Source organism: Styela clava, chromosome 14 (assembly GCF_964204865.1).
Source record: "Styela clava chromosome 14, kaStyClav1.hap1.2, whole genome shotgun sequence".
Classification (NCBI taxonomy): Eukaryota; Metazoa; Chordata; class Ascidiacea; order Stolidobranchia; family Styelidae; genus Styela; species Styela clava.
Window position 1 is genome coordinate 11,592,428 of NC_135263.1, and position 104,676 is coordinate 11,697,103.

The following is a 104,676-nucleotide window of genomic DNA, read 5'->3' on the forward strand; positions in this document are numbered from 1 at the left end:
ATTCACAAGAAATTGTTCCATAAGAATTGATTAATTTATTTTCATATACCAAACAACATTCTCATGATTTTCTTCACACTATTTTGCGTTATTTTGAAACTTATTTTGTCTATTGGTTCTTTGGCATATATTCGATTGCAGTTCGCTTGGATGATGCTGGAAACTAAAAGCATCCATGTTGTTTCACCAATCGATGAAAGGGCGAAAATTGCCAGTTGGGTGATTCAGAATTCCGGTATGACGAAATGAATATTTGATATTTAGATAATTATCTAAACATTACGCAGTTAAAAAATACATTTTTGACAGACTGCGCGGAGACGTACTGCAGTTTTTGTGGTGAGACGGGAGAAGGAGAATGGGTAAGTAACCTAATAGGTGTTCAATAAACATGCAATCTATAATTTTATATTCATGTTATTTTTACTTTTTTCAAAGATTGGCTGTGATGTGTGTCCACGCTGGTTTCATGCTGGATGCTACAACGGAGATATTGCGGAGATATTGGACGTACTTTGGAAATCTCCAGCATGCGAGGCCGGTTGGCATTAAAACGCATTTGATGTAAAAATAAGTTTCAAAGGGTTGCCACTTGACACTAACAAGTAGATCAAATGGCCATTTCCCGTTAACCTGTCCATTGAGTACAGAGCCATGAATATACAGTAGAAGCGCTACCCACGAAATTAATTCGTTCCGAAGACCCGTCGTATTGCATAAGGCGTTTCACCTGTAAATGCCCTAATCCGTTTTAAGTCCACGTAAAACTCGGACATCATTTTCGTATAAATTATATTAATGCTTAAAATCCAACAACTACATGTTAGAATTAGATTACAGCATAATAAATAAACAAAGAACATACGGAAAGAAGGAAGAACATAGTAATAACGAATAAAAACTAAGAACGGTATGCTTATGTACCTTTGTTTACCATCGTCATAATCAAATGATTGATTCCCAAATTACCGTCCGCCACTGATGGAGACTTAAGACCAGAAAACTTGTTTTATTTTTTAAGTCGGTTTTTACTTGATTTGAGTCGGCGCTAATCTTTCATGTCTGGTGTTATTATTTAAATTTTTTTTATTTTTTTTAAATCGAAAGTTTGACGGCGCTAGGAAATGTGCGTCATATTCGGTATTCTCAAAAACACCAAAAAACGATATTCGAAGGTCGCAATATTCAAATATTAGGTTTGTATTGAACATCCCTGCATTAAATTAATCTAAAATGAACAAATATCACTATGCAAGTTTTCGGAAAAGAATTGTTGGATTTTTCGTATCCAGAGCCATTCGTACGTAGAGTTTCTACTGTATACAAGTTTTTCGTGATATTTTTTGCTTCCATTTTTTTGTGATTGGCGAATAAAAAACGATTTGTTGATTGATTCATGTGAAAACTTCATTTGGGAATTGAAAGTTTCTTCACACGTTTACAGTGATCGTAGCGGCTACTATCGATCGTATCGTCGTTTCTTCCAACGTCTTAGTACGGTGTGCCATACTTCCTTTAGCTCTTTAATACAGTTTCACAGTCTTTCAAATTCTGAGATATTTTTTAACAACAGCATTAAACGGTTCGGCGACATACATATTCGACATAAAAAATGAAGCGCCATAAGTGTCAAATCGTTACTAATCTTGATGACGCCACCTCATCTGTTAAGGTTGAAAATACTATTCTGATTTAGGCTGCTGATGTACTGAGTTAAGGCTGCACGTTCACCGAAGGTGACCCAAAGATACCAGCATAAGTTACTACTGAGGTTTTACGGAAGGTAGTGCTATATGGAGTGAGAGGGGGTGTTACGAGGTTGTAGTGTAAACCAATAAAATGAAATGAGAACATGATAAAACTTCAAAAATAATATTTAGTTATGGAGGCGAATGGGAATGATCAATAAATATGACAAGATTTCGCTTTAATTTATATAAATTTACGATTCCGTTGATTTTAACATAAGTTAGGGGAATTTCCCAACTTTCCGCACGGTGGAATATTTTTAAGATTTAATATTCGTTTTATATATCACCATCAAATACACTGTATTAATGAACTGGATGAGAAAATATTCGTTCTTGAATAAATTACGCTTTAACTGAGTTAAATAGACGATTTCTCAAATATTTTCATCAAATTGGGGGGAATTTCCCTACTTTCCGCACGGTGGATTTTTTTTTCAAATTTTAATATGTATTTTATATTCGTCCACCAAATACACTGTATTAATGAATTGGATGAGAAAAAATTCCTTCTTACCTAAATTACGCTTTAACTGAGTCAAATTGACGATTTCTTATATATATTTGTTAATTGAGGGGGAATTCCCTACTTTCCGCACTGTGGATTTTTTTAAATTTCATTATGTTTTTTATATTTGTCCACCAAATACACTGTATTAATGAATTGGATGAGAAAATATTCTTTCTTGCATAAATTATTTTTTAACTGAGTTGGATAGACGATTTCTTAAATATTTTCATTAAATTGAGGGGAATTTCCCTACTTTCTGCACGGTGGATTTTTTTTAACTTTTAATATGTATTTTATATTTGTCCACCAAATACACCGTATTAATGAATTGGATGAGAAAATATTCTTTCTTGAATAAATTACGCTTTAACTGAGTTAAATAGACGATTTCTCAAATATTTTCATCAAATTGGGGGGAATTTCCCTACTTTCCGCACGGTGGATTTTTTTTAAATTTCAATATGTATTTTATATTCTTCCACCAAATACACTGTATTAATGAATTGGATGAGAAAATATTCTTTCTTGCATAAATTATTTTTTACATGAGTTGGATAGACGATTTCTTAAATATTTCCATTAAATTGAGGGGAATTTCCCTACTTTCCGCATGGTGGATTTTTTTAAAATTTTGATATCTATTTTATATTTGTTCACTAAACACACTGCATAAATGAATTGGATGAGAAAGAATTCCTTCTTACCTAAATTACGCTTTAACTGAGTCAAATTGACAATTTCTTATATTTTTTTCTTCAATTGAGGGGAATTTCCCTACTTTCCGCACGGTAGATTTTTTTTAAATTTTAATATGTATTTTATATCTGTCCACCAAATACACCATATTAATGAATTGGATGAGAAAATATTCTTTCCTGGATAAATTACGCTTTAACTGAGTTAAATAGACGATTTCTCAAATATTTTCATCAAATTGGGGGGAATTTCCCTACTTTCCGCACGGTGGATTTTTTTTAAATTTTAATATGTATTTTATATTCGTCCACCAAATACACTGTATTAATAAATTGGATAAGAAAAAAATATTTTTTGCATAAATGGTTATTCCCTGCGCTCCCAAAAGCGTACAATCTAGATTCTAAATCTGAACCTATCCTGGTACCCCTTTTATATTCAGGTTGTGCGTCATCTTTGTGTCCATATTTCGAGAGTACCGAATTTTCCTACTTTCCGCATGGTGGATTTTTTTTATATTTTAATATGTATTTTATATTTGTCCATCAAACACACTGCATTAATGAATTGGATGAGAAAAAATTCCTTCTTACCTAAATTACGCTTTAACTGAGTCAAATTGACGATTTCTTATATATATTTTTTAATTGAGGGGGAATTCCCTACTTTCCGCACGGTGGATTTTTTTTTAACTTTTAATATGTATTTTATATTTGTCCACCAAACACACTGCATTATTGAATTGGATGAGAAAAAATTCCTTCTTACCGAAATTACGCTTCAATTGAGTTAAATTGACGATTTCTTATATTTTTTTCTTCAATTGGGGGGAATTTCCCTACTTTCCGCACAGTGGATTTTTTTTAAATTTTAATATGTATTTTATATTTGTCCACCAAAACACTGCATTAATGAATTGGATGAGAAAAAACTCCTTCTTACCTAAATTACGCTTTAACTGAGTCAAATTGACAATTTCTTATATTTTTTTCTTCAATTGAGGGGAATTTCCCTACTTTCCGCACGGTAGATTTTTTTTAAATTTTAATATGTATTTTATATTTGTCCACCAAATACACCATATTAATGAATTGGATGAGAAAATATTCTTTCCTGGATAAATTACGCTTTAACTGAGTTAAATAGACGATTTCTCAAATATTTTCATCAAATTGGGAGGAATTTCCCTACTTTCCGCACGGTGGATTTTTTTTAAATTTTAATATGTATTTTATATTCGTCCACCAAATACACTGTATTAATAAATTGGATGAGAAAAAAATATTTTTTGCATAAATGGGTTATTCCCTGCGCTCCCAAAAGCGTACAATCTAGATTCTAAATCTGAACCTATCCTGGTACCCCTTTTATATTCAGGTTGTGCGTCATCTTTGTGTCCATATTTCGAGAGTACCGAATTTCCCTACTTTCCGCATGGTGGATTTTTTTTAACTTTTAATATGTATTTTATATTTGTCAATCAAACACACTGCATTAATGAATTGGATGAGAAAAAATTCCTTCTTACCTAAATTACGCTTTAACTGAGTCAAATTGACGATTTCTTATATATATTTTTTAATTGAGGGGGAATTCCCTACTTTCCGCACGGTGGATTTTTTTTTAACTTTTAATATGTATTTTATATTTGTCCACCAAACACACTGCATTATTGAATTGGATGAGAAAAAATTCCTTCTTACCGAAATTACGCTTCAATTGAGTTAAATTGACGATTTCTTATATTTTTTTCTTCAATTGGGGGGAATTTCCCTACTTTCCGCACAGTGGATTTTTTTTAAATTTTAATATGTATTTTATATTTGTCCACCAAAACACTGCATTAATGAATTGGATGAGAAAAAACTCCTTCTTACCTAAATTACGCTTTAACTGAGTCAAATTGACAATTTCTTATATTTTTTTCTTCAATTGAGGGGAATTTCCCTACTTTCCGCACGGTAGATTTTTTTTAAATTTTAATATGTATTTTATATTTGTCCACCAAATACACCATATTAATGAATTGGATGAGAAAATATTCTTTCCTGGATAAATTACGCTTTAACTGAGTTAAATAGACGATTTCTCAAATATTTTCATCAAATTGGGAGGAATTTCCCTACTTTCCGCACGGTGGATTTTTTTTAAATTTTAATATGTATTTTATATTCGTCCACCAAATACACTGTATTAATAAATTGGATGAGAAAAAAATATTTTTTGCATAAATGGGTTATTCCCTGCGCTCCCAAAAGCGTACAATCTAGATTCTAAATCTGAACCTATCCTGGTACCCCTTTTATATTCAGGTTGTGCGTCATCTTTGTGTCCATATTTCGAGAGTACCGAATTTCCCTACTTTCCGCATGGTGGATTTTTTTTAACTTTTAATATGTATTTTATATTTGTCAATCAAACACACTGCATTAATGAATTGGATGAGAAAAAATTCCTTCTTACCTAAATTACGCTTTAACTGAGTCAAATTGACGATTTCTTATATATATTTTTTAATTGAGGGGGAATTCCCTACTTTCCGCACGGTGGATTTTTTTTTAACTTTTAATATGTATTTTATATTTGTCCACCAAACACACTGCATTATTGAATTGGATGAGAAAAAATTCCTTCTTACCGAAATTACGCTTCAATTGAGTTAAATTGACGATTTCTTATATTTTTTTCTTCAATTGGGGGGAATTTCCCTACTTTCCGCACGGTGGATTTTTTTTAAATTTAATATGTATTTTATATTTGTCCACCAAAAACACTGCATTATTGAATTGGATGAGAAAAAACTCCTTCTTACCTAAATTACGCTTTAACTGAGTCAAATTGACGATTTCTTATATTTTTTTCTTCAATTGAGGGGAATTTCCCTACTTTCCGCACGGTGGATTTTTTTTAAATTTCAATATGTATTTTATATTTGTCCACCAAATACACTGTATTAATGAATTGGATGAGAAAATATTCTTTCTTGCATAAATTATTTTTTAACTGAGTTGGATAGACGATTTCTTAAATATTTTCATTAAATTGAGGGGAATTTCCCTACTTTCCGCACGGTGGATTTTTTTTAAATTTTATTATGTATTTTATATTTGTCCACCAAATACACCGTATTAATGAATTGGATGAGAAAATATTATTTCTTGAATAAATTACGCTTTAACTGTGTTAAATAGACGATTTCTCAAATATTTTCATCAAATTGGGGGGAACTTCCCTACTTTCCGCACGGTGGATTTTTTTTAAATTTCAATATGTATTTTATATTTGTCCACCAAATACACTGTATTAATGAATTGGATGAGAAAATATTCTTTCTTACATACATTATTTTTTAACTGAGTTGGATAGACGATTTCTTAAATATTTTCATTAAATTGAGGGGAATTTCCCTACTTTCCGCACGGTGGATTTTTTTTAAATTTTGATATCTATTTTATATTTCTCCACCAAACACTTTGCATTAATGAATTGGATGAGAAAAAATTCCTTCTTACCTAAATTACGCTTTAACTGAGTTAAATTGGAGATTTCCTATATTTTTTTCTTAAACTGGGGGGAATTTCCCTACTTTCCGCACGGTGGATTTTTTTTAAATTTTGATATCTATTTTATATTTGTCCACCAAACACACTGCATTAATGAATTGGATGAGAAAAAATGCCTTCTTACCTAAATTACGCTTTAACTGAGTCAAATTGACAATTTCTTATAATTTTTTCTTCAATTGAGGGGAATTTCCCTACTTTCCGCACGGTGGATTTTTTTTAAATTTTAATATGTATTTCATATTCGTCCACCAAATACACCGTATTAATGAATTGGATGAGAAAATATTCTTTCTTGGATAAATTACGCTTTAACTGAGTTGAATAGACGATTTTTCAAATATTTTCATCAAATTGGGGGGAATTTCCCTACTTTCCGCATGGTGGATTTTTTTTAAATTTTAATATGTTCTTTATATTCGTCCACCAAATACACTGTATTGATGAATTGGATGAGAAACTATTCTTTCCTGCATAAATTATTTTTTAACTGAGTTGGATAGACGATTTCTTGAATATTTCCATTAAATTGGGGGGAATTTCCCTACTTTCCGCATGGTGGATTTTTTTTAAATTTTAATATGTATTTTATATCGGTCCACCAAATACATTGTATTAATGAATTGGATGAGAAAATATTCTTTCTTGCATAAATTATGCTTTAACTGAGTTGGATAGACGATTTCTTAAACATTTCCATTAAATTGGGGGGAATTTCCCTACTTTCCGCACGGTGGATTTTTTTTAAATTTTAATATGTATTTTATATCTGTCCACCAAATACATTGTATTAATGAATTGGATGAGAAAATATTCTTTCTTGCATAAATTATGCTTTAACTGAGTTGGATAAACGATTTCTTAAATATTTTCATTAAATTGGGGGGAATTTCCCTACTTTCCGCACGGTGGATTTTTTTAAAATTTTGATATCTATTTTATATTTGTCCACCAAACACTTTGCATTAATGAATTGGATGAGAAAAAATTCCTTCTTACCTAAATTACGGTTTAACTGAGTTAAATTGGAGATTTCCTATATTTTTTTCTTAAACTTGGGGGAATTTTTCTACTTTCCGCACGGTGGATTTTTTTTAAACTTTGATATGTATTTTATATTTGTCCACCAAATACACTGTATTAATGAATTGGATGAGAAAATATTATTTCCTGCATAAATTACGCTTTAACTGAGTTATATTGACAATTTCTTAAAAATTTTCCTTTGATTGGGGGGTATTTCCCAACTTTCCGCATAGTGGAATTGTTTTAAAATGTAATATATGTTTTATATATCTTCATCAAATTCACTGTATTAATGAATTGGATGAGAAAAAATTATTTCTTGCATAAATCACGCTGCAACTCAGTTAAATTTTAGATTTTGTCGATAAATGAGTTTCTGAGCAATAATTCATTTTATCGAGGAAAAATGTGTTGTTTCAATCATTTTTGTTTTTTATTATGTTTCAGGTCTGTCGTCAGTTCTAAAAGGGAGAATCGCCTAATTTTTGTGCATCCATGTAGGCGCAATTAAGTGAATTCGCGACAACTGTCGTGGAACATGGCGGGTTCAAATTTGGAAAAATTGGTAACTGTCCGCTGTAAGTGGCCGCTAGCTTTACCTAGGTCCGGTAGCCTACCGTTACCGGTACGTAATTATTACTCCTGCCAGTAGAGGGATACGATTAAAGCCAACCCGAGTGACTACAGTATAACATTTTCAGACGTTATAGTCACTTTGGAGCCAACGATATAGAGGTACATGCGTGTCTAAAAGAATATCGATATATTAAAGTAGCACTGGCATCTATTAATTGTGTCGACATAACTGCAAAATCATGTCGGTACCTGTACCGATGACATCCATCAAATATATTTATATATCAGAATATGTGTCCAACGAAATGACAGAATCAAGGCAGTGTACAGTAATTCATTTCACTGGCGCTCTCACTGGAAAGTGGGCCTTACGACAGGCGAGTACCGGTACCGATAATCCTTTAAAGTTAGTGCACTCGTTTAGCATATTTATATGAGGGAGACACAAGCAGAACGACAAAAAAATATCATGTTTCCCAATTTTTTGTTTAAATGTTTTGTAATTTCAAACAAATAACTAATTTTGATCTAATATAACTAATTGTTCAACATTCTTAATACCATTTTAATGATAAGGAATTTTTGTCACTCCGTGACGTCACGGAGTGACATGCTACTAGTTGGGCCGTATAATTGGGCTGCGCCCCAAAAAATGTTTGTTGTACAATAAATTTTGCATAAATGTAGAGATTAATATCTCTAGAATACAGAGACAAGTTATTATAATTTATATGTCATGAAGTTTTTGACGAAATTTGGTTGATATATCGCAGTCATTTTATGCATTCAACTTTTTGTCACTCCGTGACATCACTTGTTTTGTCTCGTCGTTTGAAAAATATTTGGTTGAAAGTGAAAATTGAATTATGGTAAATACATCATTGTTACCTCTATCAATTGGCATTCTAAACGTAACAAACCACCAAGACCTTGATATAGTAAAATTGATTAAATGTGTGAATGAATATGGAATTGATGTACTACGGTTATAGTACTGTGTTTGATATTGTTCCGTTCCTAAAAAATTGCCTCCATTTATGTATTTGCAATCTTTTAACTATTCTTTTTAATTTTTTAATTTCGCTTTTTCGCAAATAGCCAAAGAAATAACAATTTTATTAACATTGTTTGAGTCAATGTTAAATAAACATTAAATGAAAAACATGTGAAGATTGTTTTATTAAACCTTTTTAGCTTGTATATAATTTTTATTTCATTGTTTTATATTGTTATTTCCTGCAAGTTACAAAATAAATGATGACGGTAGTCTATGTCCTTTATTGAAACTTTTTATAGTTGGCAACTCTAAGCGTAGGACTAAACTTGCCTATAGCACTTCTGATAATTCCCCTACGTGTGTCACATCCCGTGATTATGTGCAAGAAAAATACTGAACCTTACGGTTTAGGATGGTTTTTACAACCACTGGTCGTTTACGTCTTTACGACTTCCTTAACCATCAAGTCCATGCGCCTGGAAATTATGACCGATCAACAAATCAGAAACAGGATAGGGGAACTAACCAAATAAATTTTCAAATTAATGAATTTATATTATACACATAACAGTATTGAAAAATATTTTTTCTTATTTTTTATTTGATTGGATGGAGATAAACATAAATTTGATAGTAAGTGCACAGAACAAGCATTGGAATGAGAATTTAGCACCACGTCAAGCACAACAATATAATATTGAACTTACAGCAGTACTAATTATATATGAATCAATATTATAGATGAACTATTTAATAAATTGACAGGATTCTATTAATAAACTACAATTATTAAACATTTTTATCTTTTCGTTCAATGTGTGACGCGTAAGGTTTGGTGTAAAAATTGTCAAATTCGTTTATCTATTTTATAATTGCACGGTAGAATTTATATTTATCCCACATTTTACAGTACCACATGAATATATATATGTGAATAAATTATGGAATTCCTGCATGTGTGCTCAGAACAAGTACGTAGATGGCAATTCATTTATCATAGTGAATTAAATGATTCATTATACATTACTACATGAAAATATATATGCGAATAGATCGTGGGGTTCCTGCATGAATGTAATAATCTGGAGCGTATAGTACATTATCTATTTACCTTGAGCTCTTGCTGCAGTTCTACTAGCATACTGTTTCTCAATAATTTTATTTGTCACCTCTTTTGCGTGAATATTTAACCTTAGAGTGAGAAAACGTTTCAAAATTTTAAAAGCGACATTGTGGCAAGATGGGAAATTATATTTCAAGCAGTCAACTTTATCTATCAGAAAAGTAACTGGCGAACATAGAAACAAACGCATTTTTGCAGATTCCACAGTCTTGTTTTTTCACTTCTTTGAGCACAGTTAAATAATACAAAGCATCCGCTTCACATGTGTCGAAAAAAGCCGATGCAGCTCCAAGCAATACCTCCATTGCACTGGATTCGTCGCTTGTTGCTTTTTTAGAGTCGAATTGCCGGTTTTCCAAATTTGTTTTGATGAATTCGAGCAAATGGGGTGTATCATCGTTTTCGTAGTTTATTGAGGTCGGGGTGCTCATAAATTGTGAGACGGAAATAAGTTTGACAGCCACACGAGATTGCGTTGGTTTCGGGTGTTGAACTTTCTTGCTACGAACCTGAAACATAACTAAATATACTACAAACGTCTTTTGCAATGAATTAACATTTGAAATACGATTTAAATTTCATCATTACTTGCAAAAATAAATTTTCCGAGGCATCTTGCGTTAGCCTTACAGCCATGAGAAAAACGAGAGAGCTATGCTCAAATATATGGACACGTAGATTCACATAATTTTGATGACGTCATAGCGAAAAAAAAAGTAAAAGCCTTCTGGAGAAATTTTTATCTTTAACCACTGAAAATTTCAAAGCAATTGGTCCAGTATTCGAAGAGAAAAGCGACTTTTTAAAAACGTGTCAAAGAACAAGAACAACAACATAATATTGAAACGATCGTTATGTCCACTACGTGTCCAATAACTTCACCATCTAACCGCGGTTCAAATATTACCTGCTTTAAACGTATGCCTTAGGTTTATGACGTTTCGCACTTGCGAGGAAAAGCGATAAGTGTTTTTCATAACGAACGCAGAGCTACCACGTTGCAACATGTAATTGCAAAACGTCGCTGCGTAACGGAGTAATTAAGGAACGTCGCTGTTTAACTCAAGTTGGCGCAGAGGACATATGAAGAATTGGAGAACATTAAATAAAATACCTTATACAATTTTACTGGTGCACGATCAGGGGCGGACTAAGCCCCTTTGGTGCCCTAAGCACTGGAGGCTTTGGTGCCCCCATATGTGTCTTTTAAAATACATATAATTAAGTGTATTATCCATCAAAAATACTCACAACCAACAGTAAAAAAATACAACTTCTACGAAAATTTTTAGATTTTCTTACAATTTTTTGACTGTGAAATTTTGCTCATATTCCCAAAACTAATCTTATTACATAATACATCTTTTACATTAAATAATGAACAACACAAAATTTTGAAAAGATGAAATTGAAATAAAACAATACCAACAGTAAGGAAGCAAACGATGTTTTTCGGTACATTTACTTGAATTTGATTCTGATAAATTTTCTCATATTATCAAAACAAGTCTCTCTCCATACTAGATACTACGCCACTGACATTACAAAGGCACCACTAACATTTGAAAAGACAGAAGTCTTTCACTTACTTTTGAAAAGTTTTTTCCTAATTTTTTTAGCTGCAAAGTCTTTGATTAGATCCTCAAAACTAAGCTTATGTAACACATCTGCCTCTATACTCAACAGAGATAAAGCATCTAGTATTCTAGTCTGTCTTGTTTCATAGTTGTTCTGTAGGGGTTTTTAATATACTTCAGCTGAGAAAATGAACGTTCTGCTGGACAATTTGTGATCATTAATGTTGAAAATATTTGAAAGCTATTGTCTACATTTGGAAAGGCGCACTCAATGTTATATTCTACAAGAATTTTGTAAAGTTCAGCATGACTGAATCTTGATTTTTTTTTCCCTGTGTCATTGAATTTATGGAGCACATATAAATGAAACTGCTGAAGCTCAGCTGAGAAATTACTGTTGAAATCTTCTGGGTAAGCATCAATAAGCTTTTGACAACCCTGCGAATACCTTTCCTTCTCAGCAGATGAAGAGACATTTGATTACAGTGGTAGCGTGAGCGCTTCATAGCGTTCAAATTCATCTCGTGGAATGCGCAGCTGGCCTCGTAATGATGCATACAGATGCGCGCATGTTTGTAAGTCTACATTCTCACTTTGCAGAACTTGACTTACTTCGTGAAAATTCTGTAAAATTTCATTCCAAAACAATAACATAAAACGAATTCCAGCTCCTGCATTTTATCTGCAATATAAGTAGTCTAGCTGCCTAGGTTTGCATCAACTGGCTTAGCAGAATATGATTTTCATATATTCTGGGAATTGTCGCGATTAAGACTCACGCGTCAAGTCTCAACGTGAATCGAAATACCAGATGAACCGAGTACAAACTGCAGTTTAAAATTTTACCATTACTTATTAGTCTAGTCTACCTTACCAGAAAACTCCCCAACTTCGCTGACCACTAGATCGCTGAAATGCGATCGCGGAACCGCCACATAGTGCGCCATTCCAAATTTTGATGTTGTCGCTACACCAAACTTTCGACAAGTAAGTTTCAGTGTTCATCACTAATGTACCTTCCCCGAGCATCAACCTCCTTGTTGACTTCGAGTAATTGGCCAATCAGCAAGATGCTAAAAAGTAACGTAACAATGCACCCTTTTCGCATCCGCTCAGACACTTTTCTCACTCAGACAGATTTTCAGGCATGGTTGTAAACATTACCTCGTTTTCGCGTTTTTTTATCTCCATTCGTTAGTTTTCAGTTGTGTTTGAGTATAAATCAGATAATTAAATGATCACCATGTCTTTTTATAAGTTTTAATTCAATTGCAGTAAATGAAAAATTGGTGTAAAAATAGCTGTGTTAGACTAGGCTAAAATTCCTTACCGGTATTTATATAAAGGTGATTATTGTACGCCATGAAACATGATAGTCTCAACAAATATCCCATTTTACAGGGGCCAACTCGCGAAATCACTCTTAAAATAAGCCCCGAGAATTTTGCAATTGTAAAGTATAGGAAGAATTTTTCGGGGGTCAAAGGTCGGGGAAAGGTCCATTGATGTACACGATTTTTTAAAGGTAGTTCGCAAACCTCCAACCATTGATCGAGAAGCTTAATATGATGCTTGAGGAAAAGAAAATACGAACAAGTCTGAGTTGTCTGTTCAACTCGTAATATTTTATTAAACACCGATGAACTATTGAAATAAAAATTTCTGTGGTGCCCCCCTTTGCTTGGTGCCCTAAGCACGTGCTTATATTGTTTACTGGTTAATCCGCCCCTGTGCACGATAAATAAATTCAATCTAATGATAGCACCCGAAAGCTATCTTTAACCTCTACAAATGTGTCGACATCATATTAGGTTAAAACAAAGACAAATCGTTCAAAAAAATTTCACGCTTTTCAATTTTGCCGATTTTTGTACGATAATTGCGACATTTTATCTTCATCGCATAATTATTCTCCTAGATTGTCTCTCAAACAATATAAAACTTGTCTAAATATAATGTAAGGTTCCTGAGATATGAGGTTACAAAGTTGCATAGCTCACACGGGATAATAAGATAACTATCGCAACTTTCACGAAACCGCACGATACCAGTATTGTTCCACTAGGCAAATAGCAAAAGAAAAATGCTAAACTTACTCGAATAAAATATAAAACAGTAACAAATCTCCAAACAAATTAACAAACCTGATCAGCAGACTGACTTTGTGTATATGTTTTCTTGTGAACAAAACAAATAAACTCTCACTCTCTCCCTCTAAAACAGACTGAGGCTGCGCCGTTCCCGAGATTCGTCGGACCCAAAATGGCGTCCGATATGCATCATTGCACATGATGCCTCCACTTGTTTTATAGTCACTTTGTTCCAAACCAAAGCGTATATAAAGGACTTGCACGGGTCACGTGACTTTGTTACTGGACGGCAATAAAACAAAAACGTCCATTTGGCTCCTGTCAGTTGCAAGTCGGACTATACGTTTCCGTTTTGTTTGGCTGTTGAAAATGGTTATTTCGTATTGTTCCGTTGGCTGTACGTATAGTTTAGACAACGAAATAGATCTTCAGTTATATTCCACTGATTTCAAAAGATCCGGAACGTCCCGCAATATGGATATCATCTATTGCCTATTACATTGGCAGGTATTGTTCAAGGTATTGTTTCCCTAATTAGCAGGTAATCTATTATTAAGTGTGAAAGGTTGAATAGATAACTAAAGTTTACCACCAGTGGTCATGCAAAAAATAACCAGAATTCAATTGAATTCGCCATCTAGGAATACGCTCGCCACCGCATCTCTGATCACCCTGGGAGTTTCACAGGTTTCAATCCCAGAGAAGATTGCAGCTCTACTCCCACCGAGGGTGGTTCACATGACCGCGGTTACGATCATTCCCCACCATCCAAGTCAATGCTTCTGAAAACAAATAACTCCCAGATAAATCCTATCCTATTGGTGCTTGTACAACTGATCCAAAATGTCTTTTTATTGTCATTGGTAAAAAAGATATGCTACCCGGAATCAAATTCATTTACGACTAGTGGCTGTGGTAAGATATGGACATAAATTTCACACTCCTTGATCGTAAGATTTTATGAAAACTCTATCTGTATCCATTATTTTACAGATATGGGTGCGACCATGGAATAGATGGATGGCAAAGTATAAGTTGCAACAAGACCACAGTGGCACAAGACCTCAGCTTGCGTGACTTGATAATACATCCTCAATATCCATTTATTGATGCTTATCGTAATGACAAAGTAACTTGTGATTACTGTGGATTGGTGGAGATAAAGTGTCCATTGTGCTTTAACGAAAGCAACTTCAAGACGACCCTATCAAGGAAAAAAAATTGTTTCGGTGGGTCTGGTAGTGAAGGTTTCAGTCTGAAGTTGGACACCGATACTACAACCAGATACAGTTGCCAATGAAACTTAGCAGGGCGTAATATTGCGACTTTGTGATCTGAAAGGAAATTCTGATGGGTAGCCGGCTAGCCGCAACCTTTTGTTTAAAGAATATTATGAGATATGACTTAAGAGTCTAAACTTTTATTTGAGAGGGGTGTAACCCAAGCTAATTTGCAAATGGTATTCATGGTACAAAATATATCACACACTTTACAGTAATTATAAATTATATTTGAAAAATAAAGCACATCAAAAATGTATTTTCAAAAAACAATTGGTTTTATCTGCAGATACTAGGTTGATATTAAAGATTGACCATTTCAATGCTAAATTTTCTTTAGTCAAAAGCCACACTTGATTCGCAAAGATTTGTGAATCCGCACAGTACACCAATTTGTCTAATGTTTTGATTCCATTGGCAGGAGGTTGTGGATCGGTGCTGCTCAGGATGGGATATTTTTGCCTCTAAATGCATATTACGTGTTTCACATGAATCCATCGTGCTCAGATTCGACTGTTTTCAAGGTCTGAAGGCTCCAACAGCCTTATTTTATGGATACACAAGAGAATTTTCAGTGTGGTATGCATGGGTCAGTTGGAGTCACTAACCTCGAGATATCTATAAGCAAGGATAAGATAACCTGGAAGTAACATTCCCTAATTTAGAGTAAAAAATATATCTGCCTCCACGGCCCTTTCAAATGGAAGATATGATGCCTCGGGGGTAATTTCTATCAAATATTTTACAGTATTATGGTTCTAGTGAAAAGGGGTGTAGTCGGCTTTTTTTTAACGTGTGGTAGGTCTAGTCGAAAGACACATTAAATGTTTATGCTAACAACTGCAAATTAATATTGCAACGCATACAAGTTGACAGAATTTGTTGAAATGGTCCTGCCTTTTGCCTTTCTTCAAATTCCCCCTTTTCTAACTATTCTCTTCCTCTCTGGGGATGGCGAAAATTCAAATATCGATGGAACATATAAGCAGCTGATAATGGGTTATCTTCCCTTTTTCCTGAAAACAAATTAAACACTAATCATCATTTGACAGTGCCAAGTTTGTGTATCAGATCAGTAATAAATTACCTGCTGACTAACAAAACAATCAGACAACACCTTCTGACCATTAATAAAGATTTCTTTCAATTTAAAACGCAACTATGCCTACCAATGTGGGTAGTTTTCAGGATAGAATTTATCTGTGGTTGGGGACAGATTGCAAGGTGCAACATCGTACGATTACCATTCTATGTCAGGATCAGTTAGCCAGTTATTTGTTTTAGAAGCATATACTTGATGGAGGGGGATGTCGTAATCGACCAGCGGTCGTGTGAACCACCCTCAGTGGGAGGAGAGCTGCAATCCCTTCGCACATAACTATCCCCGCATGGGATTGGAACCTGTGAAACACCCAGGGGGATCAGAGATGCGGTGGCGAGCGTATTCTTAGATGGAGAATTCTGGTTATTTTTTGCATTAGCACTGGCATTAAACTTTAGTTATCTATTCAACTTTTCACACTTACTAATATATTACCTGCTAACTAGGAAAACAATAACTTATGGCAATTATTGATTAATACCTTACACGAGTCAGGTCTACAAGTAGGCCTACCAATAACAGTAGTTTGTCATTTGCTTTCCATTGAAATGAGGGAGCTTATGAATATTTAAAAATTTGATAACGGCACATGATGACTCACCATCAACGAAGTGCTGTCCGCATACAGTGAAACACAAGTGAGATGGCTTCTGGACTTGACACCAAGCAGTCCTGCCAATAGATGATATCCACATTGCGCGACGTTCCGGATCTTTTGAAAACAGTGGAATATAACTGAAGATCCATTTCGTTGTCTATATACGTACAGCCAACGGAACAATACGAAATAGCCATTTTCAACAGCCAAACAAAACGGAAACGTATAATCCGACTTGCAACTGACAGGAGCCAAATGGACGTTTTTGTTTTATTGCCGTCCAGTAACAAAGTCACGTGACCCGTGCAAGTCCTCTATATATAACAAGCCAGGCAACGCCCAATCATGGACGCGATCTTGTGCCTATTGTTCTCGGCCATCTAACACAGCGTTCTATGAGAAGTTCTCACACAATTATTGAAACATACCTATTATTTTCACTAATATTTCAGATAGATAGAGGTCGCGTTTTGGAGTAGAAGCTTAGCCGAACGTGGTGATATCCTTTCATGTCTGCCAAATTGCATTTATAGTTAGGCTTACCATAAATCTGAAACAAAAAACCGGGACGGAGCGATTTGGCAAACATTCGGTCGATTGCCAGTCTTGATAATATTGGTTGGAACGTCTACCATGCTATTGCGGGTATATACGGCTGTAAATCTCTACTGATCATTGAATTAGAAAAAACACAAAAAATCAGTTTGTATTATTCATTTAGACCAAAAGTATTTGTCCGCAGATGGAACCTTTCTCAAAAATTCTTGTTTTGATTTTGTCATAAAACTGATAACAAGAGACATCACCATTAAATTTGCAGGTTACGGAGTGGTTTTATATTTTCTTCTGGCATTCTGCACCTGCTTTCGGACCAAAATTTTTTAACAATGGAAAAAATCCTTTCAACAGATGCCGATGTTCCGAAAAACAAAATCAACCAATTTGCTGCAAATTCGAAATGCTAATATTTCTGTTAGAAAAAACGTTAAACATCTCTGTCCACTTAATTTCAATCGGCAAAGTAAGTCAAATTGCATTTGAACCATGCTCAGATAAATATCTCTTTATCAGTATTCGTCGAAAAGTGCATCGCTATTCAAAACCTGATCAGCTAACCAAACATATCATTTATCAATTTTGCAGACCAAACACTTCAATCCAGTTTATTTCACTCTTCAAATTTGTCCATATGTGTGGCCTGGCACCATTGTAGGCTTCATCGTGCAGCTCTATATACGATAGACATTTCTCGTAAAAATCGCAAACATTCTTTTTAAATACAAATTTTTTCCCTGCAAATTTAGCTTCACCTCTGACAGAATATTTGCAACATCTACGGCAGGGATCGGCAACCTTTTGTCGCCCGCGGGCCAAAATTAAGGGTTGCGAGTCATTGGCGGGCCGCACATATTTTTAGAAAGTTGAAACTGAACGGATGATACTTTTTATATTAAAAATCAAGCAGTGATACATGTCTCGAATAGAATATAGATTTATTTCCTCATTGCATCTCAAAAAATTCCATTTGAATATTTTCAGCGCCATTGAACCCTTTGCACTTAGCATCAACTTTTCTGCGTTTTGTTGCCATTCGAGCTTGAAGTAAATCATCATTAAATTCAGAGGAGAACAGCGGAGCAATGCACCAACTCTCATTTATTTCTGGCTATACGTGCAAAATCAGCGAATCCGCTTATCAGACAGCGGACATCAGAAATTCTAACTGTGTATATTTACAAGTTAATGCAAATTTAGCCTCAAAAAATTTGAAATTAATTTAGAGGTGCAGTCAAAACTTTGGTCATGAATAGCAGTGTGATAGGTAAATGTCGGCTCCCAACGACACAGAATCATCCGAATTTGTTATCGCAAAATTGGTCAGTCGAGTCGATGCCTCAATGTTTTGTGCTTCCTGCTTTGGATATGATCGTTGACATCTGAACGTCCGCCATGACTAATAGAAAAACAGATCTGCAATGCGTACAGTGTACCTTTCCTCCTTCAGTTTGCTTCAAATAAGGAAAATCTTTCTTCAACTCATCAGAAAACTTGTACTTTCTTTTTGGCATTTCGACAACTTAACGACATTGCAATTAACGCCAGAAAACACATTAAGACATATACCAATTGTGACATAACAATAGAGCGATTTCTCTCTCTGAACTAGCAAAGTGTGTCGCAAAACAGTGGTAAATGGGCTATCACCGTTAAAAAAAAATTTGTAATAATAATGAATTTGAATTTTTTACCCATGAAAACCGTGCTGACAAACCGGGACATTTGAGTCAACCGGCCGGGACGCCGAGACAGCTTGTCAAATCCGGGACTGTCCCGGCTAAACCGGGACGTATGGTAAGCCTATTTATAGTGCATTGAATTGTCGTTAAAAACAAGTATGCCGGTTTCGAGTTGCTTCAGAAGTAAGTTGGCCATTCTAATCGTCATAATTGACCATTTGACAATGACGTTTCTTGTGACGTCACAGATGGACAGTTGTATTTATTCGTCGAAATTACCTTGGGACTCAAATTCGCTTCAATGGCCGTTTCTATTTTTGGGCCAACATTTTCTCGTCTGTCAAGCTCCATAATGCCCGTCGCTCAGCTCTGAGCTGCACTAGAAGACCAAATGACATTGTAGGATTGTTGCGATGGCATTATACACCGTCAAATCGGCGTATCATTATAAAATTTTCCCAAAAGATGACCAAAATGGTTCTACGTTGTGTTTGTGGCCAAATTTAACGCATTAGATAGTTTTTTATTCTTAATTGCGTTATATATTTAGATAGCATATAGCTTGAAGTTCAAAATCCACCCTTCGGGTTTATTCTAGCCCTTATAACAACTGACTTATTGGATTCGGTACAAGAACACGGCGAAAATTTCCCATAAGACTCCATTGTTTCGCGTTTTCTAAATATGACAAGATGGCGTCCATAAACTTGTTAAACATTAGGCAAGTTGGTTGCCGGCCGTTGGTCCAAACCCAGGCCCGCGGGCCACATGTGACCCGCCACTTTATTATCTTTGGCCCGCGTCGCATTCGGAGAGGAATAAAATCGCATTTCTTGTTGTTTAGTCTTAAAATTAACCAAAAAATCTTTTGACAGATTGTTGCATCACTAATGTCACTGAATTGACTAGTGTTATGGCTTGCTGAGGCAACTAGCGAAGTTAAACGAGCAAAGTTCTTGGCACTATTATGGCCCGCGAACAATGCAAAAGTATTTTGTGGCCCGCGGAGCTGCCAATCTTGGACCACCCTGAATTAGACTCTAAGCTAATTACTAGGCAGCCTAGGTCTGTATGCTTTTTCAGTACTAGCCTACCGAACATCAGCCCCTTTACTTGCCATCTGTTTTGTGTAACTCAGGTAACCGTTAGCGTTATATATATAAAAAATTAGAGTACCGGTACACATTCTACTGTTTTACTGTTACAATACAGTACTGAATGCAGAAATAGTACCATTAATATTCAATTAATAATGATTCCGAAAAAAACAAAAGTGTATTATAGCTAGGGTTACCGTATTTTTGTGACTTCAAATCGGGACGCCTCGAAAGACAACGACCCCTTAGCTGTGATTTTATAACTTCACATTTTCCGATTTTACTACATAGGCCCACATTCCTACATTTAAAGCTGTCTCGGCTGTCTTTATTGACCATATTGTTATCGAAATTTCATGCGCATATTCTCTGTCAAAATATCGGGTTCAGTTCGAAAAATAGGAAGGAATTGACGTTAACGATACCGGTACAAATAATTCGAATTTAGACTAATTAGTATTGGTTTTACATGCGATACGTCTGCCATCAATGGGAATCAGCGGGAAACGAACGCATTCACCTTCAGTAAGCAGGCTAGCGCTGCGCTACAAAGAAACAACAGTAACGAGAACAAGTTTGTGTATTATGCTGGAAAAGCGTGACTTTTGGCTGACTTATCGTGACGGCGGGACAAAACGCTGAAAAGCGGGACTGTCCCGCTTAAAGCGGGACGTATGGTAAGCCTAATTATAGCCAAATATGGAATGGGTAGAAGCATTTTTAAAGAGGAAAACAAAATCCGCCAGAAAATTGCCATCATGTTCTGATAATCTGGCGGAAGAAGAAGCTGCCAGTTGCCGTTATTGGCACAATCAAGTCCATAGCTGGTGTGTATTACAAACCAAAGCTGAGTGACTTTTACACGAAATACTCCGGTAACCTCAGCTAGTCAATTGTTGAGACTACTCCAGTCAATTCCTGCCAAGTTACTTATTAAATTATTATACGTGGTTGCTAGTTTGAAGATCGACACACCACATATAGCCTGGCAGTGGGGATGAATGCTCGGAAGGAAGGTACAGTTATTCCATTCCGACTTAATTATGTTTTCGAGTGCATGCTATTTCTCCACTTAACCAGATAAACAAATTTTAACCGTTTGTAAGTAGTTTATAAGATTAGTATAGCCGGGTGTTATCCTATGACATTATTTTTAAGAAGTACATTGGTGGATTTGTGGTTCACAAAGTATTATCAAAGTTTGGCTCATCATTAACTGCTTGCTTAACCCAATCACGACCCAGAGGCAGATTTATTCTGCTAAAAAAGGCCGTTTAAAGTATCCTTCCGAAGATGTGATGGGAATTGTTACTAGAGCATATTTATTAATACGCAGAGAAACAGCCGGAGAGTTTAAATATAATGATTCGTCAGTTTATCAACCACTGTGAAGGGTGATTTTATATAAAAAAAAAACAGCAATTGACGTGTATAGCAAATAAGATATAAAAGGCGATCTGCTGCAGAAAGCTAAATATTTTCTCGTTATCTGAGGCAGTCGGATAAAGTAGTGCCATATTTAGTAATTTCAGGAAAACAGACTTTGTTTTGCTCTGTACATTTCACTTTTCCATCACTACAAAATTTAGCATAGCTTGTCCAGTCCAGGTTTTTTGTTCCAGTTATTCAATGTTTTATATCTTTCAACCATATCTGTTTTCAAAGTATATGTGCAAAAGGGGTCAAGACATACATTGAACACACATCATGGAGTTATATATTTTGAGCCAGGCTCAGCCACTCCATAGGACTAGACTTGAGTCTTTTTTGAAGGTATGTGAATAGAGCTTTTTGTGCAAATATGTCTGAATTTTTTTTTTTGTTAGCGTTCCCTCTAAGCTGCGCGTATTGACAGTTACAGTATTGCCAATTCTGCGTTCGTTTAACTTTAAAACGTTGTGTTCTTTTCTAATTTTCCGCGCATCCCTGTTGCTGGTCGAATTTTTGAAATGTAAAAAAATATAAAATCATTTTTCTATATCATAGATTTTCCGTAGCTTGAATGCTTTTTAGACCTCCAAGACCAAAATAAATACGCGTATTCCAGCGTTCGATCGGACCCGCTAGCTGTTTCGACCTCATTGGCAAACAAATATTTCAGAAGCCCCCCTTTGAAAATCTCTGGCTACACCCCTGAGGAGTACAGCAGAATTCGTTCTTCTTTTTGACAGTTGTTAATAGTCTTGAACTCAATGTTCCTAAATTTTATCTGTGGAAATCTTCAACTTCGCTCGTTTGTCTTTTTCAACTTTAAAATTGGTTTGAGTTTGTGACATGTAGCACGAAGTGTCTGATAAGATAGCCAATTGCTGGGCGTTTATAATGACTTGAAGAATTCATCCAGTACTTTTTGGAGTGGGAGGTAAGTAATTTCTGTCAGCTTTTTGAACAGTTTTAGTAAAACTTTCCGGTAGGACTTTAGAACGAAGTGCTGTACAAGGGACAGGGGAAAAGAATTTTAGCAATGCCAACTTTGGAAGGATTGCTATTCATAAGCAGAAACATTATTACTGAAATAAATCTCGTACGAAATGGTCCAAAGCAGTGGTTCCAAAACTGGCGGTAAATGGCAATTTATAGGGGAGGGTAATTCAGTACTCACGGTTTTGAAATGTTCTTTCATATTCCCCCGTTCCTTTCACTGTTCTGTGTAAGAGCTGGACGTGTAGTGTCCGCATTTAGTTGATGAGCATTGTCATGTTCGAAGTATCGCGGTCAGTGGACCCGTAATAACAATGCTTCGTCGTACGTTCGGCATCTTATTAGATTGATAATGATTGAAATTTTAAGCATGATCAAGATTTTTTTTTAAATGATACAACCATGCATGTTCTGAACTATCTCTATTCTCATTGGCGATAAACACAACACAAAATGGAAGAATTTAGCGATAATAAAGGCCTGTTCCTGGTTCCATTTTACAGCTTTTTTCCAGAATGTCTTAGGTAGCAATATCACCAAAATATTCTGTGGTGTGGAAACCTTGTTCGATTTCACGTTCGTTTAAACCAAACTAATAAAAAAGTAGTCATGTAAATATATTCTTCCGTTTAACATATCGCTATTACGCAACACAAATGACGTACAAACGGACATCCAATTTGAAATAGGTTTTTAATACTGAAAAAATATTGGCAGCGAACAAAATCAGGTCTTGAGATACACACAATCACAAAAAGCATAAAAAGGCGAAGTCGGCTAAAATGGTTTCATAATTAATTACTATCATTGCGTTTGCATGAATCATTTGAAATTTATCTTGTAATGATATAAAGGAAACATCGATCTTCGATAACTTTCCATCTTGAAAACTGCAATGTGAATATAAAAACCAGAACTAAAGAATAAGGCACAAAAAGTAAACGGTTCAAAATGGTATGCATTTTGCGTCGCAAGCGTTATTATTAGTTACTATACTCTGGATTTTTTAAAAACATGGAAGCTATAATAGCTCAAAGTTTGCAAAAGCTGGCGCGTGGGAAACTTTAGGATCAGTTCGGGTAAATAATTTAAAGCTCCGCTCTGATCGTCTTTCGAGAGTACTGGTAAGCATCTGGAAGAACGCAACAAGTTTAAAACTGGTATGCGAAAAAAAATAAGTGAAATTGTTCAGTATTACTTTTAGGAGTGAAATAATAAAAAAACGACAGTAAATATAAAAACTGGATACAAAAAGTCAAATTTTTCTTCTGCCACACAAGGTTAATGAAATACTCCGAATATGCTGGAAAAATCGAACTCATTGAAGGGCGACTGTGTAATAACCGCGCCGAAAACCGTGAAAGAAGAGCTATTAAAAGTATTTCAGAAATAACACTTTACTTCAAGGCCACGAAACAAAGCCTATGTTGTGTCAATTGGCTTTCTAATATTATTTTACATTTAATTTACGAGTATGGGTGTGGTCTACGAATTCAAAACCCCTACAACTGTCGTCGTGCTGCGGCTTGGCTGCGCAAGAGCATGAATAGTATTTCGCAATAGCAATGCAATATACAATTCCATCGTCAATTTGTTTTGCAAACGTTCATGATCGTAATTTTTTTCCTATACGAAGTTCGTGGATTAAAAACTATCCTCATGACACAGAAGAAATTGCATTGGTCGGCGACCCCATTTGCTGTAAGACTTTGTCCAACCACTGAAGAGGGCCGTTGAGATGAATCTCGATCCAGCACGGAGTTGATGTCACATCCTGCCTGTGGTATTCAGCACCCCAACCCTGGAATATTTAAAAAACACTGTTGAGATATCCCTGCGAATTGAGGGTAAAATATACCAATAGACAACAACAGAAATATTGTTTTGAATATACTCGCCTTGACAAAGCTCATTCTTATCGTGCACATCTTCGTCAATTCGAACACCGCTTCATAACCGTGATTAACTGATTGCGAGAGCAAAGCCGCAAACTCTTGATTGTTGAAGATTTTCAACGAACATGTTGAAGGGATTTTGCAAACTGTGGTCGGGTGAAAGCCGTGATGATAGTTACAGTTGCGAGATTGTACGAATATAGCGGAATCAGAAAGGCATTCCGCATAAACCTCTCCACCAACGTAGTAGAGATGAACTCCTGTGTAAACAAATAATAATTTTAATGCTGCCATATTGTATATTGCAACAAAACCAATATCCTCGGAGCTATAGGACAATTATGAGCATTAGAGGCTTGGAATAATCCATATACAAAGTACCATATAGATTCACTAATTAGTTTTAAACTGGAATGAGGATAATAATACCTTTTCCGATGTGACGTCGTGTATTCTCTATGGTCGAATTTCGATTTACGTTGGACAGTTGTCCAAGGCAGAACCTGTTGCACTTTGCTGATGGGTCGGTGAAGCCGTCTACAATGATCTGCGTAGACCTTGCCGAGTACGCTTCTCCTACTCGATTGTTCAGTTCATAATAGACAATATTGCACCACTCCTTCGGCTCAGTATACGACACTGGCTGCACATCTTCTAAAAATAGTACAAGGTGAAGTTATCAAAACTCGTGAAAGAAGACTCAAAGCAGTTAAAAACGTGATTTCATCAGAGCAGTCGAGGTTAAAGTTTTAATGATCTATAGTTTCAAATCCTAACAAAAACCGAAATGAATATTTGTCTTGCAACACAAGTAGTGTAGAAAGGCTGGTTTGTATTGAAAATAATAAAAACATCACGAAACTAGCAGAAATTTTGGACAAGTTAACAACTTCAATAAAAACCAGTTCTACGTTGAGTAGTCGACAAAGCGACAACGTAGGAAAATTTCAGACGTCGCCGAAACTAAGTTCGGAATACGACGAGAAATAATGATAAACCACGCTTCACAACTGGTGAACTTTTACTCACCAATCTTGTGTCGATGATGATTAGAAATATGAGAGGGTGTGTGAGACGGTACATTTGTTTCCATGTTATCTGGCCTCTCTCCATCGTAAGCGGGCGGTGGAGTTTCAGCGGGTAAACTGTATGGACTACCGGGGCCTGTCGTAGAACCATCGGGAGACATGGGAGGAGGAAACGGAGAATTCGAGTTGTACGAATCTGGAGATACAGGACCACCAAATTGATTTTGAGGGGACACCGACCCAGGAAAGTGAGAGAGTGGGGGTGGACGACTGTAAAAAGAAAACTATTTATTATAATTCACACACCATAGAAGTTCGCAAGAACACAACTCCCATATGCAACATGATAAACATACAGACGATCAATGTTTTAAGCGCGTCGCGCATATCTTTGTATATGTTGACACATAAAACCACAATATGCTATCAAATACCTTACCCAGCTGTGTTAAACATTCCACCAGACTCGGCATTGTAGATGGCGTTAGGTGGCATGTGGCTGTGAGCATCGCGGACATCACGGTTTCTGTGGAGCATGCTGTGAGATGCCAGGAATTCGCTGTGTCGGGGAACTAGAACCGGAGGAAGAACTAAAAACATAAAAACGTCAAAAAAGTTTATTTGGAATGCGGAAAAATTTAAATCTTCAAAACCATATTCATAGTTCTATATCTCATTCGACATTTAATGTGGCAACTGACTGCAGTTTACAACATACAGAATGTTTGTTCGTTGACAATGGTTTTAATCGTTTTTAATCTCCCGCGGGCAATTGAAAAACAGGTGCGGAGAAATTTACAACAGGTGCTTGCGGTAATTAGTCATAAATAGCTCGCTTTTGGCAACGTTTCGATAAACAAAGTAAATTACAGTTGAACAAGTTGAACGTAAAAAACCGCCGAGGTTCGCTAAATTTATATCATGGCAATTTTATTTTACATCCAAAATCAAAATAGAAAATAAACAGGAAGATGAAGTGGGAATTATGGTAAACTATACAGGTATCAATAAGTGTATTTGAACCTAATGCAACGCGGCGTATGCAACAACCTGTAATTATACGATTTTGCTCGTTACTTGGCTTCAAGAATAGATTACAAAGGGACGCGCTTTCGGTTGGCGCCGTTTGTTACGACTGGGCGCGACGAAATTTTCGGTATGCAACAAAAGTGGTTAAAACGCGGCGTCTTGAAAAAGCAAAAAGTAAACTATAAATAAAGGTGCCGTTGAGACGCCAAGTTGCTGGCTAATATTACTATATCACGAACGCAAACAGTCGCAGCGCATTCAACTTTCCACACAACTACTAGGCAGTTATTAAACACGGCACAATAGAAGTTTCAAATACATTCCTCAGACATTTATCAAATAAAAAGCCGAACTGTTCATACAGCTTGGTTTTGCAGAAAAATTTTGGTCTCCCATTGTTACGATAAAGTACATGTATTTCGTGCCAATGCGTCGGGATATAATGAAGATAGTTTAAATTAAACAACCTGGAATGTATTTATTATAATACTAAGCTAAAAACGCTATACAATGAAGTACCGTATGTCACGACTTTGAACAATTCAGCGTTATGTCCAAATTCTTGAGTTTTCGATGGACAATGAATATTCATGCTATCCCTATAATCCAGAATGCTATTTATATTGGTTCAACTTAGGTTAGATTGACGAAAAGGGAATTTCCAATTTCCAGCATTTGAAACCACAGGAAACTCCAATTTTGCCAGCCCGTTGGTTGACTGTGGGATATTTCATTAATTAAGACTAGAATTCCACTTGCGCAATTTGAACAGTGGTAGGCTCGTCTTAATCTGATATTAAGTTACAAGTTTGAAGGCACAATGGCATGCGATTCAGGCAGCCATTTAAGCGACATAATATTAGACGACAATGAAGAGCTAAGTTAGGAGTTTTGGCTTACACAATAAAAGAATATTCGAGAACAAGCCCTGCATATCCAAGCAAAATGATTAATTTCATATAGGTGAACGCCAGAAATGTTAGGTTTATATATTACATATAGGTTTATATTTCGGCGATCGAAGTAACATCGCTATGACAAGAAAAATAAGGTAGTTCCAGCGTTACTACATCTATTATTGATATCCAACACGCTTTACATGCGCCAATGTATGGCATTGCTTTAATACAAATCCAGATTGTTGGGAAGGGCTCTGCGTATATTCTCGTCATCGGACAACTGTATTCAATAAATAGTACGTCATTATAATATTCTTTTGTTCAGACAATATTTGATGAAATTATCCAGGCGCAGGAAACCAACAGCGCCGTCGTCAAGTGCTCTCATGGCCAACTGATCACACTTTTTTCGCCATAAAATGGTATTTATTGATATAAATTTGACTGTCATTTCTACACACAAAGTCGTAAACATTGTAATTCAGAAAAATCAGAAATTCTATTACCGGCACTCTTTAAATCTGTTCATTAAGTGATAATAAAGTCTCTACTGAAATGAAGCAAAGTATGGCCAAACAACAATGAATTTTATCTACATTCATACTGAAATGTTTCCCAGCAGTTAAATACATACTTAAATGATTCAGATAAAAATTCGTTCCTAATTGGCATTGTGTTACTTGGTGATTCACAATCGACTGCCCAACAAATATTTCATTCAAGGGTGCGAGGCAGGAAACAATACAGGAAGACATCAAGTGGAATAGGAGAAAAACATTATATACATATAAAGAACGTCCATACATGTCAGACTTTAAATTGGTCTTTGCTCAGATTGTTTTTACATTTACCATGCGTTAGGAAAAGCCAGTTTAGTGACACATGCTGTATTAAGATTTTTACTGCCCCTTCTGTGTACTATTTGCTCACATACAAAATTATTTTCATTATAAACTAGTTGGTAACCTGCAATTTCCTTATGAAAAATAGATATCATTATCAAGCCTGTGCATGTTTGATGATTTGAGACCTTGTGTACCAAGCATGCACATTGTTAATATACACTAGGGAGTACCTTCAATGAAAGAACATTTTGCAAGAAAGAAATATTTTATATAGCAGATAAGGTAAACCACAACACATTTTTACTCGAAAATCCAATACTTTTGATAAGATCATTACTAATGTGAGAATGCATTTTTAATTTCTAAGAACTGCTGATTTAACTTAGGCCAGCAAAGCAGAGGAAAAACTATTGGACTAATTTGTTTGTCCAGTAATAGATTTAAAAAAAAAAATTCACATTCTATAGTGTAATAAAGGTGACAATTAATGCTAACATTGTGTCAAGACAGTTGATATAAGAGTGTTACTCAGTGCAAATGGTATAGTATAACAATATACTAAAATATCCATTAAAGACTAAACAACTCTGTAATATTTGGATGAATTTTTACCTATCTCCCCATTAACTGAATAGGCTTTCTTCTGTAAATTTTTACATTTAAATATCTTTAAACTCTGATTGCTTCTTCTGAAATCTGTACGATTTACAAAATGTTAGTGAATCTCATAGTATTTCTGATCTCTGCTAAATGCATCTCACCTTGAGTCGTAGCCAGTATCAGAAATGAATACCTCAATATACTTTATAAAAAAGTCAAGTGTAAATAATAAACACAAACCTGGGCTTTCAACTCTCTTGTAATGGTAAGGATTTATGCAAACTTCTTTTTGTTTCGAATCAAATGGAAATGAGCAACATTCCAGTGGTTTCAATTCATGGTGACTTTGTAAATCGGGCCATCTCCAAACTCTGCAATAAATCACATGGGGCAAACCTTTGCGATGAGAAACCTAAAATATAATTTAGCACATTATGAATATAATTTTATGGGCTATTTTCAAAATTATCCTCTAGCGCCGATTTTAGTGTTGGCAAACAGACCAATAATTATTTACTGGGAATTTTAAAGTATTTATCTCACAAGAAAATGACGACAAAAGTAGATATGTAGACTTGAAACATTCCTGAAACGAAATTTACCGCTATTTTGTCTAATACGAGACTTGTACCTGTAATCTGCCATCCAGTGATCGAGGTATAGTAACACAATTGCTGTCCTGACCAGGGCAGCTTAAAGCTCGTTCTAATTCTTCCAAGGACCCTTTCTTTTTCTTCAATTTTTTCACGAGAGCATCAACAGCTTTCTCTGCCCATTTTTCTTCTTCATCACCTGTGGAACAGTAGAAAGAATCATCTAATTAAAATGAGAATAGTTTTACATCAAACGGATGAATTAGGCCTACTTTTCTTTTGGGGAAAACAGTGATATGTGAAGTGTGTTATAAAACTGATGATACGATTTGGTATATTTATCATCAAAATGACCTGTCTATAAATGAAAATGCAATGTGTCACATACCTTGCTTCCATCCCAGAAGTCTTTTCACAGCAGGACTTGTAAATGAGAATAAGCTGGTCATTGTTGCCATGTTTTGGACAAAATATAATTAGCAGAACTTTTTATCTAAGTTACTTAAAAATAGCCATATGGCTCTTTCAGACTTTAATAATAAGTATATCTGTATATACCAAGATACTGAACTACATGCAAGAAGCAAGTTCAAACAGCAACATTAAACATCAGTAAAATTTGGTACCGTATTCCAGTATTCAGATATCCAAATATCAATACTGCAATATCTGAATACAGGAATATGGTCTGGTGGTACCGTACTGTACCGGTGGTACTGTACAGATAAACCTATTTGTGTATTTAAAATATTGTCCTACACTGTCAACTGTTGCCCTATTACAGTATTATGTCCCCATACTGCCATAGCTGTATTTTGGTGACGGTACGATACCGGTATTGTTATTAGTTTTTCTACAGTTCTACCTAGGACTTTTCCCATGCAAGGAACTTACCGTGCGGCGCCGTACAGTACCAGTTTTGTTGGCGCAATACCGTAATAGATTTATCATCATTAGACCTTCGCGTCGTAATAAACTGCGCGCAAGATCAGAAGTTCATTTCAAATTTAGAACATAGCACGATTTGAAAACTACGGCAACGTTTTTTCAATTTTTGTATTCGATTTTTCGCCATCGGCGTTTCACCCACTTTTACTCTAACGCTGTTTGGCTGTTAGGGAATCGAATTTTGGTGAAATTCCCAATTTTTACATTTCATTCAACGATTTCAACATGCCGACCTCTACGCTTTGTGAAAACTTGTTCGCTTAGTAACTCACGTTCTGGTAGGTATCAACTAATCCCCCAACTATTCTAGTCCGACAGTCTATTACCCATGCCGCAACAACAGCTGATTTACCCCAAACCGGCTTACTACGGCACCAGGACCGAACTTTTGTTTTCTTTACTCAGCCAATGTATTTCTTTGGCGACGCTATGTCGCATGACCGTTAGTAACCTTTCTGATTTATATTCTTCCGCGAGACGTACAACGGACATAATACTGTCTTTATTTTGTCTGATTTTCTCAAAATTATATATAATCATTTTTTCAGTAATAATTCATTTTTCTGTGCTTAAAACGACAAATTTTCAATTGGATATATCGAACTAAAATTTAAAAACATAGAAAGTAGGACGTAAAAATTCTCCATTATTTTTTTTTGAGGTAAAGCAGAACAGCCTTCGAGCGTAAAATTAAAACTGATACATACAGCATGCAGCAAGAGCATTTGTAGTTTAGCACCCTTGATAATTAGCAAAGTTTAACAATAGTCAACTAGCTGCATAATTAGCACGAATATACGTCAAGAGCTGAGTTGGAAGTTTCCGATAACGGCATCGCTGCAAGCTCGCTGGCGTCAATTATTAAGATAGCTAACGGCCCCGAATTCTTTTAAAATATTTGTGTTTATTCTTTAACTAATTACTCAGCGATTAACTCGACTAATTAATCCAATTTGCCGTAACAGTGAATGAAACAAGCTGTACAATACGAAGTAATACACATTAATAAAATAAATGACCTGACAATTTTAACACGAAAATATATTTAAGCTTGTCGTTACAATTATATATTATATCCACGGTGTTTATGATCCCATGCGCCGTAGTGGCGTGCCTAGAGGGGGGCGGAGGGGGCAGCCGTTCGAAATAAGCAATTTTTAGTCTTTTTATAAATTTTACCTAAAATAAGGAATTTATCCCTAAAGCCCCAGGCAGCACGTTATAGGGGGGCAGAACCGAGCTGTAGTTTCCGTTATTACACATGTTTTTATTTATTTATAAGCTGACATTATGTGTTTAGTTTGTGTGACTAACTGTGGGAAATTGACCCCAGAAAAACTTTTCCTATATTCTACAATTGCGAGACTTTTAGCGCTCATTTCAAGTGTGCTTTCGCGAGTTAGTGCCTCAAACTGATTTATATGTTTCAAACAATCATTTAAATTTAAAAAAATGCAACCCTGATATTCAAAAGTACCGATAGAAAAGTTTAGCCTAGTTTGGCTATTTCCAGACCTTTGATCTCCGAATTTTCGGGGCTATTTTAGGAGTGCTATTGCGAGTTGACGCTCGTAAAATGAGGTATGTGTTTCAAATCATCATTATAAATTCATTGCATACAAAAATCTGTTTTTCAGAAGTACCGGTAAAGAATTTTAGCCTAGTCTATCACAGTTATTTCTACACAAATTTTTTATTACTGCAATTAAATTAAAACTATTCGGATCATTGAATTATCTGATTTGTATTTAAGTTTCTTAAAACACAACTGAAAACTAACAATTAGAGTTCAAAAATGCGAAAACGAGGTAATGCTTACGACCACGCTTGAAAATCTGTCTCAGTGAGAAAAGTGTCTGAGCTGATGCGAAAAAGGAGCATTGTTACGTCTTGCTGATTGGCAAATGTCACGGAATAAACAAATAAGTTGATGCTCGGGGAAAGGTCCATTAAACTATAAGAAGACAGAATAATCATTAAATTATTTGATCCGTACTGTAATTTCCGAAACATAACCAAAAACTAACAAATAGCATGCAAAACGGCGAAAACGAGTTTAATGTTTACAACCCTACCAAAAAATCTGTCTGTGTGGCTGCTAAAACGTCTACTGTCGCTTTTCCAAAGTGGAAACAGGGATTTTCCAAAAAAATGTCGAAAATTTTATTGCCTCGTTGGTTGGGCTCGGCTGATATTCCTGACGAACGAGGGGAAAGAGGCTGTCGTTCAGACATTTGTTGACAGCAAAGTCGCAATTGGACATAGAAATAAGGGACTTGTTTTTTGCCAATAAATGAGTTCGATCTTGTAATATGAGTTTGTTGCTCGGGTTGATGATTTATTTAATAAAACAAACGCTTCCACCTTACTTGGCCTTTAATAATTTATTTATATAATTTGTTCATTCCACGAATTATTTTTGAGGTTAGGTATGGGGGGCAGCATTATCAGAAACTCTCCCCTGGCAGCAGAAGAGTTTGGCACGCCTCTGCATGGCCGCATATACACTAGTCGCACTCACTACTTTCGTGATACTTGCCGTTGAAGTTTGACACAATCCACGCTCCACAACATCGTTTGTTCATTTCAGACAATTTTTCAAAAACTATTATGTAGCGTCATTCATGTCGGCCGCGTATAAGAAAGTCATTAGGCAAGATGTTTTTTTTCTCTCACTGCAATCGTTTTATATGAATGCTAAAGACAAAATAAGTTGAAAATCAGCAATCAGAGGTACGATGGCGTGTGCTGAAGCTTAGCACGATGTGCCAACCGCGTATCATGATAGAGTGGTACGTGACAATATTATTTATAAAAAATTTTTAGTTGACCAACATAATAGTCTTCTCATGTCTGTGTGTCTGCATCGTATAATGTATTCATATTATAAAGTTATACTGTGGACCATGTACCACAATACTCCTCTACCCGATGTCATATGTATTACATCACCCAACTTCGCAACTTTCAGATGAATATATATATTCCCTAAAACCCTTATTTCAAACTTCCTAACTTTTTTATATTATTTAACCAAAATGCAATTGATTAAGTGTCAAGTTTATTTTTGGAATTTCTCTTATCCTCGCGCCCATGGTCTAGTGATTTTATGTCATGCCAGTGAGAATATATACACCAAATGTATGTACCGAGTCCTAGAGTATGTACGATGAAATAAATTTTCTAAGATTTGTTGATGTTAATGAACTAGCTCTGAAGCGTTTCTTTCTCTTTTAATATATGAATTGGGCATCTATCACCAAGTTTGTATCGAGCTTTTTGCTTTTATTTATGTTTTCGATTGTGTTTTCCAGTTGACAAAAAAAAATCACTCCATCTCTCTCTATTATTACAAAACGCAAGAATTGAAAACTTAAGCTATAGCTCTTAATATCCTCGGATTATCTGAAGGTCAATAAAACTAAAAATAAAATGCACCGTAAACGTTGATTTCACGAAATTTCAGTTACAGGCAAGATAGTACGCTAACCACCTAAATAGATTGGATAAAAGAATACATAATTATAGATAAAGGTAAAGGGATCTCATCAGGGCCGGATTTAGACGATGAGAGCCCCAGGTTTTGCCGATTGTGAGAGCTTTATTTAACAATGACGTCATAAAATTCATTATGGCGTCAATAAAGGCCTTCCATGGTAATGTAAAATATATTTTTATGTTATAAAAATTTCATATTGCTCGAAACACGAAATTTCAGTTACAGGCAAGATAGTACGCTAACCACTTAAATAGATTGGATAGCACGTTAAAATAAAAATAGAAGCTGTAATAAAACGTCGTCACCTTCTTAGTTTAAAATCAGGGAATTATTGTAAATTTCCCCCAAAAAAGCTTATGACAGCTTTTCTTACCAGTTGGTCCCAAACTTTTTTTACAGACATGTCCATCCCATTAAAATTCCTGGACCAACGGCAACCCTTTTATTCTCATTGTATGGTCTATCAAATTGTTTACATCAAATACGAACTGGTCATGGTACCATGATTAGTAAACTAATATTTTCATTTTATATAGATTAAGGTGGTCAAAGGTTGCGAAGTTGGCGGGCCACAAAAACTTTCGAGGATGTCTCGCGAGCCGCGGTCGGAGAAAACCCGAAAGTGATCAAAACATCGCGAGTTTACTTACTTTAAATATATTTAAGAATCAGAGTTTACGGTTCTGATCAGATGTTTAAGGAAGTTATTATGAAATTGCTTCCAGAGAAATACCGTGGTATTTTAGGTTTCCTTTTTCGTGTATGATTTTGTAATGTCTCTTAAAATTACATTTTTCCGTAACATATATTACTTGAAAACACACTAGACTCTGTGGTTTAACGTTGTCGTGGGTAAGAAAATACTTTTTCTTCCAGTTTACCTCGGTCAACTTTTTTATTACACTCATTGTATGATGAAGTTTGACTAATTCTATAACGTGCCTGGTGCTATCGCCAAAGAACAACCAAGTTTGTCTGAGTTTGGACTCAGAACCCAGCTAAAAAATCTGGATCGCGTCGCATTAGGCAGCTCTGTTCGTCACTGCTGTCACATGGCCAACGCTTGATATATATAGAGGAGTGTTTCTACCAAAATAAAGGCACAAAACGTCTCTCCAAATGAGAAGTTACTCGACGGGAGCCCAAATGCACGAAGTTTAGATAAAAAGCGCGACTCATTTCAACGGCTTGGTCCTGTCTGCACAACACAATTCCTTCTTCTAATCTTTTTGTACCGATCACAGGACGTCATTCCCATATTGGCACCGACTTGACGTTTATAGATACAACATTGAACTTCCGTGATTTTAACGAACATCAATCTCGACATCGGAATTAGGAAAAAGGTTATTCCCAGTAAGTCAAAAATGTTCTGCCAATAAATACAAATATCTGCCAATGGTTTACTTTAGTGCACGCTAAAATTGTTCTGCGGGCCGCACGGAATGTGTCTACGGACGCATGCGGACCGCGGGCAACGGTTTGGACCACCCTGAATAGATAGTCTACCACCTAGTCCTATACATTATTAATATTGCTATTAGATCTCTCTGTCAATAATAAAAAAATTTTTTGTAGATGATCCATCTCTGTGTCGATGCCTCCATCATTGATACAGACTTATGAAGATTTTGCTCAATGAACTACTAAATTAGTACACTAATATAATTGACTATCAATTTACGAAAGCGCCTGTCATATGAGAATGAACACTGACGATGCCATTTCATTGAATTTTTGTTAATTGGCAATAAGTGGATTGATGATGCATAAAATTGCATTATTGGGCTACCCTTAATAAGATTTTGCGAGCATTGCATATAGCAACCGAGATTCACGCGTCAAAATGGCATTCGATACTTTCAACTTCATCGCAGTAGCCTACAAACGTATTTTAATGAACAGAACTATTTGTTTAATGTAATATAATATATGGCATTTCCCATGTTTTATTCGCAATATGCTGATTGATATATCTCCGCGTCGTTTCAATATAGATTTGCGCTTCATTAACACTATAGACGAAAAATCACAATTTTACAACCAAGAAACTTGCCCTAATATCGTCCCAGTAGTCTAAGCAAAAACAATTTTTGTAAAGGTTTCATAATTGACTAATATTTAACTCCAAACCTCCGCTTATACCTGAGGATTTTACGGAAATGTAAAAGTTATAATTTTGTCTTCGAAACCAGCGAACAAAGCTTTTCACAACCTCAACAACAGCAATTTAGAAAAACCCCAATCCGCAATAGGTCACTTGTGTGCTCAATAAAACAAATAGGGCTTGGCTTCACAAAGACAAAATTTATATAAATTACCTGTACAACATCATAAACGACGCATATGGCCCTTTTTTTCTCTATTCCATTATATTTTTGATGTAGCTGCTGACAATTTCAACATACATGACTCAATTATACATAAAAGTTTATGCAGTTTGATGAAATATATTCAGCACAATGTGCAGAAGCCATTTTGTTACAATAATTATTTCGAAGTAATGAATTTCTATATCAATAATAGTCCACTTTAAATAGTAATTTTAACCGCGTTTTTGACAAACTTCTATATGTATAGCTATAGCTACTATATGTATATACATGGTGTCTCAAAAGTATGTATACATGCACTTTTAAATTTTATTTGCTTTTTAGGTACTCATCATAGAGCGTTCATATCTTTAAAAGCCATGGTTAGGATAAGTCGTAAAATTTAGGTATTGTTTACATTGTTTATCAACCCACAGGATGACAAGGAGATTAATTAACCCAAGAAATGAGATTGCTGTTTGTCAGGCATATAAAGCATATAAATCAGTAAGGCGAACTCAGCGCGTCTTTAACAGAGAATTTGGAATTAATTCGGCTCCTACACGACGAACAATTTATGCAATTCATCGTAAATTTATGGAAACTGGATCTGTAGTTGATGCACAAATATCAGGAAAACATTCAGAGCCGAATTGATTTCAAATTCTCTTTTAAAGAGACGCTGAGTTTGTCTTACTGATTTATATGCTTCTTGTCAAACAGCAATTTTGCACCTCATTTTTTGGGTTAATCTCCTTTTCATTTTGTGGGTTGATGGAAAATGCAAACAATACCTCAATTTTACTACTTATCCATACTATGTTTTCTGAAGAAATGAACGCTCGATGATAAGTACCTGAAGGGCAAATCAAAATTAAAAGTGTATATTTACTTTTGAGACACCCTGTATATAACGATCAATATTACTATTAAAAATATCCCTGAGAGAATTATTTTATTGAGATGCCGATGACTATTCCCCTATCAATTATTTACTGTTAATCAACTATTTTTAAACCTCGAATATTTTTTTATTGTATTGTACTCATAGTTGGATGTAAATTAATATTTACATTTGTGCGTTGAACATTTTTGCAGAAGTAGTCGTAATTGATTACCACTTTTACTTCTATGCATGCTGTAATATTTCTTATTCTTCTATGAAATTTCAACCTTTATCTGTAATCTGTATACGTTGAATAATCTTTCCAGTTGGAAAACCCGAATTTTGAGACGCAATGTCAGCAGAAGAAACGACACGTGGTATGATAGAGGATCATGGAAGTGGATTTTTTCAGTAAGTAATCTCTGAATATTATATGTCACGCATAAAATATTATGGTCTTACCTAGTCTAATGAAAAAGTATCTTTAAATATACTTCATATTTTTTCAACGCAATAGAAATTGATTTCAGTTACAGATAATAATTAAATATTGGACACAAACCAAATGACAAAATTTTAAACAATTGAATATAACTATACTATTTTACAGTTCGAGTGTACCATGGATGATACTGGCAATTCTAAGTGGAGCTATTGCAATGGCAGCTTATTATTTTAAATGGAATACAATCTGTCGGCGCTCCTCTCGAAGGAATCAACAGACAGAGAAAGCTTAATGCGACAGAGATATATATATATTTTATGCATGACAACTTTCTTTACTTTTGTAACGAGTGTAAATTTTTTATTCGGTGAATACTATTTTATTCTATATATATATATATATATATATTGGATATAGGTATATTGGATAATGAATGAATTTGTAATCTTGAATTTAAACTTTAGTTTATAAGCGTCTCTTCAATTTGAACAAGATACCTTTATTGTGCTAATTCGAGTCGATTGAATTGTATGTATTCATGAACGCTATGTATTACCGCACACAGCGATGCTATCATCGTATACTAAACTTATAAACGTTATTCATCCAAAATTATTGGCGTTATTAGTTCGCAATATGAGGGTACTTGGTTTCAAAAGTATTTCTGGTAGTGACGGGTATATAGTGTAGGAGTTATGTAGGCTCAACGAGCTCACAAACTGTTGTTTCGACGAAATTGACTATATTCTACCAGTAGATATATTTGTTGTTATCTGTGAAATTTCGGACTATTTTCGTGAACTATACTGTGGGAAATTTCAATGGAGGTTATTCTACCATATATCACAACGCCATCGAATTTAAATGAAGATTCGAAGGTCGAACATCCTCGGCATCCATAATGAGCCATAAAAATAATGCGTCTTATTTTGCACAATTGGAGGTATAAAATTATGGGTAAATGTTGTTGGATATGACATAGTGGCGGTCTGAAAACAACAGCAGAAATTTAGAACAGCAAACCCAGGGTCAAATCGAAATATTTACGTCAGGAATTACTTATGGTTTGAATCACTGTTCAATGTCATTAAACAAATTTTCGTTTACTATTGTATTGCACTTCCAGAATTTAAAAAAAGATTAAGAGTTACCTATCAATGGTGTTTACTTGTTTTTAGCGTGACATGAGTCATTTTCTTAGATCTTCCAGATCGCAGATATAATGATTCAATTAATTAATAGACTATCTTCAAGGCAGGGTGTGGAAAATCTTACTAATTCAAGCTAGTTCGAGTTTCACAATAGCGGGGAAAGAAAATTTACTAACAGCAGAGCTATGAACCTTGTTAAGATTCAAGTTGACAACATTGAAGTATAATCACTTTTCATTATTTCTTTATTGTTAGGGAGTGTTTGTTATTGCTTGTGTTTTGAACAAATCATGATGATTACTATTTAAAATCCTATAATCGATATCATTTGCTACATATATCGATTGTTAAAAAGACGGGGTTAATAAATTAAGGTCCATTGAACGTTCGTAATTGTGTTTATTCAATGCAGGATTTGAAATTAACGTCATAATGTATTCACTTATGTTTATAAGTTTTGGGAACTGGGAAGATTTAGATTTTGATGTATACAATATTTAGAAAGATTGTAATATTGGTAGGTATCATCAGACGATTCTACGTGAAATTATATAATACAATCTCGTTCATAATGTTACATGATGTATTTTGCAAGACACGAGAGAAAACTAGAATTGTCTTAAAACTAACCTAACGACTCTGCAAGGCACCCAACGACTGTGTTATTTATCAAGATGACCTAAAGTCATGCATTTATGGGGGTACTGGCAAATGTACCAGTGTTTCTTTGAAAAATTGCATAAAAACAAAAAATTGGATATTGAAATCCCTCGTCACAGAGAAGTCTTATCGGAATAATTGGTGCAAATAATTTAGAGTGATTATACCTGTATGCATGATCTGACTGGTATTCAACAAATCCAAAATCAATATTGTTAAGCATGTTGGTTACAATATAAATAAAGGGCTCAAATTGGTATAACCATTCTCGAGAAAAGCTAAATAGACACACCATTCTGGCAGGTGTTTTATGCTGTCAACGTCAGGCGCATCTTTTCATTTTTTCACATAAAATATCGAATAAACACTAAAGTAGTCATGTCCGTATTTCGGGTACGAAGAGCCTATGAATTGAGAAATAAAATAAATAATTTAGATTCGAGCGTATAGGACAAGCATGTTAGCATAAATACACTTAAAATATTTATTTATTCATTCGATCTACCAGAAAAGTGAATTAATATTTATTTGATTTTGATCACAAAAGTAGAAAGGATAATGTCGGCGACAGAAGGAAAACCACATAACATTCAACATTGCCATGGACTATTTCAGTAAGTATATATATATATATAAATATATATAGGTTATGGTCGATGAAAATTTTAATTTATTAAATATTATTGCTATATAAAAAAAATTCTTACTGACTACTTCTAATACTAAACTTTCGTTTATTCAAAAAAGCTAGATCTTTACTAAGTATTGGGTTGACACGGTATTGATAAATTCTTTTTTTGCTAAATTTTGAGGGGAAACTGCGTCAAAGTTTATTAAATATTGAGCATTTCTGATTTACATTTATATGAATCGTTTACCTAACATTTTACGTGACATTAATTTAAGAGAGCGATACTCAAATATATGGACTCGAAGACCAAATCGAAGCAGGGGTCTACTCAAAACACCTGCCTTAGAGATCACAAGAATATTTGAAATAAGTAAATAACATACAATACGTAAAGAAATTACAATCTTTTAACCACTGGAAATTCCAAAGCAATTGGTCCAGTTATTAAAGATATAAGCGATTTTTTCATAACGATGAGAAGGAAAATTCTAACATGAAGAACAACAACAACATAAAAACAAAACGATCCATAGGTCTATTTCGTGTCAAGTAATTTGATTTACATTAGATAATATATATATGTATGTATATATATGTTTTTTTTTCTACGTTGCACAAATACTACACTGAATTTCATATATTAAATAAATTTAATCATTCAAATATTTATTCAAGTGTGAAATCTCCGCCGGAACCATCTCACGAAGTAAAAGATAATGAAGGGGAACACTGTCACGGGATGCTTCAGTAAGTCACTGATAAGTAATAAAAACTCTAACTCTATTTTAATCCAATCAAAAGTGGGTCTTTGAAATGGTAAAGAATGCAATTAATCAAAATAAACCATGTTGATACCGAGGTAAATATGTGCCATAAATGATTATTGACTTTTAGAATAACATTGGTTTGATGCAAGATGGACATCTTTTTTCAATATGACTCATATTTATTTATTTCACTGCTGTGCAATGTTCCCTCTAATTTTTTGTAGTATGTGTGCGCAGAAATTTTGGTGTGTGCGCACTTTTTTGAAAATGAATAATATTTGTGCAAAAACCAATGAAGAAATTTTGGCGTTCTAACCGGGTAATAAGTGGGCCAACAACAAACTTTCTCAACCTGCCAACCGAGCACATTGTTACATTATATCGAAATACGTCTGTGCGCAGTAAATCTATGCGTGTGCGCAGCCTCTAATAGCTGTGTGCGCGCGCACACGCGCACACCTTAGAGGGAACACTGCTGCTGTGTATGAATTTCTACAATGAAATTGTCTCGAAACAGTGGCAGTAACTACTGAACGGAGGCTTGACTTTGGACTTGAATTTCGAAGTTTGTAGACATTCGAATGGCCAGGGATACGACTTGCGACTCGGGATTTAGGTACTTGTACCCAACACTCTCCGTGAGTGTTTGAAGCAGTTGGAACATCAAATGCCATTTTATCATTTGACTTAGTTTCCAATTGCATATTGTTTCTTTTACGCCGTAAATAAATATTCTAATGTGGAGTTTTAAAATCGCAATCTTTTTTTCAGCTCAAGTTGGCCATGGACAGTTTTAGCGATGTGCCTTTTCTTGCTTGTATTCGCTTATGTTATGATGAGATACACAGATCGGTGTCCACGGAGATTGAACATTATAAAGGGGTGTCGCAAACGTCGAAACTCCATTTGTGAAGATGAAGTATGAGTCAGGATGTATAGAAGATTTTAAAGAAAATGTACAAGAACTATCAAACTACAAACGTCTGATATTCGAAGAAACATGGATTACGTCTTATTATAATGATTTAGAACAGGGGTCTTCTACTCAAAATATCTCGCGGGCCACTTTTTTGAAATTTATTGACGACGCGGGCCGCAAACTAACAAATTATATACAAAATTGTTATACAAAAGTTAACAATGTAAATCTGAATATATTTGTTGAAATTACCCTTGAATCTTACACCAAGCGAGACATGAAACATATTCGTTTACATATTCGTGTTGGTTCTTTGGCTCCGTTTTGAAGCGGTAAAATACTTGATGTTAGGCCTTATTTTGCGTTGGTTTGCTGGTTTGCTTTGATCGAATCTTCACAAGTTTTGTTTATGTCTGAGAAAAATTTCTCTGTTTCATCAGTGAAAATTTTATTTGCGATACCTTTTCGTGGCGAATTGTTCCAGTATAAACATGGTATTTTCCCTTGTGTAATGATCCATAAGTTTAAAATAATCTAGTTTTGCGTTAACTACACATATATATGATTCATAATCAACTAATGATTCACAACTGCACACTTCCGTGACCTGAACGAAACTTGTTTGTTTCGTTATAATAATAACGCGAAATGAAATGATTGAATTTACAATTTAATTATTACAATAGAATAAAACATGAACGTGGTAAAGTGGAATAACGGGGGTTATTTTTGTTTTACTTCAACAGTTGGTTGTACCGGACTCTTGATGTTAAATAACACGATAGAACTCATAGTTGACATCATACTATTTTAGTTTTTTCTGGAAAAATCTTAACCAAACGCGGGCCGCAAAAATTGCTTTGCGGGCGCGTGTTGGAGACCTATGATTTAGAATAAGGAATTTCTAATCTTTTAACTTTCTTATCTATTTTTGTCAAGAATTTACTTTTCGAATACAAAATATATATGCTATTCTGGTACCAAATACATAAGCTTTTATTGACAAAATATTTCTAGCGGTATAAATTGACACTCTGAAAAGGCCAAGAGTGTTTAACTGTTGTCTTCAGAATGTGGCAGATTGAATCCTTAATCCTGAGTCGTGTATTAATGTTTGAATCTAGAAATCCTCTGAATCTAGAAATATTCTTCCTATATTTCACACTGCTTATTTTGGTTACATTGTTAAAATCATCGTTTTGTCGCCACATGTTCCACAAGCTGTCATTAAAGAGCTGGTAGCTATATTCAAAAGCTTAGTCTTATTATATCCCGATTTTCAGAGCCTTTCCATTACTGCAAATTACCCAAAACACTTCCGAGAAGAAAATGACGACGCACTTTAGATTTAGGTAACATATCTACAAACTAACATATTTCATCCACATTTAAGAAGCTGACTAAGTATTACAGATATGAACGAACATATTAAAAAACGGTTTACCCATTCATAGAATTATTAAAAACATTGTCATGTGGTCCAGTGGTCGGGGCTGGAAATACAATCTCTGTAGAATTCTTTTTCGAATAGAAAAGTTGCAATTATACATTTCCAAATCTTAGTATAGCACCATGTTCAACTACTTTTGGTTTAACGAAAAAGTATTTTATTGGACACGTAGTGGACATAGCGATCGTTTCAATATTATGTTGTTGTTGTTCTTTGACACGTTTTTAAAAAGTCGCTTTTCTCTTTGATTACTGGACCAATTGCTTTGAAACTTTCAGGGGTTAAAGATAAAAATTTTCTTCGTAGGCTATTACTTTTTTTTTGCTATGACGTCATCAAAATTTCTAATAATGGCATTTCTTCTTAGTCGAAATAATATGCCCCTTAAAATCTTGGGAAATTTTGATAGAATACAATCTGTTACCTCAATCTGTTTTGACGGGAAGCCGCAGGGAACCAAAACGATTTATCTAGCAGCAACACTCAAGGTTCAAGTATCTAATGGAACTAAATTAATTAAAAATCTATTTTCGCCGTCTTATCGGATTTCCTCCACCGGGATAAATAGGTAAATCCTATCTTATTTGTTCTCTCCCCTGGGATAAATAATTATGTAAATTTCCTATCCTACCGTGTTTCCATGAAAATAAGACCTACCCTGAAAATAAGATCTAGCCTGATTTCAAAAATGGTTTTAATATAAGCCCTCCCCTTAAAATAAGACCCAATCAATAACGCGATTTTTTTTACCTAGTCGATAGCACGAAATCTCTCGTGCACGTTTTAAATGCTTGATAATTTATGTTTTGCAGTTATTTTGAATAAAAACGTGTTATTTATAAGTAAATGGATATCGGTTTTCATCTTTTATATATTTGAATTTCGTAATCCCCATAAATTGTAATTTTGTTTTTGATAAATGGAAATATAAGCCATCCCCCGAAAATAAGCCCTAGTGTTATTTTTCAGAAGAAAATTTAAATAAGACCCAGTCTTAGTTTCGGAGAAACACGGTATAATTATAGGGAACACTGTTTTACACAATGGGGAATACCCCACACATTAATACTGTTAATTGCATTTGACTCAAATCTCGCTTTTCTATTTAGTATTTTGTCATGCTGTAATGGCAACAAGCGGCTCGTTTCCTTTGCGAATATTTTGTCTGCATGGATACAGGTACAGTTACTCACAGAATTTTTTTTTAGCTATGAAACTGATGAGATTACGTTGCTATTAGACACTTTTTGTAAGACACTAAACACTAAAACATCCAAAATCAGAAAAATAGTACCGGTACGGTACAATTTCAGAAATCAGTCACAATTTAGCCTACTTGTACTAGTTCTACAAGAATGAATAGCGATGCTGTAATACAGCAACTGGCACATTTGGCATTATACGGTATGGCTGTACCGGTATGGTATAGAAGTTAACCATACCTGTTTTTGTCATCATGCTGTAGTTTTTTTAATATCTGAATATGTACCAGCCTAAATTCTTTCTCAGTCACTTCATACCTTTTGACAGACAGAGTGAAAAGACATTCCGACAGAAAACCGGTTCGTTGAGAAAGATTTTGAAAAACAAAGCTGAGCTGGTTTATATCACAGCACCAAATCTTGTTCCGAACAAAGAAGACAATGATGTAGGTCTGTTGTTTAATTTCTCAGATAACGATTGCTGTTTACAAAATAAGTTTTAATGAAGAGATGAAATTTTATTAAAATATTGTACAATACATGGTGCTATCATGGAATCTCTAGAGTGTTCATATTCTATGTACATATGCACAAAACTAGTTATACTAGTTTGGTTGAAACTAGTTATACCAATCGAAGCTCTGTACCAGTTATACTAAATTGAAGCTGAGATTAAAATGTTTTAGGGGAATCTACACAAGTTGAAGATCAATATGGTTGGTGGTTTTCAAGTCCAGATGACACCTACCATGCTCAAAATCATACAGACTGCTGTAAAGGATATGAACAATCAATTGAAAAGATAGCTCAATTCATGAATGACAATGGGCCATTTGATGGTAAATGAGACCAATATTATATATCAAGTAAAAAAGAATGACAATGCATCTCAAAGGTATTCAGTAGTAAGCAGTGCAGCAGCATTTGTAAGATGATGATGATTTGTATGATGTGGTCTGCAAACATTTTTTTTTATCTTGTGGATCTTTTGCATATGTCTATGATATCAAGAAAAACCAGCAATTTATATGGGGCTCGGTTAGGTAAATGTCAGTTGAATGCATCTCACCGATGAAGCATCAATATTTAATGATTCCTGGGCTCATGTTATATAGCGATTGGAAAAGAGTAATGAATTTAGCCAAATTGATGTCCTTTCGTAAAAAGTAGCAAACATACGCAATTGAAAATACGGTAATTGATAGAAAACACCACTCATTTATCAGGAGTAAGTAGATGATAACTAAGGTTGATCCCTTTTTTAAATTTCTTTATGTGGACTGATAAATGTCTTTTGTTTTAGGAATTCTCGCTTTCAGTCAAGGAGCTTCTCTTCTATCCTTGATTTGTGCACTGAAAGAAACAGGAGGTAAAATTCTATATTTCATTTAAGGCAGGGAAACTAAAATATTATCAGTTAGTGAATTATTGTAAACCATATAGACATGATGGTTTTGGGGTAGTTCATGGAATCAGAATCATTTGGCAATGTGTTTGAACCTGATGCCCACCTGCTCATACAGGTTTAACTATCTGGGCAGGCCACGCTTATGATGAATTGGCAATTCTCCTTTCAGAACATAGTAGCAACCTGAATTTCTGCTGCTGGATGCTCAGAGTTATGCTTTAAGAGAAGGTGTAGCGAAATATCTCATAAAAAAGTAGCAATGATTTGAGAGAGGTAGGCAACTGCTGCAGGCATCTTAGGATCTAATGGTTTTTGATAAATCATCCCTTCTAAATATTTACCTTTATTACTTTTATTCAGTACACTCATAATTCAATAATATTGAGCATTTTCTAATTTTTCCACAGATGTTAGGTTTTCTTTCAAATTTGCAATCTTAGTTGCTGGATTCAGAAGTCGACAATCACAACATGAAAAGTTGTACGAGACGGTCATCACAACACCTTCACTACATGTCATCGGAGATACAGATCAAGTTATTCAGAGAGGTATGTGTATATTATAGATTGATTACACAATGTACTTTATTAGTTTACATTTGACCATTGTATTTGGTGACTATGCCGCTAAGGCATTAGACAAGCAAAAAGTTTTACCATGATTGTGAGTTTAATTCTAGGCTCTTATTAATGCCTCCTCATTTTGTGAAGTATTGCTTCGAAATAAGGCTTCTTAAACCGTCCTATTTAATAAAAACTGATTCATTTGTTGGAAGGTATCTCACAGTAATAAAGGTAAATTTTGCACTTGAGCTAATTTGTTTTTTGCATATTGATTTACACTTTTTCTGCAGAGATGAGTGATGAACTTCTATGCAAATTTAAAGATCCAGTTGTGTTACGGCATCCGGGTGGTCATTTCATTCCCACTTCTTCTCAGCAGAAGCAAGTTTATCTCCAATTTCTAAATAATTTTAGAGATGTGTGTTGACCTTATAATATTTTTTTATGAGTTTATAATTGTAATGTAAATGAATAATTTTTTTATTGTTACATTTATTTTCAATGCTGTTCAATTCTAAGTCCAGTGTTTAAGTGGAAATAACGTGGAATAAATTAAAGTGAAATTTCAGTCGCTGTGCATAGAATCCATCCATCCATTATATATTCGAGAGGTATGGGGTAGGCATAGCGAATATTCACGCGTGAACATGGATTTTTTTTTTAAATTTTCTCGCTGTTCATATACTTGGATATTGTCTCTTGTTGCTCATCGAACGGCTATGGCTTTGTAAATGCCCATTCCCAAGTAATCGGCATCATTCAACTCATTGAACACTCCTAGGCAAGGAAGGATAGTATCGTCTCAACTCCCGTTTCAGATTTATTACATCTTTTTTGTCCGAACCTTCGATACTGCGCTAAAAAAATGAGGTTTCTGCGCTGTACCAGTTTTAAATCGTTTTTGGTGGACTACTAGTATAAAATCGAAATAATTTTGCATGTATCAATTCCGTTTTTGTTTTTTTCTAAAATCAAGCTTAATTGAAGATGAGCTGGGCTAACTAAAAGCGCGTGTGCGTTACACACGTAAGTGCCTGAGCTATGCAAGTCGTGCGACTGTTGACACACGGCCATACCTAATGCAGGTGAGAACTCATTAGATTCTGAAACAAGACTCCTATCTAGCTTTAATACTCGTGACAAAGAATCCGTTGACTACTGAATATTTAGGGACAGGCCGACTCCTCTGTTTTGTACATGAATGGCAGAAACCACATATTATGCATTGCGAATTGTGCTTCCTTTTCGACATGATTACATAGCTGATAGATAAAATGAGCATAACTTAACATTAAATATCAAAAAATAGAATTTGCAAATGAGTGTGGTAGTAGGAGTAGTATCAAATAGGGATTTAAATCCCATTCGTTTTTAGGTTACAAAATTAAGTGATTTTAATAAACCTATCCGTCATCTCGGAATCGGATAATAGTCGGGAAACTTCACCCCAGAGTCACAAAATATCATCTTTCGCCAAAAAAGTCACTAAATCCTTCATTTTACTGGCGGGGTAAGTCTTGCCGGGAAGCAGCATGCAAAACTACGACTCGTCAACTCCCAATGGTGCAAATCCATTCGAAACTTCTAAATCTTCGAAATGTTTTAGGTAATAAAGTATGATGAGCTGATTATCGGACATTCGGAAACCCTCGCTGTGAATTTCTTTCTGAAAAACTACTCCGGATTAAGAGACCGAAAGAGAAGTTATAAGGCAGTAAACAGATGAGGGTTATAGACAATCGATTATGACGTCTGAAGACTTTTCTAGGAGAGGCGAGTTCTATCTTATCTGGGAAATAAACACAACGAAGCAACATTTTGTCCATGGAAAAAATTGCAGTTTGTGAGACAAAAGAGAGCCAATTACAATTAATATATTTTTTTAAGTATACCTAACGGCATTACTAGAGTCACACTCTCCGTTTGTACGGGGGGACTATGAACTCACGTTAAAAAAAATATCGAAGAGCACGGCGATTATATCCAACTTTCATTGACGCCTTCCGAGATACGTATGTTTATTCAGTACAAGTCATTATAGTTGCTCACTGGCGAGTGCACCAGCAGAAACTGGTGACCGTACATTTGAACCCATGTGTATATCCACGGGTTCAATCTATATGCGGGTGCTAAAACCCATGGGTTAGGGTTAGTATGGGTTCAACTATCCGAAAAACAAAAAAAATTCCATAGGTGCAATTGTCATGGGTTCAAATGTACGTGGGTTCAAATGTAATGGAACCGCAGAAACTAGGTGTTCAAGATTCTGCATTGCAATCGTGAGTGAGTCAGTATGAATATCAAAGATTGATCCACAAGACTAAGATTTTCCCAAAAACTCTGGATTAAAATTTCATTATGATATAAATGAAATAAATAAAAGCTGTTATTAAAATTCGTCCATAATGAAAAAAATTATGCGTCTTTGGGCCAAAAATTGTTCATCATCGTTGCCGAACAATCTTTAAATTATATTCTACTACTTTAATCGCCATATTATTGGATACTTTTGCAATCGAATCATATCAAACGTATCACGGTGCCAGATATCAAACATCAACATTTGTTCAGATTGGTTGACTGAACGTTACATACATTACACTTTCACGTAATTAACACATTCAAAGGAGACCAACAGCGCGAAGACTCGAAATTGTAATGACTAAACAACCTCCGAAGCAGCTGCGTTCAGGTGTGACGTCACTATGTCTTATCAATTCCCGAGACGGAATTTTCTTCAGCGACGAAACAGTGGAATGCTTTCTATCTATCATGACAGACAGCACAGCGTCGCAATATATAATATTGGGTAGTCAGATAGTCCTAAAGATGTACTTCGCGCTTGTTTTGAGAAAATATGATTGAATAGCTTTAAGATATGAGAAAACATAAATAATCATACTTAGAAAAAGGAACTTTTTCAAGTTTTGTTTTTAAAAACACGAAGTGCGGAAGAGCGATATTTATAGAGTAGTAATATTTCAGATACAATCAACGATATTTGTGAAATAGAAATACCAAACAAAAATATGAACCCTGCCATTGTGATATATTAGATTCTAGTAACATTTGTTATTGCATTCGACTTAGGTGTGGTTCTTACATAATATGGAGCACAGTGGGGTATTCCGGATTTATTTGAATTAATGGTATCAGTATTATGGTGCGACAATCATACAGCAGTTTATTTTGGAAAATTTTTGGACCGCCTGAAGTATGCGCACCAAGATGGCGCACAACCTGAACTCAGGTTGTGTACCAGGTTAGGGTTCAGGTTGTGCGACATATTGGTGCGCATACTTCAGGAGCACCAAATTTTCAAGTATCATAACATAATTTTCAAAAATTGAGTCGAAGGTTTCAAAATATTATTTCATATGAGTATGCGTCACTGAAGAAGAAGCACGCAAAACGTTTTTGTTCACGTTTATCGAATTTTCTAACAATGATTTTTCTATCCTAAACAAATTTTAGTTCAAACCAAAAATCCTATTTTGCTGGATATTTGCCAAATTTCTATCGATAAAATGAATGTCATGTACGCAGTGGATTGACCGTAATAGTTCTTATTTGTCGTGTTTCAATCGAAATAATACACGGGCTTAAAATTTATGCATTTAACGAAACTAGTTCAATTCACAAGCACCGAGTGACTGGCTGTGTTTGGTATAATATCATCATCAAATTTAACACAAATGTAAATTTAATATCGCAAATACGCTTTCAAACTTTTAATGGAAGCATGGTACTTTTTCTTTACTGGCGCAGCCGGGCTCAGCTAGTGGTGGCCACCGCATCGCTAATTGACATGCCCCAGAGACGACGACTGCATGAATCCCATCTAATGTTATTAGTGCCACGGAATTATCAGACCTCTTGTCGTAGAAAAGCAATTTGAGTTATCTCTGAATACAATATCAGCTGACTCTGTAAATTATACCGGCAGTTGATCTGGACAGCTATCTTGGTTTCCATAGGAAAACCCACGACGAAGGATTTTATTTAATGTATATATAGGCTAAACCAAACTACGATTTCATGAATATTGATATTTTTATCTGTTTTTTAATTATATTTTATTACTGTAAGTCAAAGGTTTGAGTTGAGGACTTCCATAATATTAATATAAAGCAAGAAACAGCTGAATTTTGAAGGGCTGGTTTATGCACGTTCTTAATCAGCTAAAGATCCAATTACAAAAAGGAATATTTAAATTAATTGCATAATCAGGATATCATCATGTCTACAACCGGGTATGAAAACATGCTGGAAAAATATCGAGATGTTGATGAAGATGAAATTATGTCAGGATTGTCTAAAGATGAACTTGCACGCCTGGAGGTTAGTTCCTCAATACTAATAAAAAATATCTGACTTGAATGCTTGGAATGGCCTATATTGCCTTTTTTCGATAACGATAATGCGAAAGTATGGCGCACCCAATAATGTTGGAGTTTTTATCCAATCTTCAGATCGTTGTTATATAACGCTAAAAACTGAACTGGGCGATTCAAGGTGTTGGCAGTAAAATTGAAAAATGTTCATATATATATACAGCTTTCCTGACCAGGAAAATTCGTTTATTTCATTAAATTCGTTCAGAAGCGGCGATTCAACTTAATTTTCACTTCTGGTTTCTGATTAAGCAGCGATCTAGATTCCAATTTCAAATCGCTAAAACGGCCAATTTTTAATAAGAATATACAGTACAAGTAACAAAGGTATACATCGTTCACTCACGAGCGAAGATGTTCCGAAGCGAAATCATGGCTTATCAACATGAAATTAAACGAGAAACCCATACCTAAAATATTCAAATGAACTTCCAATGGAGAGCGGTAATGGTTCTACGCCCTCCTGGCGTTGAACGCGATCTACAGCAATTCTTCTAAATAAGATTGAAATAATTTTTCTGTTTTCATATTTCAGAGCGAAATAGACAGAGAGATATTAGAAAAACCTCCAGATCTAGAAGAGCCTTATGCGTCAGATGGATACACAACTGCTACAACTTCGTCAGATGATTCGGATTCAGATCATGTGAAAAACCGTTTATTTTTATACTTCTTACTATAGTTAGATTGGGGTTCTAATCTTAATATCTTGGGTTATCAATGACAACACGAGACTAACCCCATAAGACCAATGGTTCAGAGTCGCCACAGCACATATACAAAATAGTGTGGTGGTGCTATATCTACAAGAGTATATATTCATCTCTTCATTTATATCATTTTTGAAAAATGTACGGGGTTGATCATTTGGGAGTATCTATTGGAAACGCTGTCCAAGTTCTTTTTAAAAAACTTCCTCATTTTTTGAATAAATTCACTTGGAACTGTTTGATAGGCTGACGAAGAGCCACCTCCCAGAGAACAGCAGACAAAAGAACCAGAAGAAGTTAGTCACGAGCCAGCATTCGTTAAAGGGAAGCCCGAAGCTTTTGCTATAGGAAAATTGGATAAAACACAATTACGACCTGTACCGAAGACTCTTACGAGACAGAAAAGTAAAGGTAAATAGCTTTGACAAGTTTGAATGTGGGAACCCGATTTTTTTTTCAGTAATATTTAGGAATTTTCTTCAACCGACAGCGTGATAGGTCACATGTAAACGATTCGAAGTAGTGTGAGACGTATAAAAAATAGAAATTTCTTAAATTTATTAAATGCAAGCAATAATATATATACAAAGTAGTTTCCTGCAATTCAAGGGTAAACGAGATAAATTTTGACTTGTCAATTTAATCGAAACGCTGATTTAGGACAAAAAGGTCAACATTGTCCCATGAGCCTGAAACTTCATATTCAATATTGCCGTGTATATTATTCTAGGATATTATTTAACCTCGTTGGGTTACATTAAAAGCGATTTCAATTTCGTGACTCGCTGTATTTATTCACCAGGGAATGAAACCAGATTGATGGTTAACATCTACTATTGACATATACTTTGTAAATGTATGAGATTCCATTATTATTGCGAGCACAACTACCGCACTATGTGTGACAAAACGAGACCACTTGAACAACCACGACGAGATTTTTTACTTACTATCGTTGCTTCAGTATAAAAACCTTTGTACAATCTTGCTAGGAAGTGAGCAGGCGCATGGATATAGACTTACAATGACCTGCTTAGTTGTAGTTGGCAACTGGAAAAGTAATTGAGAAAGCTTGTAATATTTAATCAATGTAGTCTTAGACTCAGTCGGTGAATCCTATTTGTATTTATAAGATAATATTATGGAGTTTTTGTTGATGCAAAACACCACTGTATTATTAAGCAAAATTGTGCCCATGATTTTTAATCATCGCAAAATCTGATCTGTACAAACATTTTTCAGATAAACATACCTTCAAATTACCTGCATTGAAGAAAACTACAGGAAATAAAAATCCAAGTGGGGATGGTAAAGCTGATTTGAAAGATGAACTCATTCAAGCAGTCAAGAAGAAAGATAAGTAAGTGCATTTGATTACTGCAATAAATCTTTACAATGGGTAGTTCCATAATATATATGATAAAAAGTTTTGACTAATTTTTAAAATATAACGAAAAAAAATTCAACGAAATTAGAAAAATGGAAAGAAGGAAAAAAGAAAAACTTATATACTATTCGTTATGATGTATTCAAATAATTATTCAATTAGATTTTCAATCAATCATTCTTAAATTACAATGCAAACTCTTTCTAGCTTTGTACTTTTGAACCAATTTTTGAATAATTTATAATGAGTGACCGCAAAATAGGGTTTAAAAGTATTGTATTGTTTGTATCTCGACTAAAATGAGTTATTGAAGTCATCTTGGCCAAATAGCTTCGTTAAAATATAGTCCTATAACATATCTGATATCGCCATTCAATATCTTGCAGAAGTATAACATGTTTAGTGATATATTTTATCCTTTTCTCGTATTGCTTCATCAAGTTGACTCATTTGTTTAGCTAGCACATCAAATTTAAAACGTGTTTGTTATCGAGCTCTGACATCGACTTCCAAAACATATTATTCGTTGTGATCCATATATATTTAATGAATCAGGGTTGGCTTTGTGGTCACATTATAAATGCATAACAAGTAATATTTTTTTTTTTTCAAACAGACGAAGAACAAAGCGGGGAAATAGCAGCGGTGTGGTTATGAGGCGCCCAAGTTGCGGCGTTTCGAGAACTCGCAGAAATTCAAAAGTTATTCGACATAGGGATGGGAACGAACACCAACTAGATAGTTTCGTCAACAAAAACTTTGTGACAAGTGAGATGCTGAACTTGAGACCTAAACTGCGAAAGGTGAGAATTTCAAAAATATTTATGCTTTTAAGCATTGCGTGAAATTACTGGACAATTTACCGCAAACAAAGTCACAAAGATAATTTTAACTGGTGAAATAGTTATAACGGAAACCAGATTACTGGAACAACAATAAATTTTCCAGGTTCAAATCAAAGAACCAAAATTGGTACTCCCTGAAGAATTACATGGCGTCAGCTTCAACAGAATCACTGCTGGAGCCAGGAGGAAGAATGAAGAGGGAGAACTTGATGAAGAAGACATTGATGAAATGGAACCAGAGCCTGCTATCAGTGAGGATGGCAATGCTTCGCGTAGTTCTGCGTTTGGTTATGACGCCGATAATGACGTCACACCCTCCCTGAGCGACGAAAGTTCGGCACTCCCGGGCGATGACTGTGAAACTGAACCAGAAAAACAAGGTCGGAAAAAGGCCATGTCAGAAAGCAGCGAAGCTCCAAGTGACGGACCTCTTACTATGGCATCAACCACAAGTACGAGCGCAGATTCATGTGACGTGTTTGGAGAACTTTCAATAAATCCAAACAGCGTGGAAGAGATGATTGAGAGGGTACGAGATGATGACCCAATGCTCACAGAGGTAAGTGGTATAAAAATTCAGCAACCTCATATCAACCTAATAATGTAATGAAAAGGTTATAGATTATTTGATGATTTAATATGAAACGCAAAGTGTAGTACTTCTTAATTCAGATGACATTTCTGAAAAAATAACTCACTTCACGTAGTCTTTCTCGGATTCGTTCAGCTCTTCCCGTAGATTTATTGAATTTGCACATAATATACAGAAACAGCGTTGTAAGTAAAGAGTGCGTGATGAAACATTACACATGACGATATTCGATTATTTTCCATCCTAAAAGATTATTCCTTGATTAAGTTGCCAGATTATGACACATATTATGTCCGTAGTTGACGATGGGTCACATTGGCAAATTCCCAGGTCAAAATACATTACAACCCTTTCGTACTAATGCCAACTGTCAAATCGATGAAGGAGTTATCAGCATCAATCACGTATATAATTTGATCGCCGTTTCTCTTTGTCCGAATATCCCCTTTCTTGTTTGTTAAACTCAATCCAAACACTAAAACTGGCATGTATACATCTTTAAAATGTTCAGATCATGTGCCATTTTCCCGAAAAGTTTATGCAATATGACATCGCTTTTGCATGGTAGTTCCTCCCCTTTTTTTCATGGGCCATTTATAAACCTAATAGTTTTTAATAGGACTGTGGCCCACCTCAAAAAGTGCCCGTGGCCCTGCATTGGGCCAAGGCCCACTGGTTGAGAACCGGTGCTTTAGCACGACCTCAAACAACGAATCTTCGAAATCTACTTTCATTCTTATCATAAAAATGGCGATAACATGGTAATGTTATTGGTTCTGTCAGTTTCACCTTGCTCCTGAAGCTGAGCTATAAATAACGATCCCATGAGATCAAGAAAAATAGGATATATTAAACCACGTAGTACGTGCGTGACGCGCGAACTTCGTTCCATCCGATACACGTTATCTATCACCCATTAAATTACATTACATATGATTCTATATTTATATGCCGATCCATTAATATGGCGAAGTGTTGATGACAAAGTATCATTACAAACACATACCACGATTTATATAATTGCACTTAAAATTCAAATTAAATTAGAAGAACGTATACATAAACATATATATATATTTTATGTTTGTCCTGTTTTTGAACCGTCTCGTAAATCTAAAAAGTGATATTGCAAAATTTTATCAAAATTATCTGTTTGCACAGCACTTTATCAAACATTGTTTGTATAACGGATGTGAACGGGTATATGTTCCTCGCCGCCATATGAATGGCCTCAGCCGGAGAGGCAGATTCTGGAGCCGTATACATAGCGGGTTTAGTTTTAGGGCAGTTGATGGCACAAAATGCGTACTGCCAATCAAATGATTTCATATGTCTTTAGTGTAAATTGAAAATGGCGATAAAACTGTCATACCAAGCTCTGTGTAAAGTTTTTTTGGTACTCCCGAAGTATGTTAATCAAGATGGCGGACACCGGAACGTAGTATGCGGACTAGGTTAGGGTTAGGCCATAATTTCAGGTCCCCGAATTCGTAATACAACTAAAATGAGGAAAATTGGCCTAACCCTAACCTGGTACACATACTACGTTCCGGTGTCCGCCATCTTGGTTCACATACTTCAAGAGAACCGTTTTTTTTTTATAAGGATGTCGGACAAAAAAGTGACCCTTGTTGGTGGCGTTAAAAGTATAAGAATGTGAATACAACCAAAAAGTTTTTTTTTCCGAAAAGAAAAAATCATAAAACCACGAACAGCGGGCATTCCACTGTTTTCACACATCTAGCCAATCGGCATGTAAACTGCGTAAATTGAATCGCGTATTAAACCTTGTTTTTATCAACTATTGGGTGACAACTTTGAAGTTACGTGCCAGAGGAACAGAGTAAATAAGATACAAATAGACGTACGATACAAAACGGGATTTTCCCTCCCGTGGGGATTGATTTATTGACGCACGCACCGGTTGACGCGGGTACGTTGCGTGGGTACGCGATGACAAAATATCTATAAAAAAAGTAGGAATTCATTGGAATTACTCATGGCTAGGGTGAATGACTGATTGGTACCTTACGTTATTATAGACTTTGATTTCAAAATTGTTGTAATTATTGTAAATTTTCATTTTCGGGCTATTACTGGCAATAAAACTTACTTCAAGGTGATAAATTCTTCATTGTCATTACGGCATTTTTCCTTCCCACAGCGACAAATTTTAGCTGGTGATATAATCACAGAAATACCAAGCATTAAACCAGACAGCTGTCTGCACTCAAATCTCACAGGTCTTGTCATCACTTTTTCTTGGCGCGGTTGTTCTCGATGGTGAGATGCTCATAGAGCCATACATTCCAATTGTTTTTCTTGGTAAAAATATAATATCGTCCTAGACGAGAATCTTTGACTAGCCTTTTCTAATATGTTTAATCTAATATATGAATATATATAATGTGCTCATTGTCGAGAAACTTATTATATTTTTATCATTTACAAACTTCAAGCATGTGGCTTTACAAGATACCAACCTATGCCATCTTAATTTTAACTTGGAAGACAAACACATTAATTCAAAACAGATTTTGTTCTTCAAGTTTCCAACTTTTTTTTTTCAAACTTATTTTTTTTTCAATAAAAATTGTTCGAATAAAATAAATATTCACCTATCATAATTTTTACTCAATAAGGAATATTGAATCTTGTCAGATCTCTGCAGCAGTTGCAATATAAAGTGAAAATCGGAGAAATTAGAAAAGTTCCAATGTGATTTGAATGTAACAGTGCTCGTATGAGTTGATGTCCTTCCTTATAGAAATAAAATTGACTTTGTTATGTTCCAGGTAAATCTAAACAACATTCATGAGGTTCCAATTGAAAGATTTGAAGAATTAGCAGATGCGATGCAAGAAAACACACGCGTAACATCATTGTTATTGGCAAACACAGGATTGACAGACAGGGCTGCCAAAGCTCTGGCGTCGATGCTTAAAAGAAATAAAACGTTGAAAAAATTGAACATCGAATCGAACTTCATCACAGGTAAATTTAAAGAAATACAAACTGAAATGGTAAAATGTTCAAAATTTTCTGCAAAATTTGGGTTCATCATTTTTATCACCGTGCATTTTAAACCACCTACCTTGATCCTAATAAAATATTATTTTTATGAATATTTTCACCTGCGAACATTTGGAATATTGTGAATATTCCAGCTTTTTTCTGCTCACGTAAGATTTTAAAATACACGTCATACTATATGAAAATGCATAAACTTTGATGACAATATTTAACTTTGCAGGGGACGGTGCTCGAAGAGTCGTGTCTGCTTTGCGAAAAAACAATAGTTTGACAGAACTTTCAATAGACAATCAAAGGCATATATTTGGTGCCAAGGTCGAGATGGAAATGAGTAAACTATTGAGGGAAAACACGTAAGTACACAATTTTATGGAATAATATGTAACTGTTTCTAATTTCACCTTTATTTTTTGAGCAGATCTCTGCTGAAGTTTGGATACCAATTCGCAAATCCAGGACCCAGAATGGCGACGTCAACTATTCTGACGAAAAACATTGACTTGGTAAGAAAGAAGAGAGTCGCTGAGGAGAAGAAGCGCAGAGAAGCAGGAGGGGTGAGTGGTGCACCGATAACGTCTATCATATTTTACCAAGTTATACTATAGTACTATTCTATGTACTATAGGATGATAGATAGAATAGATTATCTACACAGTACACAGTAAAATTTTCTTTCGTAGTCGAAACGTCCACCTCTTCGAAGACAACCAAGCAGTGAGTGGTATCGAAAAGAGAGACTTGACCGTTTAAGAAAACTACAGGAACAAACCAAAAATCTACAATACGATGCTAATGGAAAAATTAAGGTAATAAGTAAAGCTATTTAGCAAGGAAACATTGAGTTTTAAATTCCAGTCAATAATTTGTTATCAATATTTTTAAATCATACTTTAATATATATAGTGATAATGATCGAACTTTTTTTGATATTGTAACTTAAACATTGAAATGAAGTTTGGTCCATATTAAAATAAATGTACTCATTTTTATTTTCTCCGATTGCGCAAGCACTCAAACAGTACTGATATTCAAAGTTTGAAATTCATTTATTACGAATGACCTTACTAACTTGAAAATGTTTCATGCCCATCCGAGGCTTCTGATAATGTTCAGGAAGGCGAGGTGGAAAAAGTCCTGAAAAACATGAATCCGGATGAAGTGGCATTGTTGGAGAGATGGTTCACATCCAAGTTATTGGGAATGGTTGATGGTCCTCCCGTTGATAAAAGTAACGAACCAAAAGAAAAGAAAGCATCGCCGAAAATGGAGCGAATAAAACAAGAATCAAAACCCAAACAGTCGCCGGAAAAGCCAGATGTGAGTATAGCGACTATTGGCTTTTTCCACGTTACCCGAGGTGAAATAAATGTCTATAAATTTTGAATCCAGTCATATTACAACTGTAAAGCATAAAGGCAAATATGATAAAATGCGTGACATGGCTTCTATTGTATTCATTGATACATTCTATTGGAGCTTCTTGAAGTTACTTTTATGCGTGATAATTATTCAACAGGACAATCTTTTGCGACCTCCAGCTCGAGCAAAACGAAGCAAAAGTCCAGTTGCTAGCAGAGATGACTTGATGGATTCTATTCGAAAACAAAGTACTAAGCTCAAAAAAGTAAGAAATAAAGCTTGCTGAAATACATATATTTATGTTGAACTATGATAAGATTATGCCATAACTTTTATTAAATGCTTCGTGATAGGTCAAACTACGACCGTTTGAATCTCCAAGTCGACTTGGCAATACCGACTCAGATGTTGAGGTAAGACCTCTTCCAAAAGAGAAGAAAACAGATCCTCCACCACAGAATAAAGATAATTCAACGGATGAGAAAACAAAAAAGTTAAAAGATCAAGCCGGCACAACAGGAAAATCCAAAGTAGATTCTGATATCAAAACGCAGCAACCAGATACAAAAACACAATCGAAGGTATAAAGTTGTTGTATTCAACTTACTAAGCGATAATTTAGCTATTCAAAACTAATACCATTTAGCATGTTTCACGTAACAGAACGTTCCTTAAGCTTGAGAATATGTTTTATAGTCACACATATATATTATATATATCTTTATTTCATTCTGGTCCAACTCGTATTTCTATGTTTAATAGTCTACTAAACTGTTACAAACTTCAGAAGCCGAATCCAGTAGATTCATCATTAAAAACTGAAACCAGAGGCCGACAGAAAGCTCTCTCGGAACCAAAACCTGCTAAGATTGAGCCATCAAATTCGTCAAAGCAGTCATATATCTCATCGCAAAGAGAAAAAGCCAAGGTTTTTTTGTTTAATCATATAGTCTCACATATGCTTAAAAAACTGGCATATGGTATGATAGCGAAAATATATCTCTCAAAATTTTTTGATACCATCCTTGATGAAGACTCACACAGTGGTTAACAATATGCCCGAAAAGTGATTTTGCTCCTAGTAATAGTGACCCTTTTCACAACAGTGGGCTTTTTGGTCAAAATCATATTAAACAGGAAACAAATGCAGATGTTATAGGATAGATATCATTTATATTTCATTCAGTGAGTTTCATGATATAGATGTGGTATTTATATTCTTCAAATTAGCCCAAAACGGTTTTTTCGGCGCAATGTTTAAACCTTTTCGTGTTGTATATAATTACAGAGTGAAGAAGTCAAAGTGAAACCCACGATAACGAAAACCAAACCATCTTTTGATGAAGGATGTGAGCAAATTAATATACGCAACAGATCACCTGATTTAACAGCACACAAAGAGCTTACAGAAAGTAGTGACAATTCTGAACTTTTGAGTCACAAAAATGATGACGAAGCAAGGCTTTCATCCTCATCACCTGAAGTACGAGAATGGAAGGAAGGCGAGGAGTATGACAGCGACGAATATGAAGTCGTTGAAATAGAGGTCACAGATTCTTCAGAAGAACCGGAAAGTGGAGATAATGACAAGGCGTCTGGAAAAATCGAAGATAATAAAGAGAAACCGCCTACACCACGTGATTCAACCCCTAGCCCTTCTCGTGATCGTTGTTCGAGATCACCCACAGGACATTATGAAAGATTCGCACATAATCGACCACCACCCCTGAGTGCAAGTAATAGCTCGGATCACCCAGCTATCCTCAAAAGGCCCGACGACACAGATAAAGGAAACCTGGGCAGAAGTAGTTCCCCACGCATGCGCACAGCTTCGCCTATTTCATCGCATGGGTCAAATCCACGAACACCCATATCTCCTCGCACCCCCAGGTCGCCACCTAACCAACACTTGTTTGGTACGCCAAGTTATACCAGAAGCTTGTCAAGAAACAGCAACAGTTCCACAGAAAATGCCAAATCAAGCCCAAGATTCACAAGACCAACTCCTCCGAGATCCTCCCGACTAAATCGATCCAGACCGGCGGATGATGAAGAACCAATATGCCCGAAGGCGATGTCCACTATAGAGTCATTTTTTAGTTTCAAATAGGTCAATATGGGTGAGAATGGTTACCTGTGAAAGAGACCATATTGCTATCAACTTCTCTGTTATGTGTTTCATTTTTGCCAAACACTATATATATATATAACAATATTAAACACTTGCGATGGCCGCGGTCAAGGCCATGTGCTACTTACTATACCGATATATATAGCAACGCTTTATGGCCACTATGCTGGGTTTCAATCCTACTAAATGAAACTTGGTATATTGCTTCAATTTCAGTGCACTGTCTTCTTATCGCTACTTTTACTGTCACGGCGTTGAATGCTTTTCTGGATGCATTTATAGGTTTGTATATTTGTATCATTGACCTGTTTATAATTTATATGTGAAAACGCTTGAATTAAATGACAAGAAGTCCTTATTTGTGATAGCGATTTGAACCTGGGTTCACAGGGTAATCAGAGTAGCGTATTTCTAACGCTTAGCACGATGCACCATACCGCTCAGTAAGAATACGCTTGCTTATTAACAGCAATTTTTGACCAAAGGTTGAAATCTGTTGAGAGATTTACCAGTTCCCAATGAAGACATATATGTGATGAATCGTGATTTAATGTGATTATAACTTTAAATCTAATATCACTCGACATCAAGTGCAATACATCAAATCACTTAGTGTTCTGTCATCGAAGATTTTACACCTGTGACAATGGACGATCTAGAAGCATGCTATATTGGGCAATCTTAGATAAATACCACTAACACTAATAACAAAATCAAACTTTGAAACAGTATATTAAAATCAATTTTCTTAAGAAACAGAAATTTTGTAAACTAATTAAATTCCATCAGAAAATTTAGTACCTTGGTAAAACCAATTATACACACAATTTTTTTGCAATTCATACCGTGTTTCCCCAGAAATTAGACAGGGTGTTATCAATATTCATTTATTAGTCAACACAATATAAGTACATTACAAAAAATATGGCATACATGTAACCAACAACAACAAGAATACTTTACTTGTGTGACAGGAGTCGCAGCGGACCTTGAAAGGTCTTCAAGCAGCGACACCTACAACGCTGGTTCAGATAAGCGGATAAATTTTATGTGATGAAGATGCTTCTAATTAATATTTATTTTCGAAATATAAGAAAACGAGGCACCAACACAGTTTGATAATATACGTATCTATATATATAACAATTTTGGAAAAAAAAAGAAAATCACCAATAACTTTACAAACTTTTTCAAAAGACATACAAGTATAAGAAGATGATTGTAAAATTAAAATTTTCTTCTAAATTTACTTCAATTTTCTTTCGAAAAATAACAATGGGGCTTATTTTGGGAAGATGTATTCCATTTTCCTTTATCAAAAACAAAATTACAAAGTAGAGAATTACGAGATTTTCAAATATACAAAATATGGATCGTGGCGAGATCTTCACGTTACCTCAGGTGATTGAACCTTTTCCCCTCTCATACGTTTTGGATTAATCATTTAAAACGTGTAGGAGAGATTTCTTGCTATCGACCAGGTCAAAACTAATTTCGCGCTATCGACTAGGTCTTATTTTAAGGCGAGGGCTTATATTAAAATCCTTTTTAAAATTTGGGCTAAGTCTTATTTCGTCCCATCTTTTGAACTAGGGTGGTCTAAGGTTGTCAGCTCCGCGGGCCACAAAATTATTTTTGCATTGCTGGCGGGCCACAATAGTGCCAAGAATAGGTAGACAGTGCAATACAAAACAAACACGTTTAGTGTGCAAACACATAGTTATCAGACATAGCCATCCAAGGCTAATAGAATCCGCATTAGATTTTTCGTTTTCTATTGTTAGCATATATTCCCGACCAGAAAAGATAGAAAGCCAGATAATAATTTAGAGTTTAGAATGCCAATCACATCATTCAACTTCGTTAGTTAGGAAGATTTTTCTGATTAATTTTAATGCTATTTTTTGATTACTCTCCGAATGTGACGCAGGCCACAGATAATGAGGCGGCGGGCCACATATGTTCCGCGGGCCTGGGTTTGGACCACCCTGTTCTGGACAATAGTCCCCCATACCCGTTCGAACAGATAAAATAACCAAGCTGCAACATACAAACACATTCAAATGTACCAACCATTATAGATTTAATTGCTTAAAAAGGTTTTACCAAAGCACAAGATTTTTCATTAAATTTAATTGTTTCAAAACTTCTGTTAATCAAAATATATATATATAAACAATGGAATCTTGTAATATTACAAATAATGATGCAATGCCATATTGAAATAATAATCTATCAAAATTGAAAATTTGATAAGAAATAAATTTAAATTGAAAGAAAAATATATCAATTAATATGGTGAAACAGAAACTATTCAATAGAAGACTTGAAAATAGATAGCCAAAAATAGCAGCAATGAAAGAATTTAAAATTGCACTAATGCATGACATGATGCCAAATTCTTGCATGAGTGATATAAGCCTAGATTATAAGTGCCAAATCCTGAAGCATTTGACAGATGGGAACACAATCCTTCTCATGACTTAGGATGTGTTGGGGAGACTAGAATCATCTTTATCAAAGATTTGATATGAACGAAATCATTCAAATAAAATTTTTCGACTTGAATAATCGCCAGTGAGCATTGCCTTGAGGTTCGATAACAATTTGAAGAAGCAAAAGTTTCATTAAAATATGATTTAGCAGTGGAGTTGTTGATGTAAATGTTGTCAATACATGATCAAATCCTATATCCATTTTCAGAAAAACATTGGTATAACACAACACAAGGGAAGTCACATTTATCCATTATGCTATTTATAAAATTTTAATGTAACTGGAAATCAGTGGGTGCTACGACTCAAAATTAAAATTTATGAAGTCTCTGGGTTTAGAGGCTTGTACCCAACTCTGGTTAATTTGCAGTGATATCCGACCCAAATCACTGGACTCAAGTTCATGAGTTGATGACTTGGTTTCAAGTGTGAGTTCGTCATTACATGAAACAGTGTCAATAATACCAAAGATATTTCTATATGCTCTCTCCATCACTAAATTCCAGAATTTCATCTTCTGCCAATGCTGTTTCCTTGTGAAGTTCTGTTAAACCTGTAATGTCTTCAAGATATTGTGGTGGTGAATTGAAAACTTCCATCAAAAAGTCTATTTCACCTTCACCATATTTATCGAGCACTATTTTCGAGCAAGCTGTACATTTACTGAAAGAATGTGTGGTTGGGAGTATGGTTTGGTAATGAGAAATAAATCCTCGAATTTGATGTGGAATTAAACCTAAAGGAAAATCATCTTTATTATCATTGACTTCATCCTCCGTTTTATTAGACAGGTATTGACTTCCTTCACTGTGTTGCAAGACTGAAACAAATAATTCAACAGCTAGCGCTGATGCAATCATTGATATCCCAGGCCTTGATACTGTGCATTGTTGGTCCAATGTTCGATCTTTAATTGAATTACCAGGAGCCACAACATCATTGCAAAAATAGCAACCAAGCTTTTGCTGGTCTTCGCTTTTGCTCTCCACTCCATGTCTCATAACAAGGTATGAATCAAAACCCAAAGCTGCATTAATCACTAACTTTCGTTTAGCACTTGCCAATACAGTAGGCAACCATCGACTTTCTCTTGAATCCATCAACAAAAATACGGCATCATGGCTTTCTATTAGTTGTGTTAATGTGGACACATCTTCCCTCGCCTTTTTTAATGTTTTTTCATTCGTATTGACAGGGTGTCCTGGCATTGGTATTGATAATTCCATACCAGTAGCATCGACACCTGGGAAAATTTGTACCAGCTTTTCCGCTGCTGCAATTGCTTTTGGTCGACCTCCAGATGTAGAACAATCTGAAAACTCAAACAGTGATTGGCGAACAGGATTTGAAAAAGACACTCTCCCATAATCAATAAGAGTGATTTTCTTTACACCCCAACCGAGCAAGGCCCTAGCTACATTGCAACCAAGAGTTCCTGCTCCCAGAAGAAGACATTTTGATTTAGCAATTTTTTCAAGATCAATGGTGGGCATAAGTCGCCATCTCATTAGCTTTAAGTTTAAGCCAACAGCGGATTCTGCCAATTTTGTTGGGTCCATGGTTTCCGCTAAGTTTACATGGCGAGGGCCAAGTTTGTTATTACGATTTCTTTCCCAACCTATTGCAGTGAGTTGATTTGTGAATAAATCACTTGTGGTAGTAAGATCATAAGTTAAATGTAGAAACAAACTATTTGATATTGTCTTTACACCCTCTTGAATAGTTTCTCTTAGGCATATTACTTTAATGTTCCCATTTAATTCCTTCATCCAATGCATACTTACCAAAAGAAGAAAATTGCGTAACGGCCATCCTGGGTGACCAGCTGCCGTACTCGGATCAAAGCATACAAAACAGATTTCTTTACTTTGATTTGCCAAACTAGAAAATTCACATAAATCATGGCAGCATGGATTTTTGAAATTTTCATTCTCAGATGCAATTAAATAAAATGATTTTCTTCCCTTAAATTTTTTGATTGCATCATTCAATACAGCAATGTTGTTTTCAGATATTTCATCAGTAATGGGGCAACATTTTTCAACTTGTAGGTGATCCGTTGCATGTAGAAAAGTTGGAAATCCAAACCAGTAATAGAAGTGATATTTTTTCAAATCCGCAAAACTTAATAAACAGAAGCGTACTAATAAAGACGGTTCTTGAATAGCTCTACCGCTTTTTATGTCATTCCATATTAAATCAGCCTCGTTTTCCAGCAATTCCTTTTTATCCACTTCTTTGAATTCTTCTACAGTATTTTTGTTGTATAACCGTCCATGTGATGCTTGGCAAAGGGATGGAGTTGTACCCAAAGGTTCAAAAGAATCATATTCAACGGTATGACGACATGACACACCACCAGAATCAGAGTTCATATAAAATCCATTGATTTCTTGAGCAGAGTCGTTCAATTTGAAGACGTTTAGTTTTTTATCAACAAGTTGATACCAAAATCCTGGTGAAACAGTGCTGGAAAATGGCACAAACTGTAATTTTTTTGATGCATTTTCTGACATATCACAATGTAATTTTAAGTATTGATAATACTAATTCACTGATGAACAAAGAAGTTTATAAGATACAATAAAATGTGTGGACAGTGGACAGTAAAATGTGGCAACAGACATTAAAAAATTTCCGAATGTTAGTTAAATTAAACTTTCTCTTACAAGAACAGATTTAGCGAATACGCATAAAATATTAATTAGTTGAATAGTCCATGTTATGCACAAAATATTTGAGCATTCCAATGGTCTGCAGGTTCGTATCCTTTGGAATATGTAAAAGGTTATTGCTGGACTTTCTCACCACACCATAGTGATTTACCTAACAATATAAGCGTTTACTTAAAGCTTCCTCCACAATCTATGCATCTAAAATATTGAATAGATCAACGGTGCACAACCTGCGGCCGTCGCGAAATAAAAATGCGGCAAGTCTATGAAAAAAAAGTTCAAAATATAGGATTTGGCGGCTATGCTGGCGTATATTGAAGCAAAACAGAAGCACTGCAAAAAAGTCAGATGACACGATGTGTCACAATCTAGATGGTGTATTTGCTGCCAGTTACCTGACTTTGCAAGTTTATCTGCCCACATGCAAGACCAAAGGAGTCATTAAATTGCTACAATTCTTTGCAAACTTTTATAGAATAAATTCATAAAAATATTTGACATTTTATTATACTTTTGGGGACAAGAAAATGGGGGCGACCGCCCCTCCCGGCGTTTTTTTCAAAATCGTGCAACCATTATGCAACTTGCAGAATATATCAGCTCTAGAATAGGTCCACCGAAGAAAAAAAATCCTTCTAAAATGCGAATATTATACTTCCAAGTAGTCCTACATACTTCATAATTGGGCAGAGTGCACCTCGCACGGGTCAAATATGCGGTTATGATGTCATAAAGCCAAAAAATTTTGCACGGCCTTCGGCGCGCTATTAACCTCCTGGCGGCCGTATTGTAAAAAAATAAATGCAATGTGGCCGCCAATAGCAAAAAGGTTGTGCACTCCTGGAATAGATGAACCATTCCAATACTCAGAATGAGAATCGGGCGGTAGGCCTCTTTGATTAGTTGCCAAGAATAAATTGGAAAACCTCATCTCTTATGAATCCAATCAACAACAAAAATAAATACAAAATGTCCAAAGTAACAATATTGAAAAATAGAGTGCAAACAATTATTTTTCAAGCATCTAATATTCTAATTGATCATCATAATGGAGATGGGTAATAAGTACTAAAATCCGTTAATGATACAAAACTTAGAGGTTCTCCTAGAAGAGTAAAACCCCTGATATCAGTGATTTTTACCACAACATAATCACCAGGTTCAGCCTTTCTTTTATATTCTGTTTTCACGCAACCAACAGTTTCAAAAATATCTACATCAGGAAAGACAACTTTGATATTCCCATCATTCCTACCTAGTAATTCTATTTTCGATTTTTTGCTTGTTCCATCGACCAGTACTAATTGTATTTTCCCAATGTGTTTAGGTAATATTTCAGTTAAATTATTATGATAACAATCTATTATCTCCCTCAAACGTCTATTTTTTACATCATGAGGTACATCGTCTTTCATTTTATGATAGGCATGGGTTTTCTTTCTCATGCTATAAGCAAACATGAAAGCGTTCTCAAATTTTACCTCACGCATTAGGCTTAATGTATCTTTGTGATCAAATTCAGTCTCACCACAAAATCCTGCAATCATATCTGATGATAAAGTAACTCCAGGTATGAAGTTTCGAATTTTTTGAGCTAATTCCAAATAATCCTCTCTAGAGTAACCTCTTCTCATTTTTTCTAGTATAGCAGTACTTCCACTTTGTGCAGGCATGTGTAGTTGTTTGCATATGTTGGATCTATCTTTAACAATTTGTAAAACTTCATCAGGAAAATCTTTTGGGTGGGGTGAGGTAAAACGAATACGCATTTCAGGGTCTATCAATGACACCTTATCTAATAAATCAGCAAATCTTAACCCCCCAATTTTGGGTTTATAAATAGTTTTAAACCCCTTAGCTAATGAAGTTGTATGCTCAGATACATGGTGGGATTCAGAAATATCTCTGTAGCTATTTACATTTTGTCCGAGGAGTGTCACTTCTTTGATACCCTTATCAGAAAGGGTTTTAACTTCTTCTAAGATAGATGACACAGGCCGACTTCTTTCTCTCCCACGTGTAAAAGGTACAATGCAATAGCTGCACATGTTGTCACAACCTCTCATAATTGAAACAAATGCCTTTTTAGATTTTTCATTGAAACGAACTGGCATGATATCAGCATAAGTTTCGTCCATTGATAACATTACATTTATTGTTGCTGTTGAATTTTCTGAGCATTCTTCTAATAATCTCGGTAAATCACGATACGCATCTGGCCCTGCAACAATGTCTACTGCTTTTTGCTTTTCCACAATTTCTTTTTTAAGTCGTTCAGCCATACAACCCAAAATTCCAATCTTTGGAAATCCTGATTTTACAGACTCTTGTTTTAGTTTTTTCAAAGCATGAAGACGTGACCATATTTTTTCTTCAGCCTTGTCTCGAATCGAACAAGTAACTAAAAGAATAACTTCAGCTTCAGTAATATCATTAGTCCTTTCATATCCTTTCTTTTGCAAAATAGCCCAGGCATATTCAGAATCATTCACATTCATTTGACATCCATACGCCTCAAAATAAACCTTTTTTCCAACATGAAAAGGAATCTCTCTTAAATATGGTGGTACAATATCTTCAACTTCTTCATTAAAAAGGACAGGATTAGAATTTAAAATAAATTCCTTGATGTCAGGAACACTACTGCTTAATTTGCTATTTGGTGACAGAACAGGCACACTATGATGCACAAATAATTTAGGTACTTTCACAATTTGACGTTGCACAAAACATTGTTTAAATGAATAGTGTAGCAGCAGTTGCGTACTCCTACTAGAATAATACATTTCTGTAACATGAACCGTAAAATTAATAAATGTGTTACATCAAAAAATAGTAACTTTTTTAGAAATTCAAGAATACTAAACTCAATGTAGATAGATATCTACCGTAGTAAGAATTAAGCCCACACTCAACTGTCTTGTTTACTAAGGACTAATTGCAGTGGTGCACAACGATATTAATTTGACCAGGATCTGAATTTGTACTCTCTTGTTTTAAAACTATTTTATATGCAAACTTCGGAATTTGTATCTGAGATTGCAGACAAATACATGGACTTTTCCCACATTATTAACATAAGAATGGTGTTGCCAGTGTGAGTGAATGCTAATATATATTTTTGAAGGATACTTTCGTGTGAAGAATTCCCATATTGTTCACAAGTACATGGTTTTTCACCAGTACTGAAGTATTTGTCCCATATGTTTCTATTGATTTTATAGATAATTTTTATATATTGTGTGTGGATATGACTGTCATTTTCAACGATTGCTGTTTGAACATGGGTAGCACAACGCAATGACCGAACAGAAAACTTCTTATCAATATGCATCAGAATGAGCGTAATAAATTCTGAATGGCGTGCGAAAGCTTTTATATGACCGTCTGGGCTTGCAGGTACTATGTAGCCTATGTATGTATGCTTGTTTGCCTCAAAAATTTAAAAGTATCTGCATAATAATTAAACGTGAGGAAATACATGTTCAAGATCTTACTGGCCCAAGACACAGATGTGCGACATGCACGATGCACACCAACAAGTATAACTGCAGTTTAGGACTGCTGCATTATAGTAGGACAACAGACATGAAATATACAAATAAAACACTTGTACAATACACAGGACAAAGAGGTACGGTACAGCGCCACCACGATACCGGTATGTACAATATTCAGTTTATAGCACGTTCATGTCCCCAGGTGTGAAGACATGGGAATAGGGTATAAATCGCATATGTGCTCTCAACCCCGTGCAACTAACTTGTCCCATTATGGCGTCATATGGACGCCATTTTCGATCATCGGCATGGTAGTGTAACGCGATCAAGCCTAGTTTCAGTGGTTTTCGATGGATCTTGGGGCGGTAATTTTCTTTCGGCAGTGTGGGAATCCATCAGGACGTTTAATCGGCATAGAACCTGATTACATTAACGTGCCAGATGCAACCCTCCCGGTAACAAACAAAATATTATATATACAACCCATAAGACTACACCCACCCCCTTCTGACGTCGTTGTTAAAATTATTATCACCCCATCCATCTATTAAAACTCATGTAGTCGCGAACAGGTATAAAATTAAGTATTGCTGAATATCACTCATCTACCCGATCTAGGTTGTAGTATTTTAACCAATTAAATAAATGAGAGTTGAAAGAGACTTTATTTCGTCAACCCAGAACATAGTCATCAATACAACAACAAAAAATGGAGCAACAAAAAAAAAATTCCTGGTACAAACAAAATGGTGTATTACTACCTCACAGTTCTCTAAGTCAGCTCCTACCTTCATTGCTATCTGTTATCGGGTTCAAGATTAAGAAAACTAGCTTTAACAGGTAAACGTTTTCACTATAATGACAACAAAATTGAAGGGAGGGGAGTTTACTCATATCATTCCATTAGTATTTAAAGTCGAGACAAATTTTTGTAGAGAATCCTTTTCCCAGATTCCTATAATGTGATGATAGTGTATCCGACGTGAGATAAAATTACAATAAAACGCAGGACATAAAACTAAAGTTTTATTTGTTCTGGCCAACAACAAATATTATGGCGAGTCTATTGGCGAAAAGAAAACGAAATATTCGAGGAGTGTATTAGCTAATACTGTAATACAAATTAAAAACAATGATAATCTATATATATTATGATCTAGTCATAGAAAGTCAGAGTCAATACTCTGTGATTAAAATAAGGTACGCAATAACCCAGGAAAAAGGAACCCCAATATATTAATTCAATTTAAACAAAATTAACAATATTAATAATAATTCGGACAGCAGAGACACCGATGAAAAGATTAAAACGCAGATACAGCGATGCCATTCAATTTCTTTGTCACAAATGAAGGATATAATGTACGGTAAATCACAGAAACGAATGTCATGAATGGGACATTCGGAAATATGTTCAACTAAGTACGCACAACAAAGTAGTATTGTAGCAAAATGGAATTACCACATAAAATGAAGTGAAATTCTGAATAAGATTCAATAGCAGAAATTTATCATCCGTGACAGAATTACAACCAGTCATAAGTTAGGTACAATTACTATATTTTCCCAATGGATCTAACAATTTGCTACTTCTAAAATGCTTGAATGATGAAGTGTAATAGTACACTATTAGGTAATTTGAATAAATATATATATGTGAGTAAATAATAACAGTATACTTTTAATAATCACTTAATATTAGTAATTCTCGCTGCCGTTCTGCTCCCAAATTGCTTAACAGATGCAACTGCGGTTATGTGTCGTGCATGGATCCTAAGCCTCGCTTTGATGAATCGCTTTACACAATTTTCTGCCGTAGCAGTGGCGGCGCGGCGCGTCAATAGGGCTGCCCCGGTTGTTTTTTCGGTATAATAAAAAATATTCGAAAAATACCTCAATATCGGTTGCACAGACTGTCTACACTAGCCATATTCTCCCGACATGGTTCATTTTTCGCTCGCAAAGCCTTCGCCGAACGTCGACGGGGCGACGCCGATTTTTCTCTCTTTTATCTTCCACTCGCCGCGTTTGTCTCGTTTGTTTTCTGTTTCTTTTACTAAATCATCGGGGCCGATCGGGGGCTAGCCCCGAAATTATGACGACACAATGCCGACGTTTCTTACAACAACATGTTGACATATTCACGCATTCCTTCTCGTTCGTTGGTTGCTTGAAGAGTTGATAGTTTCATCGCCTTCGTTTTTGTCGCTTGTTTCGCTATTTGAATCAGTTAGAGACCTTTAGTCCATTTGCTTTCGATTTTCCACATTCCTTTTGAGCTCCTCACTTCTTTCCGGCTTCGCATTTCTTAGCCTTAGACCTCATAATGAATAAGGTTGATGCACTACTTCGCACTCCGTTTTCGCAGCTGCCGCTGGAACAAAAATTGGAGGTACAACGTCTTGGGCTTATCAACCAAAAAATTGTTCAATGGAACAATCCCATGACGGAGGAAAGCGTCGGCGTACATTCTGCGCAGAAACTTGGTATAAAAAACACGAATGGTTGTGTTAAAGCGAGGACAAAAATGCACTTTTTTGTTTTTATTGCCTACTTTTTGCTACCGCCCGTGACTCACGTTGGTGTAAATTTGGTTTTAGAGATCTTAAACATCTTTCCGTGCGTGCCGGGGATCATCAATCTTCTATGGAGCATCTGGACGATGCAGTAAAATACCGAACATTCGGAAATGTTAATATTGCAGCACAGTTGGATGAAGGACGCGCGGTTTCTATTCGTCGGCACAACCAAAACGTCGAGAAAAACCGCCATGTTCTCGGTCGAATGATAGATGTTTTGAAGTTCATTGGTTGTCACGAGCTGTTCCTCCGTGGGCACGATGAACGGGCTGGCTCTTCTAATAGAGGATAGGATAGGAGTTACATATTTATCTCGGGGGAGAGGAAAGTCGATAAGACAGCTTATTCATATGGCGAACCACGGCCTCTCGTCCGGTTACCATTCCAAGTCGGGTATGGGATTAGTTTTACTGTATTGTTTGTTTTCGGAAGCATGGACTTGGTGGTGGAGGAAGCCGTAACCGACCAGCGGTTACGTGAACCACCCAACGACGGCGAGGAGTCCAGCAATCCTCTCGCACATAACCATCCCTGCATGGGATTCGAACCTGCGAACCCACGCAGAGTAATTAGAGGTGCGGTGGCGAGCGTATTCCTAACGCTTAGACCGTTGAGCCACACCGCCGCGCCGGTATTTTTGGATATGGTGGAATACACCGCATCCCTAGATACAGTATTGAGAGATCATCTTGATGCCGCAACTGTTTCGAAAGGGACATCTAAGGATATCCAAAGTGATTTGCTCGACTCGATGTATAAAATTTATTTACAACATTTGGCTCTGAAAATTGAGAATTGCCAGTTCCTTTCGATTCAGTCTGACGAGACAACTGACATCACGTGCGTTTCCCAACTGGCTGTGATTTTTCGGTTTGTGAAAGATGGTAAACCTACCGAGAGATTTCACAGCTTTGTACCAATCGTTGATCGCACCGGCTTGCGGGATATCGGCTGTACTGAAAGAAGTGTTACAGCCTTACAACGCGAAGTCAAAATTGATAGCTCAAACTTATGACGGCGCGGCAGTCATGAGTGGGTCGAAACATGGTGTTTAAGTTTATATAAAAGAAGAAGAAACAACGCAGCGTTTGATTTTGTCTGCAAAGGAATGCTGTGACATTCTGGTGAATCAAATAGGCGATCGTCTGCGCACTGAACACCTTGCCGCGTTCTCTTTGATGAACCCCAAAAACTTTTCAAAATATGCACGTCAATTTCCCATCCATTTGTTGGCTACTGTCTCCAAATTTTACCCCATGATAAACGTGGGTAAATTGGAAAATGAATTGCGATGTATATACATCAATCAAACTTTTTTGAACATCACATCAACTTGCGCGCTCTATGGGTTCCTCATAGATAACACTCTAGTAACTACCTTTGCGGCGTCTGCAAAATTTCTGGACATCATTTTGACGACGCCTATTTCTTCCGCCGACGCAGAGCGAACATTCAGCACGCTGAAGCGTATTAAAACGTATCTCAGAAACACAATGAAGCAAGATAGATTAAATTCCTTGGCTGTTTTATCCATTCACAAAGACGTTATTTCTGGGATGCATGACTTTAATCAGCGCGTTATTGAGCATTTTGCTTCCAAGAAACCGCGGCGTGTTGCATATATGTTCAAGCAGTAGAAGTCTAGCAGCATATATATCTATGAGTGAGCGACGCATGTCCTTATCTTTGCATTACCTTTCCTTTCTTCATAGTAACGTTTTAAACCTTATTTTAGGTTTTGTCTGCTTTCCCGAAGTTTCTGTTAATATGTCATTGTTTTTATCTGGGTAAATATTGCCTTTCCTTTTGAAAAAGGTTTCAAAATTAAACTATGTCTATATTTATTAATCCCTTGACTTGGACCGGTTTTAAAGACACTTTCTTATCGTTAAAAATTGTCGCTTTTGCCGATTGGTTGTTACCGATGGAATGGTTTTTATACTCATAAAATGATGGGAGAACTTACAGCGCTCATCCTGTCCCTGTATATGGGGGTGACTTGGTCCCGCAGTAGCTTGCCCCGGTTGTCAAAATGACCACGCGCCGCCACTGTGCCGTAGTATGGCATTCTGGAATATTAGCTGGAGGTGGTGGTAACGAGGACAAAACAACGTTTTCGATGTTGGAAAGAGCTTTGACACTTTCGATAATCGATCGGAAAATACATTCTACTCGAACAAAATATTCAAAAATTAATGGAGTTGGATGGCAAAGATGAGCGGTTAGGTTGTCAGTGGTCAGATTCTGATTGGAGTTGTGGGATTTAAATAGCGAAAGTATTGCTTCTGTCTTTTGTGTGATTATGTTTATGTCTAATGTAACAAAAGCACTCATACACAAGGCACATTCTTTAGGAAGTTCCTTGTGGATACACCACCCAATTAAATAATATAACCCATTTGCCTCGATAAAATCTAATAAGGGAGTGGCGGCACCAACGAGTGTATCGAAAGGATCAGAAGATATGCCTTCACCGTTTTCATTATTCACAGATGGTAAATGATCCTTAACGAAGCTTAGTAAATGAGGAGTATCGTCAACATCATAGTTGGATGACGTCGGCACATCCATAAATTGTCCCACTATCACGAGCTTCAAAGCATTTCTAAAATGAATCGGAGAAGGATGGGAATTTCCGAAACCTCTGACCTGAATAACAATATTTGCGTTTACGGCTGGTGGTATATCATCTTCGGTCGCTTACTTGTGATTGTATTAGACATTTTTTATTATTATAATTAAAACCCACCTGTGAAAACAAATTTTCAAGAGCATCTTGGGTGAAGCGACCGCTCATTATATAATCTAATTCTCCATTAACAACCAACTCTTGGTGAAGTGATAGCAAAGCAGTTGTGGACAACTTAATTCCTCTCAACACAGGTTTAAAAACATTATCAGGAAAAGCGATGTTTTGAAGTACAAACAAGGCCTAACAAATGATGAAAGATAAATGTTTATCTCTTCGCCGCAGAGTGGCTCGAATTTTTGTTCTTTCAAAACATTAAAGTATTTAAAATCACCTCATTAATTTTCTCCAACTTGCTATCTGAATCTGCATAAAGTGCCGTGCCTGTATGACGACAATTCATCAGGTCGAACCAGTTATTCACAAGCTGTAGGAAAAACGCTGTTGTCCGCGCATGATTTGAAAAAACACCAGCCGCTACGAGTGATCTTAGTGCTTTAGCGACTGTGTGGCTCATCACCTATTTATAACAAAACAGTGATTTGCCATCCAAATTCTCGATATCACGAACTATAGATAAAAAAATTTCGTGTCAGCATAAAATAATTGAGTTTAACGGGAGAAATTGTAGACAAATTCTACCTGACACGCCATATTAACGCTCATTTTCTCATATGTAGAAGGGAACACATGTCCTTTCGTAAGCTTCGGGGCTAACTTCATCTCTTTTGTGCCTTGATATTCAACCAGCCTTTTCACAAAGATTGAATCAACCTGCAAAGATTCCAATGCAAATATAGGTCAAAAAATTTATTAGAACGTATAGAAATAAGGCAATCATAAAATTATTTATACATTGTTATTTTTAGAAATTTTTGGTGGAATTTCCAATTGATTTACTCACTGAAGCTGTTGAGAGTGCATAGCGTCGAACCGTGGCGTCAGGTAACGAAATAATATGGTTCAAACAAAATCAAAGTTTCACTGCAAGGGGCAAGCACGAGTTCGTTGATTGTACATTGTTCCAGTTCTCCTTTTTCTCCTAACGAATGGTCGCTTTTAAGCTGGTATTGGTATCATCAGGGCATGACGCGTTATCGTTATTACAGCCTGTAGGGCTTGTTACGTGTTTTATGACACGTTAAGAGTTCGTTTCTAATTTTAAGATTAGAATGGTTTCAAGTTGAAACACGTAAACTATTAACCAAAAGCAGCTAATTCAACCAACATGCCATGATAGTTCGCAAACCTACAAACATTAATGAAGGAGGTTAAAGTTACACTTGAAAAATAAAATAAGCGAACAGTCTAAGTAGTCAGACCAGCTAGTAATATTTTATTAAACACTAAGGCACCATTGAAAGTTCTGCTATAAAAATTTCTGTGATGCAACCCCCCCCTCCCATACTTGTTATCAGTTTAACTAACGTTATTTGACTAACCTCACACAAGGCACTGCCTGGGCCGGACTTCCACCCCCCCCCCCCCCCCCCCGCCGGCAATTAACCTCTCATTTTTTTCTTTTTTCGTTATCTACCGGAAACTTGAATAACCGACCTTTTTGGCTATTTCCATTACAATTGGGCGCTGAACAGCCTGTCATTTTACAGCACACAGTAGCAGCCTGAACACGAATCAGGTACAACAGACAGAACCGCCGGTACGCACGACAGAGGACGCAGCGATTATGATCGAAAATGGCGGCCAATTTCCATTGTTGCGCAACTTAGGTATATAAGGACTTTGTGTGTTCTTACTACATAGTGACACCTTGTGTTCTATCACTAATTAATTAAACTCGCTAATTATACTATATAATTCGCCCAACAGGCTTCTGGTCCGAGATATGATGAATGCACGTGCAAAATCTGGAATATTACAGTGAAACAGCCAGACCTCTTACCGATATTGTACCGTATTTTCTGTATTCATAATATGAGCGAATACGTACCGGTACCATTAGACTAGGTACGGTACCTACCGTATCAATTACCTTGACAACACCTTTCGACCTAAAATATGTCATTTGTCATTAATGAAACGTTTCTTCACTTTGAAAAATTATAATAAATATTTAACAGTGACGTGCCAACCCCCCCCCCCCCCCCGGTATAAGGTCATGTGGCGTGCAGCGGTGATTCTTGTTTGAAAGAGTAAAATGTAGACCCATTCAATCGGTGGGTCACCGTGAAAAGAGGCTAACAAAGTTACTATGGAGGTTATCACGGTTAAAAACGAGTGATATTCCGTTTAACAATATTTTTTGCCAGTAGTCGGTTCAATCCTTGATTTCATGTGCCTTCTATTACATTTAATTCAGCTTTTGGCGTTTTGAAGTGACCGTATTATGAAAATATCAGAACCCGTCAATTTGTTAAAAGGTGAATTAGATACTGTGCCTTCCATATAACCGACACAAACATCCTAGAATTGATAGCCTACATAGTTTTCTATTTACGAAGTAACTGTAATCTGGAAATTTAGATGTGAGATAATAAGCCGTATTTCAAGTCGGGAAAATGGTTTTACAGACAATTGGGTAGTATAAACATGTCATCAAATTAGGACGTCATCTCTTAATTATTGTGCAATATCGAGAACATCAACTTGAACTTAAAAGACGTCCTTGGTTGGTTCGGCAGAAGGAAATCTTGTTAACGCTCATGCAATGGCTACAAATTTATGGCTATAGTTTATACTATTCTGACGATAAAAGACTGCACAGGGGTTGCCCGAGCCTTTGGAATGTTTGATTGGGTTCCGCTCCACCAAAAAGATTAAAAACCACTGCTGTAGAGTGTAGAGAATAACATGTGCAGGAAAATTGCTGGACCACAGGGCATCGCAGAATGGTTCAGGTAATCACTGATTGGTTACCGTTTTCGCAGCCGCCTCCTAGCACAGTCCTGATATATATTAGAAAACACCACGATCGCGATATTTATGGTCTCATTACAAGTAGTTTAAGAAACTATGATTTTAACGACAAAGTGATTCCACTAACAGTTGGGGTTACGTGAAACTAACTACCTTTCCTTGCTCTATTCCTTTGCGCAGGTGGATCCGTATGCGTATAACGCAAGGATGCTGTAGCGAGAGTGAAAATGACTATTCTATTTAATTCAAGAGTCTTGCTACACACTAACACAAATGTATTTATGTACTGTTCCTCTATTTCTGTACTACTGACAGTGGTAGAATGCTTGTCTGAAGAAGTCTGGCCTCGGTCAGACGAAACGAATTAAATAGAATATAATTTTTAATGCTTTCTTTCGTAAAGTCGCTAATTTATATTTCATATTTTTCTTCTTCTCTATATTGACTACTCAAAGCGGACATCTTAATTTGAATTCACGCAATGCTGTATTTCAACACAAATAAGCAAAATTTATAATAAAAAATAACTCCTCAAGCATTTATATATTCATCAGTGCATTATATATATATTTGCAATATTATAATAGCTTATTGATTTAAAATTATCTTTCCTTGTACCTATATATTCTTAATGTTAGTGGGACAAATTCGCTGATTTTGGCGACGGGGAATGCTTTATATCTGTTCAGTTAGTTCCCATTGATGTTATGGCAAAAAAAAAGTTTTGTTTCAGTGGTAAGATATAAAATGGAAAAAAAGACATTCAAGAACAAATGGATACGTCAAAGTAAATTTGCAACTTTTCGTCTCCTAATTTTCGTCATCAACATCCTTTCAATTGAACTTTTCGGTAATATATATCGAAAATTTTGAAACGGCTTCCCACTTGAATCCGTGTTCAGTGGCTGTGAAAATATCATAATACTAATAATAATCCAACGAGAGTGTTATTCCTGCCTTCATATTTACGAAAACGATTCTTTAAAAATGGTAACCAGACTTCATCGTGGAAAAGGAATGCGACAAAACATGCTAACGTTTTGAATGCCAACTCCATCATCATTTGACGTATTGGCAAAAGTATCCAGTATTGAGTATTCAAATGCTTCTTTCCCTTATACTTTTTGGCTTTGGCTCACTTTTGCCATTAAGTTATATTTATTCCCAAATTATACAAAACTATATATATTTGGATTAAAAGAATCAAAATCTTACATATAAAATTTATGATAGCAACTGGGGCTTGTTCTGGAATTACTTTGAATTTTTGGCAGGAAAATAAAAAAAAAATGTACATTGCTAAGAATGTATATACATGCATCCTCCAATCCCACATGAAGAAAAACAATATGTGGATAAATTACAACAAATTTCATGTTTCAATTGCCATGATCAACAAATGTCGAACCACTATATTCAATTATTTTTTAATATATATAATACTTACCAAATAGAATAATACATGCTGAATATCGCATCTCTCAATTTACTCATCGTTAGGAGACATATCCACGGATTTAAAATGGTTGGAAGAGAAAAATACACCTAAAAATAAAGTATCAAAGCTCATTCAATTTATTTATTGGGGTCTTTTTAAAAGCCAACCAGAGTCAGAGGTAAAATTTATTCTGTTCTTTGGAATTATACAATTTATTTAGCACCAAAATGGGCGCTCCCGTAGTATGTGTACCAAGATGGCGGACACCGGAACGTAGTATGTGTACCAGGTTAGGGTTAGGCCATAATTTTATTCAAATTTTCCCTGATTTCAGTTGTATTACGAGTTTGGGGACTAGCCAAATGACTCCCGTAGTATTTGTACCTGAAATTATGGCTCGTTTATTGAACAATAAATATACTTGCCATAATTATTTCGTAAATATAGAAGGTCGAAAATGCTTGGTTTTGAAATAATGTATATAAAATGAGTCCAGTTACAGGCATCCAAAATATCAGCTGTGTTATGGTGATCAACAACGAAAACCTTGACATTAGATCACGATTAAATCCAAATCTTCTTTCAATGGTATAATGAGTCGATTTCCTTCTGCTGGGTATTTTGCTTTTTGTGACCGTCGTAATATCTGGCTCATCGCTTTCTGTTTCTTTTATAATATTTGGTATCTCTTCAAGGTGTTCGCCAGGGTCGGCTCCTTCGACTTCAGAAGTCAATTCACCCGCATTGGAAACGTTTTCTACTTTCATTTCATCATTTTGAAATCCGCTATTGTCTACTTTGATAAATTATAAAATAATGTTCATGTTACATAATATAATATTTTTATTGAAAATTTGTTAGGTACTGTAGAATCAAAAATGGGAATTCTGTAAATTAAACACTGGTACACAATACTTGGACCTGGTACGAACACGTACCGCGAGCATATAAAATACCCTCCAAGGTAGGAAGGGCATTGTCACATGATTGCGTCACGCTTTACATGGATAATACGATGCCATATTCTTCTGTCATTAGGAGGCTACTTTAAATTCACTCAAATTCACTAATTGTTCACCAATGCATAACTAGAATTAACAACATCTCACTGTTTGAACAATTCAAAATCTTGAAGATTTTGAAAATCATTAAAAAGATTAAGAATGTTATAAAGGATGAAAAAAGTCCAACACAACTTACTTGATCCTCCAATCATTTTAACTTTGACTTTGACAAATACAACAGTCAATGTGCTGCCGATTAAAAATATGAAGCTGACCCAAAACATGATGATAACAGATAGTGTGTAATACGAAGATAACGGAGATAAAAACTTATTGCAGTGCTGACTGAAAATATAAACAGGTTCATTGATAATTATTTTCGTAAAAATATTCAAAAATTGAATGGAAGGGAAATTAATTCATGTCCACAAAAATATTACCTGTCACAAGCCGAACTTTCCCCAGGAAACATCGGTCGACGAACGATTGTTGAACAGGTCTCTAGGCAGTTGTGTTCCTCTGGCGTACATCTTGTTAACATTGACAATACAAGATAAACGACACCAATAACCCATACTCCACTGATTGTAATATATGCAGCAATCGGTTTCCTGATATTATAAATGTAATACAATATATTTGATTTTCTGCTTTTAAACAGGTTGCTAATACATATACATTATAGTTTGCATCTGGAGTTTCCAAAAATACTTGGCCTCTCAGTGAAAAAGTTTTTTTGACATGTTCTTGCTTTTAATAAAAGATCATACAAAGAATGGCGACGAGATAAAATGAAAAGACATTCTGCCAATCACAGCTTTAAGGTGCATACGTCTTTAAAAATCAATCGGCTACATCTACAAATGTTTAGTTAAACTTAAAACCGATTCTTGTCACAATCACAACATCAACATAAAAAACATTTTATCAGTACGGTGTATGAGAGTTATTTCGTGTTAAAAATGTACCGTGGTTTATATTTTTACAAATTTTTTTAGTATTTAGGTAGCGTTGTGACTTAATGGTTGGAGCGTTCGATCTAAAATTGTATCTCTTTACATATATCAGTGGTTGTTTTTCAGAGCCTTGCTTGGAGCGAAAATGGCAACGATTTTGCCTTACAGAAGATGCTTCCATTTTCAATTACTGAAACCAATACTGAACTAACCTAATCTAATAACAATTTCTCAAAACCTTCCATAGATGAATTTCTAATTTATTTGAAATTATTTATGTGCTTGTTATACGATTTAAATGATATCTCAGTAATTGATTCTGACGTACAAAAAGCAAGAAAATTATTTTTTTTAAATTAAATTGTACCGAAAATACTTCCGAATTCTCGATTCATGTTTATTCTCCATGTTTTTCAGTTGTTGTTCAAGCAGTCTCGTTGTAAATCGTGAATATGTGAAAAATACAGATGCGTTGACCAACGACACGCTAAATACAATAAGAGAATTGTCACTCATGTTTCAATGTTTTCATTTTCGCACATCCAAGATAGATTTATCATGACAGAGACATAATGAATTATTGCCAGAAGAGTTCAATCCAGTAACGTAATTGAACATATTGACTTGAAACACGTCAAGTCTCGCGTCAAGTAGCATCTACTGGCGAGTAATGCATCTATTTCTATAAATCCATATGGTGTCAGGTATAATCAGTATGCCAGCAAATTTCAGTTCTTAAACATTGCAGTGAGTATTATCTCTGAGTGAGTGCCCGTGACCTTTCATTTTATTAAATTTAGTGGAACAACATATGGGTGACGGGTGAGAACGACACTGAGCAAAACTCGCATATCTGGAAAACGTTTGCTTTCTACTTATCTATAGAAAACAAAAGGTAATCGAGACCAGTAAAGTTAAATTTAGGAACAATAGTACATCGGAAATTGATGTCTCCTCCGATTTAAAATAAAATTATACATCAACAATATCATTCAACTAATGAATAAATTTTGGAAATTGGTACGGTGTATGCTTCACACACCAATCGAAAATTTGTTCAATATCTCAAAAAAGGTAAATATTATCATATATGTATTTATATTCTATATCATGTGTAAAAAATTTCCACGAAGTGCGTAATCCCACAAAAAAACTTTTGCACCATCAAAAATAACTAGATACATCATTCACACATCCAAAAATATAAGTGCTGGAGCTTTGATGAAACTGATTCACCGAACTGAGGTTTCGAAATGTGTTTTGTGCTAATAGGAATATCACACCAATAGTAACAATTAATTACAATTTATATAATCATTAAAATTATTTTGAATTGCGATCACTTGAAAGATATTTCGTGAAACGAAAAGAGGACCGTAACGACCCAGCAACCAAGATACTGTTTCGTCTTAATGATGTGGACAAGCATTGTTGAGAAACCATTGTTATTGTACGTCATAGATAGATGACGAGTGACGTGACAGTGACGTTTCTGGATTCACATAACGATAAACGGATGTGAAAAAAACATTAAAGATTGTTGTACCATATTGCATAACTTGTGATTAATTTTATCAGATTCGCGACTCACAGCACTCCCGGAAACATTGCGCGTCAGATGGGATATTTTATAGTTTCTTGTTATTCATGATTTTATATATACGTGACAATTGCCATTCTTTTACTATCAGTAATAGTACTATACGTAATTACTATACAAGTTGGCTTGGCATTAGTGAAACTGAGAAATGTCATTTGTTTTGCCTTCTGAAAAGCGATACCTTGTCTTATACATTGATAAACAGACACGTTGCAGGAGAAAAATAAATATTTAAATTATTGTCCCAGTTCACAACTTTTTATGGTAATTTTCAATACTGTTACCTTGTTCGAATAAATCGCAAGATGGGCAAAATTGCATTCAAATTTAAAACTCAAGTTCGGCTATCTTGCATAACTTCAGACAAAAAATCGCTAAAAATGCAACAGCTAGTAGGAAAGTTTTTTTAAGTAAATTATGTTCATAAGTCAGACACGAGATTTTAATCAAAAAAACCTAAACCCTTGAATACGCATATGCATTACTAAGAAACGAATGCATTCATAACAACATTAAAATTTTGGTAAATTGTACGAACTGTTTGTAGTACAAATTTGAAACATTACCTGAAAGTGGATGCCATGTGCATTGTTGCATAACCTCCTTTGATAAACGCGATGAGAATTGCAGGCGAATTGTAGAATTTCAAAACCTGAGACAAGCAAAATGATACTTGGAATAATAAATAATACATAGTTCGAAATCGGCGGCACAAGTGTTACCAATATCCACACTTCAGTGGGCCGAAATAGCATGAAAATCATTTTAAATCACATTCCTCTCTGATAATCTTATCTGTAAAACCACCTTAGATAGTAGAACATATCTCGCGTCATTGAGAAGGAATTAATATTGCATAAACCAAATCAAAACTGTTTAAATTTAGAATCTAGATTCAGAAATGCTTCGTTCACGCGAATAAAAGTAAACTACAAATACAGTTGTTTGTTTGTACGACGTGCTTTACTAATACGTCATTATTTCGTCACAATGAAAGTAAAACGAAAACAAAGGAAAGAGTTAAATTTTCCATGGCACGGTGTAAAATATAACACTGAAGTAAAAAAACACAAATGTTTGCAAAAATATTTTGGGTACTTCCGTGGTGCGTGTACCAAGTTAGGTTAGGCCATAATTTTATTCCGATTTTTCTTATTTTCGTTCTATTACGAGTTCGGGGACTGTCCGTGTTAAACAAGTGAATATACCCACTGCCCATAGGTTTCAGTCCCTTTTCAGCTTACACAACTTGATGTAAAGTAGGCGAACAAAATTAGTTACCTCCATATTGGTACACACACTTCTGGAGTGCCATATTTTGTAATGAAACTGATACCCCAAAGTCACTAAAAATTAAAAACTTTTACAAATAATACTCACGTCCATACAAATTGAGAATAAGGCAACCATCAAATCTGCACATATGAGTGAAGCCACGAAACGATACAAGTTAGACAGAAACTTTGACCAGTAAATAATCATTGCAATAAGTAGAAAAGAATTTTCCAAAATGGCAATCACAGAAACAACAATTCCTGCAGTTCTTACTGCGTTGTTTTCCTGGGATAAACAGATTATTTCGTCATCCAACGAGGTGGAATTTAGTGCAGGAGTGAATACAATTGCTTCTGTAGATGACAATTCGCTCATTTTGCTATTTTTCGGTGTTGTATAGGCTAATTCTTCTTCGAAACGAGCAGTCTGTGGTAAAATGTGACAGCATACAGACTGCAAACAAGCATATTATCGAACTAATTAAACCGCAAATCGAAATAAAAAGATAACATTTCATTAATATGTAATAATGCATAATCTGCATACCACTGCAGATTTTGCCAAAACATCCGCAAACAACTAACCTTTAAAAGAAACAAAATCTGGCGTGAAATTTAAGCTAGCCTAATTGTGATACTATCAACATTCCATTCCAGAATTGTAAGCCGTTCGTGGCTTATCGGGGTTACGCAAATTTCCGAAAGCCATTTACTTGTCCAGATTAAACGCATTACTGAATATTGTAGATTTTAGTGATTGTGTGTCTTTTCTACGATTTCATCAATTGGGTTCAGGTTGTGTTTTCGGTTTCGCCGGTTTGAGTCTTCAAATAGTGCATAAGAACAAGTCTACGCGCAAATTCCTTACATTACAAAGTCCACATATATATACGTTGCTGTAATAAATCTACTTATCTTTTACAGATCCGTCTGTTTCTAAGCTGAAGAGCTATTGCTAATACCGAATACTTTATTTTCATTAAGCCATTGTTCAAAAACAGTATTAGTATCGAACGTGATCCACGTCATGATTTGTAAACTATATATATATTCACGTAGATACGTGGGATGATGATTGTTGATTTTGAACATAGAATTTGCATTGACACATTGTATACTCGTGCACAAGGTTGTTAAATGACAAAAATGGTTGACCATTCGCAGTTTGACTACATGTTGGTGGGAGGTTTCCTGGCTCTGTATGGAATTTTGACGAAACCATCAGTCAATGCTAACTGTCCTGATCTAGAGTAAGGAGCGATGCACGTTAAATGGCGTTCATTTTACTAGTTTGGATTCAAACTGAAAAATATGGACCAGCGTATGCTTCATGACAAGAGTTTTTGGACAAAGGTCGATATTTACATTTGCATTCTAACCTCTGGTATTCTACAATTCGTCCCAATCCAACATCGAACAAAGTATAACAAACAGCCGTACTTGTCTCTTTGAAGCTACTAAATCTAAAACAGACGAAACATCACACTTTCAATGTAAACGTAATTAAATCACCCGCTAACCGCTTGTCACCTATTTGTCTTAACTATTATATATTTATTTATGTATATATATATCTATGTCCCAACTCGAAATATCAGGCGGTCGCCTGGAGGGTTATAGAAGGAAGTAACCCTTCAATACATATAGTCATATGCTTAATGAACCTTTATCTTTTCGATCACAGGTTTTAAAACCATCAAGTTTTAAAAAATAAAAGCAAAAGTTAATTCAAAAAACTTCATCTTATCTAAAACAGTTCAATAAATAATTTAGTTGCTGTTTTTTTGCCAACAATCATACATTTACGTGAATTATATGCCTGCTGTACACCACGCTTTGCTTCGATAAATTCTGCCGTCGCAAAAATAGTTCTACCATTACGTATTAAAGGCTACAACTATGCAGGCTGTTTTCCTATTTCTGGTCCAGAGCTAAATTGGTAACAATCAGATCTCATCACAAAATCAAGCGAGTAAAAACAAAACGGAAATTTTAGTTTTAATCAGGCTTGGTTTTTGAAAACTGAACTTTGAATAAACATTAACTGTGAATATGATCTATTTGAATTGTTGACTCGGTGTTTTGAATAAAGTTTATGTTTTTTTATTAATTCTAATTTAGCCAAGCCTACATGATAAGCCCGGCTTACACTAACTGGTCGACATTAATTAGACAATTCTGCTAAAATGGTCTCAAAACTATTCAAGGAGTGTCGAAATTTATGTAATCTTACATAAAAGGTAATGAATATTGATCGATATTGAACTCAAACTTTCTTTTAATTCGGGCTGGATTTATCTCTAAATATACCTTCACATTTCATGAAATAGTACATTCATATTTTGTTTTATATCTATCGTTTCACGGCATAATTTTGTTTTGTATACATTACAAACTGTAGCCGAGTCATGCCTAATCTTGACTGATCGATATTACAATTTAGTAACAGTTATTTTGGGAAAGAAACGTCGGCGACGACAAACTAGATTCTGCATGTCAAATTTTGTGCGTAATACAAAGAATTATTTCCGTTATATTTGTATCTCCATGTCCATGTCAAATCCATGACTAAAGAAATGGGTTTGCTAACAGGTAAATGTTTAAATATTAATACGTACAGCCGACATATTCTTATTAAGTATGTATATCTCTACCTGCTGATAAAAAATAGCCTAAAATATTGCTCTTGCTGTGAATATCTTAAGTTTTCATACCGGTCCCGCTATCTCAATTTTTCATATTCAATTACTCAAAATAGCTGTCTTTTTTGTGCGTTTAGTTGGACCAACAATCCAATAATTTGAAGCATCGTTCTTAAATATAAAAACGATTTGATGCTAATTTTTAGGATAACATTTAAAAATTAGCTCAGTTTAAATTTCCATTCAAACTGGTATTATTTGTGAACTTACTTTTGCTTGAATGAACCGTTTTAAAAGATGTCTCTATCAATGACACCATTCTATTTGTGATCTAGACATTCTCCTCGCCTTACATGTAAAACTGAAACTAAAATAGCTCCAACTGTGACAAAACACTCTCAATCTGTTATTGCTCAGAAATTGTGCACCGAACTTGACAAAAATGCAGGTGCGTGTGAGGCTAGTATATCACCGATAGATAAAATACATGCGGATTTCTGAGTACATTCGAATTCTTTTCCCTTCCACGCAACGTTTAAAAAGGTCAATAAATAACTAGTCCGAATATGGACTAATTGACTAATTAACAAATTGAGAATTATGGCTCACAGAAAGATACATATATAATTACTATTAAATACCGTTATTCGGCTTCAGTTTTTTTTTTCAATTTCTATAACGTGCTTTAAAGGGCTTTGAACTAGACTAGAGTACATCAGTCCTTGTGCTATCGTGGTGATGCGTGGGATCTATTACGCATATCATTGCAATAATTAGTAAGGAAACGAACGCATATGACTGCAAGGATTAAGGTTTCGGTGAATCTCATATGTCATTTTAGGTTTGCTCATAGCACCTTCTTTCCAGTAAAACAACATATCGCGGCTGAAGGTTGGTATGGTCACTAATTCGCCTCGAATTAGGTTAACTGAAACATTTTTAACAAGCAATAATGACACATATCAGTGATTTGCCGATCTCCTTATAAAAATCGGATACACCGTATCAATTATATACCAAATCGTCAACGTTCTGGAAGATAAATAAAATTATAACAGAAACTGGTAAACTGTCCATGAACTTCTTTAAACGTCGTATCTGGTTACCATATTTTGCAGGCGAAATATGCAAATTGTTAGAAATGCTATTCTAACTCTAATTCACCTTCTGGCCTTATTCCGTGACAAAAAAATTACTAAATGTGGCAACGATCTATAACATGCCTATAAAAATTATCTTCGTGTCACGTTCCGATCTACTACAACAAGGTATTTCAAGGGACGACAAAAAACGAATGGCACGCTTTACCGATTCAATTCATGGTCCATGATGTCGGTTCATGTTTGAACGGTGATGAATCTTGTTTTAGATTTTTCATATTCTGTACTAGTTTTTAACAAATATATATATTTTTTATCTGTTCTGGAAAGATGCTTTAAATATCACTCGTAAAACTATGAGTTATAACTTCGACATGATCTCAAATATTGTTCAACAATGAAGTTTGGAATAATGGGCTTTGACGAGACCCGAGATAAAAAAGTATTTGGATTCCTCAAATTATAAAATCCGATATATTTCCAAAATGGTTGTTCCCGTAAATGGAATAATTGGATTCCTAATTGTTATTCAGTAAATGACGGTTGGCGAGAGTATCATTGCTGAGATTTGTGAAAAATGACAAAATTGAATCTCACACGTCAAACGTTCCTAACGTAAGAACGTAATGCCTTCCTTTTTTGGTCGCGATTACATAAACGTTTTGACTCAATTAATTTTACTATATTGTTGTCTATTTCATACAAAAATGCTCAGAATTGATTTTGGCGATGTTCGCCTGATAGAGACTAACTATCATTGGGCAGATAAAAAAAGTGCGTCTCCCATTACGAAAGCGATAGGAGTTACGGTGACGAATCGCATTATCCACAGCTGTATTCACTGTAATTGTTTCTATATTTATTTCTAATATAGCTCTCATCACCCATATGGTGCAACGGGCTAATGAATTTCCGCAGGTAATCCTAGCCAACTCGTTGTTATTTCTATAAACAATCAACGGAACCGTCATTCATATTATTCTAGTCATCTTTGGCCATAATTTGGTCAGACAAAATAATAGAATATTCCATAAAAAATAATACGAGAATATCGGTTGGAGACCGAAGACTTATCGATCGTAGGTTAGGGGATCCCCCAAAACAGCGCTCTTACTCCATAGTGACACCGTGTGTTCCATCACTGATTAATCAATAACTCGCTAATTATACGACATAATTCATCGAAAATCAATAGGCTTCTATTCCGAACTATGATGAATGCACATTTACAAATTCAACCTCGCTTTCGTGAGATATCGCGTGTATCTAACAGACAAACAAACAAACAGACAAATACCTATCAACATACTTACCGATTTTAAGATCGATAAGTAATAAACTATATAAATAGGTATTATACAGATATCAAATCTAATTAGTCAAATATGTGGATTAATTGGTACAAAATAATTTGATGAATAGCATGCAAACTCATTTTACAATTCAGACTATGACACCGTTTAAAAATATAAAATTCTCATTTTGCCCTATTCTTTATCAGAAACTCGAGATAAAAAATTGAAATTAAAACTCTTTCGCTGCCATCCTAAAATTTTTGAAAGATATTCAACTTTATTAGTTTCCTATTTCTGTTACCAACATTTTTGCTTCACTTTCTGAGTAATATCCCTGGTTCAAAAAAAAACTCATTGACTGCACTGGACTTAGTGTACACACGACTTCTATTCTGTGCTACAATATATAGCGAGTGCATACAAAGTATATCGATTTGCATACTCTCTGTTTTTAAAAAGACAATCCAAAGTATAAAATACCCTCTGAAAGAATATTGATTATAATAATAATAAGGTACGAGCGCGCTGTTTAAAATGAAGTGGTGTTTCTTTTTTTTATTGCATCTTTCCTCTTGAGGGCACTATAGTATTTCCCTGATTTAATTATGAATGGAATATTCAAATAATAAACATTTAAAAAAGAAAACTTTTTAGGAATGACTCTTATTGGCAATTTGAATTTTAAATAAAAGTATATTCAAAGTGTATGAGTAATATCAAGCGTAATTATTATGATGGGATTCACACCGTCACTTGTTTTTTTCCGTATACAGTTAACACAAAAGCAATTCTTCCACGTATCTTTATCTGTTCTATTAAAGGGTACGAAATATTTATCGGATACGAAGTGTAACCATGGCTCGTTTTGTTGTTGGTGGTATTCTTCTCTTCTTCTTGTTGTTGTTAGTAATATTATACGGGATTGTTCCCAAATGTAGGGTATGGTATGGTAGACATACCACGTCAAGAATTCTGAATTTGCCCTGGATTAACTCATATTTAAATTGTTGATGAGACAGAAAAAGCATTTCGTTACAGAGAGGAATAAGTAATATTCGTATTACTTTGATGCGATGGTGTTCCTATAAAAGATCCAGTCGAGCACACGTTGAAGGTTATCCCCGTGACGAACTACAATTCAAATTTTTCTATTACCGATTACATGACTTTTCAGGGAGTATGTTGTACTGCTAACCATGAAATATTTTACACTACATGGTGGCTCAGTGATAACATGTTAGTTATTAATTACTTATCTTTCCCCGCAGACTATTTATCATGCGTGAAAACAATATGTGATCTGGTGCAAGAAATTATAGTGTAGCATGAAATATTCCACTGCTCTTGTCTTGAGTTAGGATGTTGTTGATCAGGGACGTAGACAAGCATTTTCAAATTGAGATTCTGAAATTTCTAATTGCCAAGTTGGACCGTAACAGTTAGCGGGAAACGGGGGTTTTTAATAGTTTTGAAGGTATGAAAAGCGTTTCAAACTACAAAAATTGGTATGTATGTTACAGAAAAATGAATTTTTACATTTCAACGGGAGGGGGAGTGGGGGGGGGGAGGTGATTTTAGGGGTTTATACGATGGTCATAGAATGTATTTTGAGAGGTAAAAGTAAGGAATATCTTCCAGCATGTGTTACTTGACTTGACTTAGTACTTGAATAACTTTCAGCATTTCTTACTTGACTTGACCCCATACTTAATTAAAAATATTATTACTTATCGATTTCAATCGATAAGTATGTTGATAGGTATTTGTCTGTCTGTATGTCTGTTTGTTTTTCTGTTAGATGCACGCGATATCTCACGAAAGCGAGATTGAATCTGCTCCAGATTTTGCATGTGCATTCATCGTATCTCGGACCAGAAGCCTATTGATTTTGGGCGAATTATGTCGTTTTATTAGCGAGTTAATAATTAATTAGTGATGGGACTTAAGGTGTCACTATGGAGTAAGAGCGCTGTTTTGGGGATCCTCTAACTTTCGATCGATAAGTCACTGACCGATATTCTCGTTTTATTGTTTCTACCTTTTATTAAGTTGCAAAAAATTACAATAAAAACAGCGCATACCAAAAGGTTTTAAAATACATGACTATATTTTAACATGTATATAATCTATATATACCCATTTAAAACCGTGCCCGGAAAATCCGCTACAGAAAATTTCTTACTACTTGAATACTTGTTTTACAGCAAAATTCTCGCGATTTTTCATGCGCGATTTTTCCTATGCGGCGAAATTCCCTGCGGCGAGATTTCCTACGGCGAAATTTCCTGCAGCGAATTTTCCTAGAACCTTTTAAGACATGCTATCCTAGGTAGCAATCTTGCTGTTGATAATCAAATTTCATTTAACCGAGGTTGCATTTGCCGCATTTTTTAAAATATTGAATAAGCTTTGTGTTGTGAGTTCTCAAAATATTTTGACTCAAGTAGAAAGTGCGGTCATGGATGTGCATTATCATGGAGATACAGACAGTGTGAGATATCTCACCACCTCTGCAGAAACATCTTCAAGTTTACGATCTTATGGATTGTCCAGGTGACGTCATACTGAAATGAACAAACAAAATTATTATTGATTCGCGCAAGAAATTTTCGTTTTGAAGAGGCCAACATTTATTTTGGAATCACATCAAAATAATTTTTTTTATCATGCGCTTAAATGAATATTCATTTAATCATTTTGTCAAAGTAGCGAGTCAAAAAAGGCAATACATTCACTAGAGCAGCGGTTCTCAACCGGGGCCCTCTAAAAGAAATCTCACAGTTTTTCCTAGTTTGCTGCTCAACAAGGTTATTTCGCAGGGTGTTTTCGCTCTCTTTTGTGCAAATTGTTTTAACATAATGAGATTTGGTATCTATCAATGAAAACAACCCTATTAATACCTCTAGAATATTAAAGTGGGGGCCATGAGTGCTAAAAGCCTCCGAAAGGGGGCTACGAGTCATAAAATGTTGAGAACCACTGCACTAGAGAATTCCATTCATTCGGAAAGCAAGAAAACTTAAATTGAAATTGACCTTGTATAGGAAGTGTTTAGTAGCATGGAATTGATTGAAACTGTCATTGAACTTTACTTGTCCACGGGCAGAAATATTTAGAAAAAATTACTTATTATATTTAATTTATTTGTATATCTATTTGTTTGTAAATATTGTATAGAGTGTGTTAGTTCAGAATTTGATTTTGAATTGGTTAATGACGCAAAAAACCACTGATGACATCAGTGCCAAATAACATATGAACAACAACAATATTAGAACAGTTTAAAACGAATTCTAAGCCTGAATATAAGTGGATTTGATCAATGGAATCTGGCCACCGGAGATCTATCTAGTCATACAATATACAATATACTCACTACTCGAAATAGGTTCTTTAATTTGTAGACAACGTCATGTTCTATTTCTCATACAGAATATCTTCTCTGTGGTCCCATACGCGATCTATGCCGCGTGATCGATTGGTGGTATTTCTGGCACTTGTGTTATCATTTTCTGCGTTTCTCTTGAGCATAGCATCATATGTAGATCGACCAAGAGGACACCAGGTATGCTTTAGATTTGAAAATGCTATTTACTGGTATATATTAATAATAATTTAAGTCAAGGTGGTCCACACCCTGACACGCGGGCTGTAAGAAGCATGCGTAAGAAATGGGGGGCACGAAGAATAAATTGTCTTGTGCAGACAGGGCCCGGCCCATGATATGAGTCGCGCTTTTCATCTCAAGTTCACATCTTGAACTCGCGCCAAGTAACTCCTCATCATGAGGGACGATTTGTGCCCTTATTTTATTTCAAACACACCCTTGTTTTTAAGCGTGATCCACGTGACAGCAGTGACAAAACGCAGATCTGAAGCAGTATCCGAGAGCAGGAAACAATACATTGTTTTGTTGTCTTGTTTGAGCTTTATAAATCTTCCTTAAAACAAAACAAAAAACGCCACGCATGCAACATAACAATAAGCTGATTAGAACGGTAAACTATCATTCTCCGATATATTTAACGAAACTAAACTCGCATATTTTAATCACATTTATGTTTTCCCGACTGCTGCAATTTTTTTTGCGGCCCTTTAACCTCGTCACTTTGGAACCACCTGATTTAGGTTGTTGGAACAAATAGCCAGAAACTGGTTAAAAATGAATCTTGAAGTACCTAATATTGCAATTCACTTCTCTTGTTGTGGATCGCAATTACGTTAACACAACTTTAAAATACATTTTTTAATGTATTCGTTCCATCCTATGCAATGTAAGAAAGAGAATTGCCACCAATTTGTGAAAATAATCGTAATATCACTTTTACAGATATCTGATGCGGCGAAGTTGGACGTTCCCAGAGAAGAAATACATTTTCCAACTTTTAATTATTCCTCAACAACTTCGTTATTCGAAAACGAGTCCTATTCGGGGAGTGGAAGTGGAATGAGTCCAGAAATTTCAAACGATACTTTCATCGAAGTTTTGAGCGACCTAACTTTAGAACTTGCTGGAGACGAAATGATAAACTGGGAGACATCGTTGATATCTAATATAACAGACCAACTCCGAGGATTGTTACAAGTCAATGAAAATAGGACTTTACATGTGGCGGATCAAATACAAAGTTTAAAACATTCACATAGATTGTCGAAATCACAGTTGGAAGACCTTAACGTGATATTGAATCAGATTCAAGACGCTCACGTAAACAATTCAGAGTCGATAGCGGATTTGAAAATTTATAATGAAAACTCCTTCCGCACTATTTTAGGGTTGGTTATGACCTCACAATCGCTCCTACGGGACTTGGCGGTAAAAGCTCATGTTCAAAAATCTACTCTGAATGATTTGGAAAACGTCTTGGAAAGGAAAACGAATTCACTAGAAAACACAATCAACGTTTTGAACAAGGAAAGAAATATGACTACATCTGCAATTCTGTCAATTCAAGATCATCTCGATCAACTTCGATCTCAGATGAATTCTCAAAAAATAGATTTTCAGAGTGAAATAACTGACTTGACTGATAAAATAAACCAATGTCTGACAAAAACTCAAGGAAACGCGAACGCAAACCACGTCATGAAGTCCCAAATACAATCACTCAAAACAAGTGCAACATCTCTTTCTTACAATCCAGCACAATTGACTCAGTTAGAGTCACGTTTAACTTCAGCGATACAAGGGGTTCGAGGAAAGGGTCAGATGATGGAAGCTAAACTGCACTCACTGTCAAAATCCGTGCACGATATAGATCTATTTCGATTCGATGCTAACGCGACAATTACAAATATGAAACTAAAACTACAGAGTAAGTAGAGTAGCGTCTTTAAGATGTTATCAAAACATCATAAAAATAAGTCTGTGTTGAGCCTTTTTTAGTGCTATTTAGGATAATATAAATCTGCGATAGTTGATCAGGTTGAATACGTTACTTTATGGGTTACAAACAAATATGAATCACGTACCGATGAAAAAATGCCTTGGTTGATGGTTGGTAGAAATACCTTTTGAGTATTGATAGATTTTAAAATTGAAATATATGCCACAGTTTGGCCAAATATTAATAGATAAAAATATTCATCTGGGTTTGCAGGAAAAGCAAATCGCGGATGGATTCAAGCCCCAAACGGATATGAGTATCATGTGACATTGAGCGAATACACAAAATGGGAAGAAGCAAAAGCGAAATGTGTTTTTCTTGAAGGAAAGCTTGCTCACATTGGCGTGAGAGACACAAATATGCACAAGTATGTAAATTAGTGTTGTGTACTTCGAATATTCGCAGTCGAATCATATATATATTTATTATTTATATATGGCAGAATATTATGAAAATAATATATTATGATTTGCGATAGTGATTGTATAAATGTTTATTAACACAGTAAAAATTAAATATTTCTACTTTTGAGTGATTTTAAAAAATTACTTTCCAGCTTCATCTTCACAAATGTTGTTGAACCACGTGGACGAAGTGCATGGATTGGTCTAACAGATAACCGGAGAGAGGGTTCCTGGGTATGGCTTGATGGGCACCCTTTACAAGACTCGGAAGCCTACTGGGCAGTAGGACAACCAAACAACATTGTCAGATACAACAAGGATCAAGACTGTGCAGAAATTGACATTAAAGATGGACAATGGACCGACTTGTGGTGTTCGTCCCAAACAGAACCAAATGCTGCCCTTTGTGAGAGAAAGTCATATTAAAATACTACATATATATATACATAAAGACATTGGGTTGAATTTTTATTAACACCCCACACTATACACTGGCACAAACCTGGTGTTCACATAACTTGTCTAATAATGTGAAGAACACTATGGCAAGTCATCAAGTTAAGATGTTTCTGCAAAACATTAAATTTTTAAAATATTGTTGTGAGTTATGACTAATAAAAATGTGTCAATGAAATTTAGAAAGATTATCCATTCTTCTTATTATCTAGTTTCCAAGTATACAAAATATGAATTCATTTCATGCATATGGATGTTACTGTTGCCGCCATGTTAGCCATATACTTCTTACTCACCTACGAATTTACGCTAATTTGGATAATTCTCACAAAGAGTCGAAGAAATTACCTATAAATCTTCCAACATTGTAAGTGGGCTTCCCTTTCAAATAAAAAAAAAATGATCAAATTATTTAATTAAATTTTTGAACATTCCGAATTAAACTCAGTTGTCGCTCAAAGAAGTCATCTGCCGATGGCGTATGACACTTCAGGTAAAAAGGTGCATACAAACTAGAAAAGCACGTTTCAATCTACCTTGCAAATATCAAAAAAAAAATGATAATAAATATTGTCACTAAAACTCGAAAAAATATTTGTGGACGACATTGATACATTTATATATATATATTTGAGCGTGTAATAATACTAAATTGCAATAAATATGACACTATGTAGTCTATATAAAAGATAAGTCGAGCCATAGATGAAGGCAATGCTGAAGCGCATATCACATATGCTGAAAAATAACAATGCCGTAACCAAAATAAGATAGTGGCACAGAGCAGAAAAATGACCAAGTCGTTTGGTGCGGTTTATTCAATACCTTTTGAGAATTTTGCTAGAATAGTGTGAAATGATAATTGAAGTGTCTTTGTTCATATGACAAATGATTCATTTTCCCTTAACTACTTACTGTAAAAACGCCTCCCTGGATCGTCTCTAATTATTTTTATATTTGATCATTTTTATCCAGTTTCCCCTAAGAGGACTTGCTTCTTCACACCTTATTTTGACTCCTTCTAAATATTGCCCATTCGAGAGTTTTTGTCTGATTGATTTGGACAATCACGTGATCAACAAACGCAGCCTGTTGGCGTGATGGCTGGTATTGTGCCGGGGCGGGAATTTGTTTTTGCTTTATTGATTATTGATGTTTGTATTGTCTTGGGGTCGAGTACAGAAGTATGAGTAGTCAGAGCTGTGGTTTCGACCAATATATCTTCCAAATGAGTAGATCCGACATTTCTTGTCTGACTCCGAGCACCTCTGTCCACGCCACTCTGCTTTAGCATGACGTCTCTTCTTGTTCTAACTGCCGTGAAGGTCGGACGTGTTTTGGTTGCTCTGTATTTTATCTATTCAACTAGTGTGTTACAGCTGAGAAATACAGTCGTTTTACGTCTGTGATCAGACTATCCAACTTATTGTGTCGTTTTGAAGCACAAGGAATCGTCTGGTGGATATACAGGGATTCTGGTAAGCATACCTATTTTTGAAACCGCATCACTGCTGTAGTCTAGCGATAAGGGTGCGGGTGTCATATTGTTTTAGTCGTTACTGATTCTAGAATCAGGAGTTTCTCATTCATAAAAACTTTTGTGACAATGAATGTTTCTTATTATTTGCTTAATTTTCTTATGGCAAGCAATCCTTCATTGAGTTGATGTAAATCATTCATGTGTGTGCCAGTGGCGTCGTACTCAGTTTCTCCAAATTCGTATCTTGTTGATTGTGGATAATTGATGAATTTTGCATGTAAGAATTGTTATTTCTGGTGACTTTTACACGTTTTCTGTAAGGAAATAGATATATTTTTATGTGAATTTATATATTATATGATTCGATGAATACTCGATTGCCCGTTGTTTGAAGGTATCGGGCACTACAACTAGCGAACTGACTACCCGCGGAATGATACAAGATTAACTATTCGAATTTTGCATATAAGAATGGTTATTTCTGGTGACTTTCACTCGTTTTTTATTAGGAAATAGATATATTTCCATGTGAATTTTATATTATATGATTTGATGAATACTCGATTGTCCGTTGTTTGGAGGGATCGGGCACTACAACTAGCGAACTGACTACCCGCGGAATGATACAATATTAACTAAATATATAATGATTTAATTTTAAATAGTGGACTGAAGTTTTTTTTTATTTTTTTTTTAACCCCCAAGAGTTTTTTTGGACCCTAAATCAAATTTTTAACAGTGTATCTGTTCAGAACTGAGGGTCCCGGACAGTGATGTAGTACTTCACAATTAAGTAGGAAAGCAAAGAGTTCTGTTTACCTCATCCAGAATTAGAGTAGATTTGGCGGATTTATGTTTTGCCTAGCGAAATAAATATTAACTAAAATTTTCATTCAATTACAAAATTTGTGTTATCCGACAAATTTAGCTATCCAGGTCATTTCTTTATGATAATATTCTTCTGCTTCTTGTATGGTTGTGGTGAAAGAATGAGATGAAGTTTTTGGCATAACCAACATTGTCAGACCAGCACTGAGTCCAAGAATTCCGAATAAAGCCTAAAATTTGAATAAACGAAATTATTACGATAAATTCACAACCACGCTTCAATATTGCTTTTATTCTGAGCCAAGTTTGAATTAAAGCGAAGATAAGAAATAATTATCCCGTAATCGCTATTTGCTATTACGCATTGCTGAAACCACACGATAATGATTTTAAATAAAGCATTCATGCACAGTATTATATCGACGTAGTAAATCAACGTGACAATGGAGTATAAATTTTCTCATTCAAGTCATCTTGCCTCAGTTAATAATATCTTGCTGTTAAACCTACAGACAGGTCTGACAAGATAATGTTTACTGTTTAACTGAAATATAGTTATGGCAATTGCTATCTTTTTTCTAAATTCTAAATCACTTTTCTCCAAAAATAATGGACCAGTCAATTTCAAATTTTCAGTACTCAGATAATGTCTGTCACACGACTTCTTTAACTTGAATGCCTGCTAATTAAGAACAGGCTGAACTGCTAACGAGAACTGGGCTCGTTAGCTTGTGACTAGTTGCGAGCGCTCCAGCGTGTTGAAGAAAGTTGTCGAATGCCAATTTATTGAAAAATGTGAGGAGGAAGCACTTTACGAGGCGTTTAATTCGGCGCGAAAAAATTACCTCCAATATTTACGATATTTGTGAATCTCATTTTCTCGCAGCATGGACTACCAGTATGTGAGGAGCAGTGGTTCTCAACCCAAGGGGGCCATGAAGCAGTTCGAGGGGGCCACGACACAAGTCTAATAATTGATCATAACGGGATTTCGTTTGCATACTTTCCTTTAAAAAACAATTCCCCGTTCAGGCCTTCACTGCAGTTTCATTACCTGAATATGTTGTTTGATCACAGGGTGTATTTACTTTATTGTGCGTGAATTATTTGTTTGTAATAGATTTTTTAAATCTACCAATCAAAATAGTCGCTGATAGGTCGCTGGTAACCTGCAGACGGGCGGTTTCACTAGACTGCGAAATAACTTTCGCTATCGTATCATGAAGGCAAAAACCTATTTGTAAATTCCTAATGCCCAAAATACGAAAATGGAACGACAGTTACGTTGGCTTTACAAAAGTAAATCAAGATGACAGAGAATGTGCCCAAAGCCTGCATTGCTCTTGCGTAATAAGCGATGAATCATCAAGTCCATCTAAACTCCAAAACCACCATGACAAAAATCATCCCCGGTTAAAAGACGTTGGCAGTTTCTTGGCTGCCAAGCGAGTTGGATTTGACAAGAAAGCAACATTGGCCAAGTTTGATTTCTGTCGGTGGAAAAGCCTGCTCTTGAATGCAGCTATAAAAGTGGCATCGGATTCTTACCCATTACTTAGCAAAAAACTTCTTCACTGCTAGTTCAATTTGCCACAACTTATCTGTGTAAATCTGGTTTTTCTGGTCTTGTTACCATCAAACAAAATCTAGAAACCGTCTTGATTTTGACAGTGACACTCGTCTGGCTATATCAAAGACAGTGCTTAATATAAGCAATTTCTTCGGACAGTCCCGAGTACAAGATTCTCATTGATTGTATACTAAAAAACTTGGATTTTCTTTCAAGCTGATGCGCCTTGAAACGCACACACAAATGAAATGATAGTCACATTCCCTTTACGTAGTATATATATACACAACAGTACTAGAGTAGTTGTAACTAAGATCTCACTTGTGTAATCCATAATGTATCAAACGTTGTTTGAATAACAAATGGTATGATTATAGAACCCAGTCTTGCACATGTGGATGCGAGCGCCATGGCCTTGCCCCTGTAAAGTAAGCAAACAAAAAACGTTCTCACTATTCTGAATTACCATGATCTTGCGATATGTCAACATATTGTTGAAAACGCTGACCAAATGAACCAAGTTAGAATATTTATTATCATAGACCGCATCACTTCAATACGGATATTTAATACTATCATACCTTGTGATGGTTGGAAAAACGTCGTTCGTATATTGGTACGAAGCGAAGAAGGCAACAGTAGCAAAGAGTTTTCCAGCAATAGAAGCCCATCGTACAATTTGTAGTGCAACTGTTAAGGTGAACATTATAAAAGCTAGCTGCTGTGCTTGGATGATGGACGGAGTAGGGAATTTCACAAGTTTCAAGTGACAGTTACGACACTTAATTTTATTTTAATCATAACGTCATTTTTCCAGAAGTCACCTTCGTGGACCAACGCGAGGATCATTAAAAATAAATTGAAGAATGCAGAAGGCAGAGAAGCCTACAAAATGTGAAATTCATCGCTTTGAAAACACTATAATGAACTACTTAAAACTTCACCGTCATGATGAACATGGCTATTTATATTTGATTATCGGATTTTACTTCACTGTGAATTCCAATACTAACTTTCATTTGTGTCATCTATTTTCCCTGTAATCATTGCTGTAAAACATAACATATATAGTCGGAACCAAACATTCCGACTATAAGACATTGTTTGGCTCCATAGCTTTTGTTGACAATAGCGAACACAAGTACCGCGATGATTTCAGTCAAACCATTCAGGGTTGCATTTAAGTAAGGATCCCCTGTAAAAGTAACATGGAACGGATTATATGTTTTGTTGAAACAGACGCGGTTTTAGAAAGCTGCTTTTATCAGGTGCAAAACTAAGTGATAACAAGTAATTTGTAGCCGCTGTTTGTTGAATATATGATAATCGAATACAAATAGTGACCGTATCATAACATACAGCACCAGTTATCACGGTCAGTACCCTTTGCAATCAATAAGAACAAAATTCAACAAAACTGAGAGCCGGCTAAACAAGTTTGATCAGGTACTATACAATTTTCAACACACCCCTTTTCAAAGGTTCCTCAACAGCGAGGTGCTCTTTATGACGAAGTTATCGAGGAAAGTGCTATTAACAGCTCGGCATCTATTATGTTGGCAGAAAAAGGATGGCCTGTGTAACACAGACTGTGTTATTTTAATCTATGAACTTTCCGCAGAATAGATCATTCAAATTTTGAAATATAAACTATTTGCGTGTCTGCATTATAGAAAACGTTAATTAATATCTCGGATAGATCACAAGTTTCACATAACGTACATGTATGATTGTATGGTGTATAATGTGCGTTCAGATAACTCACCCATAAGGGAACCGACGTTTAGAACAAGACCGTAGTAAACACAGTTGGCGACGAGCCAAATATACATTATAACAAGCGATACGATTCTTATGAATGGCCGGCGGAAGAGATCGGTCAGATGAGTTCTGGTGTTGACAAATTTCATCTTTTTCCTTTCTGTTTCGAGTATTATTTGCCAATCTTCGTCTTTTATAATTGTATCTTTACTTCTGGCATATCGGTTCAGTACCTTTCTTGCTTCTATTTCTCTTCCTTTCATAAGTAGCCATCTGAAGGTAATTGTGAACAGAAAAATATATTAATGGCACCGGAAGTGTAAAATGAAAGAGCGAAAGACATGGAAACAGAACATTCCAACGAAAAGAAAAAATTTAGTTCAGAATATAGAGCTAAACGACGAATGAATATGGAAGGTAGGATGCAGAAATTAGAAGACTTACCTTGGCGTTTCTGGTATGAATGGCCACGTGATAATAAACGGCAGTGCCAAAAGACTACAGGTCAGATTCAAATCTCTCCAGTTACGTAAGGAGTATGCCATCATTGGAAATAAAGTGTCAATAATTGTAGTTACAAGAGGCGTGGTTGTGAAAACAGTAATTCTCAATTTTTGTCCCGCTATTTCATTTGCTTAAGAAAATTTTACTGAATAGTCAGAGGGGAAAATCAATCAATCATAAGTACAATTATAACATCGAAACTTACCATAGGAAAACGCAGCGCCGTATAATGCCAATCCTGTGGCACCTTCCAGAAAACGAAATATGCAATAAACCTCGAACGTCGGAGCAAATGTGCAGCCTATTCCAGATACCATTAATCCAACAGAAAGAATGAGAAGAGATAGTCTACGTCCGAACCTTTTGAAAAAGGTTTCTTTCATTATTGACGACTTGAATATATATATATAGATATATAATTTATCCGAGAAATGGTACTTCAGTCTCTCGAGTCTCAACTTTGAAGTATCGCTCACCTCCACAAAAATGATGATTAACGCCTTTGGCATTATTCAGGAATAGTGGTACTGGTACCTTCAACTAGTGGTACTGGTACCTACAACTACGCACAAATGATTGCGCAGGTCACTTGTCATAGTCCATATTGCAATATGCCCACTATAGAAGAGACCATTCAGGTAGCTATTGGGACCATATAAAACCATCCTTCATCAAGTCAACGACTAAGTCTCGCATGTGTGTATAACAGCGATGTATATAACTCACCAGTCAAAGATATATCCAGCTGGGGTAGATCCAACGAGTATTCCAACAAAATACAGTGATTGTAACACGGAATTTAAAACACGTCTGTCCCAAACCAGGTCCCACTGAAAAAAAAAATCGATCCTTAACAAGGACCATGTCCATGCTGGATATGCTATACTCGTTTAAAGAAGCCATGTATTTCAAAGAATTTGAAACTCCCGTATTGTAGGTATGCTGCTTTCAATGAGGTTATGTAGCTTTCAAAAAGGATATGCTACTCTTAAACGGCTATACTTGTTTTAAGAAGGATTATATGGTCTTTTTATGAGGACACTTGAGCAGATATATCCCAGAAAACAATCAAGAAATTTTCCAATGATCCAACCGAAACATTGATAGAGATTAGTAATTTGATAGCATTATTACCTCTGTCACAACTGTGTTATCGTAGTAACTCTTGTCGTAAAAATAGCCCTTGTCGCAATTCATTATGCCATCACCAGATGCGTTAATTAGACATGATAAATTTCCAGATATCAGACATTCCGTTGAATTATAGATGTATCGATGGCAGGAATCATCTAACTTGAAAGATATTTTATAATCTCACTGCTTCATGCCGATAAGAAAGTTTACATATTTTAAGAGGTGTTTAAACTAGCTTCTGTGGTCAATTGGGAATACTCTGTTATTCTACGTAGCAGGAATGACACAAATGGTGTAAAAAGTTGTAATTAGAAACATGCAAAATAAATGAGCATTGCTATAACCGGAACAATATATATAATATTTTTAGATAACTACAGTTTCAAGATTGTTGTAAAATAGTTGCATTCGGAGTATTTCATTCACACGACAAAAAAAATTAATCATTCCAATATTAATGGAATCACGCAAAGCAACCAAGCATTTCCGTTCGGCAAAAGTTACCTAAATTGTTTCTACTCACAGGAATAGCCAAGGATTTTATCTCATCTTCACTCGCATTTTTAAAAAGAGTCTTGTCTTCAAACTCAGGTAACGAACATCTGTTGGGGAAGAAATTAGATAAAATTATTAAGTAGAGATCGAATGAATGTTTTCGGAAATGATTCACCTATGATAGATTGATAATATAATTCACGATTAGAACTATTTCATTCATCGAATAACTACGTTTCATTCATATACTTCATTGAAAGTAGCCTACATCAAGAATATTTGATAATTAAATGGAAGATTTAATTGTTGACATTTCATTTTTAATGGCAGCAGGGAGAGGCCAGAACATATATGAGCAGAGCTCTCTTGTTTCAGTTGTTTTCTGTGTTTGTGTGACGCCTTCCGATGACGTTATTCTCACGCCACTGACTACACTGCACAATACATCGTAATGTATTCCTTTTGCCAAATGTAAGTCGGCTGCATGCCTGTAGAATTTGTCTACCAATTAACTTACTGTAGAAATTTTATCTTACTGAAAGTTTTGTGAAAACTATAACTTGTTTATATACTTTCATCAAAACATTACATGTGTTTTTGTGTGGATTAGTTACTTTGTGTGGTGTTGTGTGGAAATTTCGATTGGCAACATTGCCCAACAACATGATTATAATTAAATTCAAATTATTTTTTCTCTCTCGCAAGTTGTCATTAAATACCAAAAATTCCATGCCGATCTTGGGATGTAGCCTAAATCCCTAGCAATAAACTGAAGAATTTTCCCAGATCCTCGCGTTTTCTTAATCAAGGAAGGTAACAGAATAACTTTCAAGCTTCTTCAAAATGTTATCAAAACAGTATAACGTAAACCTCACCTGTGCTTTGGTATAGCATTGTAGAACACACCCGATTGTGGTGTGACAGCTGAAATTGCAGCTGACAATGTGACCGAAATTATTGAAAGAATCTGTACGTTATTCACACTCAATCTGCTTTCAATTTTATCTAAATCCATTTTTTTCCAACAGTAATGATAATATAGAAGTACTTTTAACCAGGTTACCAGGTATCTTATAACGTTATGAAGCTTTTTCTCGCGTTTTAAATAGCAGCATGCCCGTGTTTGCGTCGCGCTGTCTGCAGAGATTTTCGAGAAACAATGGCATATTCTAACGCAGGGATGTGCAAAGTGCGGCCAACGGGCCAAATGCGGCCCGCAAGGGAAAAATATGCGGCCCGCGGAGAAGTACCAATTTTGAATAGTGTTGCGGTCAGCGAAACGTGTTTTCAGTTTAGTTCAGCGCTTCTCAATCGGTGGTCTGCGGCCCATTGGTGGGCCGCAAACAATGTTCCCTTTAATTTTTTGTAGTATTATATGTGTGCGCAGAAATTTTGGTGTGTGCGCACTTTTTTGGAAATGACTAATATTTGTGCAAAAACCAATGAAAAATTTTTGGCGTTCTAACCGGGTAATAAGTGGGCCAACAACAAACTTTCTCAACTTTCTTTCAGAGGCTGCGTGCGCGCACACACCTTAGAGGGAACACTGGCCGCCAAGCATCACATGGTGAGCCGTGAACTCAAATTATCAAATTATTCGTATTTTTCTATATTTTGTGTTATAGTTAGAATTATTTATATACGTTTAAATTATATTGGATGTCGTAAAAATTACGGCTTTACATAATTTCACTTTTTCAACGTAATGAA

The 104,676-nt window shown here is 35.4% G+C and overlaps 9 protein-coding genes and 3 long non-coding RNA genes across 16 annotated transcripts; 5 read left to right on the forward strand and 7 right to left on the reverse strand.

The window, feature by feature from the left end:
* Positions 1-9,548: 9,548 nt before the first annotated feature.
* Positions 9,549-14,002, reverse strand: LOC144432175 (uncharacterized). The gene is made up of 2 exons (XR_013480442.1): positions 13,962-14,002; positions 9,549-10,749 (listed from the first exon to the last, which is right to left on the reverse strand). It is a non-coding gene; the product is annotated as an uncharacterized LOC144432175 (long non-coding RNA).
* Positions 14,003-23,316: 9,314 nt separating this feature from the next.
* On the reverse strand, positions 23,317-30,100 carry LOC120340992 (mothers against decapentaplegic homolog 5-like). 2 transcript variants are annotated; one of them, XM_039409406.2, is made up of 8 exons: positions 29,920-30,100; positions 29,570-29,730; positions 29,179-29,350; positions 26,005-26,155; positions 25,567-25,835; positions 24,967-25,188; positions 24,541-24,797; positions 23,317-24,443 (listed from the first exon to the last, which is right to left on the reverse strand). In XM_039409406.2, exons 1-8 carry the CDS (start codon positions 29,987-29,989, stop codon positions 24,300-24,302), a joined length of 1,446 nt encoding a protein of 481 aa, XP_039265340.1. In that variant the 5' UTR covers positions 29,990-30,100; the 3' UTR covers positions 23,317-24,299. The 2 variants fall into 2 exon arrangements, with proteins under 2 accessions (XP_039265340.1, XP_039265339.1); XM_039409405.2 differs by having other exon boundaries at positions 24,967-25,191.
* A 3,605-nt stretch (positions 30,101-33,705) lies between these two features.
* On the forward strand, positions 33,706-39,680 carry LOC144432005 (uncharacterized). 2 transcript variants are annotated; one of them, XR_013480345.1, is made up of 4 exons: positions 33,706-34,135; positions 35,223-35,334; positions 37,503-37,587; positions 37,787-39,680. It is a non-coding gene; the product is annotated as an uncharacterized LOC144432005 (long non-coding RNA). The 2 variants fall into 2 exon arrangements; XR_013480346.1 differs by lacking the exon at positions 33,706-34,135 and having other exon boundaries at positions 34,977-35,334.
* A 170-nt stretch (positions 39,681-39,850) lies between these two features.
* LOC120341013 (uncharacterized) lies at positions 39,851-42,796 on the forward strand. Its single transcript, XR_005569362.2, has 3 exons — positions 39,851-40,046; positions 40,739-40,810; positions 41,602-42,796. It is a non-coding gene; the product is annotated as an uncharacterized LOC120341013 (long non-coding RNA).
* A 1,423-nt stretch (positions 42,797-44,219) lies between these two features.
* Positions 44,220-46,940, forward strand: LOC120341304 (esterase OVCA2-like). Its single transcript, XM_039409795.2, has 6 exons — positions 44,220-44,378; positions 44,730-44,851; positions 45,088-45,240; positions 45,705-45,770; positions 46,217-46,357; positions 46,663-46,940. The coding sequence occupies exons 1-6, from the start codon at positions 44,326-44,328 to the stop codon at positions 46,797-46,799; spliced, it is 672 nt and encodes a 223-aa protein (XP_039265729.2). The 5' UTR covers positions 44,220-44,325; the 3' UTR covers positions 46,800-46,940.
* Positions 46,941-50,444: 3,504 nt separating this feature from the next.
* Positions 50,445-60,975, forward strand: LOC120340983 (uncharacterized). 2 transcript variants are annotated; one of them, XM_039409392.2, is made up of 15 exons: positions 50,445-50,713; positions 51,302-51,412; positions 51,722-51,887; positions 52,719-52,836; positions 53,480-53,666; positions 53,812-54,267; positions 57,096-57,294; positions 57,554-57,686; positions 57,752-57,887; positions 58,014-58,139; positions 58,429-58,650; positions 58,850-58,957; positions 59,046-59,273; positions 59,480-59,620; positions 59,981-60,975. In XM_039409392.2, exons 1-15 carry the CDS (start codon positions 50,612-50,614, stop codon positions 60,800-60,802), a joined length of 3,255 nt encoding a protein of 1,084 aa, XP_039265326.2. In that variant the 5' UTR covers positions 50,445-50,611; the 3' UTR covers positions 60,803-60,975. The 2 variants fall into 2 exon arrangements, with proteins under 2 accessions (XP_039265326.2, XP_039265327.2); XM_039409393.2 differs by having other exon boundaries at positions 58,447-58,650.
* A 561-nt stretch (positions 60,976-61,536) lies between these two features.
* LOC120340986 (ubiquitin-like modifier-activating enzyme ATG7) lies at positions 61,537-65,847 on the reverse strand. The gene has a single exon (XM_039409399.2). The coding sequence runs from the start codon at positions 65,832-65,834 to the stop codon at positions 63,795-63,797; it is 2,040 nt and encodes a 679-aa protein (XP_039265333.2). The 5' UTR covers positions 65,835-65,847; the 3' UTR covers positions 61,537-63,794.
* Positions 65,848-65,872: 25 nt separating this feature from the next.
* On the reverse strand, positions 65,873-68,807 carry LOC120340989 (mitochondrial tRNA methylthiotransferase CDK5RAP1-like). The gene has a single exon (XM_039409401.2). The coding sequence runs from the start codon at positions 68,777-68,779 to the stop codon at positions 67,037-67,039; it is 1,743 nt and encodes a 580-aa protein (XP_039265335.2). The 5' UTR covers positions 68,780-68,807; the 3' UTR covers positions 65,873-67,036.
* A 9,306-nt stretch (positions 68,808-78,113) lies between these two features.
* Positions 78,114-85,430, reverse strand: LOC120340994 (uncharacterized). 2 transcript variants are annotated; one of them, XM_039409409.2, is made up of 8 exons: positions 84,017-85,430; positions 83,203-83,288; positions 81,404-81,523; positions 80,521-80,691; positions 80,277-80,425; positions 79,502-79,869; positions 79,086-79,183; positions 78,114-78,543 (listed from the first exon to the last, which is right to left on the reverse strand). In XM_039409409.2, the coding sequence occupies exons 1-8, from the start codon at positions 84,284-84,286 to the stop codon at positions 78,537-78,539; spliced, it is 1,269 nt and encodes a 422-aa protein (XP_039265343.2). In that variant the 5' UTR covers positions 84,287-85,430; the 3' UTR covers positions 78,114-78,536. The 2 variants fall into 2 exon arrangements, with proteins under 2 accessions (XP_039265343.2, XP_039265342.2); XM_039409408.2 differs by having other exon boundaries at positions 79,502-79,872; positions 84,017-85,428.
* Positions 85,431-91,180: 5,750 nt separating this feature from the next.
* Positions 91,181-95,734, forward strand: LOC120340987 (uncharacterized). Its single transcript, XM_039409400.2, has 5 exons — positions 91,181-91,500; positions 92,380-92,512; positions 93,278-94,262; positions 94,548-94,701; positions 94,891-95,734. The coding sequence occupies exons 1-5, from the start codon at positions 91,406-91,408 to the stop codon at positions 95,162-95,164; spliced, it is 1,641 nt and encodes a 546-aa protein (XP_039265334.2). The 5' UTR covers positions 91,181-91,405; the 3' UTR covers positions 95,165-95,734.
* Positions 95,735-97,551: 1,817 nt separating this feature from the next.
* Positions 97,552-100,128, reverse strand: LOC144432163 (solute carrier family 22 member 16-like). The gene is made up of 4 exons (XM_078120293.1): positions 100,086-100,128; positions 99,654-99,762; positions 99,394-99,493; positions 97,552-97,732 (listed from the first exon to the last, which is right to left on the reverse strand). Exons 1-4 carry the CDS (start codon positions 100,117-100,119, stop codon positions 97,586-97,588), a joined length of 390 nt encoding a protein of 129 aa, XP_077976419.1. The 5' UTR covers positions 100,120-100,128; the 3' UTR covers positions 97,552-97,585.
* Positions 100,129-100,781: 653 nt separating this feature from the next.
* Positions 100,782-103,981, reverse strand: LOC120341001 (solute carrier family 22 member 3-like). Its single transcript, XM_078120079.1, has 6 exons — positions 103,842-103,981; positions 102,995-103,073; positions 102,064-102,167; positions 101,543-101,697; positions 101,278-101,467; positions 100,782-101,106 (listed from the first exon to the last, which is right to left on the reverse strand). Exons 1-6 carry the CDS (start codon positions 103,979-103,981, stop codon positions 100,782-100,784), a joined length of 993 nt encoding a protein of 330 aa, XP_077976205.1.
* Between the last annotated feature and the right edge of the window lie 695 nt (positions 103,982-104,676).

Coding starts and splice junctions, on each gene's coding strand:
- LOC120340992 (XM_039409405.2), bottom strand. CDS start 29,989: ATGGCAACAATGACCAGCTTATTCTCATTTACAAGTCCTGCTGTGAAA. Junction 29,731..29,919: donor ACTTCTGGGATGGAAGCAAG/GTATGTGACACA, acceptor ACTGTTCCACAG/GTGATGAAGAAGAAAAATGG. Junction 24,444..24,540: donor TAAGAATGAGCTTTGTCAAG/GCGAGTATATTC, acceptor TAAATATTCCAG/GGTTGGGGTGCTGAATACCA.
- LOC120341304 (XM_039409795.2), top strand. CDS start 44,326: ATGGCAACAAGCGGCTCGTTTCCTTTGCGAATATTTTGTCTGCATGGA. Junction 44,379..44,729: donor TTTTGTCTGCATGGATACAG/GTACAGTTACTC, acceptor ACCTTTTGACAG/ACAGAGTGAAAAGACATTCC. Junction 46,358..46,662: donor AGATCAAGTTATTCAGAGAG/GTATGTGTATAT, acceptor CTTTTTCTGCAG/AGATGAGTGATGAACTTCTA.
- LOC120340983 (XM_039409392.2), top strand. CDS start 50,612: ATGTCTACAACCGGGTATGAAAACATGCTGGAAAAATATCGAGATGTT. Junction 54,268..57,095: donor ATGACCCAATGCTCACAGAG/GTAAGTGGTATA, acceptor GTTATGTTCCAG/GTAAATCTAAACAACATTCA. Junction 58,651..58,849: donor AGTCGCCGGAAAAGCCAGAT/GTGAGTATAGCG, acceptor ATTATTCAACAG/GACAATCTTTTGCGACCTCC.
- LOC120340986 (XM_039409399.2), bottom strand. CDS start 65,834: ATGTCAGAAAATGCATCAAAAAAATTACAGTTTGTGCCATTTTCCAGC.
- LOC120340989 (XM_039409401.2), bottom strand. CDS start 68,779: ATGTATTATTCTAGTAGGAGTACGCAACTGCTGCTACACTATTCATTT.
- LOC120340994 (XM_039409408.2), bottom strand. CDS start 84,286: ATGAGCGAATTGTCATCTACAGAAGCAATTGTATTCACTCCTGCACTA. Junction 83,289..84,016: donor TATTCTCAATTTGTATGGAC/GTGAGTATTATT, acceptor TGCTTGTCTCAG/GTTTTGAAATTCTACAATTC. Junction 79,184..79,501: donor ATATTTACGAAATAATTATG/GCAAGTATATTT, acceptor CTTTATTTTTAG/GTGTATTTTTCTCTTCCAAC.
- LOC120340987 (XM_039409400.2), top strand. CDS start 91,406: ATGGATGTGCATTATCATGGAGATACAGACAGTGTGAGATATCTCACC. Junction 91,501..92,379: donor CGATCTTATGGATTGTCCAG/GTGACGTCATAC, acceptor TTTCTCATACAG/AATATCTTCTCTGTGGTCCC. Junction 92,513..93,277: donor ATCGACCAAGAGGACACCAG/GTATGCTTTAGA, acceptor TCACTTTTACAG/ATATCTGATGCGGCGAAGTT.
- LOC144432163 (XM_078120293.1), bottom strand. CDS start 100,119: ATGATTACAGGGAAAATAGATGACACAAATGAAA. Junction 99,763..100,085: donor AATAGATGACACAAATGAAA/GTTAGTATTGGA, acceptor TCACCTTAACAG/TTGCACTACAAATTGTACGA. Junction 99,494..99,653: donor GTTTTTCCAACCATCACAAG/GTATGATAGTAT, acceptor CTTACTTTACAG/GGGCAAGGCCATGGCGCTCG.
- LOC120341001 (XM_078120079.1), bottom strand. CDS start 103,981: ATGGATTTAGATAAAATTGAAAGCAGATTGAGTGTGAATAACGTACAG. Junction 102,168..102,994: donor TAAAATCCTTGGCTATTCCT/GTGAGTAGAAAC, acceptor TTTTTTTTTCAG/TGGGACCTGGTTTGGGACAG. Junction 101,698..102,063: donor GCTGGATATATCTTTGACTG/GTGAGTTATATA, acceptor CTTTTTCAAAAG/GTTCGGACGTAGACTATCTC.